Source organism: Cynocephalus volans, chromosome 2 (genome assembly GCF_027409185.1).
Source record: "Cynocephalus volans isolate mCynVol1 chromosome 2, mCynVol1.pri, whole genome shotgun sequence".
NCBI lineage: Eukaryota > Metazoa > Chordata > Mammalia > Dermoptera > Cynocephalidae > Cynocephalus > Cynocephalus volans.
This window is the reverse complement of record NC_084461.1, coordinates 67709695-67853873: the sequence shown is the minus strand read 5'-3', so window position 1 is coordinate 67853873 and position 144179 is coordinate 67709695. Positions and strand designations below refer to the sequence as shown.

The following is a 144179-nucleotide window of genomic DNA, read 5'->3' as shown; positions in this document are numbered from 1 at the left end:
ATTCATCTAAGCGTTTATGTGAGTATAGAGTCATAGATATCTATTCTATTCTTTGGGTTATAATAGCAAACTATCATTTATTTTCTTGCTCAAATATGTATGAATAATTTTGATATGATGAAAATTTCGTGGTGTGATAAAACATGTTTTTATTTTATGTAATTATTTAATAGTTTTTTTTAGCCAAGGAATAATGGCTGAATGGTGATAGCTATTCAAGGCTTAGAGTCGTTATATTCACAAGGGATTATATGTGGGGTGTGATTCTAAGTATTGTGATTTGTATGATGATTTTAGATGTAGTAGTGCACTTGTATGTAGACAGTGTAGAGGGGAAATTGTCTGAAAACTGAAATTTTTATTCAAAGTATCCTTTGTCCTTGGCATGTCCTCTTCTCTTTGACCACCAGGTGGTACTGTGGGCTTTAAAATTAGTATACATTATAAACTTTTTAAATTAATTACTATACATTATGAACTTTTTTTGCCGCATAATATATGAACTCTAGAATGAGTGAAACCTTAGAGATATTCTCATCCACAGTCATTTTTTTCAGAGTTTGGGATTATAGATTTTAAGAGATTTGCCCAAAGTTACAGCTGTTTGTGATGAGAGCTGTGATTAGAGTCTAAGTCTGCTGCTTAGTTGGAGTTGCTGGAGGAGGCGGTTTTGTAAATCAGGAGGCTGTGGAAGAATTTTTAAAAATACCTGCTAAGTTCTACACAGGAAAAGGATCATATGGAAGAGCAAGTTTTCAACACTGATGCGACTGGCTTGTTTTACAGGGACTTGACAACCTATATAATGTAAATGGCATTTCAACTGATAAAAACTTTGAACCAGAGGCTCACAGAAACCTAACCCTGTATTGCCCCTAGAAGCAATAGTTCAGTGTTAGCTAATTCAATGTTTGAGGTGACTTTATAGAATATACCTACTGCAAAGATGAGAATTGACTCAGATAGGAATAAATTTAACAAAAGAAGTGCGAAACTTACACTCTGAAAACTACAAAATATTGTTGAATGATATGCATGGACTTAACGACTTAATGTTGTTACAGTGGCAATCCCTAAATTAACCTACAGATTCAACACAATCGCTTTCAAAATCCCAGCTGTATCTTGCAGAAATTGACAAGCTGATCTTAAAATTCATATAGAAATTCAAGGGATCCAGAATAACCAAAACAATCTTGGGAAAAAAAAATTAAAGTAGGAAGAATCACATTACCCAACTTCAAGATTTACTATAAAGCTATAGTAATCAACACAGTGTGACACTGGTGAAAAGATAGCCACAAAAATCAACGGAACAAAATAGAGCTCAGAAATAGACCCACACAAGTTTAGTCAACCGATTTTAATCAAAGATACAAAGGCAATTCAATGGAGAAAGACCAACACATGATGCCTGACAAATTGGACGTCCATACACATAAACAATAAACTTTGACACATACTTCACACCTTATCCAAAAATTAACTCTAAATGGATCACAGACTTAAATGTGAATACAAAACTATGAAATTTCCAAAAGAAAACATAAGAAAATGTCTGTGTGACCCTGGATTTGGCAATGAGTTTTTAGATACAATACCAAAAGCGTAAGAAGGCAATAAAAAAGAAAAAAGAAAAAGAAAAAGAAAGAAATTAAAAAAAGGAAAATATATAAATAAATGGAAAGAAAAGAGAAAAATAAAAATTAAAGAAAAGAAAAAAAGTGAAAACAAATACCAAAAGCATAATATATAAAGGAAATCTGATAAATTGGACTTCCTCAAAATTAAAACTTTCACTTGTGAAAGACACTGTGAAGTGACTGAAATGACAAGGCATAGACTGGGATGAAACACTTGCAAATGACACACGAGTATGTGATGAAGGGTTTATATCCAGAATATATAAAGAACTCTTAAACTCAACACTAAAAAAACAAACAACCCAATTTAAAATATGGACAAAATCTCTCTCTCTCTTTTTTCTTTTTGAAAAATTTCTTTCTTTCTTTTGTTAGCTTTTCATTTTGAACAAAATATCTGAATAGAACACATCACCGAAGAAGATACATGGATGGCAAAGACAGTTGGCCCTTTATATCCATGTTCTGCTCAATGGATTCAACCAACCACAGGTAGAAAATAGTTTTACAATTATTTAAAAAAATATTTTAAAAACTGCATCTGTACTGAACATGTACAGACTTTCTTCCTGTGATTATTCCCTAAACAATACAGTATAACAAGTATTTGCATAGCATTTACATTGTATTAGGTACTATAAAGAATCTGGAGATGATTTGAAGTATACAGGAGGGGCCGGCCAGTTAGCTCACTTGGTCAGAGTGTGGTGCTGATAACACCACAGTCCCTGTACCGGCCAGCTGCCAAAAAAATTTTAAAATAAAAAACAAAAAAATAAAGCATACAGGAGAATGTGCATGGGTTATACACAAATACTACACAATTTTATATAAGAGGCTTGAGAATCCTTGGATTTTGGTATCCATGGGAGGTCCTGAAACCAATCCCCTGTGGATACCAACAGATGACTGTAAGCATATGAAAAGATGTTCAATATCATTTGTTATTTAAGGAAATGTAAAGTACAAAAACAGTGAGATGACACTACATATACATTAGAATATTTTAAATAGGGCAAGACTGTTACCTCACTTGGTTAGAGTGTGGTGCTGATAACACCAAGGTCAAGGGTTTGGATTCCCTTACTGGCCAGCTGCCAAAAAACAAAAACAACAAAACAAAAAGAATATTTAAAAAAAAAAAAAAAAACTGACAATACCAAATTCTGTCAAGGATTTGGAACGAGGGTACTGTCTTTTGTTGTTAATGAGAATGCAAAAATGATACAGCCACTTTGGAAGACCTTTCCCAGATTTTTATAATGTGAAACATAGACTTACCATATGACCTAGCAATCATGCTCCTTGGTGTTAACCCAACTGATTTGAAAACTTATGTCCACACCAAAACCTGTATGTGGATGTGTCTAGAAGCTTTATTCATAATTATCAAAAATTGGAAGTAACCTTGATGTCCTTCAATAAGTAAATGGAAAAACAAACTGTGGTGCATATGATGAAAAACTATACAGCAAGAAAAAAGGAACATATGATTCAGCCACCAATGACATGGATTAATCTTAAATGCATTCTGCTAAGTGAAAAAAACAGACTGGGAATGCTGCATAGCAAATGGTATCACTCACAAGACATTCTGGAGAAAGCAAAACTATAGGAATGGAAAACAGATTAGTGGTTTCCAGGAATTAGGAGAGGAAGGAGTTAACTAGGGAAAGCACAGGCTATTCTTCAGGGTGATGGAACTAACCCTGTATGGTAAGGTAGTGATAGGTATATGACTGTATGCATTTGTCAAAATCCGTAGAAACTATAGTGCAAACAGTAAACCTTAATGTATAGAAATTTCACAAACATATAGGTATATGACTGTATGCATTTGTCAAAATCCGTAGAAACTATAGTGCAAACAGTAAACCTTAATGTATAGAAATTTCACAAACATCAACCAGGAGGTCAGAGAATACAACAGATGAAATGCAGATTGTGACAGTGCTTCCAAAGAGTAGGGTATGGAAAGGTTGAATAAAGTAACGTCATGTCGGAGAAACCCAGCAGCCACCACCTTAACCAGGCAATGGAAGTACTATCACCAGTAATGGAACAAACATATTTTCTATGCCTCCTGCATGATGCACTGAGAAGGACACAACGTCATTTCTATAGTGTTCATGGCCAAAATGCATAATCTGAATCTAAACATAAGACATCAAACAAACCACAAGCAAATAAAACAAAATTGGAGTGCATTTTTAAAAATAACTGGACTTGCTCTTCAAAAAAGTCAAGCTTGTGAAAACAAAGACTGAGGAGTTGCTTAAAAAGTCTAAAGAACTCTCTTACTCCCGTCATTCTTGCCATGTGATATCCTGTGTCACTGCAGAGAGTCACCACCAACAAGAAGGCCCTCACCAGATGTACTACCTGGGCTTTGGACTTCCCAGCCTCTGAAACTGTAAGAAATAAAATCTATTTCTTTATAAATTACAGAGTTTCAGGTATTCTATTATAAGCAACAGAAACCGACTAATACAGGCCTTCACCATGTGGCCAGTTCTGTGACCAGTACCTTATTTTCTTTGTATAACATACTCATGCATTCCTTCTACAAATGTTTGTGGAGTACCCACCCTGTGCCAGGCATTGTGCAGAGAGTGACCCCCAGTTCCTGCCCTCTTGGAGCTTACATGACATGAACAGAAGACAGACAAGAAGCAAGTAAGTAGACTCAAAAATAAGAGAATTCCAGATTGTAATTAGCATCTGGAAAGAAATAAATCATGTGTACTGACAAGGAATAACAGAGATGGTGCAGGGTTGGTGAGGGAATGCCTCTTTGAGGAGGAGCCATTGAAGCTGAAACCTAAAAGATAGCAGGGGTCAGCCATGGGGGGAGCCAAGGGACAGGCATTCCAGACAGATGGAATGGTAAGTGCAAAGGCCCTGGGGCAGAACAGACGTAGACACAGTCTAGAAACTGAGAGAAGGCCAATGCCATTCTAGAGGCCTGAGAGCAACAGAGGGGGTAGGTGATATAATCCCCATTTTACAGATAAGCTTAGACAGTTTAATTTTTCCAGCTGAGGTCACAGCCAGTAAATGCAGAGTTTCTGATTTGGTAGGTCTGAGGTGAAGCCTGAGTACTTGCATTTCTAGAGCTCCCCAATTGATGCTGCTGCTGTTACCGATAGACCAGGCTTGGCTTGCCCTTTTGCACTCAACAAATGATCTGAAAGTCCAGGAGTTGGTGCAAGGATTGGAAGGTTTATTCAGATAACCGGCATCTGAGGGATGACCAGGCTAAAATCATCCCAACTTCTGATGCCTGTTCTGGGGTTTATAAAGAGGAAGAGGTGGGAAGTTGAGGTCCAGGGTCTTTGTTTCTGGAAAAAGGGGAGAGTCTGGGAACAGCAAATGGTCTGAGTCAAATGTCAGGGTCCCATGATGGATTGGGAACTTCAGTATCAGAGTCTGTGGTCAGCTTCAAGTCCTTGATGTTATCTTGAGGTCCGAGTCTTTATCTCCTGGGGAGAGCTCAAGGATAATAACCTTAGTCAAACATCATTAAAATACCTGACTTGGATTTCTAATTAATGTGGATGCAGTTTTCCTTTAAGAGGGGAGTTTACAACCAGCTAGGTTGTCTTGCCTCTCTCTTATTATCTCCTCTTGTTTGCAGCTGATTAGAGAGGTAAGAAAAACAAGAAACTTAGTTTCAGTCCTTAATTGTAGGTGCACAACCTCTGAAGTAAATCAACATAGGAGGGGTGATTTCATCTCCGGGCAGTCTCTCAATCCTTCTGCTAACCTCAAGGAACTGATGATTGTCAGGTCCCAAGTTAAGGGCTGACTGAAACGTTCTGTTTTGTCTTAGTTACCCCAGAGGTGGTTGTTTTCTGGTTAAGGTCCCTTTCAACTCGACTCCTGGTCTGAAGACCACACTGCTTGACACTGAGGCTGATAGTGATTGTGTGCTGTTATTGTAAGAATGATAACAGAAGCTAGAAGCTATGATGTCCCCAGCACTTACCTTTTGCCAGGCACTGATGTATGTACTTATATATATTATATATATATTGAATTTTCAGAGAAACTCTTTGAGGTAGGTCTGCATATCTCTATTTTTACAGATGGAGAAACTGAGGCACAGAAAAGTAAAGTTCTTGCCTAAGTTTCCACAGCTAGTTTGTGGCTAAGCTGAGAACTGAATCCCAAATCTGCCATCCTTCCCCTCTGGGGGACGCATTTCTGGTTTCCGTGCCTGTGGTGCAAGTCAGGCGAGTAACTATTTAAATATCATGATTAACCCTGCGGCCTTTACCACTCCGGCCCCTGAGGCCCTGAGTTTGTGAGCCCTGCTCTACACTGTGGGTTCGTTTCCTTTCCTGCTCTTCTTCCCTGATTAGTTCAAGTAAATATTCAGAGGAGCACATGTTCCCTGAGCTCCTTCTGACTGATTGGGGATGTCACAGGCTTCCGCAGGGGGCCCATCTGCAACTACTTCTCCGTGGATAATGACCGTCAACCCGGGTACATTTCTCACATGTTTCCACTGTGTTTTTCAATCTCATGTCCATGGGGCTGATGTTGATAGAGAGCCTGTGAAGGGCCAGGTGCCAGGCTAAGGGCTTTTCATGTCCTCACATCCATGCTACCAGGCAGGTGTTATCAGTCCCACTCTATGCATGGGGAAACTGAGGCTCAGAGAGGAAAAAAAAGGGGTTTTGTAGCTGGCAAGGAATGCTCCAGGATTTAATCCAATTAGTGGCCTGGATCTGGAGCCTTAACTTCTTCATAAACTCTCTAGACTCATCAGGATTATCTGTAATGAGAGGCTCAGAGAGCCCAGGCCCAGAACCATGTAGCTGGTGTCAAAAGTGTCAAGGCCATGGGGTCAATAGCCAAAGGAGAATAAGCAAACTCCTAGAAGGTGACTCTTAGAAGGTATGGAAGGAACCCTTCCAAGTCCTTCCAAGTCCATCTTTTGACATATGGGAAAACTGAGTCCCTAAGATGGGAAATGATTAATTTCTCTTCTTTATAATTGCTATGGTCTGAATGTTTGTCCCCTCCAAAGCTCAGGTAGCAATGTGGCAGTGTTGAAAGGTGGGGCCTTTAAGAGGTGATTGGATTGTGAGGACTATGCTTTCATGAGTGGATTAATACCTTCATGGAGTAATGATTTAACGGTTTAATGGGTTATCATGGGTGTGGATTGGTGGCTTTATAAGGAGAGCAAGTGAGCACATTAACAAGCACTCTTACCTAGTCCTCACCATTTGATACCCTGAGTCACCCCAAGACCCTGTAGAGAACTCCCACCACAAGAAAGCGCTCACCAGATGTGCCCCCTAGACCTTGGACCTCCCAGCCTCCAAAACTGTAAGAAATAAATTTCATTTCCTTATAAATTTAAAAAAAAAAAAAAAAGGCTAAAGAGCCATGACAACTAAATGAAATATTTGATCCTGGAATGATCTCAAACTGGAAAAAAGAAAGATATATAAAAGAAATTATTGGGACAATTAAAATTTGAATACAGCCTGTAGATTGGAACCTGGGCATTGATACTTTTTAAAGCTTCCAGTAGATTTCCAAGTGCAGCCAAGTATGAGAACTAGTAGAGTCCCTCCACTGGTTTTCATGCAGACCTCACTGCTGTTGCTAACTGTTGCATAAAGGGTCTCAGGATCCTTGGACAGAAGAGATTGTAAAGATGACATGCTATAAACCTGACACTGGTGTGCTTTTATGGTAATTAATAAGACTAACGATTTTGTAACTGCATTAAAAGAATTGCAGAGGACTCAGATGTAAATAATTAATCTTCCTTCCTAATCACAATGATGTTTCTTGGCCATCAACTCTGCCTTGTTTCTTAATTTCTAAAGAGAAGCTTCAATTGCTAAAGCAGAAAGGACACACAGTGAAATTGATGTGAGAATAAGGTTAAGAAGAAGGAAAGCAGCTTGTCACTAGGGGTTTGATTTCAGCCCTCCCATCCTGTCTTTTTTATCTCCTCTGGGCCCAGGACACCAGGACTTCTTACCTCCTCAAAGACTTTTCACTGTTTCCATGTGCTGAAATTTCTAAGAAATAATAAAAACCTTAGCACGGCCCCCTCACCCATCCTCCAGCTGAGGCCCCGCTGTCCTCGCTTTCCAGGCAGACGGCTGACCCCTGCTGTCACTTCCTCATTCCCTCTCACTCTTAGCCCACTGGAATCTGCCTTCTTGCCCCAGAACTTCACAAAGTTCCTCCAAGACTTCCTTGCTGATAAACCCAAAGGGCAACTTTCCATCTGTATTTATTGGTCCCTTCAGCAGCACTTTACACTCTTGTCTGTTCAAGATACCCAGACAGACCCAGAACAAGCTTGAAGCTGGACAGCTGGAGTTCACATCCCAGCCTGGCCACTTAGTAGTCCAGCAACCTTGGCCAGTTACCTACTCTCACAGAGCCTCAGTTTCCTCCACAGTTACATGGGAACTGTGATTATATGTATCTCATGGAACCGGTGTCTGGCATTTATTTATAAGTACTCCGTTGAGTGAATTGTGACTTTTTTTCTTTTATTTTCTCTTGTCTTCCATGGCACCAACTCCTGCAATTTTCTGCCTCACTCTTTACTCCCTCCCAGATTCCTTTAAAAATTCTTCTTCCAAAAAATAAATAAACAAATAAATGAAAATTCTTCTTCTGCTACCAGTGCTCTTGGGGCTCTGTCCTGGGCCTTCCTTTTCAGATTGCCTTCGTCCCAGGAGATTCATTACTCCTACATCAAAATGATGCCCTTATTTTTTAAGTAACAGCTTTATTGAGAGATTACAAAAGTGTACAACTCAGTGGTTTTTGGTGTATTCACAGAGTTGTACAACCATCACCACTATCTCATTCCACAGAATTTTCATCACCCCCAAAAATGCCCCATGCCAATAGCAGCCACACCCCGTTCTACCCTTACCTGAGCCCCAGACAAACACTAACCTTCTTTGTGTCTCTATGGATTTGCTATTCTAGACATTTCATATATGTGGAATGAAATGATTTGTGGGCTTTTGTGTGTCTGGCTTCTTTCACAGTGTAGTTTTCAAGGTTTATCTTATTGTAGCAAGTATCTCTACTTATTCCTTTTTATTGCTGAACAGTATTCTATTATATGGTTATATCACATTTAGATACTCATCAGTTGATGAACATTTGGGTTGTTTCCTTTTTTTGTCTATTATGAATAATGCTACTATGAATGTTCATGTACAAGTTTTTGTGGACATATGTTTTCATTGCTCTTGGTTGTATACCTAGGAGTAGAATTGATCTGCCTTATATAACTATGTGTTTAACCTTTAGAGGAACTGCCAGTTTCCCAAAGTCACTGTACCAATTTACATAATTCCACCAGATGGTTTCAATTTCTCCACATTCTCTTTTTTTTTTTTTTTTTTTGTCAGCTGGCTTGTACAGGGATTGAACTCTGGACCTTTGTGTTATCAGCACCATGCCCTAACCAACTGATCTAACCAGCCAGCCCCAATTTCTTCACATTTTTGTCAACACTTATTATTACCTATCATTTTTATTTTAGCCATTCTAATGGGTGTTAAGTAGTATCTCATTTATATTTCTGTAATGAATAGTGATGTTGGTTGTGTCTGCATACACTTATTGGACATTTTCATACCTTCTTTGGAGAAATATCTATTTAAATCCTTAGTCTATTTAAAAATAGGGTTATTTATCTTTTTAATTTTGAGTTGTAAGTGTTCTTTATGTATTCTGAATACTAGACCCTTATCAAATCAATGATTTGCAAAGATTTTCTTCCATTTTGTGGACTGACTTTTTACTTTCTTGATAGTGTCTTTTGACACATAAGCATTTTCTGGTGGCTGGCCAGTAAAGGGATCCAAACCCTTGACCTTGGTGTTATCAGCACCATGCTCTAACCAAGTGAACTAACCGTCCAGCCCCTACATAAACATTTTTAATTTTGGTGAAGTCCAATTTATCTATTTTTCTTTTGGTTGCTAGTGCTTTTGGTGATATCTAAGAAATTGTTGCCTACTCCAAGTTCACTCACATGAACACCAATGTTTCCTTCTAAGAGTTTTGTAGTTTTAGTTCTTACATTTAGGTCTTTAATATACTTTGAGTTAGTTTTTTGTATATGATATAAGGTAGGAGTCTGAATTCATTCTTTTGCATATGGATAATCAGTTGTACTAGCAAATTTTGTTCAAAACACTATTCCTTACTTGTTGAATGGGATTGGTATTCTTGTAGAAATCAATTAATTACAAATGTAGGATACTATTATATTGTATTTCATTGGTCTTTTGAACTATCTTTATGCCAGTAGCTTTATAGTAAGTTTTGCTGAATTTAAAATTCTTGGTTGACTGTCTTTCAGCACTCTGCATAGTCCCACTGCCTTCTGGACTCCATGGTTTTGGGGGTTTTTTGTTCTTGTTTTTTTTGGGGGGGGGCGTTGCTTGCTGGTATGGGGATCCAAACCTTGACTTTGATGTTATAACACCATGCTCTAAATAACTGAGCTAACTGGCCAGTCCTAGACCCCATGGTTTTTGATGAGAAGTTAGCTGTAAATCTTACTGAGTATCCTCATATGTTGAATCACTTCTCTATTGCTGCTGTCAAAATTCTGTCTTTCAACAGTTTGATTATAATGTGTCTAGGTATGGATCTCTTTGAATTTATTCTACTTGTACATTGAGCTTCTTGGGTGGGCAGATTAATGTTCTTCATCACATTTGGTAAGTTTTGACCATTATTTCTTCAAATATTATTTCTTCCCCTTTCTTTCTATCTTCTATTTTGGGATTCCATTATGCATATTTTAGTATAAATGATAGTGTCCCACAGATCTCTTAGTTTCTGTTTATTTTTCTTCATTCTTTTTTCTTTCTATTCCTCAGATTGGATAATCTCAATTGACCTATCTTCAAGTTCTCTGATTGTTTTTCCTTCTGACTCAAAGCTCTGTTGAGTTAGTGTTTCATTTCAGTTATGTACCTTTCAACTCTAGAATTTCTATTTTTGGTTCTTTTCTATAATACCTATCACTTTATTCATATTCTCTATTTGATAGGACATGCTTGTATATTTTACTTTAGTTTTTTAGACATAGTTTCTTATATATATATATATATATACACACACACACATGCAAATATATATATGTATATATACATATACATATATAGCCCCCAAATACCTAATTTAAAGTCTTTGTCTAGAAAGTACAATGTGTGGGCTTCCCTAGGAACAATTTATTTTTTGTGTGTGTATATGGTCCACACTTTTCTGGTTCTTTGCATGAAAACTGGGTATTTTAAATAATGTACTGTGGTAACTCGGAAAATCAAATCTCCTTCCACTTCTTAGTGGTTGTTATTGTTAATACTTGTTACTGTTGCTGCTGCTGTTTATCAACTTTCCTGAAGTAATTCTGTAAAGCTGTATCCTTTGTCACGTACAGGCACTGAAGTTCCATTTGGTTGTCTTGGTGGTCAGCTCAATGACTGGACAGAGATTACCCCAAATTTCCTAAACCCTTATGTCTTCCAGCCTTTGTCAAGGTGCTGTGTGTATGTTTTAGGACTTGCCTTCAACACTCCAGGAGGTAATTTACAGCTCTGTCCTCACCTTTATTCCCTGCTTGTACAGAGCCATAAGTCAGACAGAGGCATGATATTAGGGTCTTCTCAGTCCTTTCTAGGAGTGCACACAGCCTCGCACATATGTGTGACTTTCTAGGTTCCCAGGAATATGTCTGAGCTTTTCAAAGCCCCCCATTCCCCAGTTTTTCCATGTAAGTTTTTCGGTCAGCTTCTCATTAGCCCTGACTGGTATAGCCATCTCAGGTGGCTGCAATGTTAAACAATTGCTGCTAATCATTTTCATTAAATGCCTTGGGGATAGGGCTGTTCTCACACTGCTATCTCTAAGGTTAAATAAAGACAACTATTGCAAATGGAGCTTCCAGATAGTTCAAATAGTGACAGTTCTCTGGGGTAGGGCTTTTTGGGAGGTCCAAACCCATTCTGCCCCTTTGGTGGTTACTACATTGCTGGTTTTCGCTGCTACAGAATCTGTGAGGCTATCACAGAGCTGGGGGAAAGGACAGCGGGAGCAGGGCAAGTTAAAACACCACAAAGCTCACTCTTCTTAGTTTTTCTTTATAAACCTTATCCCTGCCTGGTGTTATATTAATTATCAATTTCTTTACTACTTGTCTGTTTCCCCTATTAGAATGTAAGTCCTACAAAGACAAGAATTTGTCTTGTTCCCTGTTTTATCTTCAACATTTACAAAATACATGACTCATGAAAGACACTTAATAAATTTTTGTAGAATGAATGCATAAATGTAAGAAGTTGGTGAGTTTCCCTGGTAAGTTTCACTGAAGAAGCTAACCCAAGATGCAGATAAGAGATAGAGACTGTTTTAGATACCTGAAATGACCACCTAAGACTTGACACAGGACCACCTACAGACACAGGTTCACTTTAGCACATCTATTCCAGTAAGACAAGAGTAAGACATTCCAGGTGGATACAATACAGTAACAGAACAGGATTTCACCAGTCCTTGACCATGGGCCAAAGACAAATCTTGAATTAGTAAACCTCTTTCTGAAAGGCTTTGTTGTTATGGTCTTCTTGGAGTTTGTCGGAAATTCTGTGATTTTTTGAAAAAGTATAGTCTTTTGATATACACAGATCTGTCTCAACCTAATGGCTTGCATCTTGCCAGCTAGAGCTCGTTCTGCAGTATGTGAAATCAGCCAGCTTTTTGACCTTTCTTATCATGAAGAGATATCTGGGTAAGATCCTTGTTCTCTGTACTGCATCCACCATTCCTTGAATTCTCTGCTTGTGGAAGTTTACCTACTCTACAGCTGATATTTCTGATCTTTCTCTTCCCATTCTTATTCTTTCTAAAATACCTTCATTGGAAGAATGCTAGTTTTCTGACAAAAAGTTTATTAAAGACATCAACTTTCTGATGTAAAGTTTTGTATTCATTTTCCAGGAGAGTTTTGGCTTAATGCAGTGAGCAAGAATTGTGTTCCAACTTCTCTGTTTTCCAGCCCTTGTGGAGCTAACACCTCAGCCCTCAGTTTGGATTAGAAATAGCCTTTATCTTTTTCAACTATTGTTAACAAAGCTTCCTTTGTGAGATATCCATCATCTGTTTTTTGACTTTTCAGTCTGGTCACCTGCCAGCTATTTCAGCTGCACATTGCCAATACTCAAAACTTGAGTGTCATTTTCTTTGTGAGCAAGAAGAGTGCTTGATATGTCTTTTGGAAATTCCGATAATGTTAGATTAGATCACTGAGCTCACTTCAGTCTTCTGCTTCCTGTTGCAAGTATTCATGTCTCTCTCTTTTATAAATATTTAATCGACAGATAAAGATTTTATATAATCAAGGTGTAAATATGATGATTTGATATATGTATACATTGTATAATGATTATCACAGTCAAATTAACACATTTGCTGTACATTAGGTCCCCAGAACTTATGCATTTTATAACTGAAAGTTTATATCCTTTGACCCAAATCTCTCCATTTCTCTCTCCCTTCAGCCTCTGGCAACCACTGTTCCTCTCTCTGTTTCTATGAGTTTGATTTTTTAGATTCCACATGTAAGTGAGATCATACATTATTTTTCTTTCTGTGTCTGGCTTATTTCACTTAGCATAATGTTCTCCAGGTTCATAAATGTTGTTGCATATTGCAGGATTTCCTTCTTTTTTTTGTCTGCATAATATCCCGTGTGTGTGTGTGTGTGTGTGTGTGTGTGTGTGTGTCCTATTTTCTTTATCCATTTATCTGTCCACAGACACTTTGGTTGTTTTCATATCTTGGCTATTTTGAATAATGCTGCAGTCAACATGAGGGTGCAAACATCTCTTTGAGATACTGATTACGTTTCTTTTGGATATACACCCAAAAGTGGGATTGCTAATCTTTGTCAAAAATTAGCTGACCATATATATGTGGATTTACTTCTGTGTTCTCTATGTTGTTCCATTGGTCAATGTGTCAGTTATATGGCATTACTGTACTGTTCTGATTACAATAGCCTTATACTGTAATTTGAAATCAGAGGCTGTGATGCTTATCACCTTCTTTTTCTTTTTCTTCTTGTTCTTGTTCTTTTTTTATGGAAACTGGCTGGTATGGGGATCCAAATCCTGGGCCTTGATGTTATCACACCATGCTCTAACCAACTGAGCTAACCAGCCAGCCTCAACCTTCTTTCTTCTCAGGATTGTTTTGGTTATTCAGGGTCTTTTGTAGTTTCATATAAATTTTAGAATTGTTTTTTCTATTTCTCTGAAAAATGTCTTTGGAATTTTGATAGGGATTGCATTGAATCTGTAGATAGATTTGGGTAGTATGGGCATTTTAACAATACTAATTATTCTAATCCATGAACATGGGATATTTTCTCATTTATCTGTGTTTTCTTCAATTTCTTTCATCAATATATTTTATTCTTTTTTATGCATTTGTAAATGGGATCTTTTTTAGTGTCTTTTTTGTATTGTTTATTGTTAATGTATAGAATGTGTGGGGGGCAGTAAAGGTGTAGAGATTTTGTATGCAATTGAAGTTAAGCTGTTATAGGCATAAATTAGAACATCACAATTTTTTTTTTTTACATAAGCTCCATGGTAACCAGAAGGAAAAAACCTCCAGTAGATACACAAAAGATAAGTATAGCACTAAAAAATTTAACAAATCACAAAGAAGATGGAAATATTGGAAGAAAGGAACAAAAGGACTACAAAATAGTTAGTAAATAATTAATAAAATGACAATATAAGTCCTTACCTATCAATAATTACTTTAAAGGTAAATGGATTAAATTCTCTAATCAAAAGAAACAGAGTGGCTGAATCTTTAAAATAGATCCAACAATATGCTGCCTACAGGAGACTTTAGCCTTAAGGACACCCAAAACTGAAATGAAAGGATGGAAAAAGATATTTCATGCAAATGATAACCAAAATAGAGCAGGGGTGACTATACTTATAACAGACAAAATAGACTTTTGGTCACAATCTGCCATAAGACACAAATAAGATCACTATATGATGATAAAGGGGTCAATTCATCAAGAGAATGCAACAATCATAAATATATATGTACCCAACATTGGAGCACCTAAATATACAAAGCAAATATTAACAGAACTGAAGGGAGAAATAGACAGCAATACAATAATAATAGAAGACTTCATTCCCCACTTTTAACAATGGATAGATCATACAAACAGGAAATCAGTAAGGAAACAGAAGATTTGAATAACACTACAGACCAAATGGACCTAACAGTCACATAGAACCTTTAGTCCAACAGCAGTGGAATATACATTCTTCTCAAATGCACATGGCACATTCTCCAAAATAGATCATATGTTAGGCCACAAATCAAATCTTAATAAATTTAAGAATATTGAAATCATTTCAAGTATCTTTTCTGACTACAATGGTACAAAACTAGAAATCAATAACAGAGGAATTTTTAAAAATTCATGAATATGTGGAAATTAAACAACACACTACTGTACAACCAATGAGCCAAAGAAGAAATCAAAAGGTGTCTTGAAACAAACAATAATGGAAACACAACATACCAAAACTTATGAGATGCAGCAAAAGCAGTACTAAGAGGGAATTTTATAGTTATAAATGCTTACATTAAAAAAAAAAAAAAAACCTCAAATAAACAACCTAACTTCATACCTCAAGGAACTAGAAAAAGAAGAATAAACTAAGCCCAAAGTCATCAGGAGGAAATAGTTAAAGATTAGAGCAGAAATATTTAAGTAACTTAAGTTCAATATTGTCTTTTTTAACTCTTTGGAATTCAGGTTTTGTTTATTTACTTAGATTAATTTCATTAAAGATGCTTTTCACCTCTGAAAGTCTTGCAAAAACCCTTGTAAAAACTAGTAATATTTCCTCTGGGTTTTTGCTTTCCAATATTTTATCCTACTTCTTTACATTCCTAGTCTTCATTGGGCCTGAAATAACAAGTGGATTTACCACTGGCATTTGATTTATTCCTTCAAGCCCTTTGCATCTTTAAGCCCACTTCCTACAAGAGATTCTTATTATTTGTATCTTGGGTTCCACAAAATATATCTTTGTGTCTTTGATGATCTGTGAAAATTCTAACAAATGTCTAAAAATTTCTTTTTTTCCTCTAGAGGTTTTAAAATTTCTGCACAGTGTCCTGCTTGTCATTATATATATCTTTTTCTTTTTATGGACAGAAGCATTCTTCCTGAAGAAAATGCCAAAGTAATTACTACCTAGTAAGGCAGTTTTACTTATAATTTCCAAAGGCACTTATTAAACATCAGGCTATGGAGATTGATGTGGGGAATAGTCATGTGGCAGAGAAGAGAGAGAGGCTGAGGCCATCAGGCCAGGAATGGATGCACTACCTGAAGCTGATTCCTGGTAGGGTCAGGGTAAGAAAAGCCCAGAAGAAGAAGGAGTTAGAGCTCAGAATCCATGTTCCCTCCAGAAATTCCTAATGTGTAGTGTCTGATCCTGGCACCTTGGTCTTAATTCCAGAGTCAGACAAGGCCTATTCCCAGATTTTATTCCAGCCCTGATACAGTCAGACACTGTTCTCAGCAGTATAGCTAGTACTAGTGGGACCTTTCTAGGGTGTTCTCTTTCCAGGATGCGTTGCTGTCATCTGCCCCAAGATTGTTGTAATAAATGCACAAATCTATAATGAGTATGATGTGACTGGTGCCCCAGAAAGTCATACTGTCTACAACCTACACAATCATACACAGTGGACCATCCCTCCAGCCCCTGCAGTGTGACTCCCCTTCCCCAAATCCCCCCTTGGGCTTCTCTACCTCCCTATTCTAGATTGATCCTAAAAAATAGGCATTCCTTTTCTTTTGGGAAGGTCTCCAGTTCATTTCATCTCACCTGCCTTTTCTCTTCCCTACCTGCCTCTCAGTATTGCCACTCAGGTTAGAAGGTGAGTCCCTGAGGTCATGAGTACCTGTAGAAGCCCAAAATAGTGAAAGGAGATAGTAAAACTGCATAAGAAATTGAGAAGATTTTGTTTTTTCTTGTGAGAAGGAAGTGTAAAGAGCAGGGTCTGGGAGTCAGGAGGCCCAGGTTCCAATCCCAGGTGTGCCATTAGCTGAGCTGGGCATTTTACTCTGGGTTTCAGAGATGTCTTATAAGATAAATAGATTGAGCTAGAATATCATGATGGCTGCTTCTACGTGTGTCCAGTGGTCAGCTATTAGTGACCAAATTTCAAAGGAATAGTGACAAATCTAGACACAGATAAGCTGCCCTTCTAGGAGGACTTGATTTGGGAAAATTGCTCACTTGGGAGAAATGAATCACGGCATACAGCCTAGACCTGGACAAGCAGCCTGACGCGTTCCTTGTGTTGTTTTCACATCAAAGTCAGGGCCGCTTCCAGCTCCTAATTATGCAGATGTTGACCACAGTGTGAATGAGTGTTGAAGGTCTTAGGTAGAGTCCATTTATAAGGTTAAGCAAGTTTTCTTCTATTTCTAGTTTGTCAGGAATGAACTCTGACTTTCATCAAATGTTTTCTGCATCTATTGAAGAGATCATATGGCTTTCTCCTTAAATCTGTTAATCTGGTAAATTACATTGATAGATTTTCTAATGTTAAACCATCATAGGGGTTGGGGGAGGGAGAAAATGGGGAGATACAGGTAAAAGGGTGCAAAGTAGCAGACACGTAGGATGAACAGGTCTAGAGATCTAATGTAAATCCTGAGTACTATAGTTAATAAAATTGCATTGTATTAGGGATTTTTGTTAACTAAGTAGATTTTTGCTGCTCTTATCATACACAAAAAAGTAACTATGTGAGATAATAGATATGTTAATTTGCCTAACTATAGTAACCATTTTATTATCTATATATATCCCATAACATCATGTTGTAAACGTCAAATATACACAATAAAATTTATTTAAAAACAAAACATCAGTGTATTATTTTGGAATCATGTTCTTTTTTAATACACTATCAATTATATTTGCTTGTACTATACTTTATTTAGGACTTTTCTATTATGTTTATAAACAATGTTTTTGTTTTTGTTTTTCAAGCCCAGAAGAGAATTTGTTGGCTCATTTAACTGAAAAATCCAGTCATAATTCCATCTATGTTTATAAATGAGAGTGATTTTTAATTTTCTTTTTTTGTGTGCTGATTTTGTCTGGTTTGGGTAACAGGGTTAAGCAAGTCTTGCAAAATGACTTGTGTAACTGATTATATTAGTCAGGGTTCTCCAGAGAGACAGAACCAATAGGCTATGTATGTAGATATATGGAAGGGGTATAGGAATTGGTTCACACAATTATGAAGGCTGAGGAGTCCCTTGATAGGCTGTCTTCAAGACAGTGACCTGGGGTTGCTAGTAGTATGGCTCAGTCCAAGTTCAAAAGCCTCAGAACCAGGGAAGCCTATAGTATAATTCTCCATCCAAGGCCAAAGGCCAGAGAACGCAAAGTCTGCTGGTGAAAGTCCTGGAATCCAAAGGACAGGGAGCCTGTAGCTCTGCTATCCACAGACAGGAGAGAAGAATATATCCTAGCTCCAGTGGATAAAGAGATATATTCATCTTTCCTCTGTTTTTGATCTCTCCAGGTCCCCAGTAGATTGGATGGTGCCCACCCATACTAAGGGCAGGTCTTCTCCACCCAGTCCACTCAGGCTGACATGCTAATCTGCTCTGGAAGCACCCTCACAGACACGCCCCAAAGTAGTGCTTTATCAGGTTTCTAGGTATTCCTTAATCTAGTCAAGTTGACACCTAAAATTAACCATCACACTTTCCTTTTTTCTGTTCTCTGAAATGGTTTGTTTAAGATGATTAGCTGTCCTTTGATGTTTTATTAAATAAACCTCCAAAAATACCAGAGTGAACTTCTACTTGGTTAGGTTGGTGTCCAGATATGCTGGACAAACTTCCCAGTAAAACAGCTATACATGCTGGAGTGAATATTTTTAAAATTATGTAACTGTATTGCTGAGCTGGTCAGAAAAAAAAATAAAATAAAATAAAAAAGAAGAAGAAGAAGCAAGGGAAAGCAGGAATTCAGAGGAAGCAAGAAACCAGATTCTTCCTTCCCTCAGGGCATCTCCAAATCCTGGTGAAGTTAAATTTTAGTTTTAATGACTGAGTGTAATACAGAAGGGTAGGTGACAAAGCTCTCTCAGAGTGTAATAGAAGATTTTCTTGTAAAGCTGGGTCCGGAAAAGGCTAAGTCTTCTGTGTAAGGGTAAACTAGAAATAAATGCACACAGCAGAAGAGGATAGTAAGGAAACTTGCTTACACTGACCTTGTAGCCGAGTGGAGGTAGGGAGAAATGACTTCCCTAAAAATTTAAAACTATTTTTATTTGGGCATAAGACTGCCAGGAGTACATTTCCCAGGGGTCTTTGTACCTAGATTGGTCGTGTTAACTACGTGTTCTGGCCAATGGTTCACAAGCAGAAGTGATTCTTGTATTTCATTTAGGATTTTCCCACATATGTTCAAAAATGAGATTTTTAATGTTCTTTTCTTGTGCTGACCTTGTTTGGTTTGAGAGGTTTTAGAAAGGGAGAAAGGTATTGGGGTAGACAGTTAGCAGTCTCTGCCACATAGTGCAAGAGGTGAATGACACATAGAAAGGGCGTCACAGAAATAGAATTTTCCCATGAGCAAGAGGGATTCTAATTCTTCAAAGAAGAATATTCCAGCCCTAAGTTGCCCAAGATTGCTGCCTTGAAAAGAAGCCGTAATGTAGAGAGGGATGAAGTGAATTATTTTTGCCTTCATTGAAAAGTAATCTGGAGTTTGTGTTGAATTACTCAGAAAGGACTGGAGGAAATTGTGTGTGTGTGTGTGTCTATTCATCAGAGAGGTCCAATACGATTTAAGTATTTCTTGAATGATCTCTTTTCCTGGATGTGCTTTTCAGAGCTCTTATTTCAAATGGGCCTGAATTCAACCAACATCCGGTCTTCTGCGTTCCTCAGTTCCTCTTCTCATTTGTCCTAACCTGCCTCCTTGTGCTCCTCAAAGGAGTTTCATATTACCTTCGAATCAGCATCTTGTCCTTGAGCAAGCCAGGCCTCCCAACTTGTCTTCCCACTCACAGAGCTCTGGGCTCAAGGCCACGGTGTTGATCTGAGCCAGAGTTGGAGCTAGCTAAGGAATTCATTTATCTGGGATGTAACCGCTGATGTAAGGACTCTATTCCAGTTCCAGCAAAAGATAAAAGATAATATGTTTGTAAGGCCCTTCCAGCCCCAATTAATTGCACAGATCCAAATATATACTCACATGGTGCTAATAACACCAAGGTCAAGAGTTTTGATTCCCTTACTGGCCAGCCCCCCCAAAATAAATAAATAAAAACAAATGTATCCTCCTTTTTCTTGTCACGTGTTGGACCTGTGAACATCTACAAGTTTGTCAACATTCTGTATTAGTGGTTTTAAAATCTTTTGCTAATATATTCCATAAAAAAATATGTATACTCCATATAAAGTTTTGAAAAATTATATCCCCCCTCACATATTTCTAGTTTGACATCCAATATTTCTCATCAAATTTCTTTTTGGTACATAGAATAAATTTCTACATATTAAAATTTTGACAAAAATTTAACTGTTACTTTCTCTTTTAAATATATCCAATGGAGTCTAAATACTACAGTGATTTGATAACCCACCCCTTCCATTTAAAAAATACACGAATGAGTTCCTCTTTAATAATGGGAAATTTCATATCACTCCTTTTTCTCCTTGAACTCGTATTTCCATTTCACTTTCCCCCAGGATTTTATCCTGATGTAACATGTATTTATGCTAGAAAGTCCTTTTTATGTCACTTCTCATAATTCTCTGCAGCAAAAATGTGTTAGTTAAAATTTTAAATTTGCTTTAACTAAATTTTCTAAATTATAATTATTAGTAATATAAAATTGATCAAAAACATAAATGTATTACAAATTTTGATAAGTAATTATAAACCTCCGCAAAAGATGATAGAAAACATCTCAACAAAAATGCATGGAGCTTTTTTTTTTAAATTAATTCAGAAAATCTATGGATTACCTGTGTTAAAATATGAGAGTATTCAGCATTGATTTTATTCTATGTTGAAAAATCAGACAGTGATCTAGCATCAAAAGCAATTTTAAAAAAATAATTCGAGTCAGCATGTGCATTAGGTCCCTCTTCAGTTTTGCAGACTGTAAAAAATTGGAAATCACTTGACTTGCAAAAGACTTTGTCATCCACTCATAAGGATTACTCACATTGTCTACTTGTAGGAACTTTACCAAAAAGGCTTTACCAAGAATTCGCAGTTGACTTTATTTTCGTGTGTCTGTGTGTGTGTGTGTGTGTGTGTGTGTGTGTGTGTGTGTGTGTGTGTGTGTGTGTGGTATTTAGAGGAACTGTGTTTAATACAATATGTTCAGAAAGAGTTGGAAATAAAATTAAAATACTAAATTTTAAAATTTTAATACACTTTTGCTAATACAACATATTTTGTTAAAATGCTTTAATGTTATCTCATGCTATTTGTTAAAATCTTGAAACTATAGATTTACTCATTTTATTTATGGAAAATTCCCTCTATATAAGATAATTATCAAAGCTAGTCCTTCTTTCCAACCAATCAGCCAAGTCAGACATAATCTCTCCCAGAAAAAAAAAGTGTTATATTAATAAAAGTTTTACCATGGAGCTTCACGGAATATTATAAAACCAGAGGAATAAATTACAAAATGCATTTGAAAAGATGGTTTTCTAAAAGGAGTCAGGTTAACATTATAACATAGAGCTGATATAACTAATCTATTTTTATAACAAATTAAAAAACCAAGAATAAATCTATATGCCATTCTCATTATTTAATTTACAATAATATAAGGTGCAACTAAAATGATCAGTTATTTATGAAAGAACAAGATGATTTTTTAAAGGCATAGAATTCCTTCAGTAAATATGAATGTGTGCCTTGAATTCTGGTGCTAGCTTTTGAAAATAGTTAAATAAAAGACACGTGTAAAAGTTTTAGTAATAACACCATTAATTACACTAGCTTTTATGATCAAGATTTTTCCATGTATTTAAGGAAAATATAACACTGATGTGTGTGTATATAAAAAGGAACTAATGGGTCTTCAACTAGCATATAATTTAAATCTTTGTTAATAGGAGATAGAAAATATTAAACATTTTTAAGATGAGGATTGACTATAATTGGGACAAATGTTTTATGATATAGTTTTATAAATTGTGTTTTAATCATCTTATTCAATAATGCCTTTAAGTTTAAAAGAAGTCACTTGTAGAAAATTTTTGATGTGGGTTTTATCACATACATGAGACAGTTTGGTAGTCCTGGAAAACATGACAGTTCCATTTGAAGAAGCGGTGTCGCTCTGTCATGCTGATTCAGAGCTCAGGGTGGTTTGCCTTTCCCAACCTAGGAATGACTATTGAGCTAACAAGAATTCTTGTGTTATCTTTACTTTTTTGTTCATTCATTTGTTTGGTTTTCTGTTGTGGCTTTTTTTTTTTTCTTGGTGGCTGGCCAGTATAGGGATCGAACTCTGGACCTTAAACATGTGGGGGGAAAAAAGTCAATATTTCTTTGCTTTCCCCTCACTTGAATCTCCCTGGGGAGCACTCCATGGCTGTCAAGAGTCAGGGGATGGAAAGTAGGAAATTGTCATCATTCAAAATATCCAAACCATAATGTATCTGACCTACTACATCCTCCCCCAAAGCTAAATACTCCCAATTTTAATATAACACATCACTCTTAATAGAAATACATGTCTGGGAATGACAGGAAGGCTTTGGTAGGTTTACATACCTGCCTTAACCACTGAAGGAGGCTTCCCTGGAGGCCTTTACAACCCAGGACAGGGTGATTAGCCATAAGAAAATACAGGATGGCTGAGGGCCATGTCTTTCTTTTGCAAAGTACAAGAAGCCCTATTTCAGTTTGTTCATTGAATCAAAAACCCCACTAATTGTTGGATGTACCATCGTTTTATGGGCGAATAAGAAAGAAAAAACATTGCTAATTAGGCTATGGCAATGTTTTCTTATCACTTAGAAATGTTATACTAATGAAAAGAGCTTTAAAAACCTTATTCAGATGCACTTTTTTTAACCTTATAAAATAAACAAGTTAAAATATTTTTCAACCAACTTCGTGGTCAGCATGGCTCTTATCTTGACTCAGAATCAATATTCTTCTTTTCCTTAATACATTGTCTCAGGGGCCTCAACAGCATCGGTGAAGCAGCATTTCCTAAAAAGCTGCTCCACTCTTGTCTCAAGAGTTTTCTTCTAAGTCATTGACATCTATTCTTCAGGTTTTGACATTGACATCTTCTTCGTGTTACCAGAAGGTATCAGGCAAAGACAGCTATGGCAAGACTGCCACTTGGCCAATACAGATGGTAACATGCATCCGGATTTCAGAAATATTAGCAAGTGGGGGTGTAAAGCTATACGACTATAGCTAACTGACCAGGGAAGTTGCAAAGCTACAGACTATGCCAATTGTCTGGCTAAGCTTTTCATAACTAAAGCCAAAACGTTTATTATTCTAGTTATACTAAATTTCCATTTGTACTGTCAGGGCTAGAGCTCAGACCCTTCAAAACCATTGTACAGACTGAGGCCCAGACCCCTCACATGCCAGGCTGTGTCAGAGACCCCTCACATGCAGGTCCACACTAGGTAATTCGGAAAGATCCCAGGAGCCATTGGCAGATGACACGAGCTCAGTCCTCAGCAGCAGCAGCAGCAGCAGTAGTGGTGGTGGCCTCTTGAAGGGTCCTGGGGACCCTGGCAGCAACAGCTTGCAGCAACAGCTTGTAGCAACACTTTGCAGCAACAGCTTGCAGCAACAGCTTGTAGCAACAGCTTGCAGCAATAGCCTCCAGCAGCAGTAGTGGCTTCCCTGTGCCCTCCCCGCCCCCCCAAGAGGGCATCCCAGGGGCAGGTTGCCCTGTGGATCAGAGTCACTCATCCTTTATACTTAAGTCCATAACCCAGGATACCTGGGTGCACATGCACAATTACAGTAGGCAATAACCAAGGAACACCTGAGCACACGTGCCTATTTACATCAAATGCTCAGCAAGATTCTGAACATCTGAGGGGCCCTGACCATTTTCCTTCACTTTCCCTATGGGGAGAACAAAGAACATCTCAGAATCGATGAAGTACAGTAGTGTGAAGGGTCAGGTAGGAAAAGAGACCCATATAAAGGTAGGAAAAAGTACAGATGGACATTAAAATCTGGAAATAGATTCTTGTGTACACCTCAGCATCAGGACCATGCCCTAGAGGAGCAGTTCAGAAACTTTTTGGTCTCAGGACCTTTTTGCACTCTTAAAAATTATTGAAGACCCCAAAGACCGTTTGCTTATGTAGGCTATATGTATTTATTGTCTCAACAATTAAAGCAGAACACATTTAAATATTTATGTAATTCATTTTAAAAACTAACCTATTGCATATTAACAAAAATAACATTTTTTGAATTTTATGAAAAATAGATATATTTTACAGAACAAATGTTAGTGAGAAAGGGGGCACTGTTATACATTTTATTTATTTATTTATTTATTTGGCAGCCATCCGGTTCAGTGATAGAACCCCAGACCTTGTTATCAGCATCATGCTCTAACCAACTGAGCTAAATACCCAGTCCTGTTATACGTTAAAAAAAATCTTTTTAATATTTGCTTGGTTGAAGACAGCCAGATTCTCATATTGCTTCTGCTTTCAATCTGTTGTGATACACTCTTTGTTTGAAGGATGTGAAGAAAATCTGGACTCACAGAGTTAAGTATTTGGAAAAGAGAGGACTTCCTAGATGCCATGAAGGGGTCTTGGGAACTCCCAGAGGCTCTCTGACTACACTTTAAGAACCACTGACCTAGAAAAATATTTGCATGTGTCCCAGAAAAAATATACAAATCTTATCAACACAAATTTTTATAGCAGCATTGTTTTTATTAACCAAAAGCTAGAAACAAGACACACCCAATGTATTAGTCCGTTTTGTGTTGCTATAACAGAAATACCTGAGACTGGGTAATTTACAAAGGAAAGAGGTTTATTTGGGTTACAATTCTGGGACAGCTGCATTACGCATGGGCCTCAGGCTGCTTCTACTCATGGCGGAAAAGCGGGAGGCAGTCGGCGGGTACAAGCAGATCAAATGGCGAGAGAGAGAGGAGGTGCCAGGGTTCTTTAAACAATCAGCTCTCATGGGAACTAACAGAGCGAGAACTCACTCACTACCCCTCCTCCCCCAGGGAGAGCATTAATCCATTCATGAGGGATCTGCCCCCATGACTCAATCAGTTTCCAACACTGCCACATTGGAGATCAAATTTCCACATGAGTTTTGTCAGCACCACGCTCACCCAGTGAGCAACTGGCCATCCCTATATGGGATCCGAACCCGTGGCCTTGGTGTTATCAGCACCACACTCTCCCGAGTGAGCCACGGGCCGGCCCTCCACATGAGTTTTGGAGGGGACAACACATCCAAGCTCCATCATTCTGCCCCTGGCCCCCCAAAACTCATGTCATGCTCACACACAAAATACAATCATTCTATCCCAACAGTCCCAAAAGTCTTAGCTTGCTCCAACACCAACTTAAAAGTCTAAAGTCCAAAGTCTCATCTGAGACCAAAAGCAAAAGTCCTTCCAGCTGTGAACCTGAAAAACAAAACCAAATTTATCTACTGCCAAGATACAATGGTGGAACAGACATTGGGTATACATTCCCATTCCAAAAGGGAGGAATAGGCCAAAAGAAAGGAAAAACAGGTCCCAAACAAGTCCAAAACCCAGTAGGGCAGGCATTAAATCTCAAGGCTGGTGAATCAGGTACCTTGATTCCATGTTCGACTGCCTCTGCACACTGGTGTGGACATTGGGTCCCCAAGTCCTTGGGCAGCTCTGCTCCTATGGCTTTCCTGGTCTCAGGCCACACTTCACCTCTCCCAGGCTGGTGCTCCACTCTGGTAGCTCCACAGGTCTGGGGTCTCCATGGTGGTCCTGCTGTCACGGCTCCACTAGGCATGGCGCTGTTGGGGTTTCTCTGCTGCAGCTCTGACCCCACATTTCTGCTCGGCATTGCTCTTGTGAAGGCTGTCTGCAGTGACTCCACCCCTGTGACAGATCTCTTCCTGAGCCCCCAGACTTTTCCATACATACTTTGAAATCTGGGTGGAGGCTCCCAAGCCTTCCCAGCTCTGGCATTCTGAGAGCCTGCAGACCTAACACCACGTGGATGCTGCCAAGACTTCTGGCTTGTATTTTCCAAAGCTGTGGGTCCAGCCACACCTGTGGCCAATTTAGCCAGCTGGAGCAGCCAAAGCAGCTGGGGTGCCAGTAATGGAAGCAGCTCCTCTAGTTGGCCCTGGGCAGCAAGCCCTTAGAGGGTGCCCCAGGCCTGTTCCCCAAGACCATTCTGTCTCCCTAGGCCTTTGGGCCTGAAATGGAAGGAAGGGTTGGCCCCAGAGGCTTCTGCAATGACTTCAGGGCCTTTTTCTCCTTCTCTTGATAATCCCTTTCCTTTGTACTAATCTTCTTAGCTAATGGTTGCTGGGCTGCACCATTGCATGCTCTCTGCTTTTCTACCACATGGCCATGCTGCAAATTTTCCAAATCTTTATGCTCTGCTCCCTTTTTAAATTCTGGCTTTACATCTTGCCTTTTCTGCCATAACTCAGCATAGGCTGTTAGAAATAACCATGCAACGTCCTTAATGCTTTGCTGCTTGGAAATTTCTTCTGCCAGATACTCTGGTTCACGACTCTTAAGTCCCACCTTCCACAAAGTCCAAGGGCATGGACACAATGCAACCAAATTCCTTGCTATGGCGTAGCAGGAGTGATATTTGCCCCAATTCCTGATAAGTTCCTCATTTCTATCTGAGACCTCATCATCCACATGGTCTTTACTGTCCACGCTTCTATCAACATTCTGGTCACAGCCGTTTAACCAATCTCTAAAATCTTCCAAGCTTTCCCTCATCTTTTTCTATTCTTCTTAGTCCTCCAAATTCCTCCAACCTTTTCCCATTACCCAGTTCCAAAGCTGCATCCACATTTTCAAGTATCTGTATAGGAACACCCCACTCCTCGGTACCAATTTTCTGTATTAGTCCATTTTGTGTTGCTATAACAGAAATACCTGAGACTGGGTAATTTAAAAAGAATAGCGGTTTGTTTGGCTTATGATTCTGGGACAGCTGCATTTGGCATGGACCTCAGGCTGCTTCTACTCATGGCAGAAAAGCGGTAGGCAGCCAGCAGGTACAAGCAGATCACATGGCGAGAGAGGAAGCAAAAGAGAGAGAGGAGGTGCCACAGTCCTTTAAACAATCAGCTCTCGTGGAACTAATAGAGTGAGAACTCACTCACTACCTCTGCTCCCCAAGGGAGAGCATTAATCCATGCATAAGGGATCTGCCCCCATGTCTCAATCAGTTTCCAACACTGCCACATTGGAGATCAAATTTCCACATGAGTTTTGGAGGGAACAACACATCCAAACTCCATCACCCAATAAAAGTAGAAGAGATAAACAAATTGTAGTATATTCACAAAATGGAATACGCATTGCATGTACCAAAATGGATGAATTTTACAAAATGGCAATGACTAAGAGAAATCTAAAATATATACAGTGTGAGGCCATTTGTACAAAGTTAAAAAATAGGCAAAACTTAACTGGCTAGAGATGCATACATTGGTAGTAAAACTACAGCACAGGCAAGGTTTTATTTCTTCATCTGGGTATGGGTTAAGTGATTGATGGCTCTGTAATTATTCCTTAAGCTGTACTTATATGTTATATACTTGTAGCTATTTTGAATTTCACAATTAAAAATAAAAATATATCAATTGCAACAAAAAATAAAAGAACCTAGGAATACATTTAACAAAAATTGTGCAAGACCTATGTGGAGAAAATGGTATGATTTTAATGAAACAATAAGAAAGACTTAAATAAATGGAGAAATATATACTGCATACTTGGATAGAAAGAGTCATTATTGTGAAGATGTCAAATCTTCACAATCTACAGACTCAAAACAATTACAATAAAAATTCCAACAGGCATTTTGCAAAACTTTACAAGGTGATTTACAGTTTACAGAGTAGGTTGGTTAGCTCATTTAGTTAGACTGCAGCCTTATAACACCAGGGTTACTGGTACTGATCCTCTACTGGCCAGTTGCAAAAAAAAAAAAAAATCACCTTGTAAAGAAGATCAAAGGTAAACAAAGGTAAACAAAGGGCCAAGAATAGTTAAGACACTCCTGAAGGAAATGATGTAACTTAATCTACCAGATGTCAAGACTTACTCAAAAGCTATAGAATTTAAGATGGTGTATATAGGTGCAGGGATAGACAACTAGGTGAAGTGAATTTAATAAACAGACTCATGCAGACAAACTCTTGATTTATGACTTAGAGAGTATTGTGGATAAATGGGGAAAGAATAGACTATTTAATAAAAGGTACAGAGAGAGTTGGTTGGCTATGTTGGGGGAAAATTTGATCCCTACCTGTAACCATACACAAAAGTAAGTTACAGGGGATAGATTTTTTTTTGTTCCAAAAATGACCGGTAAGGGGATCTTAACCCTTGACTTGGTTTTATCAGCACCACACTCTCCCAAGTGAGCCATGGGCCAGCCCACAAAGGATAGATTAAAAACTAAAAGCAACGGTATAAAACAAAAAAATATCTACAAGGAGAATATCTTTATCTTCACACAGGAGAACATCTTTACAAACTTGCATAGGGAAGGATTTCTTAAGAGAAAAAGATTGATAAATGCAACTACATTAAAGTGAAGGATTTCTGTTAATTAAAAAGCACTATAAAGACAGTAGCCACTAGGAAAAGACACATATAACTGAAAAAAGATTATAACACCAAGGTCATGGGTTTGGATCCCATACCGGCCAGCCGTGAAAAAAAAAAGCAGTGGTAACAGTAGGAGTAATATAATGACGATGATAATAATAATAACAGCTAATGCTAATATAAAACTTACTAAACTTACTGCATGTCAGACACTGTTTTAAGTACTCTCTAACATTTTTAACACTTGTTATTGTATTTTTAATTTTTATAATCTGGTAGATATAGTGGCATCTCATTGTGACTTTTTTTTTTTTTTTTTTTTTTTTTGGCTGCTGGCTGATATAGGGATCTGAACTCATGATCTTTGTGTTATAACTGCTCTCCAACCAACTGAGGTAACCCTAGCCCTCACTGTGATTTTAATTTGGCCAGTTCATCAATATAGTTACATACTTTAAAAAAATATTTACCCCGTATCGTTTACTTGACATCTCTTGTCTACTTCCATTTGCTTTAATGTGGGAGACTTGTTCGTTTTATTCCTTTACCATCATTTTAAAGGAACGAATATAGATATTGAGAAGGGAGATAAACGTAGTTGCTAAGTCTGCTATTTTGAACCCAAAAACTTTGTTTTAAAATTATTTCACTAGAACAAAAATATAAGGCAAGACTCACCATGTAAGCTGTCCTCATCCTAAAGTGCTCTTGTGAACCCTTGTCCTGCTTTGGACATAAGAGCCAATATAATGTAACAGAGATCACTCAGCGCCTGGCTGAAGGTCTCCCAAATTGATACCAAACTCACAGGTCTTACTGTCTTCCCCAAGACAAAAGTAAACTAATAAACGGTCAAATGTTGGTGAACATGGAAGTCAGCTTTTATTCAGGAATACAGGTGACCTGAGGAGAGATGACAGGCTAACCCATCTCTCCGGTAAACCTGAAGGAGAAGGATCAGGCTAAAGCCATCTCAAAGACTCAGGTTTACTGAGAGGTTTTTAAAGAGGGGGCTGAGGGAATGAACGTGGAAAATGAAAAGCAGGAGAGGAATCATGAGCTATGAGGAATCCGTGTCTATATGGCAGGTACAGGATCTTGCAAAGGCCTCGTCCGGGTTCTGTTCTCATCTTTGCTGTTATCTCAGGACCCTGCAAAATTTTGATTTGCTCTGGAGTAAAATCAACTCTTCTGCAAAGTCTTTTGTGTAGTTTTGCTTTACAGAACTCTGGTGTACTTGGCTGGTGCCCAAGGTCAGCTTCCAGTCATTTGGCCTTGATCACTTCTCACAACTCTACAAGTCTCGAAGAAAGAACTGTTAGCTTTGCAAAGTACTGACTAGCTTCTCAGCCTTGTTCTCCTATTTAGCAAGCAAGTTAAGAAAGTTGGGGTGGGAAGAAAAAGTGGAGAGAAAAAAAAAACAACTGCCCTTTTCAAAATTACCCCCACCCCTACCCCCACAGCCCAGATGTTTTTAGGTCCCAACATGGTGTCAGAAGTCTCCAAATGTTTCCCAACAAGTAATTTTAAAAATCACTGGGACGTGATGAGATAACCTGGCCCCAGCCTCCCATCACACAAGAGGTTGTAGGTCGTCAGATTAGGTTAGGGTATTGTCTTCTCCTGGGGATTCCCATAGAGCAAGGCTTACTGGGAAGATGGTGGCTGACATCACCTATTGCACAGCTGGCTGGGTCCAGGCTGACACCTTGTGTCTGGCTGCAGTGGGCATACAGGTAGAGGCAGCAAGTGTTTGATATTCTTAAAGAAATAAATGTGGCTGGGCAGTTAGCTCAGCTAGTTAAAGCATGGTGTTATAACACCAAGGTCAAGGATTTGGATCCCTGCACTGGCCAGCCTCCAAAAAAAAAAAGATATGAACATGAAGAAAGCTTTATGTCTACTGCTATTTCTTCCTCCCAAGCTCTGAACTTTACACCTATTCTAAGGGTAAAAGCTAAGACATTCTACTCTGTCTCCTGCTTTTTCAAAAGCCTTTGTGTTCCAAAGGAATTTAAAAATGATAGTCCCAGGAAAACTTGTACTTTTAAACACGAAACCTTCCAAAGTTATCTCCTTGATGAGGGTGTGAAGTCATCACCATTAGATGGTAAATGGTGGAGTTAGATGGTAAATCTGGAGGTTGACAACAACTCAGGCCTTCACAAATTATCTCAAGTTTTCCTTGGGAGAGATTTCAGTTGAAACTTTTCTCCACTAAATGGCCTCTTTTGCTTTCCTCCTTCTTCCCTTATCTCTATCTCTTCACTTTCAAGTCTAAAATGTGGTTTTAACTCTTGTGTTTTCCAGCAATTGGTCCTAGGTCCCAGCAAAAAAAAAAAAAAAATTGATTACCCTTCTCTGCCACAGAGCACTGTGGCTCAAGTCACACATGTCCATGTTGGGTTCATACTTTGAGTGGTGGGTCAGAAATGCATGTGCGCAAAGCTCCATTCTCTTCTTCAGGTAACACAGTCTGGTGGTGAAATAGAAGTCTGCTGCATTTAAATAAAGCAAAGGAATAGGAGTGTTTATTCTTGCTTTCAATTTGTAGAATTGGCATGGGGAAAAACCACAAAAGGAAAATAACCAAAATTATTGATTGATTGATGTTAGTTCAATAAATGCATACTTCCTTCCTTTCCTTTTTTTTTAGCAGCTGTTTCTAAACTTTTTTCTTGTTTATTGATTCTAAACCTCTTATTTGGATTTTCAGATATTAGCTTTCTTCATTGGGTGTTTTCCTCTTCCTTTTGCATTAAAGAGGGAAACAAAAATGAAATGGTCTTTGAACATTCTCTTAACATCTTTTCTCAGCCATTTAAAATTTGTCTACTGTTGAATCTAAGTTTCAATTCTTCTGTAACTGAAATCCCATTACAAATAAACAGGCTGGATTGTCTTCCTGTGAAACCTCAGGAAGCTCCTTCTGCCTTTCTATCCTTCACAGAACAATGTAAACATCTTTCAATTGAAACCCTCAATGAAAGCCTTTTATAGAGTTTCATGAAACTATATGGTTGCACAGGCACTTAACTGGCTGTGGTTCTTTTAAAATCAATCACCTCCAAAGGGAGCTCACTTCAAAGGATGCATCATATAAAGCGAATTTAAAAGAAACCGACAGGAGTAGTCTTTTTAAATACACCTTAAACGGATAAGACAACACAAAATGCCCTAATTTGAAGAAATGAGCTTTGTCCCTCAGGAAATTAATTAGAATGGATCAACTAGGAAAACTGGAAAGAGAGACTGCTCTCGACTTTGTCTTTTTTTTTTTTTTTTTTCCTCTTCCCTCTCAATCTCAGACATATCTGAATGTGTTTACTTGAAATCAGGATATGGAAAGTTTTTGGACTGAGTTTTAAAACCAAAGAAGCCAGAACAATTTTCCTTGGTATGCAGAACAAAAATGAGCCCTCTTCAGAAATATTTTTAAAATTTTATAATAAAGTTGAGTAGTGACTCTAATGATTATATTTCTAAGTGAAGAAAATAAGGACTTCAAAAATCTACTCAAAGACTATTACATATTTTAATTAAGATAAAGGGACAAGTCTCTCTAAAGTTCCTGATGAGTTTTCTTCACACAAAGGATTAACTCAAAATCTGAGTGTACCTGATACAATTTAGATATGAAGCTCACCCTCCATTGATAACAAGACTAGGCCCCTAATCTAAGGAGATTTAAGAAACTAATTTATTCCCAGAACGGTTGAGCAGGTCTGAAAAACCTGTTGAGCAACTCTCTACTCTCTACTTTAACTTGGAATTTGGGTTCCCTAGGGTGTGTACGGGAGTATATTCCTTGTACTACCTACACTCAAAGGACTTGCCACGTAAATTCATAATGTGAAAGGGATTAAAGAGAGGATATTTAAAATATGTAGGCAAAACTCTTCAAGCACCATTCCAGTGCTGAAGAAACATTAGTTTTCCATGTTTACAAAATAACTGATGATAATTACTAAAAGATTTCCCCTGTTCCCTGAAGCATCTACCCTAAAAATCTCGACCAGGCAATACATTGTTAGCTTATTTGCAGTCATTGTTTGAACTTGGAAAATAAAAATGCATTTCTTCAAAAATTCTCTAGAGCTGGCTGGTTAGCTCAGTTGGTTAGAGCACAGTGTTATAACACCAAGGTCAAGGGTTTCAGATCCCTGTACAGGCCAGCTCCCCCAAAAAAGAAAAAATGAAAAAATTCCTCTCAATAGGAGTTAGTGGTGTTACATTCAATCTTCTTTCTGCTTCTGGATAAAGAGTGAAAAAAGGTAAGGAATTATTCCTTCTGTCAAAAGCAAGCAGCAAGTGGGAGGCTGCAAGGGGCACCAAGGACCTTGCAATCAGCTCCTGAGGCCTGGAGGGGCAAAAGCCAGGCCAGACATGGTTCACCAACCTTTGTTTTCTAGAAGTTTTAGGACCAAGAAAAGGGGAAAGTGTGGTAGCTGGGCCAAAGAGATGTTTTTGTTTGCTGTTTAGTTTAGAAGAAATCTGACCATGTTTGTAGCTTAAGAATGATTCAACAGAAAGGAAAGATTGAAAATGCTTGAAAAAGAGAAAATGCTTGGAAGAGACAGTTGGTAAAGGAATGAAAGGTAGACTGAGTGTACAATGAAAGGGTTAGCTTTAAAAAGGAAGATGAACAATTTGTTACATTGGGCAGCTCAAGGAAGGTCAATGTATGGTGAAAAACAGGGGTTTTGGAACCTAGAAGCTTCTGAAACAAGGTAGTAAACTAAGGAAGGGGGCTTTAGAAACCCAGATAAGCATGGAAGATAGTGGCCAAGGGCATTCCAGGATGACAGCTATGCAGCAGCAGCTGGGAGGGATCCAGACTGGAGTAGTGTGGAGGGCTCTGGGAGAAACTGAGAGCACTTGGGAAAATGGGATTGATAGATTATTTGACATTGTTGATCATCTGGGAAAAAAGAGTTATGACAGATCAGATGGACAAAGGGAGAAAACTCAAGGATAGGTACCTAGAAAACCATGCAAATAAAATATAACACCAAGTACTTAATATATGCCAGGTGCTGTTCGAGTACTTTAAATTTTTGAACCCTCCTCATTTTACAGAAGAGGAAACTGAGGTGCAGAGAAATTAAGTCACTTTCTCAAGATCACAGATCTAACAAGTTGCAAAGCAAAGATCTGATCCCAGGGTCTTGCTCCAGGGTCTCTACCCTAAACCGTTAGAAAATACTGCCTTTCCAAGAAAGGGGGATGGGGTTGGAAAATAAAAATTTGACAAGAAAGAAATGCTATCATTATACACTATGCTGCTTTGCAGAGAATAATTTTCACAGGCCATAATTACATAGATGTTGGCTGTTAAATTCATGAAATATGTGACGTAATGAGATTGGCAAGATGGCAGGTAGAGGTGCTCACTGGAAAGCCCACATGGAACATAAAAGATAATACACACTAAATACAGTCAATAGATCAGGAAATAACGGTATAAGAATATTATTTGAAAATATGGCGGTATATAGAGAAAACCGCTAAAGTAATTGAAAGAGGTTGCCTGTGGGGAGGGGACTGAGAGTTAGAGTGTAGAGAAGGGAGATGCTACTTTTCGTTTTACGTTTTGTAATATTATTAACAGTTCGAAAAATTGTGCACATACTAATTAAATAGAAATAAAGGACAGTGCAATTACCAGAAGGAAAGGGATGGGGGCATGACAGTGCTCTGATAATTTTTCTCCTGGGTTTCCCAAATTTATAGCTATTTGTTTCCAAATAAATGCTTTGTTGCTTGCTTTTAATTGGAATTAATTAAACCTTCACCACTAGATTGAAGTCCCTAAAGACTTTGTCAGTGAAGATTAGAGAAATTTCTCTTTTTATATTTAAAAGCCAGCAGAATGCATCACTAGGTTTTTTATTTTCAAAGTTGTTGAAGTTTTAGGGCATTAGAATAATTAATTTTATTTGCTTTTAAGTCATTCCTGAATGGAAAATTAAATTTGAAATAAAGTTTTCTAAATTCGTTACAGGGGGAAATGTAGATTATGCTTTTTTCTTTAATAATATATGTGTACCACTGTTTTAGGTTCAGTGCACAGTGTTTTTAAACTCAATATTGGCTTCTACTAAAAAATCTTCAGATTCAGGAGGGAAAAAAGCAAATTATAAGCTAGGTATTTTTAATATGTTATATATAATACATATATAATTATATTGTATAAAAGGGGCTAATTCAGTTAATTTAAGAAAATTTTGTGGGGGGAATATTTCACATGGCCTGCCAAGAGCTACATTCTTATTAAAACAGGTATGTTAGTTTGTTCCTGAAAAATCCACATCAAAAGAGCCTGTCTGTAAAATTATCTACATCTTAGAAACACTACGTCTTCCTTGAAAAGTCTGCAGAGTAGTACTTAAAGTAAGAATTATGGTGCCTTAATAACTGTTTCATGTTATGTCTGCTAACATTACCTCTACTCTTGTTTACCAACCATGTATGCAAAGGGTGCTACTAACTAGACCTTAAATAGCAATCACAAAGTCCTCAGAGCCAGGAAGGTGGGTAAACCTCCAGATCTGGCCACATTCCTTTGAGATCTTTGAGTGGGGAGGGGGTAATGAGCCTGCATAGATTCTTTCTCTTTTTTTTCGACTTGACAAATTCTACCTCAGGTTTATTTGTACAAATATAAAAGGAGGATACCAGCCGCATACACTCCCCTAGGGGTCACACCAGTCCATTTCATTTGGTAGACAGAGCCTTCTATTCTGGAGCCTTTGTGGGTGCCTGGGTACCTCTGGGAGTTTGGCTGGAGCCAGAATTGGAGCTGGAGCTGGAACTGAAACTGGAGCTGGAGCTGCAGCTGCAGCCTGGGCCTTGCTTGGTTGGGGACTTGGCCTTGGACTTTGTTCAGCAGAGCCAGCTTAGCCATGTGGACACAAGCATAAGCATGCTTCCTGAGCTTGTGGCTGGTGCCTTTGGGGATCCTGAGCTTGACTTCTTTAAGTTTTATGTTTATGAGGGTCTTGATAGCCTCAGCAAGCACACTGATGACTTTGGCATTGGCCAACAATGTCTTCAGTGCCACTGTGTCTTCTTCAGGCCCTTCTTCTTGTACTTCTTGGCTAAGTGTGTGTTCCTCAGGAACTGGAGGTACACCTCCTTAAAAGATTCATATCTTCATAAATGGGTTTTCTTGATGTCATTTCTGTGCCATTTTTGGGACTGATTTTTCACAGTGTAGTTATTTGACTTGGCCATGTCTGCACTGTACCCTTTGGCCACTGAAGCAACTGGGACCAGAAGAGAAAGCCAGAGTATTCTCAACATCATTTTAATACATTTATTAATACCTGTAAGGGCTACCATTTAGTCAGTGCCTACAGAGGACAGGCACTGTACTGCAAGGTCTGTAGAGATGAGTTTATCTAATCCTTGGTGAATGTACTATGAGCCAGGCTTTGCAGATGAGGAAATCCGCTGAAGTCACCCAGCCAGGTCTTGGTGATTAGAGTTTTCAACTTGCTGGTTCTGGAAGCTCAGGCTTTCACTATCCTTTTCTGGTACCTTGTGGTACATTCTACAAGTCCCTATGTTATCAAGATTTGTAGTCTCTCTCCAGGAGGCTGACATCCATTTACTCACAGAATCCTCCTGCATTGACATCCATTTGGCAATGCAGGGGAAGGAAAAATGGCCTCCCTCCACCCTTCTGTGTTCTTTGGCTGAGCTACAAATTAAATTGACACAAGACAGATTAATAGGACAAAACCCCATTTTAATTAAATTAATTAATTTTAAGTGTGGGAGTCTCACAAATCATGAGACTTGAAGAAAGGTAGGATAGCTGAAACTTATATAGCATCCCGAGCTACGGAAAGGAATAGGGGCTTGGACATGGGACAGTGGTGACACAGTTATGGGAGGCTGAGGCAAGGAAATATATGGTGAATAAAGGTTGTCTTGTTTGGTATATAAAGAGTGTCTCAGGTGATAAAAGTTGTCTTTGAACAGCCCTCTTCCTAATACAGATACTTTTACTATGTAGATTTCCTTTATAGATGTAAATTTCTTATACAAAAGGACAGCTTTTCACAGCTACTCCTGTGTCTGCAGTTTCTCAGCATAACCAGCTTGAAATATACCAAAGAAGGATATTTTGGGGCGGTACATTCTGGTTTCCTACAGTCACATTTTGGGGTGGTGTGTTCTGAGCCCCAACAGCAAATAGAGCACAGGATTCAGGGTTAGGAGGCCTGTATCCTAGCAGCAGTTCTGCGCCTAACCCAGTGGTCTCCGGTGAGGGTCCTCTGCATTCCTGAGTCGGTTTCCCTAAACAACGGCCGGCTCAAACATCACCCCCAAGCTTCTGGGCTCTTCCTAGCGGCGCGGAAACTCTAGGTGCCCACCTGGTTTCCCTGGCCAGGAGAAGGGCCGAAGCAAAGTGACCGCGGCAGCGAACATGAAGCTCAGTAGAAAGTCTCTGTGAGATCCTTGACTTCTGATGAGTCACAGGTTGTCGCTGAGCAGGTTGCTGCTCTGATCTGATTGGTTTACCTATTTCTGTTTTTGTTTTGAGTTAGAGCCAACTCTCCTCATTACTTTTCCTGGCTCTGAATAGGGTCTGCTCCATTATTTCTCCTCCTCTAAACGTCTGGATCTGAGATGCTGGAAGATCTTGCGCAACTAATAATTCTAGAGCTGGTTCCCACGCAACTTTCCTCACAGTATCCAACCCCTAAACTGCTCAGCAAGACACTCCTATGCCAAAGGCTCCGTCTGGAAACGAGTCCAGTTAAGGTCAAGCTTTGTGTCCCGCGCCAGGGGATGATGGGACACATGGATTTCAGCCCCGGTTTTGCTTCTTCACCATTGCTATGAGGCTTCGGGCAAGTTATTTAACCTGTCTGGGCTTCAGCTGCCTCATTTCTAAAAAGGGCACAGTGATGTTATTTGAAATAGAAAAAAGGGCTTGGCGCAAAATTCGCACTAGTAGAAATACCTTTATTCTTCTTGGGGAAGCGGCTGTGAGGAGAGCGGATCCGGGTAGGGATAAAAACTAGGGGCGTTCTCCCTGCCTTCTGCACGGAGCAGTTACTGGGCACCCTCTTTTAAGAGCGGTCCGGTGAGAGGAAGCAGGGACGCAGGCTTAGTGCCTGGGCCGTGATGCACTCTCAGGCCGGGGGGGGGAGGAGAGGCTGGAAAATATAATATCCAGGGAAGCACAGAAAGGGATCTCACCGGATCCCCTAAAGAACCGTGGCAACAACAGGGCAGAACAGCCAAGTGCCCAGGGATTCGAGGAAGCCTGGGCAGAGCGGACAGCCCCAAATCGAAAGTTTTCTGGCAGATGAAGGAGATAGAGGGATTTCAGGAACAGGGATCTGGTGGATGTCCCAGTTGGCCCAAGACATAGCACAGACGAGCCCCCCCGGCGGTCCCCACTGCGCCGGATCAGTGCAGGAAACTCGGGAATCGCTCACTAAGGACCCCACCTCACTGGTGCTGGCAACCAGCTCTTTCTCCCGAGCCCGGGGCGGAGGAGCGCAGCACCTTCCTCTGCGTAGGACCGAGCGCAGCCAGGCCTGCGGACGGACGTGGGGGCCGGCGCCGCACCGGGAAGGACCGCCGCCGCCGCCGCGCCGCCTGACGCCAGCGGAAGTGCGAGCTCGCAGCGAGCCTGCTCCGCCGCCCGGCGCCCGGGAGGAGCGGGCGAGGGGCGGGGCTGGGGCCTGGCGGGGCGGGGCCTACGGCGGCGGGGCGGGGCTTGGCGCGCTTGTTTTTACCCAGGCCGCGGTGCCTCGGCACTCAGCCGGGCTGCTTGCTTGGTGTGCGGGCGAGAGCCGAAGCCGACAGAGGCGCTCGTGGTGCGCGGGAGCCAGGAGGGCCGCAGCGGCGCGGGGAGCGCCCGTCGTCGTCAGCCGCCGCGATGTCTGCTCAGTGCTGCGCGGGCCAGGTGAGCGAGGCCGGGGGCAGCGCGGGGTTTTCGGAACGGACGACCGGGGCAGCAGCCCGGGATCCAGCCCAGTTCCGGAGTCGGAGGTGGGCCCGTGGTGGGTCGCTGCCCAGGCTGACCCCGCGCGGTCTGGTGAGCGCCTCGGACCCGAGCGCGGTGATCAGCCGTCCGGGAAATCCTGTGCACAGGGCGAGCGGGAACGGACGGGGGAAGCCCGGGAGGCGACCCCGAGGTCTTCCCGTCCGGTCTCTGGGATTCCTCGTGGGGCGGGGCGTGCAGGACACGGGCGGAGAATCCTGGCTGCTCCAAGGGCGTGTCGTCCCTCGCCCAGGGCACTGGTGAGTGGCACTGAGCTCCATAAAGCACCCGGCTCTGCCTGTCGGTTGAACCCAGGAAAAGGCATGGGTTTGGGTAACGTCTCCTTTCCCGTACCCTGAGCAGAACTCGGGTCAGACAGCCCAGGCAGGTTGCGCTTGGCATCTCGAAGTGTAGAGTATGGGCGCTGTGTCTTTGAGAACGTATCGAAGCCTGATTTCCAAACTATTGGGCGTACGTCTGGGCAGAGGGGAGACTCAGCTCTGTCTGGCTCGACAAAACTAGGGTAGGGCGCAAGCCTTCCCCTCCTTCTTTGCAACTGAACTTGCAGGAACCTGTTTTGTAGCTCTCGCCTGTTAAACCCGTGGTATCTTAAGACATACGTGCCCATTTGGGATAGGCGTTTCCTATCACTAGTGCATCAGTGCAGAATTAGGTTTTAGCCCTTTATCGCTTACATTCAGCCTTTGGACAGTCGAGGCCATCTGTAAGTGATGCAGGGGTTAAGCTGCGGGTTTCTGTAACCAGCCGATTATACTGTCAGATAATTTGTCTTTTGGAGTGGCCATGTGGAGTTATCATGGTTTCTGAGACCTAATACTGTCCTTGGCAAGCATTCAAGCTGGCTTTTTCAGAGATGAGGAAATTGAGGCTTTTGTCTTGAGGTGTGTATTAGTCCATTTTCTTTTGCTTGTAATAGAATACCTGAAACTGGGTAATTTTTGAAGAAACAGTTTATTTCTTACCATTTTGGAGGCTGGAAAGACCAAGGTCCAGGGCACGCATCTGGTGAGCACCACCATAAAGGCCTTCTTGGTGGCTACTCTCTGGAGTCCACAGGTGGCGTAGTGTATCTCATGGCCTAGGGGTGCTCATTTGCTCTCCTTATAAAGCCACCAGTGCCCCTCCTGATAACCCACTCATCCATTAACCCATTACTCCATGAATGGATTAATCCATTCATGAGGGCATAGCCCTCATGATCCAATCACCTCCCCAAGGCTCCATCTCTCAACACTGCCATATTAGGAATCAAGCTTTCACACGAGCTTTTTTGGGGGACAAACATAACAACACCATAGTACGGTGAAAAGACTTTTTCCCCGAGTCAACACATGGACCGGGAAAAAAGCTTTTTTTCGGAAAGCTCTGCAAATCTTTTTTTTTTTTTTTCTTTTTTTTTGGTGGCTGGCTGGTACTGGGATCCAAACCCGCGACCTTGACGTTAGAAGGCTGTTCTCTAATCAACTGAACTAATTAGCCAGCCCTCTCTAAATCTTTTATTTTCATTGTTTTGAGATTTTTTTCTCCAATTTGATGCAACACTTTTCATTAGGTAGTAATCACATTACAGATATCTGTCCTTCTGATCCTTTCAAAGCCCCTTGAGGTTCTTTCTGTGTTTCCAAGTGCCTAAATTCGGAAAGTTATTCCCAGTACTCAAATGGATTTTATTGTTATTTAAAAGAATTATTGGTATTATTGATATTTTGGCACAATTTTATGACTTATTTCTAAAATCCCCCCTCTCAGGACTTTGGAAAGAACCAGATCCTGGCCATTCATCACAGGAAAGTTAACTTCTGCTTTTCCAGGACTGCTTGAGGCATCACTGTGGCGGGTCTCAATGCAGTGAGGTGGTGATCACACTATGATTTCATAGGGTGGTGTTGTTAAGATTACATAAAAACAGAAACAAACCTCCACAATGCCATGAGAAGAAGCAAAGTCTGCCAATTCTTTGTTTGTTTGAGCACCTACTAGGTGCCAGGAGCTAGTAAGCCAGACAAACAATTCTGCCCTAATGGTCCGCTGTGGGAAAGAGGGGGTGTCATTCCATAAGAGTGTAAACAATGTAATAATAAATACTGGTACTGAACAAGGCTGTGTGGTGGAGCAGGATTGCTGGTGGGGAGTCTGAAAATATGTCCCTGGCATTCAGACTGACCAGTGAGGAGAGGCACTCAAGTCAGGGTCTGGGGAAGAAGCCTTCCAGGATGTTTGGGGAATAGAAGGGAGTCCAGGGTTGCTGAAGTGTCTTAGATGAGGTAGGTGAGGTCAGAGAGGTGGCTAAGATTTGGGGGGTTCTTCACTCTATGCCTGTATTAGTCCTTTTTATGACACTTATAACAGAATACCTGAAAAGGTAATTTATAAAGGCACATCTGATGAGGGCCTTCTTGGATCACACGGCGAGAGGACTGGACACATTTTAATGTGCTCTTTTGCTCTCCTTATAAAGCCACCAGTGCTGCTCCCATGATAACTCATTTATCCATTAACCCATTAATTCATAAATGGGCTAATCCATTCATGGGAGCAGAGCCCTCACTATCCAATCACCTCCCAAAGGCCCCACCCTTCAAGTACCATAGTCAGATTTCCCACCCTCTTAACACTGTTACAGTGGGGATCAAGCTTCAGTATGAGTTGAGGGTGCATTCAAACTACAGCAGCAGCCATTACCACCTGCACCAGGGAAGTTTCCACGTCATTTTATTTTATTTTTATGTCTACTCAGATAATCTCTTAGATTTTGCTTAGGCTATTGGCTAGTGGATGTTAATAGAGGCAGAGATTACAGAGGAGTGGTCACTCAACACTTTCTGGCTACTGAGCAGTGTGGTAGGCCCCTGGGGACAGAGTGGTGAACGAAGAACTTCCTTCCTGTCCTTTAACTTATGGGCTGGTTGGGGAGAGGAGTGTGGGGAAACTAGCTATAGACAGTGCACACTGTCAGAGGTGAAATGAGATGTGCACTTGAAAAATCTAGACAACCTTTCCAAGGCAATTTGAGAATACGGCTTGGCAGCGTTTCCTGTAGGCAAGTATGAGCATTAATAATGATAATAATAATAATAGCTGAAGTTTATTTTAGCCCACAGTATGCTGTCTGTCTTTATATACATTATGTCATTCTTTACAAAAACTCTGTGAGGCAGGGTTATACTTGGCCTCCTTTTACAGGTGAGTCAACTAAAGTGCAGAGAGCTAATTAACGACTGATGTTACATGATGGTGGAGCCAGCCCGTGAATACTGGTCCACCTGACTTGAGTTGACAAAAGTCTGCCTTTGTGCTAGACTGCTATTCATTATTATTCTTATTATTACAATATGAATAAATATTAATAACTGTTGCTAATGGACCCAAGGCGGTTTTGAATACATAGCTATTAGGCTGTTTGGGTAGATATTGTTGGCTGCCAGTAGTTTTCTGTGGGCAAAGTTTAGTTTCTTCCATATACCTGGTCCAGGTTATAAAAACCAAAGTCTCAGACCAAATTCTGCCACACATGCTGGCAGACATGTACAGAACAGTCATGCAGTCTGTTCTGAGACTTTATGAAGTTCCATTTTTTTGCACTTCTTGGTGCTCTGGCATGCACCCTGCATGAAAAGTTCACCTGAGGTAGATGCGACAACACTCTCATAGGCAGGACTTTCTGGTTGAACTTGGGCAACCAAGACTGCCACATCAGCAGCTTGATGGCTAAAGCCCATGGTTGAGTCAACCTAAATAACAGAGAGAAGCTCTCTAAAAGAAAGTGATATTTATTTGGGAACAGGGCATTGCATTGGGAATACGCATGCCAAGAAAACTATGAGTGTATTCAGGGAGGTAAAGGAAGCCAAAGATTTTGAAAAAACAATGATGGAGGATTAGGTAATTGTTTTGGGATAATTATCCTTGGCTATAAGGATCAATAACATGGGTGATGCCAGTTCAAGACTGGACAGTTACTGGGTAGATGTCCTTGCAGAAGTACTTTTTATTAAGATTGTGATGGCCTCTGTGCAAGGTTGTGGCTTTGTAGAGGCATAAGTGCACGAGACCTCCCCCCTTCGTGGCCTTTCCATGGCTCTATTTCTCAGGGTTTTTTTTAAACACAAGTGACTCCACTTTTATCTTGAAAACTTTCACAATTGCCAGTCCCTGAGTGAAGACTCCCTCTATATTTGTAGCCAGTTCATGCAAAGGCAGGAATGCCCAGGCCCAGGCATTTTCAGCCAGATCCAGTTCCTTGATCACTGAGATTTTCCCCAATGAAAACCTATTTCTAATACCTGTTATGTTAATTAACAAAGCCTCGAATGCCACCAGGGACTATCCTTTGTCAAAGATACACAAAGCCGGACATTAGTTAAAGCAGTAAAAATATTTTATTCAGTAATCATTGACAGTAGAGGAAAGAGCAGAGCTTCATTCCATTTTGTGCAGAGGTGACTGGTCCTTTTAAAGGGAGAATAAGGGAGTGGAGTTGGGGGGGGAGTGGGGGCTCAAGCAGAGTCAGGGAAGTGAAAAGTTACAAAGGGCTAGTTAGTGTCATTGCCATTAGGCCAGCTGTGTCTGCTAGCTGGCCTGATCAAAGTTAGGAATCTGTCTTCCCACAGAATCTGAGAAACAGAGGCCCTCTCCTTTATCCTTGAGGAGATGATTACATTTTAAAAGAACAGCTTTTAGGTCCTTGAGAAAGACACTCCTGAGACACAGAAGATACCTGTACATCTTAAAGGGACAGAGGAAGGATTCACAATTGTAAGCCTTTTTCAGTAAATGCTCTAAGAAAGGGAGGACAGGGGCCTATCTTTAGATGATGGCTAGAACAAACAGTAAATTCTTTTGACAGCCCTGAGCTTTTCCAGACTGGAACTCAAAAGAGGACTGGGTAGGTTGCAGCCTTAGGCTGTTAGGAGCCATGTTAAAGTCTGGCCAAGTCTCTTAGTTCAGGGATTTGGAGGGAGTCATTCTGTGCCTAGAGAGATCCTGCAGTTCTCGCTGTTTCTCACCATTACGCTGGTTAACAAACCCTCTGGTGTCATCTGAGTTAGAGGTGACTGAAGCTGTGCAGGAGACTCCTTCAGAGTGTGGCCTCTGATTAAATGCGAGCTGGAATGGTTTTTTTCTCATCAGGGCAACTGACCTCTAGATTGTAGCTTAAAACACACATATGGAGTCCGTGAAGACTTATTTAAAAAGTACAGTACATACCACGTAATAACAGTGATTCCCCTGAAATGTCCTTCCTTCTTTATAAAACCCAGATCTCTTCTTTGAAGATCCAGCTCAAGAAATATTTCCTCAGTAATGATCTTTCTCTTGTTTTGAGAATTCTGGCAGAACTTGCACTTAGTCCTATGCATACCACCTAGACTTGACCATCTGATGACACATTGGAAGTGTGTCCTGGATCCTGCAAGGGTGTGTTTCCTCTCTGCTCCTAGACAGAGGACATACCACTACCTAGCTGAACCTCCTGTTGAGTGCTTTTGGTTACAAAGCTCTTGTTCCCTACTGCTCTTTGTTTATAGTGATTGGAAATGTTAGGTACTTGTTATATCACATGTTGCTTCCAACCTTGGAAGGGATCCAGGCACAAAAATTCATTCTTTCCATGATTGATGCTTTTTTGAACAATGTGGGGGTATTTGTGAAACACGGGGGGGAAATCACACACATCATTACCGAGAGACAACCATATTTATTTTGATGTTTTATAGATATAGTCACTTATATTTAATATATATGTTTGGGATTATGTTGTAAGTGCTGTATTTGATCCCACTCTTTTAGCTGAATTATGGGGTGACCAAGGAAGTTTTTAACATGTACCAGTCACTGATTTGCAGCTATTAATGTTTTCTGGGCTTACATTCAGATGTAGGTATTCTACCTTCAAACATGACAATTTCTCTAGAGGTGTCAGAATTGAATGTGCAAACGTCCCTTGATAGGCTTATGTGTTAATAGGTTTGTGTGTGTTTCTATTCCCAAAAGTCCAAGAATAATGAAAAAAATCCCTAATTTCACCTCCTGTGGATGTCATCTTTGATAATGTATTTCAGTTGTTTTCAACATTTTCCTTAACTTTGATCTTTTTCTTTACAGTTAGTTACACAGATATCCTCTGTCCAAATAGTAGTTGAGTCACTGTTTTCCCACTGCATCATGGTGACATCTTTGTTTTAGTGGCATTAAGTTTAAGTCCTGTGCTTATCTCTGGTATCAGGCACTTTTATTTTTATATTCATTTTCACAAAAGCTGGGCAAAATGTAGTAAAATGCCCACATAATTGTTCTACTATACAGACAAAGGGTGGTGATTTGGCTGGTGTTGAACTGTTGGCTAATAAAGTAGTCCCCTCCTTATCCATGATTTTACTTTCTGTGGTTTCAGTTACCTGTGGTCAACTGTGGTCCAAAATGTTAAATGAAAAATTCCAGAAACAAACATTTCATAAATTTTAAATTGTGCCCCTTCTGAGTAGTGTGATAAAATCTTGCTCAGTCCCTCCTCTGATACTGATCATCCCCTTTGTCCAGCAAATCCACACTGTAGATGCTGCCCGCCTGATAGTCACTTAGTAGCCGTCTCAGTTATCAGGTCCACTGTCGTGGTTACACAGTGCTTGTGTTCAAGTCACCATTATTTTACTTAATAATGGCCCCAGTAAGCAAGAGTTGTGATGCTGGCAATTAGGATATGACAAAGAGAAGCTGAAAAGTGCTTCTCTCTTTAAGTGAAAAGGTGAAAGTTTACCGTAGATATATATGGATAGGAAGAAACACAGTATATATAGGGTTGGGTGCTACCTGCAGTTTCAGGCATCCCCTGGGGGTCTTGGAACATATCCCCTGCAGATAAGGAGGGACTACTGTGTAGCTCAGTGTTGCGCTGATATAGGAAGGGTGGTTGGGGTTGTCTTTTTGTCATGTGGCCAAGTTAAGGTTGTCAGAAACATAAGTCTCTGTCATTTACCTCGAGCAGTAGGGAGAGTAAAGGTTGTGCTGTTAGCTGGAGAGTGAGTGTGAAGGTTGCTCATCAGATTTGTTTTCTTGGGCAGCTTTATAGCCGACCTGGGTGAGCTGACAAGTAGCTTTGGGTTGCAGCAAGTATGAATGGGATGACTTTGCTGGCAGAGCTGAGAGTGGCCAGTCTGTAGGGAGTGGAGGGAGCCTTTCACTCACCTCTATGTGCTAATGACATAAAAGTTACTACCCTTCCCCATCACTTGCTTCCCACCCCGTTTTCTGTATAAATATCACCTGTAGATTTCCCACAGCTATTGAATATCTCGGAGTAAGCTGACTATGAGACTTGGAAGCTTTACTTTTCAGTTTCCCAGGTGTTTTAACGTAATCACCATTCAGAAGCCTCAGAGAGGGTAGAGCAATAATTATGTCATTGTCTACTTTTATTTCAGAGCAGTACACAGCCAGATCATCTATGATAATTTGATGTTAAAAAGGAAGCGCTCATATAAGCTGGTGTGTCTGCGGAACTAGTCATTGGATGCAATTCCTTTTTATTCCTCCACTAAGCTGTTTTTAGTATTTTTAAAAGGTGGTAATACCTTTTATAAATAAAGTTAATTATATACATATTTCCTTTGTTCTCTTAGTGTCCTCTGGTTATAAAGTTTCTGTGTTTTCATAGTGTCCTGCGTCAAGCAGCATTGGTAGTGAATTTTCATTACACTTTGCTGTTGTCAGTTGAATTTAGGGTTATGATTGGATGCTGAGAGCAATAGTGATCAAGTTGCTCATTGTCGCGCTAGGCTAGGCTAATGTTGGAATCCTACTGATGTCGCCAATTGTAGCACTCTTAATCCTGTTCGTGAGGCCAATTGTAAAGCTACTCGACCACGCCAGTTGTCGGGCTCTTTTACCTGCCGGTAATCCTGCACCGACTGGGCCAAATGTCGAGCTAGGGCTGGGTCTGGAGCTCGCAGACCCCTCAAGCCCATTCACAGACTGGGTCACAAACCCTTTACACGCTAGGCTGGGTCCCCAGACTGCTCACACGCCAGGCTGGGTCCTCAGACCCCTCACACACAGGTCTATGAGCTAGGTAACCAGCAAACAGGTCCTTGGAAGCCGTAGGTTGGAAAGGATGGCTGCGGGGGCATTTGCTTGAGGCAGATGCAGGGCGAGGTGGCAGCACCGCGCAGGCGCACTAACTCCACCCACACACAACCTGCCTACAGCAAATGCTTGGCAAGATTCTGAACATCTGAGGGGCCCTGACCGTTTTCCTATATTTTCCCAACAATCCACCACTCCAGGGTCCCTCACTGCACAACCTACCCATTCATAATCTTCCGCGATGTTCCATTAGTGAGGATAAATTACCCTTACATTCACACATTACACACTCCATCCCAGTCCCAAAAGTCTTTAGCTTGTTGCAGCACCAACTCAAAAGTCCAAAGTCCAAAGTCTTGTCAGATCAAAAGCAAAAGTCCTTCCAGCCGTGAACTTGTAAAGAGTCAAAAACAAGTTTATCTACTTCCAAGATAGAGTGGGACAGACATTGGGTACAGATTCCCATTCCAGAAGGGAGGAATAGAATGGAGAAACAGTCCCCAAACAAATCCAAAACCAAACAGGGCAAACGTTAAGCCTACAGGGGCACCTGGACCCCTAAAGCGTTGGGCAGCCTCGTTCCTACAGCTCTGCCAAGTGCAGACCATTGAGCTGCCCTGGTGCCTGTAGCTTTTGCAGGCTGCTGCTGCACATTGCCAGCAGCCCCATGGTTCTGGGCTCCTGGTGGCAGTCCCGCGATCCTGGCTCCACTAGACATTTCCTCAGTGGGGGTTCTCTGTGTGGGCTCTGACCCCACTTTTCTGCTCCACATTGCTCCATAGTTGACCTCCACAGTGTCTCCCACCCTGCAGCAGGTCTCTGCCTGAGTGCCCTGGCTTTTTCATACATCTTCCCAAATGCAGGTGGAGGCTGCCATGCCTCCACTGCTTGTCCCCTAGGTCTCAAAGATGTAACAGCCAGGGGCTTTCCCTGTTTCTGCTGCTTTACTGTCTCAATTGCTTGTGCACAACTGGAGATGCATGGTTTCCCCAACTCACCACTGGGTTGGTCTTCCCTGGTGTGAGAGGCAGGAGTGGCCAGTCGCTGCACACCATCCTCCAGGATAATCATCCTTGCTTCCAACATCTCTGCTTTCTGCTGCAAATCTTGTAGTATAGTGAGCAACAGCCAGGCTCCGGTCAGCAGAAAATTGGCCACTGGGCACCACATTCTTGAGGAGAGCCACATTTCCTCCCCCCGCGAGGGGTTTTGTGTTGTAGTACCTGGTGTATGCTGCATACAGTGTGCAGCAACCAGATCTTGGTCAACAGGAATGTGGCCGTAGGGCAGAGCATATTCACAAGTAGCCACATTTCCTTCTTCTTCCAAGGCCTTTCAGCTCCTGTACCTGCTCAGAATCCTGTCACAGACTATGCCAATTGTCCAGCTACTTTTACCTGCCCATAATCCTGCTGACTACACCAGTTGTGGCACTAGGCTAGGCTAATGTCCGAATCCTGCCGATGTCGCTAATTGTAGCACTCTTAATCCTGTTCGTGACGCCAATTGTAAAGCTACTTGACCACGCCAGTTGTCGGGCTCTTTTACCTGCCGGTAGTCTTGCACCAACTGGGCCAATTGTCGAGCTAGGGCTGGGTTGGGAGCTCACAGACCCCTCAAACCCGTTCCAGACTGGAACCCTTCATATGCCTGGCTGGGTCACTAGACCCCTCACATGCCAGGCTGGGTCACCAGACCCTTTACACACAGGTCTATGAGATAGGTAACTAGCAAACAGGTCCTTGGAAGCCGTAGGCTGGAAGGCATGGCTGTGCAGGCAGCTGCCTGAGGCAGACGCCAGGTAAGGTGGTGGCGCCACGCAGGCGCACGAACTCCACCCACACACAACCTGCCCACAGCAAATGCTTGGCGAGATTCTGAACATCTGAGGGGCCCTGACCATTTTCCTATATTTTCCCAACACTAATCTAAACCACTGTTAATTGTCCCCAAATATTAGGTTTTCCAAGTAGACCGCAGTAAACCTTTGCAGCTGTAGTTAAAATGTATTTTAAAATATTTCCAGTGGGGATATCCCCATATCTTCTAGCTTGCATATTAATTATATTTTAAAAGACTTTAGAACATAATCTGGGAGTCACAGTAGTGTGTTTAGAAAATTGAAGTAATGGATTGGCTTGATTACATAAAACATCTGTTTGAATTTTAAAGGAAACAGGATTTTACTTTTGGCTTTTCTTCTGTAGTGTTCCTTGTGAGATTAAAGTTGCTGATGTTTAAGGAAACCAGCTGTTGTGGAAAAACTTAGTTAGGGTGGGTTTTTATCACAGAATAAATTTTGAAACAATATGTGGGTTTGAAGTAAGGTTACAGTATATAGTAATTAGACAGCATTTTTTCCACCTCACGAAAACTGTCTAGTCAAAATGAAAGTAACAGATATACAACCTCTTGAATCTTATTTATAAAAAGGTAACTAGTGGAGATGGAAAATCAGACTTCTGTTTATCTAAGCATTATTTTTATAAACTGACTAACTGCATTTTGGAACAAAGCTCATGAGGTCTTTGTGGAATTTCTTTTCCAGTTTTTTGTTCTCGCATTATATCTCAGTAATTTAATGGAAGGCTGATTCTCCTAATGCTTTGATCCTTGGCCAGCATGGTTCACCAGAACTGGTGAGGAATTCAGTCTTTTGTACTTGATTCCATGCTCATTGATCTCCTCCAGTGGCATTCTCAGAAACAATGGCAATATTTTGTAACCATAGTAAAGAAACTGTTTTCTATAATAGGATTCTATATCAATATGAATTTTCTTCAGCTTTGCTAGCATTATCCCTAAAGACTTTAGGACACTGTTGACTTATTTCATTTGCTGCTGTTGTTATTTGTTTTTTTAAAATCCCTAAAGCAATATGTCAATTGATAAATATTCATTGGGTTCCTAAAATGTAGTAAAAAGGCTGTAACTAGGCCCACTTGTTCCCAGGAGCAACTTATGAATTGGTGCTGGATTTCCTAGCAGTATAAGATCACTCCTGGGGCAGAACTTCTTCACAGACTCAATTGAAAGTTTGTGAACCTCTGCTTTGGACCTTTTATTCCCTGGGAGAGGGGAGAAAGCTGGGGGTCCCTTGGTGGGGACACTTTCCCTGGGAAGAGATGAGCCTACCCAGGGGAGCATGTGGCCAGTGGGTCCCCATGAATGGACTCTAGGGGTTCCATGAAGCCCTGTAGTTACACACACAGTTGTGTATGTGTGTGCATGTGTGTATTCTGAACACCTTTCCAAGAAGAGGGTCCATACCATTTCTCAGCTTCTCAAAGGAATCTTCTGGCCTCAAAAACAAAAAACAGCTATAGAAGGAGAAGGAAAGATCAACCATGGAACCTGGAGAGATATCTGCATTTAAAAGGCAGGCATGGGCCGAGCTCGTGGCGGCGCACTTGGTAGAGTGCTGCGCTGGCAGCGCGGCGACGCTCCCGCCGCGGGTTCGGATCCTATATAGGACTGACCGGTGCACTCACTGGCTGAGTGCCGATCACGGAAAAAAAAAAAAAAAAAAGGCAGGCATACCCTGTAGCAAACAAGGAAAGAAAGAAGAATGGGTCTGGAGCGGGGATGGGGGGTGGAGCAGCGGCCTGGTCAGAAGACACCCAGAAGGGAGGGGAAGATCAGTGCCCGGGGCTCTTGGCAGCCTCAGTTTCCAGGCAGCAGAAGGTAGAGTGCCATGTGTTGAGGAGTACTGGGGGAGCTGAGGAACTGAAGCCAGGGAGGGAAGGTTATTATTTTTAAGATAAAAGGAAAAGTTTAAGAGCCCATAGAGGTTTGGGCTGGCCCTTGAATGGTGATAGAAAAGAGGCTTGGACATTTCCTGCCCCCAAATTGCAGGATGCTAAAGTTTAATTACTCTTTAAGTTCTCCTGTAACCTGCCAAAATTTAGTCCAGAAGTAGTCTCTATCCCCTTGGCTTTTCCTTTCTTTTTCCACCTTCAACTTCCCCCTCCTGTCCCACATTTATCTGTTTAAGTTTGTTGAATCTTATCAACTGGGATTCTGTTCTTCTCTGGAAAATTCTGGAGAGATCTGGGTTTTGCTGCTTGCTTGGTGATTTTCGAAGCAGATCATGGAATCAGAGAAGCTCTTGGAAGAGACCTTAAAAGGCATCTCTTCGAATTCTCCATCCGAAGCTTAGGTATCCTTTTTAATGCTCCTCCTCAGCGTGCATCTGAGCTTGAATCTCTTCAATGATTCTTAAGTTTTCTGTGCTTTGGTTTCCTTATTTGTCAAATGGGGGAAATTCCTCTTGTGTCTCCCTCACGCGATTGTTGAAGGGATCAAAATCAAATGTTACATGTCCTAGTCTTCATTTTCTGTAAAGTGGTAGTGCAGCTGTGTCAGGGTTCTGTGCGAGAAGCTGAGGCTACTCTAGGTATTTTAAGTGCAAGAAGATTTAATGTAGGGAATTAGATGTTTAAAAAATAATTGGGAGAACTAGAGGAGCAAGAATCAGGGGGCCACCCCCAGAGCTCTTGGAACATAATGATCCAGAAGTCAGAAGCTAAAGCTACTGCCACCACCATGCCTGTGTCTTGACACTTATCAGCTGGTGGTGTGACACAGGAGTCTGAATCTGGCTGCTGCAACTGCCTGTCCTGTCCCAGGACCTTGCCTGGCAGTAGGCACCACAGCAGGAGGGTGGCTTCCACCTTGTTTTCACCTTCCAGATATTGTGAGTGCTGCTAATTGTCAGGACCCTAACAGCAAAGGCATCTGGGAAATGTTTAATTTTCCAGATTCTTCAGTATTGAAGACATATGGAAGAAGGTGACATGGAGGCAGAGTGAGACAATTGACCATACCGAGCACAAGCTATGAGGAATTAGTATGATAAGCACTACCCATAGTTAGCACTGTACTTCCTGCTCATGCTGGCTTGACTGCAAACGTAAGGCCAGCGTGTTGGGGGGGCTGGACCTGGGGGCAGGGAGTTGGAATGTATATTCAGTAGTCCCCCCTTATGCACAGGGGATATGTTCCAAGACCCCTAGTGGATGCCTGAGACAATGGATAATACCAAACCCTGTATATACAGGGTACTATGTTTTTTGATCTGATAACTAGATGGCTAGTAAGTGAAGGATGGGTGTGCACACTCTGGACAAAGGGACGATTCATATTCCGGGTGGGTGGGAGTGGGATGGCCTGAGATTTCACGAAGCTACTCACAACAGCATGCAGTTTAAAACTTATGAATTGTTTATTTCTGGAATTTTCCATTTAATATTTCAGACTGTGGTTGACCTCTGGTAACTGGAACTGTGGAAAGAGAAACTGTGGATAAGGGGGCACTACTGTGGTATTAACAGATTTTACTTCTCACCCAAACTATGGGAGTGGATTCTTAACTGGTTTTCCTTCCTCTAGTTCCTTCACTGTGTGATTGTTTTTTTCTACATTGACGGCAAATTGATCCTTCTACTAAGGTATAGTTATAATTGTGTCATCCCCTGCCTGATTTTTCTACTCTGATGGGAGTTAATGCAATGGATTTTCTAAATGCAGGCCCTTTGGAGGAATCTATTAGGGGTTTGTTTCCAACTAACAATGTGCTTAATATACCAGTTAGTATCTAGTGATGTCTCCTCAGTCATTTCTGATGCTGGTCATTTCTGTCCCTCCTTTCCTCTCTTCCTTTCTTCCTTCTTTCCTTGAGGAATCTAGCTAGGGGGTTTATCAATTTTATTAATCTTGTGAAAGAGGTTTATTTTCCATTGTCAATTGTTTGTTTTCTATTACATTGATTTCTGCTCTTTGTTTCCCTCTTTTTGCTTAAAGTTTAATATGCCCTTTTATTATTATTATTTGCCCTTTTATTATTGATTTTTAAAGCAGAAGCTTAGATTATTATTTTAAATCTTGCTTTTTTTTCAAATAAACATTTAAAGCCATAAATTTGCATCCCACATATTTTGATATATTTTCATTATCATTCAGTTCAAATTATTTTCTAAATTTCCTTGTGATTTCTTCTTTGAGCTATGGGTTATTTAGAAGTACGTTCTTAATTTCCAAATGTTAGATTTTCTAGGAGTATTTTTCTATTGATTTCTAATTTCATGATGGTCAGAGAATATAGTCTGTATATATCCATTTCTTTTAAATCTATGGTTTTATGGCCTAGAATATGACTTACCTTGGTGAATGTTTCATGTGCACTTGAAAAGAGCATAAAATCTACAGATATTGAGTAAAGTGTTCAAGTTGGTTGATAATGTTGCTCAAATATTCTCCTTCTTTGCAGAATTTTTTGTTGGGGGATGGGCGGTGGTCTCTTATTCTATCAGTTACTGGGAGAAGATATTAAATTTTCCAAGTATGATTGTGTTTTTGTCTCTCCAATTGCCAATTAAAAAAAAAAGTTTGGTTATTTTTTTTTTGGCATTTGGCTGGGACAGAGATTTGAACCCTGGACCTTGGTGTTATCCTCACCATGCCCTAGCCAACTGAGCTAACTGGCCAGACCTAATTGTCAATTTTTGTTTAATGCAGTTTGACTCTATTAGGTGTATACGCATTTAGGATTGTTATGTCTCCTTAATGAATTGATCCTTTTATCTTTATAAAATGATACTTTTCACCTCTGGCAATGCTCTTTGTCTTCAAGTCTTAGTCAGATACTAATATAACCATACCCACCTTTTGACTTTCAACTCCTCTATGTCTTTATATTTAAAAGTTTATCTCTTATAAACATCATATAGTTGTGTCTTTCTTTGTAATCCAATCTGACAATCTCTGCCATTTAGTTGGATGCTTAGATCATTTATATTTAATGTGATTGATTACTCATGTTTGAGCTTAAGGCTATAAATTATTAATTGTTTTCCATTTCATTTCTCCTTCTGCTTTTTGTCCTTTCTTATCATTTTATAAGGAGGGGGTTAATTGTATTTTCCACTATCTTTTCTATGCCCTTCATTCCCTCCCTCCCTCCTTTCCTCCCTCCTTTCCTTCCTTCCTTTGACAGCTGGCCAGTGCAGGCATCCAAACCCTTGACCTTGGTGTTGTCAGCACCATGCTCTACCAACTGAACTAAATGGCCAGCCCCCTTTTTATTCCCTAAGATGTTCGATATGAGGGTACTTCAAAAAGTTCATGGAAAAGTAGAATTGAAAGATAATGTGAATCTTTCCAGGAACTTTTTGAAGTACTCTCATTTGTATAGCACCTTGAAGAAGGAATAAGAGTTAGAATTTTACCATTAGTGATGGAAACCCTCATAGGCAGGCAGATCAGTTTACTAGATACTGATTGAATCTTGAAATGATGAATTAAGTAATGTTACATGAAAACTAATTTTAAGACAGTATTTTATGCTCTATAAAAATAATATATAGGAATCATAGAAAATTTGGGAAGTAACAAAATCATAAAGAAGAAAATAAATATCACTGTAATCCCAGAGAGAACAAACCCTATTAGTATTTTGTAGTATTTCATTCTAATATTGAAATAAAATAAATTGGACCATACTCAATTTACTGTTTTATGTCCTGACTTAATTTTACATAACATTGTGAATATTTTCACGTATCATAAGAATTCTTAAACGCAAGCATTTTAATGGCTATTTATCAAATTTAATTGATCATATAAACATTTATTTACCTATTTTCCTTTTAGACATTTAGTGTATTTTTTAAAAAAAATTATTGTAAGTAGTGCCTCTTAATCTAGCCTAGAGCCCTGGAAATAGTCCTGCTACAACACAAGATGATATATGCATTCTAAAAATTACCACACTATGCAAAATTGCCTGATAAAAACCACAGGTCTTATGGGGAAAATTTGGTTATGGGCACAGCATTCAAAAACTTTGTCAGTGACACATTTTTTAAAAAAGGAACTTAATAAAAATGGTATTATAGATTTAAAAATGTGAAATGTTTAAGAAATACATAAATACTGTGATAAATTAGGTACTTTACTTGAAAAGAATTGAGATGGGCTTGTGGAAATAGGGGTTGGAAGAGTTACAGCTTTTGAGTTGTGAAGTGGTGGGAAGGGAGTTATCTGAAATTGTATGGAAAGTTGTAGCACCAGATGTGTTTTGGTGTGGCTCAGAATGCACTTGTTGAACTGAGCTGTGAACATTTCGTGTATTACTATGCAGCTCAGTTCAGTTGGGTGCAGTTTTCAGCCTTTACCTTGTGTTTTTCAACAGACAAAATTGCACACTTTGTAATGCTCAAATTGTACCCTAACATATCAGTCTATTTGGAACAAATATGTGTTTTCAAAGCAAGTCCAGGTTCGATTAGGATTCCTAATCCAAAATGCTTGGGACCAGAAGTATTTCAGATTTTTTCAGGTTTTGGAATATTTGCAGAATACATACTGGTTGAGCACCCCCAATCTGAAAATCTACAATCTGAAATGTTCCAATGAGCATTTCCTTTGAGCAGCATGTCGGTACTTAAAAAGTTTCAGATTTTGGAGGATTTCAGATTTTGGAGTTTTGGATTAGGGGTAGTCAATCTGTATAGGATGAATAGCTCAGAAGCCCTGGACTTGCAGACTGTTCAGGAAGGCTTACCAAGTGACATTCCTGTTAGCCTTGTGAGGGAGGGGACTGGTCCAGCTGGCTCCCTTTAGACCAACTTCCAGAAAGTTGGTGCTGGAAGGGTCTTCTGCTCTTCTGACCCAACTGTGCTCTGATTTCTTGTACTATAATAAGCAAATATCTCCAGAGACAGAGACTTCCTATATTTGGAGGCAGCTCTATTTCACTCTTAGGGAGATCTGGTTTAATTCTTCTTCCTGCCAGCCTCCCAAGGCTTCCTGGCTGCCGTCATATGGGCAGGATGACTTGCCTGTATCCGGGACAGGGATACAGTAGTTTTTGGATAATAGAGTCAAAAGAGGCAGTGTTGAAAGGGGGTGTGGTCTATGGCTCCTGGGTCTTAGAGGTTCCTGCTTCTGCTTGTAAGAATCCCTAGTGTCCACCCAAACCATAACCTGAAAATTAGGACATGCTGACAAAGGGGAATTGTGCCTCTGGGTATGAGAAATTTCACTTGGAAGCCAAAATATTAGAACTCTTAGTATACTTAAATAGCTTTTAACGATAATGGTCGGGCAGTTTGAAATCAGAACCATTGTGGGAAGTCTTTGGTTGGCAGCAAGCCAGAGAAAATCTCACACGGATGATGAGGTGTCTGATGGGAGTGATGCCCATGGCTCCACGTTCTGGGTTTCCATTGTCAGGTGGCTTAAGGACTGTCCATAGGGTATTGAGAATCTGGGAAGTCACAGAATCTTTTTCTGGAGCCAGAAGGATCCTTAAGGGAGTGGCATGTTTACCCCTCTCAAGCTGTTGAGGAGGAAGCAGGCCTCCAGAGCACAGGGCCTCTTCCAGGGCCACACAGCTAATCAGCTGTACTCAGGGATTGGCACTGGCTCTTCCAGCCTTTGCCATTCCCCAGTGCCCAGTACACAGTTGACACTTGTTAAATGATGAGAGAGTGAATGAATAGATACTGGGCTTTTCCCGAAGACATCTGCTGTCTTTGCAGAGCAATTCCATAAAGGGCTCATGGCTACAGATTTTAAACACAATCTTATGGTTTAAATCTCAGATTGTTTTTTATACTGTATTTTGCTGTAACCAGTTTGAACATTTTGTCTTCTCCCTTCTCTTAAACTCCCAAGCAATTGTTTAAATTTCTTTCCAGAAAGTTCTGTACGTGGATCATAGAATTTAACAGAAAGAGGTTTTTAAGAACTTGCTTTCTTATCCAGGGATGTAGTTTGTGGAAGTTGCAGGTTGCTGAGTAAGGGGTATTAGGCCATTTAGACGGAGCTGGTTAACCAATGAGGCCCATTATGCAAATCATTTTGCCCAGTGGTGGCTTCTGGCTGGAGGCTTTGAAGAGCTTGAAGCAGTAAATGATTTCCTTATGACTGGGGGAGGGAGGGAATGAGGGCTGCCATGGGATTGCATTTTCTTGGAAGCAAGAAGTCCAGCGTGGCTGAGTCTCTGATTTCTTTTTTTTCCTGCAGTGGTATGGCAGAAAGAAAACAGGGCTCAGTGCTTGGGAATAACAAGGATGCTCATTCTATTTGCCCCTCATTATGGATGGTTTAAGGGTATTCCCAGATTATTAGAGAGAATGCTTCCTCTTTACTCAGCATTATTCTTCCATTCCCCCTTCCTGATGTGTGTAAGCCTTTGAGAGTAATGAGAATTAGGTACTATAAACAAAGTTGGGAGCTCCTGATCAAAAATGTATTTATTCTATTAGATTATTACTAGAAGAGAGTATAGAAAAACTATGAATTACTTATGTGAGCAGCAGCACTGGGAAGGAATGATATTTAGCTAGCATTTCCCAATGGGAATGCTGTTGGTATTTTGAGTGGGGTAATTCTTTCTTACGAGGAAATCCTGTGCATAGCTGACATACTTTAATATCCTTGCTAACCCCCAAATGCCAGTAGCACCCTCCAGTCCTTGTAAAAACACTTCCCCCTGCTTTTATGACCAGGGACCCACCAGACACCTGGGCGATGCAGTGGTACTGCCCATATAGGAACCACTGAGTGATTTGGGCTTGGTGATTTTTTTCACACAGCTTAGAACACCTGTAAAATGGACCGAATCCTGTGTCTAGTAGTGCATAGCTATGGAGATTAAAAAAGTCAAAAATAAGCAAGGTAGATTATTCTACCACAGCACCACCTTCACATGCATAACATAATTTGATGTAAAGATGGCAGGTTGTACTTCAGAGGTAGTTTGCTTTAAACATTGCCCAGAGGTATCATATTAAGATCATGTGCTTAAACTAAGCTCATTAAAGTTATGTGTTAGATAGGAAAAAGAAAAGCATACTTTATAGCGAGAGAATTCATTTAAGCATATTTTTGGTGTGCATTTTGTAGGATTTTTGGTGAGGTAGTCTAGAGGTGGTGCAGCTGAGTAGCTAAGAGTCAATTCTGGTGACAGGCAGCCTGCGTTCATATATCTTGAATGTATGAATATATATTGTCCCCTTTATCAAGGACAGTTGTGTGTCCTTGGTCAGTGACTTAATCTCTCTGTCCTTTAGTTTCGGCTTCTGTAAAATGGGGTAGTCACTAGTACCTCCTTCACAGTATTTTGCACTTGGAACAGTGGTTGGCCCTGAGTATAGGTTCTAAAACTTTGTTGTTGTTATGGGGAGGGCTGACATTCTCCCTCAGGATCGTAGTATCCAAATTGTAAGTTGTGAACAAGCTTCTTTTGAAGTTTGATCTGTACCCGTTACATCAAAATAAATAGGCAGATCCAATATTTAACCATATTAAAATAGGTTATAAATGGGTCCATAAAAAGTATTGAAAAAAGGGTGGATGAACTTTTTAAATAATAATCTTAGAATATCCAAGTTGTTTCTAAGCGTGACATAAGATCCATAAGCCAAATTGATGAATTTGACTATACATTAGAAACTTGACCATAGCAAAACATAAACAATGTCAGGGCTGCCTGGTTAGCTCACTTGGGAGAGTGTGGTGCTGGTAACAACAAGGTCTAACAAGGTCAGAGGTTTGGATTTCTGTACCAGCCAGCCCCTCCCAAAAGTATATAAACGAAAGTATATAAACAAAGTCAAAACACAAATGACACCAGTGATTCATAGGACATAAATTTGCTCTCCATAATTTACAATAAAAATCAACAGAAAAGACAAACAATATAAAAATGAGCAAAATCACAGATAGATAAGGAAAAATGCATTTGGTAAAGAAATGTGAGATGCTCAGTCTTACTCATAATTTAAAAAATCCAATTCAAAACAAGATATTTTTTACTAATCACATTGGCAAAGTTAGAAAGTATAATACTCATGGTTGACAAAGTGATAGAAAAACCCACTTTTGTGGGTTCATATTTGTTCATTTAGGGAAAATTATTTAAATTGGCATAATCTCTTTGAATTGTAATTAAATATGTCCATGTTCTTGGTTGTAGCAATTCCACTTCATTTCTTGTATTTGAAGTAGACTGGGAATTTCTTAATTGATCATCAATAGTGGAGACTAATTCAAAATAAAAAGTTATTAGCCTTCCATTGAAATACCATGTTACCATTAAAAAGAATGTCAACAAGGGAATAAATATTATATAGCCCTTAAAAAGAAGGAAAACCTGTCACGGTACAGCATAGGTGAACCTTATGCTAAGCGACATTGATCAATCACAAAAGGACATATGTATGATTCCACTCATGAAGTATCTAAAGTAGTCAAAATTATAGAAACTAAATAGAAAGGTAGTTGCCAAGGGCTGGGGGGAGGTGGGAGGGAGAACTAGTGTTTAGTGGGTATAGAGTTTGAATGTTGCATGATGAAAAAATTCTATAGAACTTTTTTGGCAGCTGGCTGGTATAAGGATGGAACCCTGGACCTTGGTATTATCAGCACTTAGCTATACCACATCTGGACTATCTGACTGAAAAGCCTAAAAAATACACACCAGAAATGTTGTACATCATTGTGCATGTACTTAACGTTACTGAACTGTACACTTAAAGATGGTTAAGATGGTAAGTTTAGTGTTTGTTTTACCACAGTACAGAAAAGAATGAGGTAAATTTGTGTGTGCAGAGAGGAAGAGATGGCCAAGATATAGTGTTAACTAATAGGGGATTTAAAAAAAGAAAGTTAGGTGCTGATAACACCAAGGTCCAGGGCTCAATCCCTATACTGGCCAACTGCACCCTGCCCCTCCCTCCCCACAAAAAGTTAAAGAACAGTATGTGTACGATGAACCCACACATGGTTTTCAAAAAGGAAAGACACATGTCTTTATATATGTAGATACTTGTATATGCATAAAGATTTCTGAGAATTTTTAAGATACACTAGAAACTGTCAACAGTGGTTACTGCAGTAGAGTAAAAACAGGAGGGTAGGGGATAATGTTGGGGGCATTTGTTTTTCATCTGACAACTTGCTGTGCTGTTTGAATTTATCATGAACATGTGGTGGTTACTTCACGTTTTTAAAGCTCGTTTTAGCAGACCTAAATGTGTGAAATTCAACATGTTGTATAGTTGCATTAGAAAATAGAGAGTACTAGAAAGTACAATTTTCATTTTGATATTATCTCTGCTCCTTGGGAAGTGGTGGTGGTGATGGTGGTGGCAGTGGTGGTGGTGTTTGTGTGATGTATTTGGGAAGTGAGTTTGAAGATAACAGATTTAACCCATTTTTGCATTAGAAAGGGAACTAGGATTATTAATTTGATTGCACAGCTGGTATGAATATGTGGTGTCATTTATTTTTAACTGCATTGTCCACAATTCACATACATACATGTATATTTTTCTGAACTAAAGTGTACTGAGGTGAACAGATCCAGAAAGAAAGGGTATGCTACCCATAAAAGCGGGTGCTAAGATTATAGTTAAACTGTCACTCAAATCAGACTTTGTCCAAGTGCTCCAGCTGGCTGTGGTTTATTAGGAAATATTATTCAAAGGGCTGCTTTGGTACAAGATAAGAAAATTGTTATAAAATTCTGGCGCTAAGATCCAGCCATTTCGAATGTGCAATCTCTTAACAAAAAGAAACGTTAAAAGATCCATAAAATACTTTATGTAAACTTTACAAAGCATTTTACAGCAGACTAATAACTTAAGAAACATGTGAGGCAATTTCAGCTCCTAAAGTGCTGGGAATTTGCCTTTGGGGACACTTTATTCCTGTTTAAATCAACAGGTGTTCAAAAAAACCTCATAGTTTTATTTTTATTCTTAAAGTGGAGTTGGAGAGATGCCCAAGCTTTTACTTTGCCATTGAGCAGAAATATCCAACCAAATAATTTTAGAATTTGAGATTTTTTTATTAACAATTCCTTATTTATCCTCAAAGGGCTATATTAGGTTATTTTTTATATTAAAGAAACCTTTATGAAATTAAAAAAAAATAGTTTCATTGAGATGTAGTTCACATACCATACGGCCCATCCATTTTAAGTGTACAGTTCAGGGCTGGCCGGTTAGCTCACTTGGGAGAGTGTGGTGCTGCTTACACCAGGGCCAAAGGTTTGGATCCCCATATTGGCCAGCTGCCACCCCCTCCCCCAACGTGTACAATGTAACGGTTTTTAGTATATTTTACCATATGTGCAACTGTCACCACAATGTAATTTTTGTCATCTCCATGCCCCTTAGCAGCCACTTCCGTTTTCTTCCCAAACTCTGCCAGAGCCCTGGCAATTATTAATTTACTTGGCTGTCTCTATGGATTTGCCTGTTCTGGACATTTCATATAAATAGTGGGATCATACAATACGTGATTTTTCATGCCTGGCTTCTTTCACTTAGCGTGTTTTCAAGGTTCATCCATGTGTCAGTACTTCATTCCTTTTTGTGTGATATACCACATTTTACTTATCCATTTATCAGTTGATGTTCATTTGGGTTGTTTCTACATTTTGGCTGTTTTAAATAGTGATGCTATCAACATTTGTGTGCAAGTTTTTTTGTATGAGGGTACTTCAAAAAGTTCATGGAAAGATTCATATTACTTTAATTCTTTGTTTCCACAAACTTTTTGAAGTACCCTTATAAATGCATGTTTTTATTTCTTTTGAAAATATACCTAGGAGTCAAATTGCTGAGTCATATGTTACTTTTTGAGGAACTGCCAAACTGTTTTTCATAGAGGTTGTTTCATTTAAATTACCACCAGCAGTGTTAGGAGAGTTCTAAAGAATTCCTCTACATCCTCACCAACACTTATTACCTGTCTTTTTTATTATGGCTATCCTAGTGGGTGTAAAGTGGTATCTCATTTTGGTTTGGATTTGCATTTTCCTACTGACTAATGTTGTTGAGCGTCTTGTTACCAAGCACGGGCATGCTGCCTGATGCACACAGAAGGTAATACTGTGGCACTGGTTTTTTGAGAAAAGAAAGGCTTTATTACAATGTTGACCAGCAAGGAGACAGAAGGTGAGGCTCAAATCTGTCTCCCCAGTTTGGGGGTAGTATATTTTACCCCCAAAATATACTATATACAGTTTGGGGATCAGGTTGGTATGTGGAAGCGCAGATGTGGTAGGTTTTGATTGGTAGGCTTTGAACTTGGTTATTTATATGGAAGGTATGGAACGGTGGATTTCAGCACCAGAACTGCCTGGATAAGGACCCCTTGCTTCTGAAAGGGCCCCTTTTTTGGTCATGTCCTGGCCTCCTTGGTTCCATGGGGAGTAATGTTGGTTCCAGGTATCAATTGGAGGTCAAGGCTTTGTCTACTGTGTGTCCAGGCTACCTGACTTGCAATTTTTTGGCTCTGTTCATCTGCAAGAAAACTTAAGCAATGGTTAAACAATAGACTTGGTTTGAGTTGGTCCCACTGTTACAGTCTTTTCGTGTGTTTATTGGCCATTTATATATCTTCTTTGGAGACATGTCTACTCAGATTTTTTACCCATTTCTAAATTGGGTTGTCTTTTTATTATGGAGTTTTAAGGGTTTTTTGTGTATTCTAGATTCCAGTACCTTATAAGATATGTGATTTGCAAATATTTTCTCTCATTCTGAATTGTCTTTTCAGTTTCTTGATGGTACATAGCAGCACAAAATTTTTAATTTTGATTTTTAATTTATCTATTTTTTTTTATTTTGTTGCTTGTGCTTTTGGTCTTGTATCTTTGCCTAAGTGAAGGTCATGAAACTTAAGTCGAATTTCATAGTTTTATCTGTTATATTTACGTTGTCGATACATTTTGAGTTAATTTTCGTGTATGGTATAAGGAAAGGATCCAACTTCATTATTTTGCATTTGGATATTCAGTTCCATTACCATTTGTTGAAAGGACTATTCTTTCCCCATTGAATTATCTTGGCAAAATTAATTGACTGTAAATGTTAAGGTTTATTTCAGTGCTCTCAGTTCTTTTTTTTTTTTTTAACTGATTATACGCTGGAGGAATTACTCATCTGGTATTTAGACACAGTGCGGATGGCAGACATTAGGCTGGAGATTGTGTTTTGGAGACTGATGACCAGTCATTCTTAGTTGGTTGACTCATCTCTTTGTGTGATCATGAGATTAAATATTTACAGAGATTTAATTGTATGTTACACAGGCCTGCAGTAGATGCTATTAGAGGCATGACAGATGATTTTGTTTATTCAAACCACAAAATATGAATACTGTGGCAGTAGTAACTAGAGCCATCCATATATCACAGTTAAACTGTGCTCCTGAGTAGTGGAGTTGTCAGAATTAAGGTACACTTCCTTACCATAGGGAGCAGTAGCTGATTATTAAATATTAAAAATATTTAATATTTTCATTTATTAAGCAATAACTTCACTGGAAAATAAATTTCAACTGGGTTTTCCGAAATAATTTTTGCTTTTTAAAAAAAAATTTTAATTTTTATTTTTTTGGTAGCTGGCCAGTATAGGGATCCAAACCTTTCACTTTAGTGTTGCAAGGCAGCACTCTAACCAACTGAGCTAACCGGCCAGCCCAATTGTTTTTAAAAAGTGCTATTCCTGGGCCGGCCCGTGGCTCACTCGGTAGAGTGCGGTGCTGATAACACCAAGGCCATGGGTTTGGATCCTATATAGGGATGGCCAGTTTGCTCACTGGCTGAGCGTGGTGCTGACAACACCAAGCCAAGGGTTGAGATCCCCTTATCGGTCATCTTTTTAAAAAAAAAAAAAAAAAAAAAAGTGCTATTCCTGAGGGTCCTAAGGCAAGAGCCGAGGGCAGCCCGCTCCACCCAGATGGTTCAGGCAAGATGATGCACACCGAAAACACCAATTACTCATGGGTGGCCCTCCACAGCCACTGCCACAGCTGTGGCTGTCGCAAAAGCAGCTTGACACCACAGCAGTAGCCATAGCTACTGTGCAAGCGGCCCGTCAGATACCTGACTACAGTGACACAAGGAGAGTCACCAGTGGAGACTGGAAAAAGAAGAGGACATCTCTTTCATCAAAGCCCACTCCAGTGTAATAGAAGCAGCAACTGCTCTACCGTGCCCCTGCACATTTCTTTGTTTGTTTTTTTTTAGGGGGCAGTAATTTTTCTTATTTTTTTACATTCTAAGATGTTGTTGTGGAGCAGTGGAGGTGGGGGGACAGGGATAACCCACTGCTGGCTCCTTTGCTGGCTTGGTTGCAGATGGGGGGGTGGTGGTTGAGGCCCTTGGTCCCACTTCACCATGGCTCAGGAGCCCAGGGGGTTTTATGGGTTTTATAGGTGTTCTTTGGTGGTGTTAGACCTTTACTGGTTAATATCAGAACTTTGTTGCTGGTCTGTGGGTTTTTTGTGTTTTCTTTCACTTGTGTTGGATTATTCACTGTTTCCACTACTTAAACTCTGTACTGGAACTAATTTGTAGTCCTTTGCTTACTTCTAAAATGGGGAAACTTCTGTGGGGACCATCACTTGAGCCCTGTGGTTGAGCTAAATTGCTTTGCTGCTGATTCCCTGGGGAAGGCTTTTTGTGCAGCTCAGGTTTTAATTGTTGACCTTGTAATCACTCCGGGTCTTGTGAGGTCAAGTACACCTGGGTTGTGTGGCAACTCTAGTTTGGGCCTGAGTCTTTTCAGCAAACCGTACCCCTGCAGTTCTGTATTCCTGACCAGTCTCCACTGAATGGTCCTGTGCTGAGTGGAGGGCAGATCAGCTGTCCGTGCTGTGCCCCAGAGTTCCCCTTCATCTCCCCCACTGCCTACACTCCAAACACTTCCTATGGGGCAGGCCATGGGCCATTCCCTTGTAATGACTCACCAGCCTCTGAGTGGCTCCTTTTTTCTGTTGTTTGTGGCCTCTCGCTCCTATGTGGATCCATAGGAACCCTGTCAGCGGTCTTGCTGGGCTGGGGGCCACCAAGGCCCTCCTCTCCCGTGCAGTCTCCAAGCAACTTCTTCCGAAGGGCACAGCTGCGGCTTTTGCCAGCTCTTGCTCTGTGCACTCAGCAGCTCCAGCCTGGAAGTGGCCAGCCCTTGAAACTGTCCTTTTTTCTCTCATCTTCATGAACTCTGTAGGTCTCTCCTCTTCTCCTGAGCTCTAGTGACCCCAGCTTGGCAGTTGTTGCTTTTTAATAGTTGAAATTAGTCAATTGTGGGAGAGAGTCATGCTGGGGGCTGTCTATTCTGCCATCTTGATTTTCTGGAAGTCATATTTCTGATTTTAGTAATTTTTGTCTTTTTTTTTCTTGGTCGGTCTAGATAAAGGTTTGCAAATTTTGTTGGTTTTTTTTTTTTTTTTTAAATAATCAAAAAAGAAAGACTATTATGCAGTCTGCAGAGCACCACTGATGTAAATTTTTTAATCAAACATTAACTTTACATAATTCTTTCGGGGTATAATAATCTTTATATATACATTATGTAACTTGTTAAATATGTAACTATCATTCATTTTTGCTGACAGACTTTGTTATGAGAGATTGAAATCAAGCTCAAAACTTGTTTCTCATTCTGTTTTAAGTTTTTTTCCTTTATTTCCTTTCTGCATCTGTTCTCTTAGGACAGTTTTGAAATTTTCTAAATCAGATAGTTAAGAACATTTTTGTTTTCAAGAGTTCATCATAATACATTTCTATATTATAAAATTTTAAAAAGTGCTATTCCCTTTTCCTCTTTTTTTCCCCCTCTTTTTAATTTTTGTTTTTGTTTTGGTGGTAACTGGCTAGCACTGGGACCCAAACCTTTGACCTTGGTGTTACTGCACTCTACATCAAGTGAGCAACTGGCCAGCCCCCCTTTTGCTCTTTTCCACATTCAGTTTGCTGAGGCAGTTAAGAATACTGACTTTGAAATTACACCTGGGTTTAGGCCCTGTCCTCATTCCTAATGAGCTGTGACCTTGGACCCGGATTTCCCATTGCAACAGTGGAGATAATGAATGATATTATAACTACCTCACAGGTTGGGAGAAATTGTCATAGTCTGTCATAGCAGTTGGAAGGTAGTGCTGCGTCAAGGAGAGTGGTGGGGGTTGTTATTGTTATTTGTTTTAAAGGTCATAAAACTTCCCCCAAGCCTTTTTGGAAAAGGATAAACTAATAGTTGACAAACAGAAATACAAAGAGGAATAGCTTTTTGGTCAGATGTGAGGATGGGGTGATAGGACTGAGGAGCTAAAGCTGCAGGTTCCTGGAGCCGATTGAACTGCCAAGAGGAAGTCTATCCTTGGCTTTCTTGTCCCCTGGGAATTTCCTTGAGCGGTGGGAAGAGAGCTGGCAACCAGGTAAGTCTCCCTAAGGGTCAGCTACAGGGTGAGTTTGAGGAAATGAGATGCTCCTGCTTTGGAGTGACTAGGTTCAGATCCCAGCCCCATAAATTGCTGAGCTTCCTTTTTGAGGGCACTAAGAATAATATTGATAGCTAATGTAGTTGTTCTAAGTGCTTTGAAAACATTTTCAATCCTAATAATCCTATGATGTGGGGACTACTATTATCTTTATTTTGTACATGAGGTGACAGAGGCGCAGAGCAATTAAGTAGCCTTGTTCTGAATGAAATGAGCATTTAAGACAAGCTAATGTTGAACTCTTATTATGTGCTAGGTGCTTGTGCTAAGCACTTCACATGGCTGAGTTCATGCAACCCTGACAAATGTTCATCATCACAACTTGATGCGGGTGAACACGTCTTTGGTCTTGTGCTGCCTCTCTGGCCTAGAGATTCCTTCCTGAGTTAGGGAGCAAGCTTCTGTTTTTGTTTACTTTTACCCTTTCCTAGTGTTGACTTAAACTATGAGTGTTTCATGTAGGTGAATTCAAATTTTTGTTGGTTGATATTGATCAGTTTTACAGTTTTTTGATAACTAAACATTGATGACAAAACTATTTTGTTTATGCAGTCTCCACAGAGATGATGTTGATAGGTTAAATCAGCAAATAAATTTGTTTATAAGTACGTAAAATATTTGAGGGAAGAGAATCTTCTGAACTTATCACTAAATTTGCTTTAAGCCTAAGTATTATTTTTGTTTTCTGTCTTTTTTTTTTTTTTTTTTTTGCTCTTGTATCTTGTTAAAGTTACCTTTTTTTTTAACCTTCGCTGGCCAGTATAGGAATCGAACCCAGGATCTTGGTGTTATTGACATCATGTTCTAACCTGCTGAGCTAACTGGCCAGCTTTGTAGTTAACCTGGAAGTTTTGGGATGATATTATTTATCTTAGAAAGAGTGGGATGTATTCTAATGTTATCAATGGAAAAAATGTGAATCGTGGGACATTTTAGAAATGGACATTTTCTGCAGAATCATAGTGAATGAGAATGTAGGCAACTTAAAAAATTTTATTTTTTATTTTTTATTTTTTTATTTTTATTTTTTTTCGTGACCGGCACTCAGCCAGTGAGTGCACCAGTCATTCCTATATAGGATCCGAACCCGTGGCGGGAGCGTCGCCGTGCTCCTAGCTCAGCACGCTACCGAGTGCACCACGGGCTCGGCCCAAATTTTTTTTAATATAACAGTTGAAAAAAGAAAGCAATGACAAAAGGAGATTTGGATTGTGGTTCAAATTTTATGCTTGCCACAAGTGCCAAACTCAGTTTGCACTCTATTTTATGCTGTGTCTATGTTTTTAACTAAAGTCCCAAATAATTCCTAGAAACTTTTAAAACATCGTCACTCTGTAGAACAAGATTTTATCATGAGTGGATGTCAGCATCTCTTTTCATGGCTGCTCAGCAGAGCAGGAAAGAGTTTAGGGACCTGGCTGACTGAGTGCATATATCTCAGGACCTAAGAGTTACCTCACACCTGGCCTCCTCAGTTGTCTCATTTGTGAAAAAATGGAGTTGGCATTCTTTTTCCTTTTTCTTTCTTCTCTTCCTGTATCTTTTGTCTACTTCTTATTCTGTGTCTCCCTCACTTTTTCAAAGTCAGTGTATGCTATAAATTTTTTTCTGACTTTAAAAGGAGTACATATACACCGGCCCCCGCCACACACCATTTCATACATCTTTCTTGTTTATGAAAAAATGGCATTAAGAGTATTTACCTTGTTGGGTTGTTGTGAGGATGAAGTGAATCCTTGGCAAGAACTGAGGACCTTATCTAGCACCTGGAAAATGCACAATGCAGTTTTCTGTTATTTAAAAAGTTGTTGTTGGTATCACTGCCAGAAATTATGAGAATGGAGAATGCTTTTCAGAATGATAATGGGATACTTCAGGCTGTGGCTGTGTTCTTACAGAAAGCATCCGAATGGCACATCTGGAGGTTGGCACTAGCACTCTTGGCGGGAGATGCAGCATCCTGTGGGCTCTTCTGACTGCCTCAGGCCTTATGTCATGTACATTCCTGCTTTGGAACTGCTTTTGATTTTGTTTCTAAATAGGGTAAGTAGAGGAAGGGTCAAAACAGTCTACTCCAGATATCCTGGGGATCTGGTGAAGTAAAACTGTTTTTGGAATCCTGATGGGCTTTGGAATAAAAAAGTCCAGGATTTTGGTCTTTCTCAAGGTGGCTTCTGGAAAGTTATTTAATCTTTCCGAAACTGATATTTTCTCATCGTAAAATGGAGATTGTGATACTTATATCATAGAGTTCTTTTGAAAATTAAATGAAATAATTTCTTGAAAGCACTTTAGTATACAGCCTTGATAACAGAGGAAGTGTCTAAGAATGGTGTTTACGTATTATTTACAATGAGTGCTGGGTAGGAGGAACTCCTTAGTTACCTAAGACATTCCTATCTTTAATTTTGGTGTTTTGATGGAAGCACAGCCTATAATTCTCTGCCTTCTTAAGTTATTGAACTTGCTGCAAAAGAGTGACACTTTGAGGTAGGGCCGGGGCTCTGGGGCTTTGTTTGTTGCCCTTGGGTACACACACGTGTGCACGTGTAAATGCATGTTACACGTGCATGTGGAATGACCCTGCACTTTCAAGGCAGAATTGAGGTAGCAAAGCTGCTGACTTTGTCTTTTCTAGTCTTACCGTGTCCTCCCTTCTGTCAGCACCATCTAGGTTTTGCTGCCCTTACTCGTCCTTGTATAGGGTGCTGTCTTAGAAAGAACGAGAATGAATTCTGAAAGTAATGCATGATCCAGGCCTCTCATGAATCTCTACAGTGACCATAATGCTACTCTGCCTGCCTATTATGTAGGGTGTTTATAAGGACAACGAGAGGATGTTTGTAAAGCCATGATCAAAGTGTTAACCAGTAATTAAACATCATAAGGTAGTGGAAAGAAATGGACTTAGGGAGTCACCTGACTGAGGCAGATATCCCGTTCTTCCACTTCCACTAGGAGTGTCTTTGTGATTTGATCACCCTTCTCATCTATAATAGAGGCTGATGATAACAACATAGGGTTGTGATACACATCAAAATCTGTGATATATATGAAGAATCTAGTAAAATACACATTGTACATTATAGGTGCTCTGTAAGTTGTGTGTTTGTACACACTTGGCAGTAGCTATTGCTTCCATTACTGTTGTTTCTGCTGCTTGGTTTACCCTGTTTTCTTGACTTGTCCCCAATTTCTCCTTTAGCTTCTTTGGAAAGACTGGACATTGGCTAAAATGCCTGCCCATAAGCTCTTCTCATTTTCTAGTTGGTGACTGGGAAGTTGTATCCTCAAAGGTTAAACCTTTGGGTTTCCCTCTGTTTCTGGCCGTGGTGACAGCTACCCCCCTTCCCTCAATGCTTCTTTTCAAATCATTCTGGATGCCTAAGGGTACCAGGAATTCGGTCTGTAAAATTGTGTTTTATTTTAATTTAATTAGAACATTGACTGTCAATCTTGTTCTCAGGGTGGGATAGGCTTTGTAAAGCATGATGTGCCTGAGTATGTGCCATGAGAAAGTTAGTGATAAGAACTAGATATGATTTTATAGTGGAATATGATTATATATGTTCTATAAAATCTCAACCATATTTGTATATGAAAAAGCAAGCTAAATATCATCTTCTAATTCCTAATTTTTCATTAATATTTGTGACATGTTCTTTCTGTTTGCCATCTGCCCATATATAATTGGGAGTAGGTTTATTATATATGGGATTATTATATATGCTCCCATATATATAATACGGATAGTAAATTTTCCTTAAGGGCTTAAGGAAAATTTATGGGATTAAAATTGAAAATTGAGAAAATGAAGCCATTCATTGTATATGTATGTGTATTTTAAAATGTAGGTTTTATTGTTTAGGTATGGTAAGGCCAGCAGATCAGCAGATGACTGCATTGAAAAGATAGTTTGTCACTTACAATTCCTAAGAGGAGGGGGCACCCCACACCACACCAGGCCACAAGGAAGCACCAGGGCCAGTTAGGTAGAAGGAACCAGGGGAACACACAGGCCATGTGACTTTATCATGGTTTCCATGGGGAAGATCAGTCAAGGCAGGGTAAGCAGGCTTAAGACCATAGAGCACAATGGGATGTACCCCACGTCAGAGCAATGTCCTAGAAGGGCTTACACCAGAGAGTAAAGTTGGCACCATTTTAATTAAAGCTATTTTTGAAACTCCTTTTGTTACTGATTCCCCATGTCGCTTACATCAATGGAATGAAACCGAGTTTGGTTCCGCGGTGCAGAGGCTTTATTCTACGATCAGGAACGGAGAGGCACCAGCCTGTGCTCTGGCAAGCCACACTCTCCCCGCAGTGGGGTTAGGCTTGGGGTTCTAAAGCTGAATTGAGAAAGTGTCTCTGGTACAGATGTGACCACTTGGGGCATGTGCTGTCCATCTCTACTTGTGCTGGCACTGCTGGTTGCCTTGGTGACAGGTGTCCCTTGCATACCGGTCTTTGTTTCCTATAGGCAAACACAGCTTCCCCGACTAATGGTTGCTTTGGTGACCGTGTTTCCTCTCTCTCTTTACAGTTGGGATGGGCATCGACCTTCATTTCCTATAAGCAAACACCGTGTTTGCCCTTTTTATAGCAGATATAGAGCAGTTATTGGCAGCTGTCTTTCATTTCCTGTAAGCAAACACAGCTTAAAAGGAAAAAATTAACACCTTGACATTTCTTTATAGTTTAATTGTGGAGAGTACTGGTGACACTTATGGTATTTCTTTTCTTCTGAAATTCATTAATTTTGCCAAGGTTGTCTTGCTCTTTAATAGATTGTGTCTTATAATTAAAATAGACAGCAGGTCATATCATACATGCAGGATAGCAAATTAAATAGGCTTTTTACTTTTTTCTGGGTAAGAAGATTTCTACTCTTTGATTCTTCACCCATTAAGCTTTTGTATAATTTTCTCTTAATTAAAAAAAAAAAACGTGAAATTTATGCTTAATGTTGAAAGTCTCCAAAAAACCAGGACAGGATAAGGAAAAAGAAGGTTATCTAAGATCCCATAACCCTGGTTAATATGTTTAGTTATCTTAATTAATATGTTATTTATCTTAATTATCTATCTATCTATGTTAATATGTTATTTATCTTTCTCCAAGCATGTGTCCATTAGTATTTTTCCATGTAAAAGACATCTTCTTCAGGGACTACATACTAGTCTGTCATAATTCCCTTGTCTTGTAATACTTATCTTTTTCTTGGGTGGCTGGCTGGTGAAGGGATCAAATTCTGGACCTCGGTGTTATCAGAACCAGCTCTTAGTTATTAATCAACTGAGCTAACAGGCCAGCCCTCTTGTAACACTGAAGTAGTATTTGATCTCACTGGAAACTTGCTTTCATTATTTGCCATCACTGAAGAGTCCTTCTGAGTGAAGAACTAGGGAAACTGGCTGTTAGGTGTGTGGCAAGAGTCATCATTTAAACACAGGACTGTTTAAAGGTGCAGTTTGAACACAAACCTGTGTTGGCTATTGGGCTGGTTTCTGGTGACCACTTGGGGAGCTTATTACAATGCAGATTCTAGTTCTGATTCAGTAATTCTGGAGTGGGACCCTATCCTGCTGGCCCATGAACCCCCACTTGGAGTACCTGGAGCAAAGTTAATTTAGAATTTACCAAGTGCTCTCTCCTTCACTCTGCTCTGAGCTGATCTGTTTGGGGGCCTTCCTCTACTTCCTAGCTCAATCCCTCATCCAGGCTGCTCAATTCCAGTCCTTCCTACACTCCTACCAAACTTATGCTCTTCTCACCCCAGCAGGCTCTTCAATTTTCCCAGACCTGCCCCTCCTACCACCACCAAATCAGGATTCCAGTTTTTTTTTAGTTACTTCTGACTTTATTGTCCTCATCCCCCCTATATCCCCCAGTTTCCGGTGCTGTCTGATTCTTTGTCTCCATGGAGGACAGTGGCTTCCACCTCAGTGACATCATCTGTCAGCCCTGCCCTGGCCCCAGCCTGGCTTCCAACTTGGGCTCCATAAACACCAAGGCCTTGGATTTCCCTGGGGGATGGAGGGAGGGGTGAGACAGGTCTAGAATCTTCAGAGGAGCCCTCTTTGCTCAGTCCAGCATCCACTCCACCCAGCTGACTCAAGAAATACTAGGTTTGACTGAACAAATAGTAGTAATTAAGGTCCATTTCCTGAGCCGCCTACCCCTTGGACCGGTTTACCTTGCAGCCCAATAACAGTTCATTTAGTATGTGTGTCAGCCTGGCTTTGAGGTCCATTGTGTTTGATTTTGATGCTGGGGTGTTGATCTTCTTGATCTAAGGTTGTGAGAAGAGTTCTACCTTTGTAATTTAAAAAAATATAGAGAACACCACCCTCAAAATGAGCAGGTGACTTGTTTCTTTAAAAAGAATGCCACAGAGGAAATCTGCCTTTGGATTCCCACCCTTGCTTGTGTAGCCAATGCCCTGATGAATAAAAAACACGAAGGTGAAGGTTGAGGTGATGGGCTGGCCTATGAGGTTATTATTTTCATTTCTGTTGGTGTGTTGATAGAAGAAATATGATTTATGAACTTTTGCAACAGGAAGCTTCTCAAGCTGGGGGGTTCGGGGGGAATTGCACGTGTCTGATAGTTCTCTGCCAGTTGGTGCCATCTAGGAAGCCCGTACCTGAATGCAACCTCCTTACAAAGGCTGTCTAGGGTTCTGCACCAGCTGGCCTTGGAATGAGGAGCTCATTCCTCAGAAGTGGGCAGAGGGGTGCTGATGAGACCCACTGGGTGTCTGGGCAGTGCCTCAGTTGAAAGGGCAGTGAACTGTGGGAGTTTGCTTGGGGGAAAGGCACACACCTATTCATACCTTCCTCTTCAAGCCATGGGAGAAGGAGATGAATGTCAAGGATGAGGGGAGAGGAGGGCTGGAAAGAAGGCTGCCTGAAGTTTTGAGGGACTGATGAATGGTAAAATTAACAGCAAGGAAGTGTTTTCTCAGCTGCAGGGAAACAGTGCAGCTGTTACTCCAGCTCTGAGAAAAAGCTGTTAAACTAGGACCTTTCATGTTACCACCAGGCTTTCATCCAGAACAAGGAGTGACAGTGACCCCATAGGAGGGCCGGTGCCTCCCCTGCTCCTGCTCCTGTCTCTGAGCTCTGGCACCACCCAGACACAGCAGTGGTTTTTCTAAATTAGACGCCTCTGGTCTGACATTTTTTGCCAATTGATGTATTTATTTATGTGAAAAACATTTGAAAGATTTGAAATGTCTTCTTTTATTGGGCACTTTGTGAATCGTGATGAATAGGATTACATAAAATCCTGACTATCATGGAAAATCTAAGGCAGGTGAAGTGCGTGCAAGCTTTTCCTTGCACAGAGCTGTTGCTGCTAGACTAACCTTCCTGCAAGAGAAACATCTTGTCACCAAGCAGTGGGTCAGACATGCTACTTTGAGTAGTGACCCCTTTCTGTGCTGTGTGTGTGGGGGGAGAGTGGCCAGCAGTTGACCTTGAATGGGGATTGGATGTGGGGACCACCTGCTGCCTGCTTCTCAGAAGTGGGGAGGGATGGGGGGAGGCATGTCAGAGGTAGGCATTTACCATGGCACAGCCACTTTGTGGCCACTCTAGGGTTAGCGCATTGTGTGCCAACTTTTCATTTTAACTGTGTTGTGATGGAGACTGTTCAAAATGTACTGGACACTTAGCCAGTTACTGCCTCCTTACCAGGATCGGCAGAGTGTCGGTTAAACCTATTTGTGATGACTTCGTTTAGTTATTTTGAGTGTCTGTTACTATATTGCACTGTAGGTGCAGAAGCATTGAACACAGAGGCCCTCTTCCAGACTGCCGAGTGGTTTGCACCAGTGTGTTTTTTGCTGGTCTGTTGATGCCCATCACAAGATTTGTCCTTGAGACAAATCACGTAACCTTTCTGTGCCTCAGTTTTCACATCAGGAAAATGAGAGGACTGGACTAGATCAGAGGCTTTCAGTGGAGGTTCTGGAACATGCTATAGTTTGAATTTTCTGGATGCTGAGTTTGATAAAAATCCACTAGAATATGAGTTTCATGAGGGCAGTAATGATACTACTAGCTCCTAGAACAGTGCCTGCTCACTAGTAAGCATTTAGTAAATATTTTTGGTATGAATGTATAACTATATTTGTAGTATTATAGTGCATCCTCATCTTGTACATTGTAGTTGTGCATAGATTTCGTTGGGTGGGTAAGGGAGTGCACTCACTCCCTGGTAAACCCTTGAAACTGCTGGCCCACTTGAGCTTGAGATCCTCCAGGCTTATTTCTGTTCCCTGTCCCAGAGTATACTTGCATCTAGTTGGCTCTGTGGCCCCATCACCAGCCTGTAAAAGCAGTCTGTGGTTTGGCAGAGTTTGGGGATTGGATTGGCACAAAGCACCTCTCGGAAAAGGATTTGGCAGATTTCTCCGTTGCAGCATAATCTCCATGACACAATGAGGCACATTTTGGGTTTAGTGTTTCATTAGCTGCCAGCTGATAAGCTATTATTTATAAAGTAGAACAAGTAGGATTTCTACCCTCATTCCTTTTTTGATGAGAATATTTAAAGTGAATTTTTAAAAAGGCTTTAACCGCAATGAATACTACTCCCCCCAATCTTTTACTCTTCCTATTTTGAATTTCAAGATGTCATGTTCTTGCAATTTTTTCTTCTAGAACTTACTTAACTCACCTTTTCCAGCCCTCTTGTGCTGCAGGTTCCTGTTGCTTCAGTGGTTTCAAACGAATGTTCCTGCAGCACTGTTTTTTCCTTAGTGGAAATAAAGGTATGAATGTGGCTTTAGGTTTGAAGCACATTTGAAGTGTTTTTATATAAATAAACATCTTTTTCCCAAGTTGCTAGGATGCTGACCTGGGTTCAGACTGTAGTATCTGAACCCAGACACTCGGACTCCATAGCTCTTGCTCTTAACTCCTAAGTCAGTGGTTCTCAACTGTGTAGCAATTGTTTGGAGACATTTCTGATTGTCACAACTTGCAGGGGAGAGGGAGGGTTGCTCCTGGCATCTAGTGGATAGAGGACAGGGACATTGCTAAACATCCTAGAGTGTAGAGGACAGCCTCCCATAACAAAGAATTTTTAGCTTCCAATGTCAATAGTGCTGAGTTTGAGAAACGCTATTCTAAATGATCTGCCTCCCAAGGCTGGCTGGTCAGCTCAGTTGGTTAGAGCGTCGCCTTGTAGCAGCAAGGTGAAGGGTTTGGATCCCTGGACCGGCCAGCCACGCACAAAAAATGAGAATGGTCTGCCTTCTGGAAATGTTTGTGTTCTGTCGAACTGTCAGAAAGAAGATGGAGTTAGTTTACTTTTAACCTTAAACCTTATAGATTCTCTCCACCAACCTAAAAGGTATCAAGTGTGGTATTTTTTTATAAGGTGTATAAATTAGAGAGGGTGGTGTGATGGAATGATTTAAAGAATCCAACTGCTGTTTGAAGACAGATAACTCTATAAACATTTTTTGTTACTGAAAGTAACCCTAACCTCATGAGAAAGAGACTGTAGAAAAGTGAACAGTTTGACCAGGGCCCCATTGTAACCAAAAGCTGGTTGCTGGCTTCTTGCTGGCAGCCTGCTTGTGCCCATTTCAGACTTGGTCCTAATGGCCAGGACTGCTCAGTTGATCCCCAACTGCTTTTCACAGAAGTGCTGTTGAAGGTGGAAACTAGCATGTATCTAGTATGTTGAAACCTGTGTGAAAAAACACTTGCCAGAAACTCTCGACAGCTCCCAGGATTCTGCCGCCACAGTTAGGGGAATGATGGTGACGGCCTAGGAGCTTTAAGGGATTCTCTGAACTCAAAAGAAGAAAATTTAAGAAACTGAGATGAAGGAAATACAAGCGCTCATTTCTGGGCTAGGCACTTCTATAGCTTCCTGTTCACCTTCTTGAACTTTTAGCTAGTGGTTTAATTTTTTTGATTTCATTTTTATTGCTTCAGATTCTAGCAAATAGAGATTTATTGACATCAGTTAAACTCTAAGAAATATTACAAAGGTTAAGGAATTATCTTTTTTGTGTGTGGTAAGAAACATAACATGAAATTTACCATCTTAATCATTTTTAAGTGTAAAGTACAGTATGAATTTTCAGGGTTTTTTTTTTAATGCCTCAATTACAGTGATAGTTCTCTCTGGCTGTTTTCTGCCAGTCACATAGCTGAAGTAAGTTTCATTTACTCATGGGCTGATTCATTTAACAAATATTTGAGTGCTTACCGCCTACGAGGTAGAAAAGGAATGTTTGTTTTCTTCCAAAATAAAAACTTGGGGTAATATTTTTCTAATGATAAGGTATGTGCTTGTCTCAAAGAGTTCAGAAAATACAGAAAAGCATAGTCACTCATAATCCTACACTTCTGTAGCTACTGTTAACATGTTGTTATATCCTTCTAGTTTTTTTGTTGTTGTTATTGCTGTTTATGCCAAATGTTATCATATTCTACACTATTGTGTTATTGACTATTTTCAGTTAATGCAGTGTGGACATCTTCCCATGGTAGCAAGTTTTTCTGTATAGTCTGTGTAATAGTTTCAATGGGTACATTATGTTCTATAATATGGTGTACTTTTTTTTTTTGGTGGCTGGCTGGTATGAGGATCCAAACCCATGACCTTGGTGTTATAAGGCTGTGCTCTAACCAACTGAGCTAACCGGCCAGCCCCATATTCTATATAAGTCAACCATGTTTTAAGTGATCAATACTCTTTGTTTCTCTTATTAAACAGCATGTAGATGGTTAGTCTTATGTGTATCTTTGTTTTCTTGCTTAATGAGGGTACAAACAAGGTTTTCTTTTTCCTGTGCATTCCCAGGAATTAACACTGCATGTAGTAGGTATATCAAATAATAAATATTAGCTGAGTGAATGAATTATTAGGAATAAGCCTTTTAAAATGGGTAGGATGTGGTGGTGAGGCAGAGAGCGTGGTGACTGGGATGGCTGAGCTGCTTAGGCAAGGCTCTCATGGAAGTCATCCAGGTCCCCTGAGGCCAGAGGTTGTATCGGAGAGAGGAAGTGGGCCAGAAAGGGAGGAGACTTTTTCAGATTTTTGTTGAATGCTTACTGTACCCACAGGACAGGAAAGAAAACCTGCTGCACTCCATGCTTCCTTCTTCTGATGCAGCCAGACTCCTGTGGGAAACCAAGGTTCAAGGGCATTTTCAGGCAGTGTTAGCTGTCCTGTTCACCCTCATTATGCCAGCAGTAAGTAGAGCAGAATAGCAAGGAGCCTATCAGATTGAAATCCTGGCTCCACCTCTTACCAGCTCTGCAAACTTAAGTTGCCTAACCTCTTGCACCCCAGTCTCATCTCTGTAAAATTGGGGTGATAACAATAGCTAATAAGAATAATAGTTGTACCTTGCAGAGTGAGAGATTAATGTGTTAACTATTGCTAGCTAATATTATTACAAATTAAGTAAGTTTCCATAGATTGCCCTATCTTTATTTGTATGGGAGAAATTCACTGTAAGTCCCAAATAAATCAACTTGCTAACACATGTATATGTGTTGTTTTCTACAACTCAATCATTCTGTGGATTAGACAGTACCTGCAACTACACTGGTTGTGCAGTACGTACCTTTATTGAGCAGAGGAATTACATGTTCTTCTTCTAGCTTTTAAGTCACATCGTTCTGTTGCTGTCACTAAAGGACAGTGCCTGGCACCATGGTGGCAAGAGTGGCCATTTACCAATATCCCTCCCCCACCACTGCCCTCTTGTTGCAGTAGTGGGAAAAAAGTTCAGTATAAGCTCCATCGGAAGCTCTTTCTCAGCTTGGTGGAGAGAATGATCTGAAAAATGTTAGTTGTGGGGTTCAGAATCTTAATGAGTATAGCTATTCAAGGTAGAATAAATTGTTCATTTCCTCTCTGCTGACTATAGGTGACTCAAAGGTAACCTGAAAGCCACAAAGGAGAAGGAGGGGAAGTCGCCCATTGCTATGAGTGGTGGTGGATGTTATTGAAAGATGTGAAAATCTAAATATAGTTAAAGGATACAGAGCATTGTCTGGGTTCAAGTTTATGTCTTTTAATATTTTTCTTCTATCTCCTTGATATTATAACCCCTGCAGCATGGCTGGGAACACACCTGAGTTCTGCTACAAAAGCTTGAACAGCTTTGATATTTGAGGAACTCCCCTACTCCTGCTCCCCCCGCCCCCACTGTTTATTAAGGAACAGTGTTATAATTGTGGCAGTTAACAAAAACCTCTTATGTCGCTCCTCAGCTCTGCTAGGGCTCCTGTATTTTCAGAAGTCAGGGAAAGGAAGTGAATGAAGGGTGGTGTCAGATTTGAAGATTTCTTTCTTTTTAAGATTTTTAGACACATGAAAGCCAACTGGGCTGTCCAGAGCCCTCAAGGAGCAAGTCATTCAGAATGGGTGTTTTTCACATTGCTGAGAGGTATACACTCCCCCAAACTCAAGCACTGAAACTAAAAAGCAAGGCCCATGTTTGGGATCATTCTTGTGACAGAAGCGTCCTATGCCCATCTTTGCCTTCTTATGTGGAATGATGGGAACATGGTGTGACGTGGTGCCTGGGCCATGGTCATGAATGTATTAACACACCACTGTGCAGCAGTGAAGGACACTCATGCTACCTGTGGAGTGCCTGAAGAGCTTTCTTCTGCTCCACATTTTAGTTCTTCTCTTTTTGATTGATTTTCTCTTTCTTGTTTTGGGGTTAACTTGGTGTGCTTGCCCATTGCAGTTTGTTTTTCAGCATCTAAGTATCTATCAGTGGTCAGGGTGTCCGATGCCTCTTGCAGGGGTGACAAGAATGTGTATGATGCCACCACACTGTCTTTCCATGCCTATTGCAGATGGTGCTCATTGCCATCGCATTTTCGGTGACAAGACATCCAGCCTTAGACTTCTCCTCAACACAGTTCCAGGCAGCCACTTCCAGCCAGTGGAATGAAACTATTCACCTATATCCATTGTCTACCTAGGCTCCTTCAATTTACATGTGAGGAAAACCAAGACCCAGAAGGGAAGGTTACCTAGAGCTGCACAGAGTTAGAATCCAGGTCCTCTGGTTCTCAGACCTGTGCTCTTCCCACCAGCTTGTCCCGCCTAGTTGCTGTGGGCTTAGGAACTGTAGTTAAGCCTTTGGAACTGTGAAAATAAGATTTGGGGGAGGGAAAGAGGGACTGTTTTATGAGTAGGGTACAAGGGGTGTGCGTGTGTGTGTGTGTTGATTCTGTGACATCTATTTGGCTTTCTTCCTGATTCTTTGCTCTTTCTAATTGGTGTTGTTGCCAACTGGGAATTCTAGGTAGTGAAGGTATTGAGCTTTTTAACAGAAGTACCTGGAAGTTACTATTGCCCTAGCTCATGTTTCTGTGAGCATTTCCTTGCAGGCCTAAATCAGTCCTTGGAAGGACCATCTGTGCCCAAGGCCAGTGGGGAGTACAGGGAGAGAGACAAATATGTATTTATTCTTTGTGGTATGTGTATATGTGTGGGGGGCTGGTCCTTAGTTAGGAGAAGAAAAATAACACTAAGGGGGAGGCCCAGCTTCAGGTAGTGGCAAGCAGCTGGCTTATCCTTTCATTTTGATCCTTTGCCCTGGCAAGGACAAAGTACCTTCTATTTAGAAAAGCCTTTGCTATTCATGCTGTTGCTTTTCAAAGGAAGAGCAGAAGTTAGACAGAGGGAGGGTGTGAAGGGCTCTTTGAGTGGAAGATTTTTCTTTGCAGTATGTTTGTTGTTTTTTTGTTTGTTTTATTTTTTTGGCAGCTGGCTGGTAGGGGGATCTGAACCCTTGACCTTGGTGTTAAAACACCACGCTGTAACCAGCTGAGCTGACTGGCCAGCTCTCTTTGCAGTGTATTTGTGGGAGGGGAAGAAAAAATATCACATAGTCAATATCACATTTGCAAATTCTTTTATATCAATATCTTCAAATTTAGTTGCTTTGTCAGTTTTCTTCTCTCTCTCTTTTTTAAAAATTATTAGAGTGATGCATGCACATGGTAAAAACCAAAACAGGAGAGCAGAACAGTTAACAGTAGATGTGTCCTTTTCCTCCCCACACCTAGGCTCGTTCCACAGGTAATCAGGGCTAGCAGTCTTATATCTACACAAACAGCACAAACATGTGCATGTGTATAAAATATCAAGGCATACTGATTGTATTAGTTGCCTGGGACTCCCATAACACAGTACCATTAACCAGGTGGCTTAAACAACAGGAATTTAATTTCTCGCTTCAGGAAACTAGAGGCCTGAGAGCACGTTGACGGTAGAGTTGATTTCTCTTAGAGACTCTCTTCTTGGCTTGTAGATGGGTACCTCTAGCTGTGCTCTCCCTCACATGGTCGTCCCTCTGTGTGTGTCTGTGTCCACGTCTTCTCTTCTTATAAGGACACCAGTCATATTGGATTGGGGACCACCCCAGTGACCTTATGTAACCTTAATTACCTCTTTAATAAAGACCTGATCTCCAAATATAGTGATATTCTGAGGTACTGAGGTTTAGTACTTCAACATACAAACTTTGAGGGACACAAGTCAGCCCACAACACTAACTTATTCTTTTTAACAATATTTCATTGTCTAGATAGCCCATAATTTCTTTAACTAGTTTCCATTTAGCAGGAGAATAGGGTCGTCTCCAGTGTTTGTAATGAACAACCTCATACCTATATCTCTGTGCCCCTGTAGAAGTGTATCTGCACGATGAAGTTCTAGAACTGCAAGCATTGTCCTCCAAATAGATTGTCTGGCTCTCTTTTGAGTGCATAGTAATTTCTTGTGGAAAAGGGGAGTGTGCAGTATCTACAAATTAAAGCCCTTAATACTCTTTGTGATGTAGCACTGGTGTGGAAAATTCAGAGGGCAGTACATAACCTGTGAACTTGGCCCTAAGGAGTAGGAATGCCAGCCGCTTTGTTTGAGGAGTGTTGCCATTATGACTTTACCATGTATGAGGGTACTTCAAAAAGCTCGTGGAAAGATTTGTTTTAATCTTTTAATTCCACTTTTCCAAGAAGTACCCTTGCATGTTTTGAAGTACCCTTGTATTATTCATTCAGCATGCATTTATTGAACCATGGATGGGCAGACACTTCTTCATTTATTCGATTAAGAGGAAGGTACAGAGACTTCCCATATACCCCCCCCCCCGGCCCCCCATGCATAGCTTCCTTCATTTCTGGCATCCTCCACCAGAGTGGTGTATCTGTTACAATGGACAGACCTACACTGATGCATCATAACCACCCAAAGTCCATAATTTACATTAGGGTTCACTCTTGTTGGTGTACATGCTACATTTATTTATTTTTTTATACCCTAACTTGTTCAGTAAAAGGTTTATGCTCTCTGGATCGGGGGTTATGGGACCCTGGCACTTCCCTTTGAGCTTGTGACAGCCCTGGAAGTTAGGCCAGCCAGTTACTGATTTTTGCAGTTTTGAAAGTTAGGATCAGGGGTGAGTGACATGCTCAGGTTAATACAGCTGTAAATGTCAGGGGCTGGATGTGAACCTATTTAATTCTAAGTTATACTCTTCAGAAACAAGTCATTCAGCAGAGCTGTGAGATTTTCCTGGATACTAACATAAACATTTCTTTTCTGGGTGTTGTTTTGACTTTCCACCCAGTATCAGTGTTTAGCTTAAGATAATGTGCTTATGCACTTGGTTATTGGCATAGTTTGCTTTGAAGAATAACTTTTGGGCTAGTAAAGAAAGGCTATTGCATTCTAATATTTGAAATGTGTGTATACATGTACACACATGCATGTATATAGACACACATATAAACACATGCATTCATATATTATTTTAATAGGACATACATATATTGCTTTAAAATAGAGTAAAAGCGGTAAGTAAGGAGAGTTTGAAAAATCAGATCTGTGCAATGCTATGTGACTTATAATGATGATCAAATAGGATTAAACTGGTATGTCTTTCTTTTAAGGTTAAATGTTGATTCTGCTGTGGGAAAGTTCTATTATCAGAGTCATTAACTACTTCTAAAACATTTCTTTCCCGAACAGGATCAATCTTTCATTTATCACATTTGAATGTGAAATACAATATTCACATTCTAACACCACATGGTTATCTAAGACCACATGGCTTAAAGAATTAGCAGCCAGTGACAGAAGCGGTTGGGAAGGGATTCAGGAGGCGGTGGAGGAGGGAGTGAGGGCCTGGAGGAAAGCCAGCTAAACAGGTTGGAGGGAAGAGAGTAGAGTGTGTATGTGTGTGTAAAATTTGGGTGTTTGAGTAGAAAGAGGTCAGTAAAATCAGAGCTGGATAAGATGGACAAATGAATTGTAAAGGAAGATAGCCCATAAAAACACTACACATGCAGTAGTGTTGGGATCCCACTTGTGTGATCTGTTAGCTCAGCCTGAGTGGAATAACTTCTTCTACAAAGCTGTGGTCTAGTCTTATGAGTCAAGAAGAAGCTTTTGAGGAAGATGGCTCAGAAAATTGAATGTAAGATGGAGAAAGCACATGAGCCAATGTTTGAAGTGATGCTGTTACAGAAAAGTTGCCAAGGAAACACCAAACACTCAGAGAGATGGAGTAGTCAGAAAGATTTATTACACTAGCAGTACAGGTGAACTCTTTCTGAATTCCTGGGCCCTGAGTGCAGGGAGACTGGGGTTTTATACCTTTTGAGCAAGCATGCAAGCTTCTTTATTGGCCCTGCTTGTATCTAGGCAGAGTCAACCAAGCTGGGGGACTTCATCAAACAGGTGAGGGACTTCATCAAGCAGGGTTACAAAGGCAGGAAATGTGGCTAAGGAGCTTTTTGTAAACCGAGCAGGTAGCTTCTTCAAAGCAAATGAGTGGCTGAGTTACAGAAGCCAGAGATGCAATCAACCATTAACCACTAAACCAGCTCTCAGGTGTCTCTTACAAGCAAGCACATTCCAGCTGCAAAGTTAAAACAGAGGGGCTTAGAAATCTACTTTTTGGGGTCCACTATAGTGCAATAGTACACAGTGACAAGGGGCCAAACATTGGTGGTTCCATGAAGTAGATGAGGTAACTCCTGAAATGACTCCGTTTCCAAGATCTGTCACAACATCCTCATGATTTGTTGTCTTACCTGTCTTGTGTCATTGTAAGTAGTGTTTATAATGTGGCATTCTAATTGATGCTTGTTTGGAAGCCTTGTGAAGTCCTTTACTTCCTTCCAAATCCTTATCAAGAGATTGAATTTGTTAGTGTTAATACATACAGATTTAGTTGGAATTTGCCGATTATGATCATCTCTTTTGCATAATTCCATTTGCTTCATAGAGATCCCTTCCTGATAGGTCGTCCAAGACACCATAGCATAACTATGTACTCCCACTTTATAAATGAGGAGACTGGGTCTTAAAAGAGTAAATAACTTGCTCATGGTTAATAGCTAGTAGGTGGCAAAGCTAGGTCATAAACCCATGCAGGCTGACTTTGAGACTGAGCTTTTATTTTTTAGCCACTGCTCTATTGCCCTGTGCTTTATCAAAGATCTAATTCCCCCAAATAAAAGGTGTGTATGTTAGTGATACAGCAGGAGCTCTGTGCTCTTCTGAGCCCATGCCCCACTCATTAGCCCAAAAAGCTTACCCTTAGGAGCTTGAAGCCCTGTAAACAGTGCATGCGGAAGAGGCACCTGTTCCTTCTGAGCTTCAAGTTACATTACTCTCATTATTTCCTGCAAAGGTGGGTGGCTGCAGACACAGCCTTTCCCATCCTGATATGTCCCCAGGTGTTCATCCAGTTGATTCTTAGCCTCAAGGATTTTGACAAGTCCCTTGCTTGGGCCCAACTTCCTGTTTTTCATGTTCTTCCCACCCTACTTTGTCCTTTTGCTAGTTCCTGGCTTTTTCTCTTGCTCTTCACTGATCCCAGAAATGTCTGTTTTGTCTAAGAGTAATAATTATAGTGCTTCAGATGAACTGTGCCTTTTCTGTTTAATTACTGGGCATCTCCCAAGCTGTTAATGCTTATCATTAGAGATAGTATCAGACCTTCTGGTGAAAGCTTTGGTCACACAATAACCTATTCCTGCATACCCTGTGGTCAGGATACCTGGAAAAAATGGTCACCTTGTAGCTTGGAATGTTACAGAAGGCTGGGATGAATATGTCTGTAAAGCAGTAGCTCAGTATATGACACCAACTGAGTGTCCTACAGTTTAATTCAATTCTGATACTAACTGTGTCAAGTTAGCACAGACCCCACAGGTTAAGGGCTCAGTTCCACAAGATTCCTCCCAGTTCAGATGCCATTTGCAAGTCCAGGCCTCCCATACTTCTGACTGACCAGCAATAAATCAGTGGTTCCCACGATCCCCTTCTTGAGTTTTTATAATTTGCTAGAATGACTCACAGAACTCGGGAAAGCCCTTTACTTACCATTACCAGTTTATTATAAAGGATACAGATGACTAGCCAGATGAAGAGGTACACAGGGTGAGGTCCAGAAGGGACCCAAGCACAGGAGTATTTATCCCCATGGCATTGGGGTACATCACTGTCCTGGCACATGGATGCATTCATCAACCTGGTAGCTGTGAATCCTAGTGATTGGGGCTTTTTTTTTTTTTTTGACCAGTAAGGGGATTGCAACCCTCAGCACAGTGTCATCAGCACCACACTCAGCCAGTGAGCGCACTAGCCATCCTGATATAGGATCTGAACCCGCGGCCTCGGTGCTACCAGTGCCACACTCTTCCGAGTGAGCCACGGAGCTGGTCCCTGATTGGGGCTTTTATGGATACACCAATATGTAGGCATGACTGATTAAATCATTGGCCATTGGTGATTAGCTCAATCTCTAGCAACACCAGCAACCCCCCCCCCTCCAACTTCTTGAGATGATGGGGCTGAAAGTGCCCACCCTCAGAATCACAAGGTTGGTTCCTTTGGCAACCAGCCCCCATCCTGAGGCTATCTAGGGGCACAGCAAGAGTTGCCTCATTAGCATAAACTCAGATATTGTAAGGGGCTTATGAATTCCAAAATACTCTCCTCTCACCCCCTCACTTAAGAAATTCCAGAGGTTTTAGGCTGTCTTGTGCCAGGAACCTAAGGTGAAGACCAAATGCATATTTCTTATATCACATTATCATGCTCTAAGAGGCAGTTTTCTGTTCTTTTTCTAGCTGGCCTGCTGCTGTGGGTCTGCAGGCTGCTCCCTCTGCTGTGGTTGCTGCCCCAAGATCCGACAGTCGCGGAGCACCCGCGTCATGTATGCACTCTACTTCATCCTGGTCTCCGTCCTCTGCTGCGTCATGATGTCAAAAACGGTGGCCAGCAAGATGAAGGAGCATGTAAGTTGGCTTTGTTTCAGCTCTTCCTGTTTCTGAAGTTTGATGAGGTGTGTGAGATTTAGAAGACAGAGCCCCCCACCCCAATGTGGCTCGCTCTCTCTGAACCTCCCCATAGTCTGTTCATTGCTTTCTGGTCAAGCAGGCAGACCAAACGACTCGATCTTCAGAGTAGTACGAGTATAGGTGCAATCTGATGATTTCTGTGGAGAATGTTTATATAAAAAGATTGTGTGTTTTGTCTTAGCCTTGTTTATAGCTGTTCCTAATGAAATGTACAGTCTTCTCTTGTAGACATCTGTACTTTTCCCTTGTCATGAGGATGGCTGCCAGTATTTCAAGTAGCAGCTGTTGTAAACACTTAATTTAGCCTATATGGGAAGCATGATAAAGCTTAGATATTCCCACAGATAATGGAATGTAGACTATGGGGCATTGTTTACCTGTCTAGACATCACCTGTAGAGTGGGTGTCTCCAGGGATGAGGGTTGGATTTCCAGCCGTTTCTTGGGCAGAGTATGCAGAAGTAGGCCTGCCCAGGTGATGGTGATGGAGACACATAGAACTTTTTCCTGGAATCTTCCTTTTTTCCCCATAGTAGGCCTCTTGATCAGCCAGAGTACTGGTGGATGTGGTAGGGCTTTTGAGGGAGCCCAATAAATAATGCCATTCTTCCCCTCCCAAGTTCTGAACAAATTGACGAAAAAGACTAAAGTGTCAGCAAACATCACCTTTACTCCTCATAGAGTCGATGTGAGACAATGGGGCTTATATCTGCAGATCTGCAGGGAGGTGGGCTTCCTTCTACTGAACCCTCAAATGAGTCAGACTTATCCAGGCGGGCACCATCAACGCTGGAGCAGGGCAGACTTCCTTTGCAAGCACACAGTGCTGGGAAGAGTGAGCAGCAGGCGTGTTCCCTGGGGGCAGCTTTCATCCTAGGGGAAGAAGGAGAGGAAAGGCTGGCTGTCCAAACCGCATGTCCTGTGCAGACTTACCACTGAGCACTGCATCTTCCCAGGGCTGAGCGGGTGACGAGCTGGAGGGAAGCCAGGGCAGGCTCTAGTGGAGTCCCCTCCAAGATGAAGACACATCACCAGGAGCAGCTCCTGAGGATGATCTCCCCAGCCTCCTGCCGCAACTACAATGATTGAAAATACACTCCAGTGCTTCAAAAACAACCATCTTTTTAAAAGCACTTGGTATATTCTTATGCATTAGTTAAAGTAGGCCCTTTGAAGCTTTCTGTTGGGTAATGCTTTTTTAATTGTTGTTGTATTGTGTTGAATATAGTGTAAACTATTATCAAAACTTGTGAAATGTAGATTCTCCTCTGATTGCTTTAAACGTTGGATCTCAGTAAAGTACCATAATGGGAGCTATGGGGCATTCAAACCTGTGAGAAATGGAGCTATAAATCAGAAGAAAAACTATGAAGTCTTCTGAGGCATAAAACAAGGCAGAAATAAATAACTCTATATGAGAAGGTGGATGTGGAAGTCTGGAGGCAGAGACACGAAGAGCTCAGGCTGCCTCTTGGTCTAAACCAGGTTTCATGGTTTGCCACCCCCTTGCCTCCCTTTGCCATGGTTTAGTCTTGTATGTTTGTGGCAAGAAGTTTGGGAGTAGGAATACTGAATGGGTAGATTTTAACTCTTACTCTGAGGGTCCACTTAATCTCCCATTTACTACTTGTGTATTTCAGATATCATAATGTTCCCTTTTTATTTATTTATTTATTTAATTTATTTTTAAAATTTTATTTTATTTTGTCAATACACAATGTGGTTGATTATTGTGGCCCATTACTGAAACCTCCCTCCCTCTTCCCTTTCCCCCCTCCCTTCCAACAACCTCATATCTGTTTACTTGTCATATCAACCTCAAGGAATTGTAATTGTTGTGTCTTCTTCCCTCCCCTTTCCCCAGGTTGTTTGTGTATTTATTTATTTATTTTTTGGTGGTGTACTTTCTTGATTTTTCATATTTCTGGTATCTTTCCTTTGATGTTTAGTCATTGTGGTAAGGGATTTCAGTCCACTAAATCGACACTATTGTCTGGCTAGGATCCTTCCGGAGCTGCCAATTTAGCATGGCTGCCTCAGTGTCTGCTTGGTCGCCTGCTGGCTCCTCGGGCACATGGTTGCCTTGGGTCTTGGGCCTCTTCCGGGAGGTGCCTCTCTGGTTGGCGTGCACTCGGCTGGGCTGTGGATGGGGTGTGGTGGTGGCAAGGCCTACCTGCTTGGTTGCATGCTGGTGCCATGGGGCGCGTGGTCTCCGCAGATCTCGGGCCTGTCCAGCAGGGCACCTCTCTGGTTTGCCTGCACTCGGCCAGGCTGTGGATGGGGTCTGGTGGCGGTGGGGCCTACCTGTTTGGTCACACACTGGCGCTGCAGGACGCATGGTCTCTGCAGGACTCGGGCCTCTCTGGCAGGGCGCCTCTCTGGTCGGCGCGCACTTGGCTGGACTGGGGCTGGGGTCTGGCGGCCATGTTCCCTTTTTAAATTCAGTCAGCATTGGCTTGATGCTCGACTGAGGTACTGTGGTGGGAGCTTGGAGCTTTGCACCTAGTGTCAGTGGTGGGATCCCTGCTCTTAAGAAGTTTTTAGTCTTGGTAGAATTAAGTGTTGGATCCAAGAAAAAAATCTGTAGATAGACAAATATGCAGTATCTCTTAGTGGTGAACTTATTAGAAACATTGTTACTGGAGGCAGAGATAATTTGGGACCCATAGGTATATGTTTCAGGACATGAATCTCATAATATTAGGACATGAATTTTATAATAATTATTTTAACACCTGATTACCATCCATGTACCTGTCCATGAAATAGTTCCTAACAACTCTAGCCAGTAACTATGCTTTCTGACTGTTCACAGAATATTTAAGAAACAGAAGATGTTGACTGGTGTTGCTAGGGAAGGCTTCATGGAAGAAGTAACTTGTATGAATACTACTAAGTATTTTAGTAGACAGCATTTATTGGGTGATACTATGTGCCAGGTTTTATTCTAAACATTTTACCTGTATCTTCTCACTTTACCACCACTGCACTCACCTGAACAGTAGGTAGTATCATTATCCCTGCTCTACAGATAAGGAAACTGACACATTGAGTCATTTAAGTACCTTGCTCAAGGTCTCCAGCTACTAAGTGGTGAAGTTGTGATTTGAAGCCAGGCTGAATGTGTTCTCAGCTACTAGGCTGTGTAGCAGGAGCGAAGAGGAAAGAGCAAGGACAATGCACAAGTAGAAGGACAGAAAGAAGGGTATAAAGCAACCAAATCTTGCAGGAATTTCAGTGCTATGGTGAGGCGTTTATGGGTCTTGTGGTGAATGGGAAGCCACTTTTCTCACCGTGTTTGAATGGCCATTCCAATGGGATTTGCTGTAGAGGTTGCAAAACAAAACTCCTTTGAGCTGTATGCGAGTTCTACATACCACTTCTTCAGTTCACTGAGTTATGCTGGATTCTAAAGGGGGAAGCTTGTGGGACTCTCTTTAGATTCATGAGCAGGAGGCTATCATCGTGGGAATAGAGGGAGAAATTTAGGGAAGTGAACCCAGTAATGGTGTGTGTGTGGGGTGATTTGGGGTCAAGAGAGCAGAGGGAGGGAGAGAGGGAAGGGGCAACCTTGATGCTGCACAGAGGTTCTTGTAAATGTTTCTATGCCTGTCCCCTGAATGTACCTATTTAAAAATGGTTTGGCTAGGCTTCCTGCAGGGGGGATGAGGTCCCTGTGGGTGAAACCAAGCCTTTTCCATCTTTGAGGCTTCATAGGGGCTGGCCATCTGGTCACAAAGTCAGCCTGTTTCGTGGCCTATAGAATAGAGGCTGACTTCATCCTCAGGCAGTGCCTGAGGGTGGGTGTTGAAAGGTCCCCTTGTGGGGAGCACATTGGGCTTCTGCTGGAGTCCTTGCCCCCTCTTTGTTGCCCTTAGAAATGCTTGAGGATGTGATTGGAGGAGGAGAAAGAATTGGATGCTTGTCATGCGCCAGATGGGAGTGTGTAATTGCCTCCCACCGGCATTCTCGCCTTCATGTGCAATGGACCGGGCCCTGTCACGGTCACATGGACCTTTGGTATGTGGGCTAAGAACACGAGGGTAGCTCTCTTTTCAGTTTTTGCCTTCCTGTCAGAATGTGGTCTGTATGTAGGCTTGAGTGAGAGCGAACTGCAAGATGCTGGGCCAAACTTGGTCCTGCTTCTTTTCACTAGAGAAGTTCCTCTTTCCCATGAGAACTTTGGTTTCTCTTTTTCCAAGATTAGTACTGAGGATATAACAGTAGGATAATATAGCTGGTCAACTCGACTCTTTACTCTCTAATACAATGAATACCCCTGTATTCTTCTTTTTTTTTTTTTTGGTGGCTGGCCGGTTTACCTTCATGTTGTAACGCTGTGCTCCAACCAACCGTCCCATGCAATCTTTGGCTCAGAGGAAGCGCTATCGTGCTGATTGAATAGAGCATGATTTCTGTCTTCTCTCTTTCCCCCTCTCAAAACATTGGAGTTATTTTATTGCAGATCGTTATTGTCATTAACCATATAATTTAAGCAGGTACGAACTTAAGATATTTGATGCCTGTGGGATTAAAAATCCATTTTAGAATGTGCAACGCAAAAGAAAAAAATGGGTGAGAGAGTAGAGTCTTCTGACTTGCACCCTAAATCAAGATGTACCCTCTGTGTTTGAGGCAGATGATGACATATGCAGGTTTGGGCTCCTTGGGAAGCTACATGGGCATTCAGGGAGTGAGGGGCCTCTAAAATGGAGAAGGAAGGACAGGTGACATGTGTGGCCCTCCGGTCTTTCTCACTGACAGCCCAGTATGCCAGGCCAGGGCAGGAAGAACCTTCAGTATTCCTCACCTGAAACACCTTAGGTCCATCTTCTTGGAAGAGCAGTCCCATGTTCCACTTGGCCCCTGGGCTGCTCTAATTCATTGAGATGCCTGAGGTGGTTGAATTTTTTGCACTTTGTATTTACTCTGAACCAAAATACATCATAGACCACATTGTGAAGTAGTTTGGTATATGGAGTGTGGAGAGGACTTCTAATTATGAAGTCTGGTTTTGTGTTGCAGTACAATTGTTCCTGGGTATCCATGGGAGATTGGTTCCAGGATCTGTCCCAATACCAAAATCCATGGATACTCAAGTCCCTGACATAAAACCGTGTAATATTTGCATATAACCTACACACATCCTCCTGTGTCCTTTTTTTTTTTTTTTTTTTGACTGGTAAGGGGATCGCAACCCTTGGCACGGTGTTGTCTGCACCACGCTCAGCCAGTGAGTGCACCAGCCATCCCTATATAGAATCCTAACCCACGGCCTCAGCGCTCCCAGTGCCACACTCTCCCGAGTGAGCCACAGGGCCGGACCTCCTCCTGTGTACTTTAAATCATCTCTAGATTACTTATAATACCTAATATGATGTAAATGCTATATAAATAGTTGTTGTAGTGTATCATTTTTGTTTGTATTATTTCTAATTGTATTGTTTTTTATTTTTATTTTTTCGAATATTTTCCATTTGCAGTTGACTGTATCTGCAGATGCAGAATCCACAGATACAGAACTGTTTTAAATTTAAATTTTGAAGAAGTATTCATTGTATCTTTATTTTGATAGCAGTCTTTTTTGTTGTTCCTTCATTTGTTTTAGAAGATATTATGTTTTGTTGTAATCTTGCTTTGTCTGTTCTGGAAGTGTGTTTTAGTTTACACATGATTTTCTGCTGGTGGGTTTGGGTAGTTTTCTTTCGAGTGGGTAGTAATACTGCACTCTTATGGTTGGTTACTCTTGCCCTGGGTGAAAAGAGCTTTCTGGTTCTTTTCAGCATAGGGTGGTAATATCATAGGGGTGAGTGGGCTTCAAAGGAATATCGGACAAGATCTAACAATCCAGGTGGGGGGGGGCATGGCTGCTGTTTCCTCTGTGTTTTAAAAGCAGCTCCTCAATTCTGTTGTCTCCCTAGACTTCATGAAAGTCAGCCAGTCTGATGGTTAGTTACCCCCAAACTCATTAGCCAGTGCCACACCGAGGATTTCAGATGAGCCTAGATCAGACACTTGAAACCCCATAGCCAGGTGCTGAAATTGGCCTACAGGCTCTTGCTTGGCCAGCAGATTTTTTTTCTACTTGAATTTGGCCACCTTTAGAAGGGACCTTTATGCCGTCTCTCACCACAGGCTCTGTTACTAGACGTTTACTTAAATCATGCCTCACACATTTACCCTAACTTCCTGCCCCAAAAGAAAAGCATTTGCAACTCCTGGAATAGTTTAATAAACTCTGATTTCATGAGTTTCTGAAAAGGCTGTCAACATCAAAATGGACACCAGGGCTTTCTTACTCCACCTGTATGGTGGGGAATGTGGAAGTAAGGGTGGCTGAGTGTGCTGGAGTGGCCCATGCAAATATACACATGCAGTCCCAGGAGGAGGCCCAGGTAGCCCTTCTTTACCAAAACAAGTGTGTCCTTTGCACGCTAGCATCCTGACTTTTCATCCGAGAACTATTTAGAAATTGTTCTGATCAATTTGGTCCACCGGACTCAATGGACCATTGGACTACACAACTAATGTTGGGAGGGGGCGAGACACTGAATTAGATTCAAACCCAAGTTACATTCATTACCTGCCCTTTTTAAAAAAAATCTTAAGTCTTAGGTACACATTCTAATTCTATTTCCACATGTATCATAAAGTCCAAAACTCGCTGGAGAAGGGGCACAGGTCACTGTTGACTGTTGAGGATGATAGCTGTGTTTTTAGGCTTTTGAATGAAGATAGCAGGATGGGCTTAAAGGGTTTTTTTCCCCTCTAGCCATAAAATTCACTGTTGTAGAATAAATGTATCTCACTGGGGGTGAGATATATTTATTTGGTTTGTGTTTCTCAGTCATTTTTGCAATTCACTACTATCTTTAGAAGGAGAAGGGACTGTGGTAAAGGGAAATTCATGTATGTCAGTGGTACTGATAGAAGATTATGTGGAAAGAGGTGAAAGTGTATGAAAGAAGGATTATTTGTAGCCATATAGTCCCAAGGCCACACCCCAAATCTTGTCCATAACCCAGAACTGTTGGCCATTCAGAAATCTTAAACTTTGAAAATGCCACTCCCTGGCCACACCCTCCTGTTCACTGTCCCTTTTCTCATAGCACCTGTCCTACTGCCTTATGGGGAATTTCGACTTCTGGAAATCTTTTCTGTTTCTCACAGCCTTCCAGCATCCCTCTTAGCTTCCTTTCCTTGCTTGTCCAGCTGGAACCTGTGATAGTCCATCTAGACGACTCTCCCACTGCCCACTTGACTCTCCTGTGCTCCTGTCCTTTTTCTACATCTGTTAGCAAACCCCAATCCTAGATCACAGTGTTGTGATCCATCCTCTGGATTCTGCCACTCGTGTAGCCCAATACAAGTTCATGGTATCCACCACCAGCAGGGAACTCAGCTCCAAACTCTCGTCTTTTCTCAGCTTTTTCCCCTTTCTGTCCTCGTTACAGACTGTTACCACCTTCTGGAAGCATCCATCCTCATTCTCATTCATCCTTTCTGAAACAACAGCCACCTGAGGTGATCTTTTTTAGCTTCTTGTGTATCTTTTCCTTGAACATGTTTAACCTTATTGCTTAAGGGCAGTTATAGCCCATTGGTTAAGAGTTTGGATTGGGAGCTAGACTGCCTGAATTTTGAATTTTGGTTCAACCACTCACCAAGTTTCTTAATCTCTCCACCTCGGTCTCCTGTCTAAAAAGATATCATAATAAAATTCCGTGATTTAATCCATTAAAAAAATGTTTAGAACAACACCTGGCACATCGATTCCTCACCAAAATATAAACACATTGACGTCTCTAGCATCAAACAACTCATCTCTTCTGTTGTTTAATTTTAAACAGCTTTTTTTGAGATGAAATTTATATGTCATATCATTGACCCACTTAAAATATACAATTTGGCATCTTTTAGTATATTCGCAGAGTTGTGCAACCACCACCACAGTGTGATTTTAGAACATTTTTGTCCCTCCTAAAAGAATCTCTATATTCATTAGCTTTTACTCTCCTTTTCCCTCCAAGTCCCCCAGCCCTACGCAGCCTCTAATCTGTTTTCTGTCTCTATGGATTTGAGTATTCTAGACATTTCATATAAATGGAGTTATACAATATGTAGCCTTTTGTGCCTGGCTTCTTTCACTTAGTATGTTTTCAAGATTCATTTATGTTGTAGCATATATCAGTACCTCATTCCTTTATATGGCTACATAATGTTCCATTGTATGAATATACCATGTTTATCCATTTGTCAGTTGATGGACATGTGGATAGTTTGTGCCATTTGGTTATTATAAATCATGCTGCTATGAACATTTGTGTTCTAGTTTTTGTATGGATACGTGTTTTCATTTCTTTTGGGTATATATCTAGGAGCAGGTTTGCTAGATTGCGTGGTGACGCCCCTAGTAATGGAGGACATTCAGGATGAAGTAATGTGTTAAGGTTCACACCCTCACCAACACTCATTGTGTATGTTTTTCATTTTAGTCACCCTAGTGGGTGTGACGTGGTCATCTCCTCTTTGCCTGTGCCTTAAGCGCTGCCCTCTGCTTTTCTCTTTCTCTTGCTTTCCCCAGGGCAGCTCATTTGTCTCTGGCTTTGATTATTCCTATATGTGTGTCTACTGGTAAGGACCCCCTTTCTCAGGACAGTGCTGGGGACACTGATAGATTCTGCCTCCCTCCATGCCCCCTTTTCTAGATGCTGAGCTGACCACACACTTCCTTCCCCAGACAGGTAAGAAAGTATTAGGTTTCCACTCTGCGTTCCAGTCAGTCATGATTCAGCCACATCAGGCTCCCTGATGTTATATATCCCACCTGCCTTATTTGGACTTGGAGAGTTCCTGAATGTCCCCAGCTTCCCTCAGACTGAGAAAAGCTATCTTTCTTGAGATAACTAATCCCATGGGTGAGCAGAGGGTGAGTTGCTTGTATCTCTTCCAAATTCTGGGGTCATCATAGTGTGCTGAGTACAGCACACTAATAGAAGCTTCTGTCCTTAGAAACAACTTAGATTTCAAAAGGCTGTTCATAAGTACATCTTTTAGTCAGATCACAGTATCATTTTACAATACTTCAATGGTTCCTGGACCTGACAGAACTTTGATCCAGTGTGTTTGAGACTTGGCAATTTGGTAGATAAGCTACTTTGTTTCCTATTTTTAACCTGAAGAATTAAGGGGAATATGAAGGCATAACAGTAAGCACTGTTTGTGGGAAGCCCTCCTTGTGCTAGTTGCGGGGATCTAAAAATACCTGAAATGATGTCCGTCATTAAAGGACCTAGTTAAAGATATGTGTGAAAAGACAGATGCAAGTCACGTTTGTGGCAAGCATTCTGCCTGTGAAGAGACAGCAAATTTCATGCAGTGTTAAGCGTTACACAGAGAAAATAATGATCCTTTTTAGGACATAATTCAAATAAATTGTTAGAATTTTTCAAGTGGCAGAGTCCTGAGTGGTGATTTTAGCCAGCTGGTCATTTGGCAGGTGAGAGGATGTGGCCCAGAAAGTCAAGTGGTCTGTCCGAGGCTGAGAATAGGTGGAGCGGGACTAGAACCCAGGACTGCTGGTCACCTGGCCAGTGCTTTTCCTGCTTGTACGACTAGGTTTGCTTGCTGGTCAGATATTCACAGAAGTAACACTGAAATCCTTTTAGCAAGCATATCCTTCCTGCTTATTCCTAAACTTTCTTCTGGGCACAGTCTTGAGGGAGAGGTATTCCTTCTGGAAACAGCACAGCCTGGGGCTTTCAGCATTTCTTAGCCTTTCTTAGCTTTTCTTCTCCACCTGCCTCCTTCCTGTTGTGGTGGCCAAAGGCTGAACTCAAGGGAGGACTGTTAGTCTGCAGTAGAAAAGAGGGGTAGCCACAAACATAGTATTTATTTATTCAGTGGCTTTCCATGTGAAATAGAATTCACCTTCAGGTTGTGTTTGGTGTAACCATCTTTTTAAAGCAAACAAACATTATTGGTGAAAAATATTCCACTTTGATCCAAAGCACCATGTAGTTTGTCCCAGCATAGAATGACAGGTATTCATGCCGAAGCTGGAAAATCTGGCTCTTGTTTTGAATTTGGTATTTACTGGTTGGATGTTCAGAGCACTGTCTATGTGAGACCCAGCATGAGAGGTTAGTATAGGCTCATCAAAGCCCGAGGAGAACTCTCCTTTCTTAGCTGCCTTTTTATGTTGTGTTAGAACAAGTGTCAAATTAAGAACAAAAAATTGCTGACTCAGTTCTTTGGTTTTGGGGTGTTTTTCTTATCCAACTAAGACGGAATGCTTTCCCAAAGTTCTGCTGTGAACAGCAACTGAGTTCATTGTATTATTGTAGCTTATATGTGTCGGGTGTATCAAGGGGTACGTTTCTGAGGTTAAAAGTGGGCGTGGGTTATTGAACTTCATGCCCTTTGTAGACCTCCAAGGGTAAATTCTCACTATGGTCTAATCAGAATTTGCCTGTGGGGAGCTGGCATGAGCTTCCTTCTTGTAAGTCCTCTTGGAACTCTCCCCTCCAAGCTGGGATGACTCTGGGGACACATGTTTCCAAACAAGTTTATCTTTGGTCTAAATTCCATCTAGACACACCACCACACAGAAGATAGCAAGAGTCCCTGCACCCCTCGCATCCTTTGCTTCTCTCACTGCTGGGGCCCTGTCCCACACACAAGTAAATGCTGGGAAAATGGTGGTGGGAAATAGTTTTATACTAGAGGCAGCAATTTGAACTAATGGATATCCTGCTGAGAGTCTTTTTTTGAACCAAGGACAAAGAGGTTTGATCCTTGTCCAGTAATAATGAGCTCACCAGGAGCTGGGAAACAAGAAACAATACTTATTGTCCTTAGTCCATGAGGATCCGTTACTCAGAACCTTTTGGGGGGCACCAGATGTTAACTGGATCTCTTTTAGGACTGGTGTGACTGTGGAAAGGAGAGAATGATAAGATGCGAGAAAGGACATTTTCCTAAAGCTTTTTTCTGTACCCATCAAAAGCATCTGTTAAGCAACTGTCTGCAAACAGGGCCTTGGAGCACCCTGTAGATAAATAGAACAGACAAGAGCTTCAAGTTGGAAACGAGCATTGTCAGTCATTAGAAAAATGGGGCCAGAGAGAACAGACAAATGGCATAATAAAGAATGAACTAAGATAAAGCAGTCTCAAAACAATGGTAACAGGAAACAATGCATAAATATTGTGAATAGCTGAATTTTGATACTCTTCACAGAGTTTGATAGGGTGACCATGTTACTTGCTTAAACTGTAATCTGAGTTTATTCTTTAAAAAATGTTTCAGGCTGGCCAATTAGCTCAACTGGTTAAAGTGCAGCCTTGTAACACCCAAGTTAAGGGTTCGGTTCCTCATACAAGGTAGCCACCCCCCCCAAAATAAAAAAGTTTAAAATCAGTACTGATATTCAACTCTCTACCCCACAAATAGTATAATCAATATGTTTCAATAAAAATCTTAAAAAATGTTTTAAGTCATATAACTCATTCATTCAAATGTAGATGCCGAGCACTTTGAGAGGTGCTGGGGATCTGAGTGTGAACAATATATAGCTGTTGTCCTTAGAGAACTGGACCTCACGTAGGGGAAAAAGAGACCAGTTTGGCAAGTGTGTGTGGAAGGAGCCCTAATGTTAGACTGCATGTGTACCCATGCGTGTGTTTGAAATCTAAAAACATGTCAACTCCATTAGCGAATGTTGGAGAGAGTGGTGTCATCTCGGCTATTACCTGTTGACCTTTGGGGTCACTGGATGACTCAGGAATGCTTTCTCTCCGTCTTTGCCTGGAGACAGAGCTGAGGCAGGGGAGATTTGTAAAAGGGAAAAGAGTATATTGCCCTCTTTGGGGCGGAGCATAATCATAAGGGCTCGGGTGTTTTGGGGGCATGGTTTTTAAATTTCAGTGAGACTGTTTCTACAGGCTTCAAATAAGTCTAAAATTATCTTGCAACATGCTGGCTTTCATCAGTGTGGGTTTTATTTTTGGTTGTACAAGCTGTGTTTGTGTAACAGATGTGAGAACTTTTTCTGTTAGAGCTATTGAGGGCTTCTGAGCCACAGAGAAGAGCATTGGGAGCTCACAGACATGTTCTACCCTCATCTTTCACCCTCTGAAAAACTTTTTGTGGGCAGATAAATTAAGATACTTAATTTGCTTCTCTAAAAACGACATGCGGGAGATGGACGATTTGATTCATTTAAAGCCCAAGTTCCATTTGAGGACAGCTCTGGAGAAAGAAAGAGTCTAATGGGAGAAGGCAGGGGTGGAGTGTTGGGACACTGGGAAGACACCCTAAACGAGCTGCTCCATCTCAGCTCTCTGCTGCTTCTTTGGCTTTTGGTCTGTAGAGTAAGTTATCGACAGTTGTCACTTGCCTTTGAAGTGCTAATCTGTGCTTCAGCAGTTAACCGTTCAGCCCAGCTCCTCAGCTATTCTTCCTAGAAGTGCAGAGGTGGGCAGACTTTTCCTGTAAACAGCCAGCTAGTAAACGCTGTATGCTTTGGGGCCCTGTGGTCTCTGAAGCAACTGCTTGACTCTGCCATGGTAGTGCAAAAGCAGCCAAAACAATATGCCAACAAATAAGCATGGCTGTGTGCCAATAAAACTTTATTGCCATAAACAGGAGGCCAGCTAGATTTGATCCATAGGCTGTAGTGTGCTGACTCCTGAGTTCCAGACCTTCAGTGGCTTCATGCGTATTATATGTAGCTATTCTCCCTTCTCTCTAAAGGGGAAACTTCAGTGGGTTAAACCTTATGCTGAGGGTACCAGAGTTCCTGCTTAAGTTGCAGATCACTGGGCTATTCAAACCATAGACCAGGTAGACTAGGCAGGAATAATGTAGCAGTAAATTTAGTGTGACATGTTTAACAGTATATACAAAGGTGCTTCAAAAGTTCATGGAAAGATTCGTATTATCTTTTAATCCTATTTTTCATGAACTTTTTGAAGTATCCTTGTATGTCTGTTATTCTGTGTGGCATTTTGAAATAAATGGTACATCATTTATAGGTAAAACTAACCAGTATTCTGTTTATGTATTCAAACCAAGCATTTTGGTGCTCAAGATGTAGTGAGGATGGAGAAAAATGAGTATGTGGGCATTTCAGTTTCCATGCTGCTAGGGACCCCCAACTCCAGGTCTGATATAAAATGGGAAGGAAGCTGGGGCCAGAAACATGGGAAGGAAGCTGGGGCCAGAAACCTAAATGTCTGCCATGTACTGGCTCCAGTACTAGGATTGGGAAACAAGTAACTGGAGACTATCAGAATTGTGAGGTCTTAAATATGGTGGAGTCCTATCTTTTGGGGAATATTAGGTTCTAATGTCCTACCTAGGCAAAAATCATGAATAGTCCAAATTAACCCTGAGAAGTATTTGAAATATTCATAAAGTAGAGTGCAGACATGGTTTGTGCATAAAGCATTTCACTAGAAAGTTAGCTCCTTGTTAGCATGGATTCTTAACCTGTTTTATGTACTGCTTGTATCTTCCTGACCTAGAACCATAATACTTGCACTTAGCAGATGGGAATGAGTGAGTGGGTGATCAAATCCTGTTTATGTAAGTATACATGTATCATGTAGTTTATAGTATGGAATGAAGAATATACACACAACCTCGAATTTCACTGGGTTTTCAAAAATTACTTACAGAAGACCCTCAGTCATGCATATAGTTGAATTTGCATATAATGTCACCACTGTATTCCAACTTCACACATTTAAGAAGAAAGCTAGACGATTTGGGGGTCACTTAGGCTATAAGCATGTCTTCCCTCCAATAAGTAGTCAAATTAGAAAGATCTGCCTGTGTAAGCATTTAGTCCTCTGATTTAGAAATTCCACATTTCTGTGTTCGACAGAGATCTTTCAAGTCAGCCTCGTTCTTCTCAGGGCCACGCAACGTCCGACCCTGTGTTCAATGTGGGGCAGTAACCGTATTTTCCAGCCAAAACAAAATCCAGACCTCCATAGTTGTGGCTTTCAATTGTTTCTGGGGTTAGGAGTCGCTTTGTTTCTTGGACTCAGAGGGCCGCATTCATATCCCTCCTCCTCTTTGATTTTGGAGGCTGTGCTTACAGACCCTCAGGAATGAGGATGGAAATGTTGACCCTAGGGTGGCAGCAGAGGTGTGCCTGGCTGAGAGATGGGTGTGTGTGTGGCCCTGCCTGTCTCCTCCCTTCCTCTCTTCTACTCTCCCTATTACCCACAACTCTATAGAGTTTTCAAAACCCTTCTTGGGGAGAGTGGCAGTATCTATTCAAATGTAAAACATACCACCCTTATCACTCAGCATGCCTCTTCTTGGTATTTAACCTCTGGAACACTTCACATTTGTACAGAGAGATGCAATATCCCTTGTATATTATTTATAACAGTGAAAAAACCCAAACAACCTAAATATCTACCAGTAGGGTAACAAACTATAGTTGATCCAGATTGTAGAATTCTATATAGAAGTTTCAAAGGGTGCAAATAGATTTATGTGTTGACCATGCGACAATCTGTAAGACCTAATGAATACAGAATAATGGCACAGCAAAGGGTCTGGCAGTATATGCACGAACCTGGGGACAGTAGTACCTCTGGGGAGCAATCACATTAAGACTAGTGTAACTAGTGATGGTCAAGGGGACTTGGTTATCTGTAGCTTTATTGTAATATACATTTTGTTTTGCAACAAGAATAGAATTATATATTGCTTTTATAATTGCAAATAAAATTTAGAGCAATCCTTGAACCTTTACCTTTGCAGTTAGATTTCTTGGAAACAGGTAAAATGCTCACTGGGCCCCTGATCCCTGGACTTCACTCCTGATCCCCTGACTATGTCCTCAGCCACCTGCAGTCCATTTTCCGCTCCCATCCTGCTCTACAGAGTATTCTGATCAAGGTCCCAGATAGCTCCTTGCTGCTGAATCCACTGTTACGTCTCTGTCCTCATCACGTTTGACTTCTTGGCCGTGTTTGACACTGCTGAGTGCTCTCTGCTTCTTGGAAGTCTCTCAGCTTCTCTTTTGTTCTGTACCTTTTCACTTTCCTCCTCAGATTTTTTTCCCTTCTTTCTAGCCCCAAATGTTTGCATTCTCCAGGGTTCTGGGCTCAGCTCAGCTCTGTCTCACTCCCCCTCTGTACATTCCTTTCCTGGTGATTTATCTATTCTTACTGGTTGCCTCCGTTGCCACATTTACACTAGCCACTACCAAACCCAAATCCTTATCTCTAGTCCAGCTGTCTTCTGGAACACCCGTGCTCAGCCATCTGCACACACTTCTCTCTGAAACAGGCACCTCCAGTGCCGCCTGTCATAAAATCCATTATTGCCCCACCACCTTGAAACTGCTCTGCTGTGATTCCTGTCTGTGATTGGTGTGCCAGCCTAGAAACTGGGTGCTTCCTGGGTTCCTCTACCATTATTCATTGGCCACGTCAGATCAGCAAACAGGACCACTCCATTCCACAGTCCCCAATCCTCACTGCTGTTGCCTCATTCAAGAGCTACATGATTTTTTGCTGGGAATAACTGCTGTTTCTCCTTTGAGATCAGTAACTGGTGTGGTTCTTGTTTGCACATTCTGCCTTCAATTTTACCTGATTCTCTCAGTGGAGATTGAAATGAGCTGAATTCTGTTCTGCTTCTGTGGAAGAGCCCTGCTTCCCATCATAATTTGTCAGTCCTCTGTGAGTTGTTTGGACTGAAACCTTATTCTTTGACAGTTTGATAAGAGTTGTTTTCTAGGTGTTTAATCATATTTATGGCTATTTTGTCCTGACAAAATGGTAGTGGTGGAGAAGGAGTGTGAGCTCTAGCTGCAGTTCCTGCCTTTGCATGCTTTTCGGATTTTGAAGATTTACTGTTTCGGGACATTTAAGTTCCTGATTTGAGAGGTGGCAGGGTCAAATAAAATCAAACTCTCTATAGAATTTTGGTTCCTTTTTTGGATTTAATGACACAGTGTAGACTTTTCTCTAAAACATGTTCAGATACCCAAATAAAAGAGAAGGGAAGACTGGCCGGTTAGCGCAGTTGGTTAGAGCACAGCCTTTTAACACCAAGGTCACAGGTTTGGATCCCTGTACCTGTCAGTACCCGCCCTCCCCCCACAAAAAAGAGAAAGAGACAGGAGTACCGATTGTTGTTGTTATTGGTTTTTAAATAGACCCAGATCCACAAAAGGGCCTCAAAGGTAACCTCTTATGGAGAAATGAGCCTTGATTGGCCAGAGGCTACCTAAGGGAAGATGGAAGCTGATTTTAGTATTTTCCATTTTGTGGCTGTTGTCCACTGGTGGGTGGCAGTATCATTTCATTATACAGATGGGGAAATTGAGGCTGGGGTGGTGGTGGGCCGGTAACTTTCCTAAGCTAGCAATGGAGTTAGGATTGCATGCCACATGAGCGGTTTATTCTTACTTGAAAATTTGTGGCTTTGCGTTTGGTTGCTTTGAGGGTTGGGAGGAAACCCCTCACTCTCAGAGGTCCTTACAGAAACATCACAAATGCAGTGTGTGAGGTCGTGTCCTTGGATGCCAGAGCCAGACTCAGGAGGTAACACCCTTAGCAGGCATGTCCCCTTCACCCTGCGGTGTGGAATCTGTATGTGATGTATGTTTTCCTTTTCCAAAACTGGGATGGAGTTTGGAACAGCAAATATTTGATCAGAGCAAATTCCTCTTGCTAAAATCTTGCCAGCTTGTTCAACTTGGAGGTTCTTTGCCTAAAAATACTCACCACTTACTGAAGAGTAAATGTGCTAGGTCACCCACAGAGCATAAAGGAGGACTTGGTTAGTATTTGGAGCAGGAGGTTGTTTGCCTACTTTTATTTTGGATGAGATATGCAGTGCTGCATACTCACCCTTTGATGAGCCTCGAGGGCCCCAGGCACATTCGAGGTGGACTGGAGTAGGCAATGGAGGGGGTTTGTTGGGGATGATGACATAGAAGCTCACGCCTGCTGGAATTAGCACTCTCCTTGAAATGAATTTTAGAGGGAGAAGGAAAGGAGAGCAGTGGGTTTGGGGTAGGGAGGTGGAGAAGAGTCTAAAGGTGGAAGATGGGCTGGTGTGGATGAAAGAGGTGCCACTGTGCACGTATTATAGTGGGAGTTGGGGGAGGCAGGCATTGGTGCTGTTGATAGCGTGGAAGAGAGAGGGAGGGAAGAACAGGGTTTAATAAATGTTATAGAGCAATAAATCCCACATAAACAAAACAGCCTAATGAGTGAGGTTGTGTGGTTTCTCCTTCGTGAATGTGGTGTTTACAGACTGGAGCAATATGACCTCCTTGTTACCAGTGCTGCTCAGACAGCTGCAGCTTCTGCTTCAGGTTAGAGTCTCTGAAATGTTCATTTCGTGTGTGGTCCCCCATTACTTCAATATCTGAAGTTTTTAACCATGCTAGTTGCTTACTCATGTTAAAACACATCTAAAAATTCAGACCCCTTCAGAAAGCACTTGTGTGACTTCTCCCATCATCTGCATGCGGTGCTTTCTGTGTCCTCGTGGCCAGTGTTTGTTTGGAAGCAACTTCTAGACCAGCTGTCTCACAGGGATGCCCCACGGTGATGCCCTAGGGTGCCTCAAACTCTTGTGTTAAAAAAAACTCCTGGTCTGTTCTTGCACTTCTGCTCTTTGTCCTCTGCCAGCCTTAAAAAAACAAGAAAGGAGCCTTCTCGCCATTCTTTGTTCTTGTCATCCACACAGTCCTGTCACCTGGGAGTTCTACCTACAGGATTCTATTTTCCTTGCACTGGTTTACCTTCTTCATCTGTTACCAGTGACCTTCAAACCTGCCCTCCTGCCTCAAATCTGTCCCCTTTCCAATATGTCCTCCACTTTGCAGCCACAGGTTTTCCAGCTCCAATAGAGTGTGTTCCCCATGCTGACAGGATGGGGGCCAGACTTCTCTGCATGGGAGACACCTGGCCCTTTCCAACAAGACCTTGCTTTCTTTTAAGCTTCATCTCTTGCCAAAGAATTTTTTAGTATAAGTATGTCCCGTGAGATAATTCAGTCTATATCCCACATATTGTATGAGACATACTTATATTAAAAAATTATTCGTTTATCTGAAATTTAAATTTAACTAGACATTCTGTATTTATCTGGCAACCCTATACATGTATTTGTTTGGTAGCCCAGTCAAATAAACACGGTAGCATCTCCCTTTACACCTTTATATTTTGTTCTGATGTAAAAAATTTGCAGATGCAGGAATTTGCTGAAAACAAAATACTTGACATTTCTTAATGAAGTCTTTCACAACTCTGTCTATGAAAATGGAGCTATAATTTAATAGAGCCTTGAGAAAAAATGCATTTTTGCCTGAGCCCTTTATTTGGGAGTGTTTGGAAAAACATGTTCCAGATTCAGATGTAGGAATGACTACAGACCATTTTTGGAGGAGGGAATCCTCATTCAGGAAGGTGAACTCCAATTAAATTTACTCTTCCTTTTGTTTATAGAAATTTTAATAGCCTCAGTTATTATTGTTTTTTTAGGATCTTTTCTGGAGAAGAAATTAAATTCTCTTCATTACCATACTTCAGTGTTACCTCCAGCTTTATTTACCTTTGTGATATTTTTTGTCCTTATCTCATGACTAACAGCTATAATGTGATATTTGGCTTATTTCCTGTTCTGAAAGTATTCAACTTTGCTGTTAATAAGAAGCAAAATTTTTATCAGTGACTTTTATGATGTTGATAGAAATGGGCTGCTTGTTCTTACTGTGTAAAATTTTAATTATTCTGATAATGCAAATAGATTTTACACTGAAGTCTTCCAATTGGACTAGAATAAACTATTGTCAACATTTATCAGAATAGTAAGGCCCATAAATAAAGAGCTCTAATGGATCAAGAAAAAACCCAATTAACAGCCAATTGAGAGAAAAATACAGATTGCCATCAACTTAAGAAAAGATGCTGAACCTCACTAGTAATGAGGAGACTGTATGTTAAAACAAGATATTGGTTTTTTGCCTTTACATTGGATGTTTAGGTTGGGAAAGTGAGCAATCTCAGTATTACTGGTGGGATGTTAATTGGCGCAGCCTTTGAAGGTACAAATCGACTTTGTCTCTCGAAAGTTTAATATGTAGATACTACTTGACCCACTAATTCTATGTATAGCCCAGGGGTCTGTCCTCCCATATATGGCACATGTGCAGTGAGGTATGCACAACAGTGTTTACTGAGTCAGTGTTTGTGATAGCAAAAAAACAAAAACACAAGACAAAACCCCTCTCCCCACAGCAAGAATAATAAGATCAATGTGGGAATGGTTATCAATTTCGATCTAGCCTTACTTTAAAGTATTATATAATGGTTAAAAAGAGTACGGTAGGGTTTTGCATATTAATAGAGGAAGATCTCCATGGCTTATTGTCAACGAAAAAAACATAGTGCAGAACATTGAATACAATCTTTTTTAAAAAAAGCTGTTTGTATATGGGGGTACTTTAAAAAGTTCATGGAAAGATTTGTATTTTATTTTTTTAAGCAGAGAAATATTGAGTTTATTTATTTTTAATTAATTCATTTTTAATGTTCTGTTTTTATTGGTTATGAATATTCATGGGTTACAAAGCAAATTGTATTATCTTTTAATTCTATTTTTTCATGACCTTTTCAAAGTGCCCTACCATATCTGCTATGTATATAGTGCCATGTGAGTGTATGTATGTTTGTTGTGTATATATATGTGGATGTGTTGTGTATATGCATGCATACACATTTATATTCACAAACTAATAGAAATACCCTACCTGCCAAATTAATCCTCCTGAGGAAGGGAGTGACATTTTGGGATAATATGAAGGAAGTCTCTCACTTTTTATTCTATACGAGGGTACTTCAAAAGGTTGGTGGAAAAATGGAATTAAAAGATAATACAAATTCTTCCATGAACTTTTTGAAGACCCCTTGTATATTTATACATTTTAAGAAAAATATATCTATGTATTGCAAATGTAATTTTTGGGAATTCTGGTACTGGATTTCAGAAATCATTTGGCACAAGTAAAGACTGAGTTATATATACTTCATGAGCACTGTATCTTTAAAAAAGATTCAGAGAAAACTAAGAGAAAGTCTTCAGAAGATAGATTTTCTTCCTCAGTCTTTGTTCTTTTTGCGCATGATCTATTTCAGTGAATTTTGACTTGTAGACTGAATGAACACTCCGTGACACTTCTCTTTTACCCAGTTTTAACAGATAATTGTTTTAAACTTTCTCCTCAGATTCCTTTTTTTGAAGATATTTGTAAAGGCATTAAAGCTGGTGACACATGCGAGAAGCTGGTGGGGTATTCTGCAGTGTATAGAGTCTGTTTTGGAATGGCTTGTTTCTTCTTTCTCTTCTGCCTGCTGACCTTGAATGTCAACAACAGCAAAAGCTGCAGAGCCCATATTCACAATGGGTAAGTATTCAGTCTTCCTGGGGATTGCTTTCTCCTTTCCTTATATTCAAGACAGTATTGCCAGGCCCCTTCTACTCATCAGATCCTCCAACTCTAGTTAGAAATTGTTGCTCTAAATTGTTCCTGTAGTTGAAATTGTTGACACTGATTTTGGAGAAGGTGGAAATTATCCTTGTCACCACACAGTGGCCTACGAACTTGAATTCTATTTGTAACACCTGATACTGTAATGAGAAATTCAGTGGAGACAAGAGTTTATTTCTTGTACCAACACCTTCCCCCAGGTAATTTCCACCCCTGCAATGAAATGGTGTTTTGTACAATAAGAGGCTGCTCCAAGTCTGTCTAATTATGGGAAAAGGCATTCTTCAGTCACTTAATTACTTCCCCTTGATTTGGAGAGAACATTACCAATGGCAGATTCATGGATCAACATACTTACCTTCTGAGAGGTCTTTTGTCCTTCCTTGAATATCATTTAAATATATTTCCTCTTTTTTTTTCCCTTCCAGCTTTTGGTTCTTTAAACTTCTGCTATTGGGGGCCATGTGCTCAGGAGCTTTCTTCATTCCAGATCAGGAGACCTTTCTGAACGGTACAAATGGGGTATTTTGGGTGCCTGTTTATTTCGTTTTTACCTGTTTTGTAGAATTGGTCAAAGGCATAGTCCAGGGTGTCTTTGACATTTTGAATTACTGATTTTCTTGGTGGCTTAAAAAAAATTCCTGCCCTACCTACCTACACTTTATCCTCTCCACTCCTCTGTGTGCGCACCCGCATCTTCCCAACATACACACTTCCAGACAAGGTGTAAAAGGACCTTTTGTTACTCTGGTGGCTGAAAACTGGAAATGATAATTTTAAGGTTTTGGGCCTGAAGGGAAAATGAGGCACTTAAAATTAGTTTAAAAACCAGTTTGGCATGTCAGCATGACCCCACCAGCCCAGGGAGACCTTTCTTTCTGAGCACTGCACACAAAACCGAGGGACAGGGAGCACAGGGCTTTTAAGCAGCTAATAATCAAAATGCTGCCACTATGCTGGGACAAGAGCAATACCCTCCAGTCTGTTTCTAAACTTACCTTATGTGAAGCTATGTAACATCGAATAATATTTCTCATTGATGGAACTTACCAAAATTCATGAATATAAAACCCTTAATCATAGCTGAAATGAGTTCTTCTTCATATGAGCGGGGGGGGGGGGGCTTGAATTTCAGTGGTTTAAAACATTCTGTTCAAATCCAAATGGATTCGCTTTCCTAATTGAGACACTAAAGACATTCACATTATGTCGGTTCATAAGGAACAGCCATAGTCCCTTGTATCAGGGTCCACCTACTTTTTTTAGGGTCATATTAGTTTTTCACATACTCCTTAAGGATGCTCTTACCTAAAATAATGTTAACTAGCTGTTTTGTTTTGTTTTGTTTTCTTATACCCCACAGAGATACTATTTATCAGAATAGTATTTTTAGAATGGAAAGACCTAGAAGTCCTCTGGTCCAGCTCAGTCATTTTTACAGACAGGCTGATAACCATGTGACATGGTTTATCCAAGGTCATAGCTTCTCTGTGACAGCCAGAAGTAGCCCTGAGTCCTTGTCCCCCCCAGTGTGAACCTCATTTCCTCCCTGGACTCCTTACCCAGTAAAATTTGAACCCTTGATTTTTCTGGCGATGTATACTTTTGCTTTTAAATTGTGAGTCATTGTGGATTTGGGGAATTACTGCATCTGTTAGGATACTTGGCAGTTGTAGCATGTAGCGTAAGTTTGGATACTCCAGAGCCAGACTGCTTGTGTTCAAATCCCAAATATGGCTTTTACTGGCTATGAGACTTTGTCAGCTTTCATAGACCCTCAGTTTTTCTCTACCTGTTAAATAAGTATAATAGTAGTACGTACCTTATATGGTTGTGTGGAAATTAAATATGTTATAGGTACAATGAGCACTTAGTAAATATTTTTATTTTATTTATTTTATTTTTTGTCTTTTTCGTGACCGGCACTCAGCCAGTGAGTGCACTGGCCATTCCTATATAGGATCCGAACCTGCGGCGGGAGCGTCGATGCGCTCCCAGCGCCGCACTCTCCCGAGTGCGCCACGGGTCGGCCCAGCACTTAGTAAATATTAACTGTGGTTATTGCTCCCTGTTGAGCCAAACATGGGACGACCGCCTCATCGCCTGTGGACGGTCTTCTTTTGCAGCCTGGCGCTATGTGGGAGCCATCGGAGGCTTCATCTTCATAGGCATCCAGCTCATCCTGCTCGTGGAGTTTGCACATAAATGGAACAAGAACTGGTATGTTGCTTTCTGGAAAGCTTCCAAGTGAACTTACTGATTGACTCAGAGAAACTGCCCACAGAGTTGATAAAAGCTCTACTCTGAATTGTATTGCCAGGAATTAGCAGCCTATTTACACCAAAAACGATTTTTGCTGGCACTTTCCCTCCATGCCTGCTTTTTGTACCCCTTCATTTACTCCTCTCTGGTACTGTGTTTCTACCTTTTCTATCCTTCCTTCTTGTACTTGATCTCTTTGCACATTTGGGCATTCTTTTTCCTTGCACGTTCTTGTTTGGGCTCTAAGTCAACCAGTGGTATGAATTAGCCACACTCAACCCCATTGCTGGTACTCATTGCTCCTGGCTCTGTGACTGTTGTGGTGGTGGAAAACTTGACTTTATCTTAGGCTCCCATCCTTATGAGATTAAAAACAAAACAAACAAAAAAAGCAAAATCCATACTTTGGAGCTGGAGGTTCATCTTCTGCAGGGAGTATGAGATTAAATAGTTCTCTCCTTTTGCAAAATATTTCTTATTAACTTCCCAAGAAGGGCAGGACCCCTTTATTAGGAAGATCTGTTACACTACCTTAGAAAGCTATCCTACCATTTAAAAAAATAGACTCTTTCTAAGTGCCTTGAAAATAGAATTCACATCCCAGGCTGAGTGGGAAATGCTCAGTTATTAATAGCTAGTTTTATTTCTTGCTGAGCCACACTGAGAAAATGAAAACTAGACAAGGGTCCAGCTGTTGAGTTCTCAGGCCAAGTTGACTCTCTTTGTGATTCTGGGCAAAACACGTTACTCCTCTCTGCCTTACTTTCTTTACTTATAAAATAAAAAAAATAATTGCCTGTTGTACTAAATAAGGCTTTTGTTATTTTGTAGATTTTTTTTGTTGTTGTTCGTAGTTACCTGTTTTTTGAAAGTTCGTTTGTTGGTGTGTTTGGCCATGTGTTTGACAGAGCTATGTTGATTACAAAGGTAAAATAAGACTTTTCTTTTTCCAGGGCTATGTTCACTCTTCACAACTGACCTGGAAAACGTTATCATTAGTTGTAGCAATCCTTGAAAGATCTTCCCTCTAATACAGTGCTTCTAGGGAACACAAGGAAATTCTTAAGCCTGGGTAATAACTATGAAAGATCTAGAAAGAATCAAATATAATTTTGTAGATTTTTAAAGGATTGTTTTATTTCATACTGAAAAATACACTCAATATTCATCCAAATACACCCAATATTGATTCAAATACACCCAAATTCTTGCAATACTTTTTATTCTGAATATATTCTTCAGTTTGGTAGTTGTAGTTTTCTTTTGGTTTTGCTTTTGAAGATCAAATCATGAGCTTCAGTTGTAGTTGTTGGAACACATGAGTGAAAAGGTAGTGTTAAGTCATTTTATTATTTGGTAAGTATTGGATTAAGTACAGCCAAATACAATGATCAGTTTTTAAAATGTTTACAACACATTGAACACATTGAATAGAATACAAATAGAATACAATACAGATATATTTTGGTATTTTTTAAAGTCTCAATCTCTATAATTATACAGATTTCTGAGATTGAGGTGTGCTCTTGTATAAATTACTGCACACTGTCTGCTTTTTGAGTCATCTTTGAAACCTGGTAATTTATGTTGTAGTTTCCACTAGATCTTGTTTTGAGGTAGCAGAGTTTTCTTAAAGATAAGCCAAATGGGTGACTATAGTTTTATGTGACCCTGTTTTCTCTGTTGTACAGAAGAAATACCCACAGTAAGTTCGATATGCTTTTTAATTGATTAAATATTACTCTTCCCATGATAATTCTTCTTGTACTTTCACTCTGAATTTTTTATTAGACAAAATAAACATCATCTTAAAATTTTCACGAATATACTTCAAATAGGGAACTTCATGGTAAAATATTAATGTCTTTGATACTGAGTGCCTGATTTGCCCATTAAATAGCTTGTTCCCTTGAGAATACTTGTGCTTCCTCACTCTGACTTTTATGTTTTGATTGATTCTGAAGCCATTTTCTGGGACTAATTATTGATGCCAAGTTGTAACAAGCAGTTTGGAAGAGTTTGGTTGCTTTGAAAACTTTCTAGAAACTACTCAAAAGGAATGGCTTAAGAGCTTTGCAATAAACAATATTGCTATTGTCCAGACTTTGAGGCCAATATCCCAACAAAAGTCCCTGTGTCAACATATTTATAGCTGGTTTATCTGTCTAAAATTAGGAATAAGCTAGGATGCTCACCAGTATTGTTGTCTTTAAATTTATCTAATTGAGTAAGTTTTTTTTTGCTGGTTGTTTTTTTTTGTTTGTTTTTTGGGGTTGTTTGGCCAGTACAGGGATCCAACCTTTGACCTTGGTGTTATCAGCTGTGGCTGTAACCAAGTGAGCTAACCAGCCAGCACCTGCTGTGTTTTTAAACAGATTCTTATTTGTAAGGTTAGTCTAGAAAAGAAAAATATGCTTATTGCTCTTGATGGAACAAAGTACTTTTTTCTTCCCTTTTTCTTTTCTTTTCTCTTTTTGTAAACATCATGAAGAAAAAGATCCCAAAAGCAGTGCTATAGAAAGGCCATGGGCCTGGAAACCAGGAAAATGCAGATTTTAATGCCCCTCATAAATGAGATTTAATGTGCCCTATTTCACATTAAGGCGTATCATTTGATCTCTCTGACCTGTTTCCACACTGTGAAATGATGTGGTTAGACTAGATGTTTAATGTGTTTTTATCTTTCTAGGACAAATTTTGTGATTTGAAGTATCAATTCTGTATCAAAATTGAAATAAAAAGTAGATAGTATATTCAGATGTTTCTAATGAAAACCCGTTCTCTTAATGTACTAGATTTAAAATCCCTTTGTGGTGGTTGAGTTTTGTTTAACCTTTACCTTCACCCTTTGCCTGAGCCCAGTTAGCACTCCCACCCTGTTGCCTGCTTGCTGCTGTGTCTGTAGACTCTGTCCTTTGGTCTGGTCCTTTACTGGTGTCCTCCTTCCAAGTATGTCTCATTTAGCATTTATTCAACAACATTTTTGGAGTATTAACTATGTGCCAGGCAACGTGGTAGGCACTGAGAATGTAAAGATGGGTAAGTCTTGGTACTTGTTCGGGATGGCTCTGGAAACAACAAGGTGCCGTTGAGAAGACCAAATGGAGCCGGAGCAGCAGGAGCGGCAGCCACTCTGCTAACATTGCTGCAGAGAGTTACTTTTTGACAGTTAACAGTTTTGGCACCAATATTCATTAAGCACCTATTGTTTTCCAGGCACTGTTCTGGACAGTAGCAGTATAGCAGTGACCACACTGTGCCCTCCCCTGTGGAGCTTACGTTCTTTTGCGGGGAGATAGATAATCAACATAGGATCAAGCAAATATGCAATAGATTCAGTGGTAAAAAGTGTGCTCTGGAGGAAAATAAAGCAGGTGAGGGGGCTGGGGAGAGCAGAACAGGATGGAAATGCTTCATGATAAAGTGTGAGGCAGAGCCTGAGGCAGGACTGGGCTGGGCCCTTTCACTGGGGCTGGAACCCAGTGGTGAGGGAAGAGTGGAGGAGAGGAAATCAGAGAGATGGCACTGGGCCAGATCGTGAAGGCTTTGGTATTTAGGTGAGGTGGGAGGGCATCAGAGGACCTTGATACAGGAGGAATGTGATCTAGTCTATGCTTTCAGTTGAGAGTTAGAGGGAGTCAGAGGTGAAAGGAAGGAGGCCAGGGGGAGATAATCCAGGTGAGAGAGGGGGAGCTTGGACTAGGTGGTAGCAGCAGTCAGATTATGCTCTATTGTGAAGATGGAACCAGTACAGATGGCTCTGGGGTGGGAGAGAGAAGAGCAGCAGGGAGAGTCAAGAGTGACTGCAGGCCTGTTTGTTTTTCTTTTCTTTTCTGTTTTTTTCTCCTTCCTTCCTTCTTTCCTTCCTCCCTTCCTCCCTCCTCGCTTCCTCCCAATAATGGGAAGAATCAGTTGCCCTTTTCTAAGGTTGGAAGATCGCACAAGGGCAGGTCTGGGGGATGGAGGTGCAAATATTGGGAAGTTACCCTGGACTTGCTAAGTTTGAGCTGCTGATCAGAACTCCAAGTGGAGACACTGAATAAACAGTCTGGAGTTCAGGGGAGAGGGTATGGTTGAAGATCTAACTTTGGGACTAAAAACTTAAATTAACTCTAAGAAAGTCCTTCCTATACTAATAACATAACCCAAAAGACTAGTGAAGAAAAATCGGACCATCCCACCCACCCACATGCCAGTCAGCACTGTTTACCTTTTTATATATAATTCATTCTGTCTCCCTGCCATCAATTATTATTTGGCTCCTAGACTTTTTTCTTCTTTCCTTTTTTGAGTCTCATCTTCTCTCATTTCCTTTGTGTGCCTTTTATGTTAGAATAATTCTGTGGTCATTGGAGTGCCTGGCTTGGTTTCAGGAATATGATGGTCATTATCATTTTGGCCTATTTTCTTTGTCTCTGGCTGCAGTAACTTTTTCATCATTAAAACATTTTAGCTGGGTTGCTTGAACACTTTCCAGTTTTGTGAAAACATTAAGCAAGCTGCTTTCTGTGTGAAGGTCTGGGGGAATGTGGTTCCAAAGAGCACTTTAATCATAAGGCAGATGACCATGATTCAGTCCCTTCTCCTGATTGTTCTGTCCTCTTCATTTAGCATTTATAAACATTCTTTTCTTCTGAACAATTTCTATAGATTTAAACCACTACTGATTTCTCTTATCCCTTTAGTTTGTTTATTGTACATCTCATTAAAGTTTTTCTCTTTTCCTGCCTGATTTTATTCTCAACTTTTTAAAAATATCAAATTCTCCTTTATTCCTTCTTGATATTATTCTGCAGAAGCCAGATCCTACTTTTCAGTACAGGAGAAAAGAGCTGAGGTCAGCTCGTCTTGCTCTGAGGGAAATACTTTGCTACTCTCCCTTAAGAGAAGGTGGGAGCCGCTGGCAGCACTCGGAGTTAGAGATGGTGGCACTTCCAGGCTCTGCGTTTATAGAGAAAACTTGAAGGGAACCCTAATGAAAAGCCACCTTGTAATACTGCCAGCACTTTTCCCAGGGCAGTTCACATTCAGAACAGACCAGCTAGAATACAGTCTGTGAGTGTTCATTTTAGGTGATGGATATACTTGAGCCAGAAAACGGAATTCTCTATGTTTAGAGAAAATTCCGAGCTTTAACCAAGAAGTTTGCATATTCGATGGAGCATAATCATTACTAGAATGACTTGTCTTCTGGGCAGCTCGGTTATGATGGCCTGGGCCTGATAGCATTAGCTAATAGCTGTAGGATGGTAAATGTCGTCAGAGAATCACGGGCTTCATTGACTTGCCTTCCCTCCCTCCCTCCCTCTATGCACTTGCTGGACAAACAGGACTGCAGGCACAGCCAGTAACAAGCTGTGGTACGCCTCTCTGGCCCTGGTGACGCTCATCATGTATTCCGTTGCTGCTGGAGGCTTGATTTTGATGGCAGTGTTTTATACACAGAAAGATGGCTGCGTGGAAAACGAAATTCTCCTGGGAGTAAATGGAGGCCTGTGCCTATTTATTTCAGTGGTAGCCATCTCGCCCTGTGTCCAAAATCGTAAGCACGGTTTTTTCCATTCTTCCTTATTTGTATTTTTCCTAAATCTCTGAATAAACCCACTGTTTTTTTTGAATCTAGTGTCATTTCTTAACCTATTCTGGGTGGGTCAGCAATTGGAAAGGGACTCCAGTCTCCTCTTCATATTCCATGCTTGGGCTTGATATGGTAGCCAAGCGACCCTCATGTAAAGAAAGACCTGGACTTAATAAAGCCAGCAAATGTGGAGATAAGATATTGCCGTTATTAAATAATGTACCAAAAGGAACCTTTACATGGGAAATGCCCTTAATGTATTTAAAACACAGTCCTTATGAGCTTGTCTATGACCTTTGTGTAGAACTTGAATGAGAAGGCTCCAGAAGGAGCTGTTTTTGGGGTCATCTTTCACTTGAGGCTGTGGACAGCATGGCTTAGGAGTGAGGGAGCAGGAAATCTGATCCCAGCTCAGCCAGCATCTGGCCCCATGAGCTAACCTTCCTCAGACTCATGTTCTTCCTCAGTGAAGTCAACAGAAATACATGAGTCTGGCTTTGCTCGTGGTTGTTTCAAAGCCAAAAGGAAGAGACAGTGGGATTTGAAAGTGATTTGAAAAGTATAGGTGTGAATTGTCATTCCTGGTCTGATGTTTCTTATAGGTGTCTTACTTTATAGGCAATGAAAATGCATGTGACATTTAGGTTTCTAGGTAGGAAAAGGAAAATATGGCCAATAAATTTATAGCCTCCTTGAATCCTTTCTAAAATAGTAGTTTGAAAAGGCAACTAGCAGCAAATAATTTAAAAGTTTTTTTGTACTAAAAATTTCAAGTCCATTATTGAAATTGAGAATATTATTTTCCCAGTCCCTTTAATTGGTCAGTTAAGAATTTCCTAAAACTGTTGATATTCAGATTAAAATCACCTTTGGGGTAAAGCCTATCTTTTGAAATAGATACAAAAACATTTTGAAATATTTGGTTTAATGTCATTAGTTGTTATGGTACATCTTAAGTCTCCTGCCAAAGAATGACATTGTAAAAGGGTCTATTCCTATACCTTCATTGATAATTATAATTTAATAATCACCAATTCTGGAAACAGATTTGACTGGAGGGAAGAATGGGTAAATCTGAATCCTTTTATGTAGGCAGCCGGTTGAAAATTTCACCCAAAAATAAAAAAAGAGAGAGAGAGAGCGAGATCATCTATGACATGCTGGTTACGCTGAACATCCAAACGCTTAGTTTAATTTAAATATTGTAACTGTAAAGCTCTCCTCCCAATGAATGCTGAGCACCATAGCCTTCCTCTTTAGCCCAGACCAGCTCTTGTGTTTACTGTGTTTCTGAAGGTTTTTTTGTCCATTGATAGTTGAGAGCTTTTTTGCCCTGCCATGGACTGTTATGTGTCTGATGGCCTTGAAGAACACAGAATCCATGCCCTGTGAAATCTGTTTTAAGATTAAGACAGATAGTATTAAGACCATTCAGCCGTGTGGTTTCACAAATAATGATGGTAAACTTTTTTCTGATCTTGTGATTTAAGAACTAATGTTAGGAACCTCAGGGGGTCTAGGCAGTGTGTTTTAAGTATAACTTCAGGTTTGATAAGGTGTTAGTAGAGAACTTGGTGCTCTAAAATGGCGGTTTAGTCTCAGTATATAACTCCTTCTCCCTTAATACCTTTTTAGTTTTATCTGAGATACATATTATGTACCTCTTTTTTTCCTTTAAATATGAACACCCAAGTTTAAGGAGTATCATTCAGGAGGAGGGGAGGGTTCTAGCTTTTGAGACATGTGCTTTCTTATCATTGAAATTTAAAACTTGTCTCTACTTTGTCTCTTGTCATTTTCCAGGACAGCCACACTCTGGGCTCCTGCAGTCGGGGGTCATAAGCTGCTATGTCACATACCTGACTTTCTCAGCTCTGTCCAGCAAACCTGTAGAAGTAGGTAAGCTGGCCTTGTTGTGGCATGTACTTGTGGTATGAATATTTCCGTATTTGGAGGAAGGAGCTATTGTTTAAATATCAGGGGTGTAATAAATCAGAATAGAGAAATGATCTAGACTTTTTCATGACATAAAGTTTTTAACTTGGTCTGTGAAAATGAATATTTTTTCTCTGGAGTCTTCCTGCCATATAGGAAAGACCTGAACGAAGGTGAGCTGTTGAGATTGCTTTTAGGCCTGATCTGCATTTTATGGTGTTTTCAAAGAACATTTTTGTTTTGCTTTGTTTATTTTGCTTTGTTTTTAGTTGCTTATTAATTTCTTTTTCTTCAGGTGGTCACTTCTCTGACTGAGAGAGTGGAAAGAACATGGGGGACGGGGAGCAGTAGACAGGATCTGAGTCCATATGCACCATTTGTTGGCTGTGTGACCTAAAATTGCTCATCTTAAATGATATTTATTTACAGAGACAACAGAGCATCGTGGTTAGAGCATGAGCTTTGGAGCCAGACTGCCTGGGCTTATACCCTTGTTCTGCTACTTAAATACCTTGCACAAAGCTACCTACCTTCTCTGCCTAGGCACCTTGTCTTTAAAATAAGAACTTTAATTATCATTTTAATAAGATAATTAATTTATAAGATTCCTATGTTATAGGGTGGTTTTAAGAAATCTGTGAGAATGTATATATGCATGTGTATCGGTCACTTAGAACAGTTCCTGGCATTTAGTATCAGAGTACTTCAAAAAGTTCATGGAAAAATAGAAAACTAAAAGATAATATGCATCTTTCTATGAACTTTTTGATGTACCCTTTTAGGTACCACATAAAGATTAGCTATTATTATTGTTATAAAAGTACTATTACATGATATTATAAGATGGTGTTATAAGCCCTTGAGCCTTACCAGTAAAAGACCAAATTTTCTTATTTTGATTTCCAAGTTCATTATATTTCATCATCTTTATCTTTGCCACTGTTGTAATACATAAATGTATACACATACACACATAAAGGTTCAGTATTTCTTATTCAAAATTCTTGGGACCAGATGTGTTTCGAATTTTGGATTTTTTCAGATTTTGGAGTATTTGCAGAATATTTACCAGTTGGGCCTCACTAATCTGAAAACCCAAAATTCGAAATACTTGAATGAACATTTCCTTTGAGCATCATGTTGGCAGTTAAAAAGTTTTGGGTTTCAGATTTTCAGATTAAGGGATACTCAGCCAGTTTACACATACACATAAACATGTATAAATGTGTGTATGTTTCGGTACATTTGATCTTGTATTTATTTATTAGTTGAATAAATATTGTCTCTAGAATAGAAAACTGAAGTTGTTTTGTGCTCTTAAATTTTTTAGAAAGTGGATGCAGTGATAATTTTGAAAGTATTAATATGTACATATACTCTTTATGGTCTTGTCTTTATAGCCATTTATAGTAGAAAGTGATATAGTTGGAGGTCTTATAGTAAGAATAGTCTATCCTGGATTTAATTTTTTAATAAAAGTCCTATCCTGACTCTGTAAATTTATTTAAATCTAGTCTCTTTCAGACTTTCTTTTATGACGTTTGTTTTAATCTCCAGTTTTAACTTAATGGGGTATTTGTTTGCAGTGTTGTTGTTTTTTTTAATGGCAGGTATCGTTTAAAACCAGAAACTTTTATTTTTAATTTTAGGTGGAGCTACTTTAATAGAAAAGTTTATATTTTTATCATTTTTTGAAAAAAACATTTGTCATTGGCCTAAGAATTCCTTAAACCACAGCATACACAGTTATATCTACTTTTTCAAGTGCAATACCGCTAATAATTAGTGTGACTTCAGACGCTTAGAATGTGTGTATTAGTAAAATGGTTTCTAGACTGTTATTTTATGTTTATGTCTCTTATTTCTGGGCAAAGTTGGCGATCAGACTTAACTTGGGTGTTCAGATTTGGAGACTGTTAGATAAAAGTTAGATTACCACTGATGACGCTGTCACAGCAATCTTTGTTATGTAGCCTCTCAACATATTTTCAAATCCAGACCATGTCAGGAGGACTGAAAGATGTCACGACCATCATATTACCCACCGTAAAGTGACTTCTCATCGGGCCTAGGAGGCTGGTGGCAGGCGGCTGTTGCTTGGCTGTCGTTGATCAGCCTTGGCACTTGTTGGTGTCTGCACACCACCTCTCTCTCTTCACAGGCTGCCCGATCAAGTGAAAAATGGTCTAATTTTTCTTTTTACTGTTGCTTGAATTATATTGAAAAAGAGCAAGACTTAAGTCCTAGAACTGTCAAACCATTTTGCACTAAACTGGAATCCAAGGGTCTTGTTCCTGAATTTTACTAAAATGAGTGTTTCTGTGAGCTACAACAAGCTTTTCTAACTTACGGTGATTTCTTTGCTTTGTTGTACAAGTTCTAGATGAACATGGGAAGAACCTCACAATCTGTGTGCCCAGCTTCAGTCAAAACCTGTACCAAGACGAGAACTTGGTTACTGGATTGGGTACCGCCCTCTTGTTTTCATGCATCTTATATTCATGGTAAGTCTTAGGCATTACTGAGACCATTTTTGCAGACTTTAAAATTACAGGAAAAGAATTGAAATAAGTTTCAGTGGCTGTGAGGCAGGAAAGCACATACCATCTGAGGAAGGGGAAAATAGCCAGAAGTAAAAAGATAGTATGTATTACAGCACAAACTTTTGAACTTCATCTAGAAGTGCTGCAACAAATCATGTATTTATTGCATTTACTTTACTTGTATTTATACGGGGTAAATGCAATAAATACATGGTATGTTGCAGCACTACTGCCTAACGCCCTTAAAAAGATGGTTGAATATTAGTGGCTACAGCATTATCGGAGGGCAAGGGAGCACAAAGTGAGGAAGACGTAGTATGTGCCAGAATATTCTGGCAGCTTCCTAATCCAAGGGAAATAGCATTTGTTCTGTTGTTAGTGGAAAGAGTACAAAGTGCTGCATACATGGTCATTTTGTGCATGGTCCAGGAAAGACAGGAAATGTCCCTTTTCTTTTCTGCTGAAACCCTGCTGCTGTTAAGTAGGTAAGGCAGCTCCTCCAAAAGTAGGTGTGATATATAAGCAGGCTGTTTCATATGCTTATTGTGGGGCGTATTCCACCTTTAAAAAGTTTAAAAGATTGCTAGAGGTAGAAAGGTCAAGGATAGAAGTGGTTAGTTACTTATTCCGGGTACATATTTCACTGATAATTAAGCTTCCCTCTGACTAACCTTTTCATATTTAGTTTTTACTACTGTGTTTTATGTTTTGTTTGTTATGTTTCAGTGTATAAAAAATTCTGCTTTTCATAGACACATCATAATCATTCTTTTCCTGAAACTAAACAGTCTTGGTGGAGATAGCTTGTATAAATAAAATGTCTTTCTGAGCACGTTGGCATTTTCTTTTACAGCTTCTAATGACTCCTCCTGTTAGAAAGGGACCTACAAGAACACAGGCCTTTTAGAGTCTATTTGCTTGGAGTTATGCATTAAACCATAAAATGGTTGCTGGTGTTGCAGGTTAAGATGATGGTTGTATAATATTGATTCTCAGTCTATCTATCACATAGTGACAGAGTCTCCTTGTTGCAGCAGCAGGGACCATGGTGACCACTTTCTGGCCTTTCATTTTTATTAATTCTGCAAATCGTTCACCAAGTACTGCTATATACTAAGCATTGGGTGGATTTTGGGCTCAAGTGAATGAATGTTTTCAGTAAAACCATAAAGCCATCGAGATTTTTGAATCCTTATTCTTAGCTTTAATTTTCTTGAGTAAGCTTTCTGAGTCTGTTATTGTTGGGCTTTGGGGAGAAATGGCAGCAACACAGGCTAATTTCATGATTTGTCACTCAGTTATTTTCTGTATTGGCATGTAAAAATTTTTGTAAATCAAGTGAGAAGAAAGTAGGTAACTAAACTGTATATATGGAATTATTCCATTTTAAAAATAAAATATAGTTGTGTTTACATGTATAGAAAAAATCACAGAAGGAGATAAACTAAACTTGCAATAGTAGTGGAATTAGGGATAACATATTTTTTTCTCTTCTTTTTATTCTAAAAAATTTTTTTGTGGGATACTAGCACTTTTCTTCATTTTTGTATTATCAGGAAAAAAACTATGGAAGTATTTGACAGAATAAAATCGTATGATTTTATGAGTTACTGGATGCCTAAACAGCACATGAAAAAAAAAATTTTGTCCCTCAGTTAAAATAGGGTTTGGATTTGCTATAAACCCTTCAATAGAGAAGATGGCAAAAATTCTACTTAATATGTTATGTAGAAATGCCCCATATAGAGTTATTTTGCAGCATGGAATTTTCACCCTATCAGATTTTCACTGTTTCTAGCAGGTGTAAAGAATCACTTTTTAGCCACCTATGTGTCTACTCTTAGATGATAAAAAAATAAATTTGTCTCTTTAAGAATTGAGGCACTATTCCCAAAAAGATGTCACTTTTCAGAGCTGACAGCTGCTACTTAAAATCTAAGTGCCAACAATAAACATTGTTGAATGCTAGTAATTAAACTGCAAAGCTGTAGTGCCCTATGGAGTAAAACAGCAGCTCACACAGAGTGGAGCTGAAGAATAACCAGTTTGCTCCATGGGGTGTTTCTGTAATACATGGGGCAAGAACACACTCCCTGGGGATGGGTGGTTTGTGCCTCCTAGGAGTTAATGCAGCGGGGGGCAGGGGGATTGGTGTTTGCTGTGATTACCCACTGCAATGCCAGGAGGAGTCAGCTTTGAGAACATTACAAATAAATTGGTTTCACATTTTCAAGGAAGTGAATTCAGGCTTAGCAGGGCCTGGAAAAATGGGAAGCTGCTAGGGGTGGCAATCAGCCCAGTTAAGGGTTTTTCAAATCTTGACTTAGAGTTTACATTTTCCTTCCTGACTCAGGAATAATAGGTTGGAGGATGTTACAAAAAGATGCCAGTTTATCTGAGTGGGAACATTCATTTGAACACAATTGCAGGATTATCTAGAATTCTTCATAGAAATTGTAGGAAGCCACTCCATAATCTGCCACCTAGAAATCTTCATGGCTCTACACAGGGACATGGGTGGCCTCTCCCCAGCTCACATAGGACTCTAGTCTCCTTTGGTAGCTATGAGTCACCGATTATATAGTACAATGGAAACATGATTGAACTTCATCACACAAAGGTTGGGAATAGTCATGAGACTGTCAAAGGCCTGCCCAGTAAGTTTGTCAGGGGAGCAGAATCTCTTATCTCCAATAGGAAAGTTTGGAAACATTCCTTAGGGATGATCTGTGATCCAGAGGACTTTGGTCAGTTCCAGAAGCTTTGGTCAGCCGAAGCAGGTGCTGAGGCGCACCTGCATTGTGCATCATTCTGCCAACACAGAAGAAGCACGGCTGTGGTTCCTGGGTGGGGAGGGGAGGAAGCATTTTTCAACTGTCACAACGACCACAAAGCGCTGCTGGCATTTTGGGGGTGGAGACCAGAGACGGTTAACACGCCATGATGCATTAGACGTTCTGTTTGAGGAAGCACTGTCTCAGCCATGCGATTAGTCTCCCTTTATCCCCACAGGAAGTACTGGGCTAAAGTCACACACACCTTAGCCCAGGAAGAGGAGAGATTATGAACAACCTGGGAATTGTTTTGTAGCAATTTGTGCTGTGCTGACCAAACAGATGGGTCTTTGTAACAGCATGAAGAGAGACAATAAGAATTTCCTAGGCTTAAAGAGCTTGTAGAAATAATCTTTTCTTGATAATTCCAAGAGGAGTATTTTCTGGGGAAAGACTATGACTGAATAAAGACCTTATTTAAGGTAATATTTACTTGTAGAAGTCACGTGGCACTAACGATGAACCGAACATAGATATTTTTAGAAGTAAAAACAAAACCTTCCGCATTTTAGTGCTCTCTAATGGTGGAAGTGAAGTAGCAGAGGTTCCAAAACCAAAAGCTTTCTTTTTCTGAAACCATTTTAATCCAAAGAATTTGTAAAATGCAATATTTATTCTAACTGTTCTAAAGAAGGAGTGTAATCTTTCAGATGAAAGTTTCAGATATGGATCTCTTCCTAAAATTAAAAGTTACATCTCCCCTCATGGAAACTATATACCGTACTAAGTCATAACTTGTATGCACAGAAGAGAGGCCACTCTGAAATGCAGGAGCAGATGTGTGTGTTCCCTGGATGCACAGCCACTGGGAGCTGCTCCCGTTCTTCCTCTGACCAGGCTCATAATCAGGAGTGGGCCTGGACTAGCATCTGTCAGTTCAAGGCAGAAAGGAAAGTGCTGCTGTTGTACTTGCGTGTATGAACAGTATGCTTGGATCCCGCAGGACCTCCTTGTGAGGAAGGCTTTTTCTTGTTTATCTGCATCTTATTGATCTGTTCTCTTCTTGGGAAAGAGGATGAGAATGAGCAGGGAGAGTGGCGTGGCTCAGGGGTTACTTGGTTGAGATGAGGCTGTTGATTCCTCCTGCCCACCAGCAGCCAGCTTCTTGAGCCTTGCTCCACTGCCCCACCCAGCTAGCTCGAAAGCTGCGTGAGGCCACAGTCATTGCCTTTTTCATGGATGAGGCCCCAGTGCTTAGAACAGGGCCTGACAGTAAATATTTGCAAAATGAATCCATGGAGTTACCTCAAACCCTAAGTAGTGTATATATTTATATTTGCTGAAAATATTTTCATGGTTTTGTTTTTTTCAGGAAAAATATTTTTCTTTTACCCTTGTAAGCCAAATTTTCTAACATTTTACCTCTCAAGATATAGGGAAAATGATGGGAAGAATTTCTTTTATTGCACTGACAGCTGCTCTGTGTTAAATTTCCAAACAGAAAACCTTGTTCTGCCATAGGCTGACTGTCACAGGAAAGGACTGTGACTTTTGCTTTCACGCCCTTGTTTTCTGTTGCCAGCTCTTGGCTCTCTCATTGCTTTTGATAACCTCTAAGTGAGACTAGTCAAAAGGAGGGAAAGGTAAAAGCAAAATCAGAAAATTATTCTGGCATTTGAGGGAGGAAAGGCAGAAACCAATACTAAAAGCCAAGGTATAGGACCAAAAGACAACTTATTTTTCGACGTACAAAATTCTCTTTGTATAAAATGGTCTAATGCAGTCCATGTAAAAAGTCATCAAATATAGAGGGGGCTGGCCAGTTTGGGGATAAAGTGGGATATTGAAAAAGACTACTTTTTTGAAAGCAGCCAGAACTGTAGGGGACAGTGAGCCTCTGGGAGCATTGGCCAGCCAGCTCTCCGCTTCCTTCCATGTGATGTGACACACTCCTGTGCCCTGCTGACTTTTTTGTTTGATTCTTAGTTTGACATCAACAACAAGATCGAGTTCTGATGCTCTGCAGGGGCGATATGCAGCACCTGAACTGGAAGTAAGTACATCCTTTTTCTTGTCCTGCTTCGTCTCAGAAGACCCATTTCTCAGGGGGGCCTTTTGTATTTATTTGTGCCTTTATTAATCTGTATTCCATGATCCTGTTTTTCTCCTTGGGAAAGTATAAGATTTTTGTATAGAAAAAAAATGTCCTGTATACAGTATGGAATTAAAATGAACCAATTAATTCTTGATTTTTCTTTAAACAAACTTGAGCCCTTGCATGGCATCCTGCTGTCTCCCCCCACTGTCCCCCACCTCTTCCATGAGCTTAGGTTACCTTGTCAGGCTCCATCTTGCTCTTTTCCTCCGTCATAATGGAGTGCGGATGGTTTTGTTTAATTTTTAGTCCATTTATCTGTCTTATGTCTGTCTGTGCCCTCCATATCCAGAATGACTGTGTGATTATGTCATAGCTGTTCTTAAAGACAGGAAAAGGAAGGGACTGCACCGGCTCTGTGCCAGATAAACATGGTAGATACATTAACTCATTTAACTGGGCATCAGTTCCACCAGGTGGGTGTGTCGTTGGGTAAAGAATTATAAGCAGTAAATATATTTGTTTCAGGCATGGGAGACCCTTACCTTTACATACAGAGGATCGGGGTGGTCAGCAGGTGCTTCTTGGTCAATAAAATGTCTGTTATTTTCTTTCTTGTGCAAAAGTCTTTTTCTGGGGCTCTCAATGGAACATCCACCATGGTCAGTAAGGTCTAATCAGATGGAGGCAGCCAGGAAAAGACTCAGCTCTGACCCCAAGAATGGAAAGAACTGGGGGTTCCAGTGATGCCTAAGATGTTACACCTGTCAGGTGCCAGGCACTGTTCTGAGCTCTCCATGTGTGATTTCATTCAATCCCAATAAACTCCCAGTGAGGTACTGTTATCTCCATTTTGCAAAGAAGAAAAACAGAAAACTGAAGTCATTTAAACTGGCTCAGGAGTCTGTGTTCTTGACCACTGCTGCCTATGAGCTCAGCTGCTGTCCCTGGCCCTTGCTGTTGACCTTGCCTGGCATCTGGCCACCGGCTGCATTCTAAGAGCTTTCTCTGGTTGGAAGAGCCCTGGTATCTGTCCAGATATGGGCACTTACTCTGCAGCTGGGTCTCTAGGGATGGTCTTTACTGCACCTGACCTGGTGGTAGGGATCTAGTGTGAAGGGTTGTCAGTCTGCCAGCATCACTTCACCAGCTCTTTCCGTCACTGAGAGGAGAAAACTGGGCCGTGTTTGAATAGGTTACTGCCTATTATGCAGAAGAGAATGGACTGGAGACCACCTGCAGAGATGGAACGGTTATGGTCTCAAAGTCTCCATTGTGTACAGAGTTAAAGCTCAAAGAACAGCAAGTCTCTAAGTTAGATTTAAGAGAGGATGTTTTTCTCCTCATTCCAAGGGAAAATGTCCCAATATTTCCTTCTGAGCCAGCAAACACGCAGAATGGAAGTTGGTTTGCTCTGCTGCATCGTGTTTCACAGGCTACACTTTTGAAAGGGAGAGTTAATAGTTTCTTGTGGTTGCTTCAGCTTCAAAAGAACTAGGACCTCAGCTTACCGCGTCTTGGGCCCACTGAATGAATTAGTGATTCTCAGACCATGTCACTTGATCCAAGATTCTGTCATGGGTAATACCTCTATTACAAGTCTCCTTGCCACACAGGAGGGAAACAAGAGCTCGGCCTTGGCACGAAGTCTCAGGCTCCCAGATCCTTAGTCCCTAGTTCAAATATCTTCAGCCAGAAAATGCCAAAGATACAGCACTTCCCAGGCTGTCTTGGTACATGTAGTGTTTCTTACTCTGTTTACCAGAGTCCTGCTGGAATCAGGTAGTAATTTTTTATAACCTGATTTTTAAAAAGTGGAGTTTATTGTTTTAAGTGGGTAAGAAATATGATATGAAATTCGGAAGGTTTGAAAAACGCTTCAGAAGCAAGCATCCCATCCATTCCGATCCACAGCCAGTTCAGCAGCCTGGTTTTAATAGGAAATGTGGAAGGCCTCCTGCTTGCTTCTAGATTCCTCAGCTGTATCATTTTGGATTCTTTTGGCTTCACCGTCTCATACATTGCATGTCACCTACTGTGAATCATGGACCTTGGAGTCCCCATCTGCGTTTGTGTCCCAGCTCTGTCACTAAGCTAGCTTAGTGACTTCAGGCCAGTTATTTAACCTGTGTAACCTCAGTTTCCTCAGCTGTAAACAGGAAAATAATCCCAGCCTCAAAGGTTGAGGAGGAATTAAGCAGTGTGAAGGGAATGCCAGGGGAGTGGGGCGCCCTCATCCTTTTCACTGTGTGTTTCATGCTGAGTTCTCCAGAAGCAGACGCTGAGGCAGTTTGCTTTGCTGGGTATTTATTAGGGATTAGCACGTGTGAAAGGAGGGAAGGAAGGAAGAGGAAAGAGGCAAAATTGGGTGGAGGATATTAAGATGAAGGCAGTGGGACAGTGCGGGCTGAACAAAGCCCACCAACCCCAGGGGTGCTCCAGAGCATGTACGACCCATTAGAGTTGTCCCCAGGAGGTCATAGGCTGGGCCTTTATGCCCCTGCCATCTGAGATCAGTCATCCCATGGGGGTTGATGTCTGAGGCACTGACCTTTGATGGCTCTGCCCCCAACACTGGCAGTAGCTGGAGTGAGCACCGAGTCCACATCTCCGTGTTCATGGTACTTCTTGTCACTGGCACATCTGGGGGAGAACAGATGCTAAATCAAAACCTTTTGAAGGGATAAGTACAGTTCAGGGGTTGACATGAGCTTTAGATAGGGGAAGGTTTGGCTCGTAGGTGGCCTCTAGTGCTTTACTGGTGTGGAGACCGTGAGCAGAAAACAAGCCGCCTGACTCTGTGGCTTTTGCTCTCACAGGTAGCCCGGTGTTGTTTTTGCTTTGGTCCTGATGGAGAAGGTAAGTAGAGAACTTTCATCCTGTGCGTCTTGGTGGCCCTGCAGACCGGTAGCTCCGTTCTGTAGGCATTTGGGATTCAGACACAAATAACTGGAATGTAAGGGGAAAATTTTTGTCCAAAGCTGGTTTACTGTTTTTGTGCTTTTCACATTCTTCCCCAAGGCTGGCTGGGTTTTGCTTGTTTGTGTTGGTATTCTGGCAGGGAGCATCAGCCTCTATTTTGGCTCCTGTTTAAAGGAATGACTTGGAAAATACCAAGAGGACCCGACTCCTCGTTTTGGGACCATTTCTTTCCTTCGTCTCGCTTTTCTTCTTGGATTGGAGAATCCCAGGGGCTTGAGAACTCTTGTCTTCTTTCTCTCTCACTTTCTTCTAAGCTTATAATAAGTTTGAAGTTTTTAAGGGCTCTCTTTCCTCTCCTCTGGTGAAATAAATGTGCTATTAGGTAGCTCATCCTGTTAAGGAGGTTACTGGAGTGGGGCACAGATAAAAGTCGCCTGAGGGTACAAATGGCTTTTGACATCTTTTCTGCTCAATGGCCCTGAGATTGAAATGAGTGAGTATGATTTGCCAGAACGTGCACGTGTTCCCTCCTTGAACTTGGGCTACCTTTGGGATTCACAGACACTGAAGAGCAGAAGAATGTGAAGGAGGGACCGCGGGTCATTTATGACGAGAAGAGAGGCACCGTGTACAGCTATTCCTATTTCCACTTCGTGTTCTTCTTGGCTTCCCTCTATGCGATGATGACTGTCACCCACTGGTTCAAGTGAGTGCCCATTTGCTTGGGTGTTTTAGAAGAGGTAGTCTTTTAATAAAAGAAAAAATCAAGTTAAATACTGTTCTTTAAAGTGCTGAGACATAGATCAAATCTCCGAACTCAACTAAACTCTTACCTAAATCCTGCCGCACTCACAACCTTTACAGGAAACAATTCTGATTCTTAACTGTCGATTGGCAGCTTTTAACCCTGGAAATTGGTGCTGCTTACTGCAGCTTTAAGAAACTTATACACAAATATTCGTAGCAACATTATTCATAATAGCCAAAAAGTGAAAACAATGCAAATGTCAATCAACTGATGAATGGGTAAACAAAATGTGCTGTATCCATACAATAAAATATTATTTAGTAGTAAAAAGGAATGAAGCACTGATTCATGCTACAACATGGATGAACCTTGAAAACACTGCTAAGTGAATGAACCCAGACACAGAAGCCCACATATTGTTTGATTCCATTTATATGAAATGTCCAGGACAGGCAAGTCTGTAGAGACAGAAAGTAGGTTAGTGAATGCAGGGTGGTGGGCGGGGGTGGGGTGGGTTGGAGGTGGGAATGGGAGGGCAGCTAAGGGGCACGGGATTTCTTTTTGGGGTGATAAGTGTACTAAAATCGATTGTGGTAATGGTGGCACATATTAAAAGCCATTAAATTGTACACTTTAAATGAGTGTAGATCAAAAAAAGAAGGAAAGACTGGAGTGGGTGAGAAGCAGGAAGACACTAGGTGGAAGAGATTTCCTCCCCCCAGATTCTCTTCCTGCTCTGACCACAGCTGGGTCTCCTGTTTCCACAGCTATGAAAGTGCCAACATTGAGACCTTCTTCAGTGGGAGCTGGTCCATCTTCTGGGTCAAGATGGCCTCCTGCTGGATGTGTGTGCTGCTGTACCTGTGGACGCTGGTCGCTCCCCTCTGCTGTCCCTCTCGGCAGTTCTCTGTGTGACAATGTCGGCAATCCCCTTGGTTTAGCAGGCCTGCAGGCTGGAAGTGCCACCCTTTAAACAAGGGTCCTAGGGGATTGAACAGTGACTTGAGCCCTGTGAAAAGCTGACATCTCCTGCTGGCCTGAGTAGGTCTGAAAAACCTTTCAGGGGCAAAAAAAAAAAAAAAAATTTCCTGATCAGCTTTTTAATTCTGAAATTTGAAAAGAAACTACCAAAATTTCAAAAGAATTGAAATTTTCAACCAAACTGATCATGGGCAATGTATATTTTTTGATATGTCTTACTCCTAGAAACCGGGTATTATGTTAGTATTTTCCTTCCGCATGTTTTTACCGAAACAGAGTTTGGGGCACATCTTTTCATAGGGATAATGTCCTACTTTGTGTGGCCTGTCATTCTTGTCCTTGGAATAGAAAAACATGCCAAAGTCTTGGGCTCCCAGCTCCTGACAGAATCCAAACCTCTCTCTCACACACTTTTGTCTCCTAGAGTCTCGTCCCCAGTGGGCTCTGAGGACAGTACTTGCCTGCAGGGCCCTGCTCACTGCTCCCTGGCATTTCTAGGGCACAAGAGGAAGCACCTGCTCTTGAACTCCACCCTCAGTGTTGCTTCCTCCTGGCCCCCAAATGTTTCCCTTTGCGTTTGTGATGCTGGGAATCACAGACTGCACTCTGTGCCCTTGCCCTTCCCAGAGGTCCCCTCACTTTTTCTGGGTTTGGCATCATTGTAATAATGTGAAAAAGCACAATTATCATCAGCCCCGCATGTGGTCCCCCACCATATTATCACTACCTGATCTGAGTTACTGCAATAATATGGCGCTTATGTGTGTTGTTACTCACATAATTATGGAAGAGTATTCACGTTGTTTTCTTTGCCTAAGCGATGGAGAGCTGTAGTTCTTACTTGTTTGTGCTGTTAATATTGATAATACTTTACGGGCCTTAACTGAGAAGTTGCTTCTTGACCGAAGCCTGCTGTAGCCCTCTTGTAGTTAAAGTCCACCCCTCAGCTTCTCCTCCACCTCGGGGCCTTTGAAATTGTAAAAGCAAAAGAGCTTTTGTTTTCCGGATCTGTAATGTGACCACATCATTGATAGAGAATTGTGGAAGTGGCCAAATATACTTAGAAGAAAAGGTGGGTGGTTGAGGGTGCTAAAGTGAGCCATAGACAACATCCACAGAAATTTCCAAAACACAGTCTTATAAAGTAATACTCATGAGAGACTGGACTTTTGGCAGCTAGCTACCCATGAAGATGTCCATTTTCAGTGTTGATGTTCTCAGTCTGGGAAGAGGTTTCCTCGGTGCAAAGTCCATTAAAGATACCAGTGGAGAGTCAGTGGGGACTCTCCTCTTAGTATTATGTGTGGAATGGAAAGAATCTTCTCGAGCTCCTTGGAAGAGAGGGTCTGAGAATAAAAAGACTTGGTCTAGACGCTCTTTCTCTGCCCTCCTGTATGAGTTGGGCAGAATTGGGTCTCACCTATGTTGGGCTCGCCTGTGCCAAAATGCTGGTGAGGGAAATTAGTCAGATTCGTCATTTCCACACACAGCTTTGTCCTCATTCCAAGAAAAAACCAAGGGGAAACAAATACAGGGATGAATTTCTATAAAAACTTGCCTTATTTACCGTGTTTGAGGTTCAGTTTTTAAAAGACACTTTGTGTAAGAGAGCCTTGTTTTGTAAACGTTATCAAATTTCCTTTTTTAGCACAGTAGCTCTTTGTACTCAGCAGTTCAAAGATCCATCGAGAGTCAGAAAATGAAGTCACGTGCTAACCTGAGAAACCCTAGTTGAGCCTATGGGGCGGGAGCTCTGTGGACAGGAATGGGTTCAGGGAGTGGGGCTGTGTGTGTGCAGCCCTGGCAGGGGGCACTGCCACATTGGTGCAGAGACATGGGGGCTTTGGGTATGCTGAAGTTGTCTTGAGGGAGCATCACGAGAAACAGCAGCTCAGGAGCCAGGGTGGTATCGTCACACGTTGCATTACGTTTTCTTCTTGCTGAGAGCTAGCAGTGCCCTCGACTTGGCTTCTCAGCTGGGTCTGGCAGCCAGCAGGTGTGACTTTAGATCTAGCCCTTACACCAGGTCAGGGTGTCGGGGACAAGGCCATATGTTCCTTGGCTGGCCTTTGTTGGCCCCCTTTCCTCTGCTGAAAGAACTCAGGGAAACACAAGCAGAAGACGTTGCAGAGGCAGGCCCCTTGAGCTTCCTTCTTTAGCCAGCTCAGCCAACCCACATTTTCCAGTTGTGTAGGTCTTGGTTTGTGGCATAAAGTTTCCTTCTGCAGGTTAGCCTGATGCAAGAAGTTACAGTCACTCCGAGTTTTATTCTCAACTGAAAACATTAACAAGTTTATCTGGATTATCAAAAAAGATGTACTCTGAGGATGGAGGGCATATACATAAGTTGACCTTACTGATTATTAATCGTGATAAGCAATACTCAGGTGATGAGTCCACATTCATGGGTTTAAAGAACCTATGTTTTTGTGCTATCGTGATCTAAGAAACTGGAAAAAGTGTGCCATTGCTTTGAGTTGCTGTAACAATGTTGTTAATTTGATTAACTCACTAATGTCTTTTTAAAATAACAGACCTTTGCTTTCTACACTTTTTGTACATGATTTGAAAGTGCATTCCCAGAAGCTGCTGGTCAGACTCCTTTAATGATGAAAGCTGAAGAAGGTTTTTAAAAACTGTGTGTCTGTTTCTGCTCTGTCATTTATCTGATGTGGGACATTTCCCCCTCTCATTTTCACGAGTAAAACACTAAGCAGGGAGAGGGAGTCTTATGGGAATGTCACTGTACCTAGACTTGTTACCCGACTAAAGATTAGAGACTATTTCTGTCATAAAAGTATGACCCTACCAGGTTTGACCTTACCAGGTCGAGCTTTTGTGATACTGGTTGGTTGGTTTTGGTTTTTGTCATCACTGTTCTTTGAGAAATTGTCTGAAGGAATTGTTTGCCAGAGGTATTTGGAGCTTTTTTGGACATTGCGTGTGTGGGCTGTATGGAGGGTGGGGTTATTGGGGATTTGGGGTTCTGTTTCCCCATCAGGAAGGCCAGCAGGGGTTCACATGTGACGTGGTTTATTTCCAATTCCTCGGAGGACCCTTCACTATGAATGACCTCAGTATAGTCATTCTCTGCCCCCTACCTCCCCCCCCACCGCCGAATTGTCACCCTCTGCCTTTTTAAGATGATATACTTATTTAATTTTTGCCAGAAGTTTTACCACCATTGGTGCTTCATGTTATCCTGTGAAGGGAATTCCAGAGCCTGTATTTAAGCTACTTGGGCTTTTTTTCCTGCCTTTAATGTCTTTCTAAATAGTATCTCATTTCAGTATATGCTCGTGTCCTATACCTCTTGAAAATGAAAGAGACTTAACCTACAACTAAGAAGGCTCTGACCTTGAACTAAGACCCTGTGCGTCTAGAAAGAACACCAGGTCCTCCTTCAGGGACAAGACAGCAGCCACTTGGCTCATGGAATTCTCTGGAGGTTGTCCTCCATAACTCGCTCATGAACTTCAGTTTTGCATTTCAGGCAGAGATGGGCTCTCAGATGACCTTTAATTGCACAGGACTGGAGAGCTGTTCACACAGATCTTCAGATTTTTTTTTTTTTTTTCTTTCTCAGTAAATCATTTGCCGAGGCAGTCATTTTGAAAGATTGAAATATTTGGCTTTTACCAAAGAGGTTTTGTTTTGTTTTGTTTTGTTCTGTGTTAAAGCAAAATGCTTTTAGAAAAAACTTAATTGGGAAGAGCAGATTAAGAATGTATGTGTCCAAATCCACTTCTATAGAAATTTAATTATATCCATGTGGGTAAAATGATGGAAGAACTCTTTAAGGTGATCCTTTGGGATAAAGGACCCTGGGAAATTCTCTCAGGTAAAGAAAGCCTAAAGCAGATGTGTAATATATGTCTTGAGAGCTATTTATAAGAAATTTAAGAGGGTTGTTTTGTTTTCCTTTATTAAAGATTTAAGCTTTTTTTGCTTTGCAAAAAAAAAAAATTGTACAAAACTTTTATAGTCATAGCTTTGTTAATTTCTTAAACTTTTCTGAAACAATTACTTGTAGCCAAATTGTGTGGTTACATTTTGCTATATTAGAATTTGAAAATACATGTGTGGTAAATCTACTGTTTGAAATTTATAATGGTCTCTGATATGGTTAGAAGTTTGGTAACTTTTTAAAATAGGTATTTTCTCCTTTTTGTCACAAAGAAGGTTATGGATTTATGTTTGGTTTTTGAATGCTAATTTTTCTGTAAAGCATCTGAAGTTGACCAGTCTTTTCCTATGTAGAAAATTCAAAACTTCTTAACTCTGTTCTTTAATAAAATTTCAAAGAAAACTCTGGTGTTTTTTTCCTTTCTGTTAAGTACATATATAATTAAAGTCTTCCAGTTAGTGTTTTCCAAAGGTGTGGCCTTCAAATGTTAATCAGGTCTCTGTTAAGCATTGTAGAGTCTGTGCCAATTATTTTTTTAATTGACAAATAAAAATTGTATACATTTATGGTCTACAATATGATGTGATGAAATACATATACATTCTGGAATGGCTAGATCAAGCTAATGTATGCATTACCTCTTTATTTTTGTAATGGAACACTTAAAATCTACTCTCTAGCAAATTTTAAGTATGTAATACATTGTTAACTATAGTCACCATGTTGTACAATAGTTCTCTTGAACTTATTCCTCCTAACTGAAATTTTAAATGTTGTACTGTTTTTTTAAAAATTATTTTTATTTTTTTTTAAATTTTATTTTGTCGATATACATTGTGGGTGATTATTGTTGCCCATCACCAAAACCTCCCTCCCTCCTCCCTCCCCCCCTCCCCCCTACCAATGTCCCCTCTGTTTGCTTGTCATATCAACTTCAAGTAATTGTGGTTGTTATATCTTCTTCCCTCCCCCGTTTTTGTGTGTGTGTGTGTGTGTGTGTGTGTGTGTGTGTGTGTGTGAATTTATATATTAATTTTTAGCTCACACCAATAAGTGAGAACATGTGGTATTTCTCTTTCTGTGCCTGACTCATTTCACTTAATAAAATTCTCTCAAGGTCCATCCATTTTGTTGCAAATGGCAGAATTTCATTTGTTTTTATAGCTGAGTAGTATTCCATTGTGTAGATGTACCACATTTTCCGTATCCACTCATCCAATGATGAACATTTGGGCTGGTTCCAACTCTTGGCTATTGTAAAGAGTGCTGCGATGAACATTGGGGAACAGGTATACCTTCGACTTGATGATTTCCATTCCTCTGGGTATATTCCCAACAGTGGGATAGCTGGGTCGTATGGTAGATCTATCTGCAATTGTTTGAGGAACCTCCATGCCATTTTCCATAGAGGCAGCACCATTTTGCAGTCCCACAAACAATGTATGAGAGTTCCTTTTTCTCCGCAACCTCGTCAGCAATTGTCGTTCAGAGTCTTTTGGATTTTAGCCATCCTAACTGGGGTTAGATGGTATCTCAGTGTGGTTTTGATTTGCATTTCCCGGATGCTGAGTGATGTTGAGCATTTTTTCATATGTCTGTTGGCCATTTGTATATCTTCCTTAGAGAAATACCTACTTAGCTCTTTTGCCCATTTTTTAATTGGGTTGCTTGTTTTCTTCTTGTAAAGTTGTTTGAGTTCCTTATATATTCTGGATATTAATCCTTTGTCAGATGTATATTTTGCAAATATTTTCTCCCACTCTGTTGGTTGTCTTTTAACTCTGTTAATTGTTTCTTTTGCTGTGCAGGAGCTTTTTAGTTTGATATAATCCCATTTGTTTATTTTTCCTTTGGTTGCCCGTGCTTTTGGGGTCGTATTCAAGAAGTCTGTGTCCAGTCCTATTTCCTGAAGTGTTTTTCCTATGTTTTCTTTAAGAAGTTTTATTGTTTCAGGGTGTATATTTAAATCCTTAATCCATTTTGATTTGATTTTAGTATACGGCGAGAGGTATGGATCTAGTTTCATTCTCCTCCCTATGGATATCCAGTTATCCCAGCACCATTTGCTGAAGAGGCAGTCCCTTCGCCAGTGAATAGGCTTGGTGCCTTTGTCAAAGATCAGATGGAAGTAAGTGTGTGGGTTGATTTCTGGATTCTCTATTCTATTCCATTGGTCAGTGTGTCTGTTTTTATGCCAGTACCATACTGTTTTGGTTATTATAGCTTTGTAGTATAGCTTAAAGTCAGGTAGTGTTATGCCTCCAGCTTTATTTTTTTTGCTGAGCATTGCTTTGGCTATGCGTAGTCTTTTATTATTCCATATAAATGTCTGGATAGTTTTTTCCATTTCTGAGAAAAATGTCTTTGGAATTTTGATGGGGATTGCATTGAATTTGTATATCACTTTGGGTAGTATGGACATTTTCACTATGTTGATTCTTCCAATCCAAGAGCATGGGATATCTTTCCATTTTCTTGTATACTCTCTAATTTCTCTCAGCAGTGGTTTGTAGTTCTCATTATAGAGATTTTTCACCTCCTTGGTTAACTCAATTCCTAAGTATTTTATTTTTCTGGTGGCTATTGTAAATGGGCAGGCTTTCTTGATTTCTCGTTCTGCATGTTCACTATTGGAGAAAAGAAATGCTACTAATTTTTGTGTGTTGATTTTGTATCCTGCTACTGTGCTGAAATCATTTATCAATTCCAAGAGTTTTTTTGTAGAGGCTTTAGGCTGTTGGATATATAGGATCATGTCATCTGCAAACAGGGACAGTTTGACTTCATCTTTTCCAATCGGGATGCCCTTTATTTCCTTCTCTTCTCTGATTGCTCTGGCTAGTACTTCCGACACTATGTTGAATAGGAGTGGTGAGAGTGGGCATCCTTGTCTAGTTCCTGTTCTTAAAGGAAAATCTTTCAGCTTTTCCCCATTCAGGATGATATTAGCAGTGGGTTTGGCATATATGGCTTTAATTATGTTGAGATACTTTCCCTCTATACCTAACTTATAGAGGGTCTTTGTCATGAATGAGTGCTGAACTTTATCAAATGCTTTTTCAGCATCTATAGAGATGATCATATGGTCCTTGTGTTTGAGCTTATTAATGTGGTGTATCACATTTATTGATTTGCGTATGTTGAACCAACCTTGCATCCCTGGGATGAATGCAATAAATTTCCCCCTTAATACTGCTTTTGCAGTATCCCACAGGTTTTGGTATGATGTATCATTATTTTCATTAGTTTCAAATAAATTTTTTGATTTCCTGCTTGATTTCTTCTTGGACCCATATGTCATTAAGTAGAATGCTGTTTAATTTCCATGTGTTTGTATAGTTTCCAGAGTTTCGTTTCTTATTAATTTCTAGTTTTAATCCATTGTGGTCTGAGAAAATATATGGGATAATTCCAATTTTTTTGAATTTATTGAGACTTGATTTGTGACCTAATATGTGATCTATCCTGGAGAATGATCCATGTGCTGATGAGAAGAATGAATATTCTGAGGTTGTTGGATGGAATGTTCTGTAGATATCTGCCAATTCCAATTGGTCTAGAGTATTGTTTAGATCTTGTGTTTCTCTACTGATTCTTTGCCTAGATGATCTGTCTAATATTGACAGTGGGGTGTTCAGGTCCCCTGCTATTATGGTATTAGTGTCTATTTCCTTCTTTAGGTCTAATAGAGTTTGTTTTATAAATCTGGCTGCTCCAACATTGGGTGCATACATATTTATGATTGTTATGTCTTCTTGATGGATCAGTGCTTTTATCATTAAGTAGTGTCCCTCATTGTCTCTTTTTATGGTTTTTAGTTTAAAGTCTATTTTGTCAGATATAAGAATAGCTACTGCAGCTCGTTTTTCTTTTCTGTTTGCATGGTAAATCTTTTTCCATCCTTTCACTCTTAGTCTGTGTGAATCTTTATGGGTGAGGTCGGTCTCTTGTAGGCAGCATATAGTTGGGTCCTCCTTTTTGATCCAGTCAGCCAGTCTGTGTCTTTTGATTGGGGAACTTAAGCCTTTTACATTAAGAGTTGTTATTGAAAGGTGTTGATTTATTCCTAGCATTTTATTGGTTGTTTGGTTGTCTTAGGTGTCTTTTGTTCCTTGCTTTCTGATTTACTGTTTGGTTTCTGTGTTTGTTGGTTCCTTAGATTGTAGATAGCATTTTTGTTTGTTTTCTCTTCATGAATGCCATTTTTATTATACTAGTGGGTTTTGATTTTTCTTGGGTTTTTATGGCAGTGGTAGCTATTTTTCAGGAACCAAACCCAGTACTCCCTTGAGGATTTCTTGTAAGGGTGGTCGTGTGGTAGTGAACTCCCGCAGTTTTTGTTTGTCTGAGAAATATACTATTTGCCCTTCATTTCGGAAGGATAGCCTTGCAGGGTAGAGTATTCTTGGCTGGCAATCTTTGTCTTTTAGTATTTTGAAAATATCATCCCATTCCTTTCTAGCTTTTAGGGTTTGTGATGAAAAGTCTCATGTTAGTCTGATTGGGGCTCCCTTATAGGTGATTTGACGCTTCTCTCTTGCAGCTTTTAGGATTCTCTCTTTGTCTCTGAGTTTTGCCAATTTGACTATAACATGTCTTGGAGAAGGCCTTTTTGGGTTGAATACGTTTGGAGATCATTGAGCTTCCTGGATCTGAAGATCTGTGATTTTTCCTATACCTGGGAAGTTTTCTGCCACTATTTTGTTGAATATGTTTTCACTGCAATCTCCGTTTTCCTCCCCTTCTGGAATACCCATGACTTGAATATTTGAGCGCTTAAGGTTGTCTCATATCTCTCTCAGATTTTCTTCAATGTCTTTGATTCTTTTTTCTTTCTTTTTGTCTGCTTGTGTTACTTCAAACAGCCCATCTTCAAGTTCAGAGGTTCTCTCTTCAACTTCGACAAGCCTGCTGGTTAAATTCTCCATTGTGTTTTTTATTTCGCTGAATAACTTCTTCAGTTCAGCAAGTTCTGCTACATTTTTTTTCAGGACATCGATTTCCTTGTACATTTCCTCTTTCAGGTCCTATATACTTTTCCTCATTTCATCATGATATCTAGCTGAGTTTTCTTGTATCTCATTCAGTTTCCTTAGAATTATCACTCGAAATTCCTTGTCAGTCATTTCAAGGGCTTCTTGTTCTATAGGGTCTAGAGTTTGAGATTTATTAACTTTTGGTGGTGTACTTTGTTGATTTTTTGTATTTCTGGTATCTTTTTTTTCATGTTTATTCATTGTGGCAGGGGGTTTCACAGTCCACCGGTTTGAGACTATTGACTAACTAAGATGTTGCTGTGGTTGCCAATTTGGTATGGCTACCTCCATGACTGCTCAGTTGGCCTCTAGTGCCTTGTGTGTGTGGTTGCCTCGGGTCTTGGGCTTCTCCGGGGAGCCACCTTTCTGGTCAGCTTGGACTCTGCTGGGCTGGTGGATCATGTACCACAGGGTGTGTGATCTCTGTTGAGCTTTCACTTCCTGTGCAGGACTTCTCCCTGTTCCACGTGCTCTGGCCCAGGCTGTTGGATTGTGCAGTGGCGACCCCACCTGGTGTGTAGTTTCTGTCGAGTCTCCGCCTCCCTGGCCGCACGTCTCCCCACTCTGTGCGCACTGTGCTGGGCTGGGGCATGTCTTCTGCACCCCTCGTCTCTCAGCTGGGCCTTCAAGACCCTGCTCGACACCGCCTCGCCCAGGAAGTCTACCAGGTTTCTGCTAGGCGCAGACGACCGGTCACTCTGGGTGCCTTTGTAGCACTGTGTAGATCTTTCTCAGGACTTATCACCTTCCTCCTGGTATCGCGGTTATTTGTGTACTTGTCTTATCTACCACCCCAGAGCGTGAGCTCCTCGGGGGAGGAGCCCGCAGCACAGGGTTCACCTTTGAATCACAAATGTTGTACTGTTTGACCAACATCAGCCCTCCTTCCCTCTTCAGCTCATGGCAAACACCATGCTACTCTCTGTTTCTGTGAGTTTGACTTTTTTAGATTCCACATGTAAGTAATCACAAGAGATTATATGGCATTTGTCTTTCTGTGCCTATCTTATTTCACTTAACAATGTCCTCTAGGTTTATCCAAGTTATTGCATATTGCACGAGTTTCTGCTTTTTTAGGGCTGAATAGTATTCCATTGTGTATATATAACACATACACCCATGGACTCTTCTGTTGACTCCGTATCTTGGCCATTGTGAATAGTGCTGCAACGAACATGGGAGTGCAAGTATCTTTTTGACATACCAATTTCGTTTCCTTTAGATATATACCCCATAGTGAGATTGCTCGATCATATGGCAATTATATCTATTTTTAGTTTTTTGAGGAACCTCCATAATGGCTATACTAATTTGCATTTCCACTAACAGTGTACAAGGTATCCCTTTTCTCCATATCCTTGTCCACACTTATCTTTCATCCTTTTGATAATAGCCATTCAAACAGGTGAGGTGGCTTTCTTTAATTTCCCTATTGATTGTGATGTTGACCATTTTTATATATACCTGTTGGCAATTTGTATATCTTTTGAGAAACATGTATTCAGATCTGTCTAGTCCGTTTTCTGGTGGTGTAACAGAATACCTGAGAATGGGTAATTTAGAAAGAAATTTTTTGACTCATGGTTCAGAAGGTTGGAAAGTCCAGGAGTATGGCTCTGGCATCTGGCGAGGGCCTTTGTGCTGTGTCACCCCATGGTGGAAGATGAAAGGGCAAGAGAGGGCCAGAGGGGGACAAGCTTGCTTTTATAACAACCCACTCATGATAACTGGCCCGTTCCTGCAATAACAATATTGATCCATGACTTAATCACCGCTCATTAGGCCCTACCTCCCAAAACTGTTGCATTGGGGATTGTTTCCAATGGTTTTGGGTGAAACATTAGCAAGGTCCTTTGTCCATTTTTTAATTTGATTATTTGTTTTATTGCTATTGAGTTATTTGAGTTCCTTATATATTTTGGATAGAAACACCTTATCAGATGTATGGTTTGCATATATTCTCTCTGACTCCATGGATTGTCTCTTCACTCTGTTATTTCCTTTGTGCAGAAGCTCTTTAGTTTTATGTAGTCTCATTTGTCTGTTTTTGTTTCTGTTGCCTATTAGTTTTATAGTTTCAGGTCTTACATTTAAGTCTCTAATCCATTGAGTTGATTTTTGTATAAGGTGTGAAATAAGGGTCTAATTTCATTCTTCTACATGTGAATGTCCAGTTTTCCCAGCACCACTTATTAAAGAGACTTTCTCCATTTTTGTGCCAGTTCTTGAGAATGAAAATACAAACAGCTTGTCTTCCTCTCTGAAAGCTCCTGTGGTCACTTCCTCTTTCCTGTTCCTATGCTAGTGACAGTCTTGGATATGAGAAATAGAGTAAATTTTAAAGAAAATAGTGTCTTTTGTATTCCCCTTTAAAGTTTAGAATTAACTTGTCAATCCCCTTGACTTGGATGACATTGAATCTTTAGATAAATTTGGAAAGAATTGATATTGTAACAGTATTCAGTCGTCTGGTCTATGACTTCATCTTTTGTTTATATAAATCATTAATTTCTTTAGTAGTATTGTGTAATACTTCTGTTTTTATTTAAATCTTTGTATGAGATTTAATCTTGATATTTGTAATGCTCATTTTTGCATGAGATTAGTTTCTTGAATTCTTAAAAGTTATTTTTATTGGTGATAAATACAGATAACAAAATTTACCATTGAAAGAACCCAAGGGATTTCATCTGAAAATATGACATCCTGGTATGATGAGTCTTTTAAGATAAAGGCCCTTAGAGAACAGCAGATGCTGGAAGAAGCTCCTTCCTTATCTGCATAGAACGTGGGCCAAGGAGAGCAGTTTCTTCCGTCCGCTCCTGAATATCTCTTTATCACAGGAAAGGCGATGAGGAATGTAACCACACGTGAACTGACCTTTTTACAAATTATTTGTCTTTGGGGCTCATTTGAACTCTCAGAAAAATCATTCACAGATTTATTTATTTTTTTTGTCTTTTTTGTGACCGGCCGCACCGCGCTCAGCCAGTGAGCGCACCGGCCATCCCTATATAGAATCCGAACCCGCAGCGGGAGCGCTGCTGTGCTCCCAGCGGGAGAGTGCGCCACGGGGCCGGCCCCAGATTGTTTTTGTTCTTCAGGCCCATTCACTTGTTGCCCCTCAAAAGAATTACCCACAGTCCACAACCCATCCCCCTTCTGTCAATCCTCTGTTCCCCAAAGCACAGGATGAAGCTGTTCCCTTATCTGTTCAGAGTCTGGACCCACCAAAGAAGAGGACAGTTACCTCCTACCCTTAGCCTGAGTTTTCATATCACAGGAAGAAAGACTGAAGTCTGTCAGCACACTGGACAGACTTTTGTCCAGACTATTGAGGTAATCACTGTCCTGTGATTTTCCCCTGTGCTTGTTAAGTAAAACTTGTTATTCCCTGTCTCCTGTTAATCTGCCTTATTGTCAGTTGATTTTTCAGTGAAACTTCAGAGGCCAGAAAGGGAAGTTTTTCCCATGTCTCCAACACCATTTTAACCATTTTAAAGTACACAGTTCAGTAATATGAAGTACATTCACATTGTTGTGTGGCCAGTCTCTAGAACTCTGAAAATCTGGAAGTAATGAATGGATTTGTGAATGACGGTAGTGAAAGACAAAACTAGAGGGATTTGAGGGCGGTGAGAAGGCCTTTAAATGCCAGGTTAAAGTGTCTGAACTCTATTCAGTAGGCAGTGGGGTATGGAACAGGGTGATAGGTAGGTAGTGGATTATATTCTAGTCACGTGTGAAGATAGGTCCTGGAAAGAAGAGATTTGAGTATCTGAACTTATTATATCAAAGTTATGACAAACCAGGAAAATGTAAACAATATAATCAATATGACCAAGCGTTAATGTCTTTAAAAATGTTCTTGTAGGGCCAACCCCATGGCTCACTCAGGAGAGTGCAGCACTGGGAGCGCTGAGGCTGCAGGTTCGGATCCTACATAGGGATGGCCGGTGCACTCACTGGCTGAGCGCAGTGCGGGAGACACCACGCCAAGGGTTACGATCCCCTTACCGGTCACACACACACAAAAAAAAATGTTCTTATAAATCAATAAGGAAATATAATAGAAAAGCAGATAATTAATAAACATATGAAAATAACATGTAACCTTACTAATAATCAAGGAAATTTTGTTTCACCAATCAAATTGGCAAGTAATTTTTAAGTGCTAAAGATGATGTGAGGAAAATGGCATTTTTGTATGTCATGGTGTGAGTGTGGCTCCAATTGCCTAGGACATATGAATATCAAAACCCTTAAAAAATGAGACACCTTTTGACCTGGCAATGCCAATTTAAGGAATTTCCCTAAGGAATTAATAATAGATAATTACAACTATTTAGTTACAAGAATATCCTACAAACTGTTTATAAAAGCAAAATAATAGAAATAATTTAAATTCACCTAGAATTTAAATTCATCTATACATGGAAATGATACATAGTTGGTGAAATAGTGTTGTTGAAAACTATTTAATTGAATGTGTTCTGAATGTATAGTTAAACGAAAAATAATTTAGAAAACTGTATATACAGTGGCTCCAAATCATGCATATGAGTATATGGGCGCGTGCCCAAGTGTTCGCCTTGAGTATCCCCACCCTACTTTTTCACCTCCGTATTTTGGGATCTGTTCTCATGTTTAGCTGGACCTGCCATGTTCTTTGCACACAGCTCTCCTGTTAGCTACAGTTAATTTATTCAGAAGTGGACTTTCCATCTAAGCTGGGCAGTCTCTTTCTCTCTGAAAATTTGGACTTCTAAAGAAGTGCAGCTTTAGACTGGCTGCTGTCTTAAAATGAGGAGCTGGGAAACTTAAAAGATGATGTTAGTGACTGTTTTAGGCATCATGGACACAGAAAGAAAGCTAATTTGAAAAGCAGGAAGGATTAAAACAGATGTGGAGGGGGCAATTGTGAAAGAGGAGAGAGAAAGAGAGACAAACAGAATGAATGGATGGATTTCCTGGATTTCCTTGTAACGTTCCAGTCTGCAGTTCTAATTCATTTTGGAGACCCAGCTTAATAAAATAATAATGATAGCTAATGTTTATTGAGTACTTAATGTGTGCCTGGCATAACTCTCACAATGATCCTATGGATGTTACTGTTCTAATCCCCATTTTGCACATGAGGGAAAAAAACCAAACTTTCTTAACATCCTTACTAAGTACATTTGCTTTTGCAGAAGCTGCCAAATCTCTACTCTCTTCCCAGTCCCCTTTCCCACCTCCTCTTCTCCTCTTCATTGCCTCTCCTCCCCCAAAGATCTCCTGTAGGTCAATCTTTCCTTTTCATATGCAGTGCTTTCTCTTGGCTTCTGTATGAGTATTTGTAGAACCACACTGTATCAGCAAGGCATTGCATTTGACTAACAGATGGACCGCAGGGGCTTAAACACCTGGGATGCTGGTTCAGCAGTTTAAGGATGTCAGGCCAAAGATTACTGCGAATTTCTGGCTTTCCCTTGTGGCCGCCAGGAGCTGCTTTGCAGATCCATCTTATCTGCATTCCAGCCAGAAGACCAGGAAGGGCGCTGGGCTCCCTGGAGAAAATCACATTACATGTTTTAGGGCAGGAAATATCAAGCTGTGCCTGGAATATTTAGTTATTGCAAGAAAACAAAAATACTTTTAAAGACCCTTTGATGACAAGCTAAGTTATATCTAGCAATGAATTTTATAAAAAAATAAGTTTTGTAATCATTTTAGCATTGTGCATATTTCTCTGCTTTTTAAGGTAAGTAAAGAAACTCTGATATATTGGATTCAAAATATTAGTAAAAATTCATAAGAAGATATATAGGTAATTAAGTTTGGAATCAGTATTCAAATGTTTAAATTACTATAATTTATTAAATTTATAATGTTATTGAAAGACAATCTCAAGAGGGAAAAAATAAATTTATAAGGTTAAGCTTTTTAGATTTAATGTATTTTAAGGGTTTAGTGAGATTTTTGTCTGTAGAAATGTGAGTCCATTTTGTTAGTTTTTTGAAGAGCTTGAGAAAATCAATTAAAATCAGATTGAGGTTTGAAACTTAAGTTTAAAAGTTTGGTAAATATTTGAATGTATTTTATCAAATTTACAAACCAATTAGGCATTAATCAAGAATGAAATTGGATAATAAAGTATTAATACAAAATTAATTGATTTATAAATAAAATAAGATTAAAGGCTTCAAAATGAAGTTTTAAAATATATAATTTAAATATATAAAATATAAGTTAAAACTCTAGCAAATATTTATTTCAATGCACAAAAGCTCTCTTCAGTATCAGTTGTGTCAAAGTATCGCTTGATACTTTGTAGGTGGATGTATCAGTCAGTGTAGGCTAAGTTATGCTATGGTAACAAGCAACTCCAGAAGTCCCAGTGATTTACCATGAGCAAAGTACAGTTCTTGCTCATATTACGTGTCAGTTGTGGGCTATCTGTTACTCTGCTCTGAGTTCTCCTCTCTCTGGGACTGAGGCTGATACAGCAGTCTTTATTTGAAATGCTGCTGGTTTTATGAAAGAGAGAACACAGCAGAACTACATGATGACTCTTAAAGCTCCTGCTTAAAAGTGGCACACATCACTTCTGTTGTCATTGCATTGATCAAAGCAAGTCCCATGGCTACTCTTGAGGTCAACAAGGTGGGGATATATATAATCCTGCCATGAGGAGGGGCACCTCAACTTGCAAACCTAATGCTGATGCGATGAGGCAGGGAAGTATTATCCTCCCTTAGGTTGGGACAGCAAATATTTTGAACAATAATACAATCTACCACAATGGAGAATAAGGCCATTTTAAAAAACTCAATTTACCTTTTCTCCCTGTCACATATGCTATCAATATGTTCTAACTTACAGAAATGATAGTGTCTGGGTGTTGGAATTATGATTTTAATTTTTTTCTTTGAAATTTTTCTATGAGTGTATATTTCTTTTGTAGCTAAATTAAAATTTTAAACAATTTTAAATTTAATAAAAACTTCTTTTGTAGCCAGATGAAAATTTACAAATTTTGTTTGGACAAAAATGACAGTGGATAACTACTTTGTTGTTTTTAATACAGGAAGGGTGGTGTGTATTTTAGAAAGATACATCTCACAACACTGAAGGAAAAAAATGTACAGTGGAAAGCTTGTGTTTTATGTATGCCTCTATTCAGACTGTCAGCTTTGAAAGAATGTGGTTGTGAAATGGAGTGTGTTTGATAAATAAGTAAATCAGTAAATGATGAATGTTGGTTAGTTGGGTAGGGAAAGGCTTAGAGGCATCTTGCATTACAAGAGAGATTCTTTTGTGGTTATCTGGCTGATGTCATGAAATTTTGACTTATACCACCAGGGAAGATTATGTTTCTCTTTGGCAGGAAACTTCGTATTTTTTACAGTTTGTACCTCACTGCATATTGTCGTAGTAAAACTTTTCTGCTTAATTGTCTCTTCATTTACTTCTGATTTTACGGTCAGTATTGA

At 40.6% G+C, this 144179-nt stretch overlaps 1 protein-coding gene across 1 annotated transcript; it reads left to right on the top strand.

Moving 5' to 3' along the window:
- Positions 1-37961: 37961 nt before the first annotated feature.
- On the top strand, positions 37962-127823 carry SERINC5 (serine incorporator 5). The gene is made up of 12 exons (XM_063087607.1): positions 37962-38864; positions 85158-85325; positions 105661-105839; positions 106352-106434; positions 108050-108143; positions 113516-113727; positions 115567-115662; positions 118076-118202; positions 123002-123068; positions 125930-125969; positions 126594-126738; positions 127548-127823. The coding sequence occupies exons 1-12, from the start codon at positions 37962-37964 to the stop codon at positions 127693-127695; spliced, it is 2262 nt and encodes a 753-aa protein (XP_062943677.1). The 3' UTR covers positions 127696-127823.
- The last annotated feature ends 16356 nt before the right edge of the window (positions 127824-144179 follow it).

Coding starts and splice junctions, on each gene's coding strand:
- SERINC5 (XM_063087607.1), top strand. CDS start 37,962: ATGTCCCAGTTGGCCCAAGACATAGCACAGACGAGCCCCCCCGGCGGT. Junction 85,326..105,660: donor CCAGCAAGATGAAGGAGCAT/GTAAGTTGGCTT, acceptor CTTTCTCCTCAG/ATTCCTTTTTTTGAAGATAT. Junction 105,840..106,351: donor AGAGCCCATATTCACAATGG/GTAAGTATTCAG, acceptor TTTCCCTTCCAG/CTTTTGGTTCTTTAAACTTC.